Genomic DNA, 142,176 nt, shown 5'->3' on the forward strand with positions numbered 1-142,176 from the left:
GTTCGCCAAGCCCGCGCGGCTCCTTCGTCCATTAGTCACTGGACAACGGGAACCGCAGCCCCCGAGCGTGGGCACCGGGCTGGCGCTGGGGACGCGGCGGGGACAGGGCTAAGCTCCCCCTCTCCCCTCCCCTTCCCTTCCCAGCGGGTGGATCCTTCCCACCGCCTGGGCCCTGGGGGACACTGGGCTTTGTCTTGAGGTGACTGGGGAGCCGTGAAGCCCTGAGCGGAGGAGGGGCCATGTCAGATCTGAAGTTTGATGGGGATGGGGGGGCTGGGGAACAGAGGCCGGGAAGGAGACTGGGGCTGAGGAGGGAGACACCTGGCAGGGGTGGGGCCTGGAGATGGGGGAGGTCTCAGGGTGAAGCCCGGGGCCACCCAGTCTGAGCGAGGATGGGGTGGCCTCCAGCCGGACGCCACGCCCCGCTCCCGCCCAGAGCCGGGCCCAGGCCTCCAGCGGCACATTCCCACCTGGGGTTCCCTTCTGTACCCCCCTCAGCCCAGAGGGTCCTGGTCCCCCAATGCCCGCAAGTCCCGGCCCTTGATCTGCCAAGAATGACAAGAAAAAAAAAATAGCACCAACCTGGGAAGGGAGAGTGGGCACGTGGGCGACAAGGATGCGTGGGGAGGAAGCTGGGGCTGTGTGTGTGAGTGGGCGACGGGGCGTGTGGATTGTGAGAGGGTTTCAGCAGTTGTGGTGTGTGTGTGTCTGAGTCTCTGCGGGTACCTGGGTGTGTGTGTGTGGGTGTGTGATTGTGTGTCTGGGTGTCAGTGAGTTAGTGTGCGTTCATGTGACTGTGACGCAGGCTGACCTGAGCCCACTCCACACTGTGAAACTACCAAACCAGGACCTGCCCTCCCCGCTCCCTAACCCCCCCCCCCCCGCACCCCCCCCCCCAGGCTGACCCTGTCCCCGCCTCTTGGCCTGCTCAGGCATGGACGGGGTGGCCCCAGACCCCCTCGTGTGTGACCAGGTCTTACAACAGTCGGAGGGAGGAATGAGGGTTCCCAGAACAGAAAGCGACCTCCTCCCTGTCACCCCAAGATCACGGTAGTGGCACCTGCCTACTCAAGTCGCAGCGCCCGAGGTCCCCACCAGGGGGCACTGCAGGACCGCGTGGGGCTAAATAACCTGCCCAGACTCGGCTCCGAAGTGGGGAGCTGGGATGCAACACTAATTCCAAAAATAACAATAACATGTTCCTACAGTTCTTACCACACTCCAAGCGCTGTCCGAAGAACTCAGGTTGGTTGTTTTTAATATTTTTATTGATTTCAGAGAGGAAGGGAGTTGGGAGAGAGAGAAACATCAATGATGAGAGAGAATCATTGATCAGCGCATCCTGCACGCCCCCTACTGGGGATCAAGGCCCCAACCCCGGGCATGTGCCCTGACCGGGAATCAAACTGTGACTTCCTGGTTATAGGTAGACGCTCAATCACTGAGCCATGCAGCCAGGCTCAGGTTGTTTTTTTAATTTAATTTTTAATTAAAATACAGATAACAAAATTAACCATCCTAGCCATTTAAAATTTTTTTTATTGTTTTTTAGAGAGGGAGAATGTAATGTAAATATCTGATATGCAGGATGTATTTTCATGGTTCGCGACTCACAGGTTGGCATAGACGAAGACACAGAGAATGGAAGAAGCATTTCTAAATGCTGGGAATACACGATGAGAAAGGTACAATGGTACTCATGCAACCTGAGAAGGAAACAAGGAGAAAACAGTAGAAAAACAGGCAAGAACACCCACAGGCAATGTTGAAGAGGGAATGCATCCAACGTTCATCTGCAATGATTAGGTGCTCAGAGTCATTAAAATAAGAAATACGCAAACAAAGGAACGAGTTATTGTTTTATGCCTGTGAGACTGGAGAAATGAGAACGCTGGACAACGCTATTAATATACCCATTTTCCAGATGAGAAACCGGAGGCTTAGTGGGGAGAAATGCAGAGGGGCCTTGCCCAGCCCACATAGCTGGGAAGTGGCAGGACAGGAAGCGAACACAGGTTTTCTCAGATCTCAAGCCCCGGACTCCACAGCTCCATCAGGCAGCCTTTGGCAGAGCCACCCCTGCCATCCATCCATTCATTCATTCTTCCATCAGTCCATCCATCCATCCGAGCACCCATCCTCGATGGACACAGCTGTGATCCATCGGTTCAGTTCGGTTCCCTCTGACAACGTTAATCACACCAACAGCAGTTTAAGGACAGTTGTTGACTACCTGTCAACTCGATGGACTGCTGGGTCCCAAAGCACTGACTGACCTGGGAAAAAACGAGTTATGGGGAGAATGCTTCTAGTGTGATCATTCATATAAATCAGCTGGTCAACCATCTGTCCATTAATTGTCAAGTATTTTAGAAAATGTCTCTATTTTCTATTTTTAAAATATTTTCTCAATTTATGTAATAAAAATGTTTGGCTATGGTGGGCAAGATAGGTTTTTTTTAAAAAAAAACACTTTTTTAGGGGCATGAAAACAAAAGAAAGTTTGAAGTCTACCCTCTTAGGGGACTTGTCATTTTCTACAAATGTTCTAATTAAGAAGTGGGAGAGAAGCGCAGGACACAGCCTTGAAAAGAAAGGAAGTTGCGCCCTGGCTGGGTGGCTCAGCTGGTTGGAGTGTTGTCCGTACCCAAAAAGGTTGCAGATTCTGCCCTAGCCGGTTTAGCTCAGTGGATAGAGCATCGGCCTGCGGACTAAAGGGTCTCAGGTTTGATTCCGGCCAAGGGCACATGCCGGGGTTGCGGGCTCGATTCCTCAGTGGGGGGCGTGCAGGAAGCACCTGATCAATGATTCTCTCTCATCATTGATGTTTCTATCTCTCTCTCCCTCTCCCTTCCTCTCTGAAATCAATAAAAATATATAACAAATGAATAAATAAATTTAAATAAAAAGGTTGCAGATTCGATTCCCTGTTAGGGCACACAGTGCAGCTTTGACCCCCAGTCGGGGTGCATAGGGGAGGCAACCGATCGATGTTTCTCTCTGGCCCCTCCTCTCTCTAAACTCAATAAAAACGTATCCTTGGATGAGAATTAAAAAGGAATTCTCAGGCGGCCCCAGCAGAGAAGTTTGTTCTGAGGAAAGGCCTGTAATGACTAAGCCAAGGTCAAGGAGAGGGACGGGGCCAGTCTCCACCTTCTGAGCAAGAACCACCTCCCCCCCCCCCCCCCCCCGTCTCTTGCTGTGTGTCCTTCCGTGTACATGTGTACAATGAGCTACATTCTTTCTACCATACAGTGGCATCACATGCTACAGACCGTTCTGCTCCTCAAATTCTTCCCGTAAGAGCATCTTGGAGTTGATTTCGTATCAAGAATTTAGAGTTGTGTCTTGACCACAAGTAACTTTTATAAAATTTCCCCCTTCCCTTCCTTTCTTCCTTCTTTCTTTCCCCTTTTTTGGGGTGGGTAACAGCTTTACTGATATATAATTCACATACAATTCATCCATGTAAAGCGTATATTTTAGTGGCTTTGAGATATCCACAGACTTGTACATTACCACAATCAAATTTTTAATATTTTTATGACCCCCAAAAGAAATCCTATACCCCTTAGTAGTCAATCCACACCCTTCCCTCCTCTCCCCCACAGCCTCTGGCAACCATCAATCTACTTCCTGTCTCTGGATTTGTCTATTCAGGACATTTCATAGAGATGGAATCATACACTTTATGGCTATTTGTGTCTGGCTTCTTTCACTTAACATGATGACTTTATTGCTTTTTAAAAATATATTTTTTTTTATTGATTTCAGAGAGGAATGGAGATATAAACATCAATGATGAGCCCAGCTGGTGTGGCCCAGTGGTTGAGCGTCGACCTATGAAGCAGGAGGTCATGGCACATGCCTGGGTTGTGGGCTCAATCCCCAGTGGGGGACGTACAGAAGGCAATGGTTTTCTATCATTAGTGATGTTTCTCTCTCTCCCTCCCTCTCTGAAATCAATAAAAATATATTTTAAAAAATAAACATCCATGATGACGAGACAGTCATCAATCAGCTGCCTCCTGCACACCCCACTCTGGGGACCCAGCCCGCAACCCGGGCATGTGCCCTGCTGCCGGGAGCCGGTCCATCCTTGCTGTTTCAAAGGACCTGGCATATATGGCATACTGTTCTTAAAATGTTTGCTCACCTTCTTGGCACTATGTGTTTTAACCAAGGTCTCCTCTCTGAGAAAGGTGGTTTCCCCAGGTAGGGATTTTCCCCTGAAGTTAGGGAGGGAATAAAACCCCTCAACTAAGTGCCAGGTGGGTAATTAATCACTTTAACTATGAACAATGATGCTTAAGCTACATAATCTTTACTCCCTGGAGTGGAGATAAGAAACGCCCTAACCTTTGTAATAGAGATTGATAGGATTGAATCAACTGGTATAAATACAGATGTAATAAGACAGAAAGACACAGAACTTAGAAGAGAACCAAGAAGACAGAACCTACACAGAACCTACAGACAGAAGAACTTCGCTGGAGAGAACATGGCAAAAGATCCTGGACTGAACCTGACTACAGAAATTGGCAAGAGAACCTGACTAGAACCTGGTGACTGAACCTGGCTGGAGAACCTGGACAGAACCTGGCTGGAGAACCTAGCGAGGGAACATGGCCACAGAACCTGGCTGGAGATCCAAAGCAGAACCTCTCTGGAGATCCAGACCAGAACTTGGCTGGAGATCCTGGCTAGAGATCCTGGCTAGGCTGCTGATCAACTGAACGCTGTCTCCGTGTCCTTCCTTCTTCGCCGACACCGTCCACACCTTTGGGGACCCCTGGACCCGCTGGGGTTGGACCCCGGCACCCTGCCTGGGAACCAAACTGTGACCTGACTCATAGGTTGACGCTCAACCACTGAGCCACGCCAGCTGGGCTTAACATGACGTTTTAAGGTTCATCCACATTGTAGCATGGGCCAGACCTTCTTTTCTTCCTATGGCCAAATTATATTCCATTGTCTGAATAGACCACACTTTGTCTACCCATTCATCATTGACGGACATTTGAGTTGTTTCTGCTTTTTTACTATGATGAACAATGTTAAGCCTATCTGTGCACTAGTTTTTGTGTAGGCGGGTTTTTCATTTCTCTTGGGCAGATACCTAGGAGCAGAATTGCTATGTCACGTGATGTGTTAGTCAGCTGGGGCTGCCACAACAAACACCACGGACTGGGTGGCTTAAACAATTGTATTAACTTGCTCACAGTTCTGGAAGTTGGAAGTCCAGGACCAAGGCATGGGCTCCAAGCGCCATGATTACTATACGGTGGGGTCGCTGAGTGGTTCTCCTGGCGGTGCGCTGGGGCTGTGGCCAGGGCAGCTGCGTTCGTTCTCCGTGTGGCCTCTCTCCCTCCCGCCCTCTCTCCAAGTGATCTTTCACTGTCAGGTAGTGAATCTTGAGCTTCCTTGCAGAATGGCAGCTGGCTTCCGGGAGAGCAAACATGGGAGCTGCCAGGCTTAGGCCAAAAACTGACAACAGTATCCCTCCCACTGCATTCTATTGGCCAAAACAAGTCACAAGCCGGCAGGTGTGGCTCAGTGGTTGAGTGTCAACCTATGAACCGGGAGATCATGGTTCGATTCCCAGTCAGGGCACATGCCTGGGTTGCAGGCTCAATCCCCAGTGTGGGCCGTTCAGCCGATCAATGATTCTCTCTCATCACCGATCTCTCTCTCTCTCTCTCTCTCTCTCTCTCTCTCTCTCTCTCTCTCTCTCCTTCCTCTCTGAAATCAATAAAAATATTGAAACAAACAAGTCACAGGGTCTGCCTGCCTAGAACCATGAGGGTGGGGAAGCAGACTGCTGCGTGTGGTGGGAGGAGCGACAAGCATGTACAGGCACGGGAGGCAGTCCGAGCAGCGTCTTTCTGTTTTCTAGGCACTGGTGGTCCGTGAGGTCGGAAAGTTTGGTGACTGCTGTTCTAGGGCATCTGCACTGGTCAAGTATATTTTATAATGGAAATGGTATTTTTAAAATAGCATAATAAGTAGTGGGAAGATGTTGACTTGAATAAGAATCTATATAATAAGAGCCTAGCCCTGGCCGGTTGGGCTCAGTGGATAGAGCGTCAGCCTGCAGACTCAAGGGTCCCAGGTTTGATTCCGGTTAAGGGCACGTACCTTGGTTGCGGGCACATCCCCAGTAGAAGGTGTGCAGGAGGCAGCTGATCGATGTTTCTCTCTCATCGATGTTTCTAACTCTCTATCCCTCTCCCTTCCTCTCTGTAAAAAAAAAAAAAAAAAAAAAAAAAAAAAAATATATATATATATATATATATATATATATATATATATATATATATTAAAAAAAAAAAAAAAAAAAGCCCAAGCGACCTTTACGGCAGAACAGCCAGTTGCTCTGACGCACACTGACCATCAGGGGGCAGACGCTCGATGCAGGAGCTGCCCCCTGGTGTTCAGTGTGCTCCCACAGGGGGAGCACTGCTCCGCCAGAGCCAGGCTATGGCTGGTGAGCTCAGTGGAAGTGGCAGGAGCCTCTCCCGCCTCCGCAGCAGCACTCAGGAGCAGTGAGCAGGCAGGTGGTAAGGGGCAAGGGGTCCCAGACTGTGAGGAGAAAGAAAATTAATACCTGGGTGCATTTGAGGGAAACTACAAACAAACAACAACAAAAGGGCAGAGAACATCTTAAAGGTAGCCAGAAGAAAACTGCAGGTAGACATCCTCTGAGGGGTTCCGGTCTGCAAGAGGGCATGAATTTTATGCACCAGGCCTCTAGTCCTATATAATAAAAGCCTAATATGCTGTGTCCAACCGTTCATTGACCAATTGACCAGTAACTATGATGAGCACTGACCACCAGGGGGCAGACACTCTGACTGGTAGGTTAGCTTGCTGCTGGGGTCCAGCTGATCGGGACTGGGCCAGAGGGGCCAGACATGCCCTGTAGCCCTCCTGTGGTCCTTCCCCGGCTGGCCAGCCCCCATCGGCCCCAATGGGGACTGGGTGAGACAGCCTCGATCGCCGGCCAGGCCGAGGGACCTCCACTGGTGCATGAATTCGTGCACTGGGCCTCTAGTCTATAAATAAATGAGTTCAGTCCTGCCAGCGTGGTTCAGTGGTTGAGCATCGACCTATAAACCAGGAGATCACAGTTTCATTCCCAGTCAGGGCCCATGCCCAGATCTCCAGCTTGGCCCCAGTAGGGGGTGTGCAGGAGAGAGCCAATTTATGATTCTCTCTCATCATTAATGTTTCTCTCTCTCTTCCTCTCATAAATAAATATATAAATACTAGAGGCCCAGTGCATGAAATTTGTGCATGAGAGGGGGTCCGTCAGCCCGGCCTGCGCCCTCGGGGGATGTCTGACTGCCAGTTTAGGACCAATCTCTGGGGATGGGGCCTAAACCAGCAGTCTGACATCCCTCTCGCAATCCAGGACGCTGCATGCACCAGTGACCATACTTTTCATACAGGTGAAAGGCATCTTGCTGTTGTATGGGCAGCTACATTTTTTTGCCGATTATAAAAAGTAGTACATAACATGATCCTTCTGAGGCAGTAGTACCATTTCCCCCATCTTCTGGGTGGAAAAACTGAAGCACAAAGAAGTAATTGGCTTTGTCACATGGTTGTGTGTCAGAATCAGGGCTGACCACGAAATGTGCAAGTCAGAGTCCATGCATGTCATCACTGTATCATCCTGTTTTTTCAGTGTTAGAGTAGCCTTGCCAAGTTTCAATTTTTAAATCTAAGAGACTGTTTCCAATATATAGGGTAGGAACCCTAGACCTGGCCAGCAATCAGGACCATCTGTGGGGTGACCAGAGATTGGGGGGCCCCCCCTGCTGGCATCTGCCTTGGCTGGTGGCCTGGTGCCGCCTGTTGGCTGGCCCCGTGCACGCCCCCCCCCCCCCCCCCCCCGCCCCACAACTGGTTGCCTCCCTCTGCAGGGTGACCAGCAGGCAGGGTGATCGGGGGCTCCTGCTGGCACCCACCTTGGCTTGCCTTCCTCTGTTGGGGGCAGGTGCTCAACGTCGACCGGTCCTTCCGCTGTTGGGTCGATTTGCATATTAGGGTTTTATTATATAGGACACACACACACACACACAAACATTTTAAAGGAGTTCTGACTAGAGGCCACAGGTGTAAGGTGGTTCTAACGAAAATCTTCGAACCTTCTGTGACCATGTTTGCTTCTTCGGCATCTTTTTCCCATAGACAGCTGGCAACCAGCGGATGCCATGGAGTGAAGGTGGATTTGTTTAAAAACAGTCCTCTGTGGATTCCACTCACCCAGATACCCGCAGCCTCTCATTACTGCGACACTTCATACAGAATTGTTTCATTTTATGACTCACAAGCCATTTATCTTAAGTTTTGTATAGAGAATATAATAAAGTATTTGCTGACTGGAGCCAGAGGAAATGGAGCGTATTCCTCAACAGAGAAGGGACAGCGGCTGGAGCCTGTGCTGCAAGGACGTAAGCGCCTGCCCGTGGCCCCAGGCTCCCCGGGAGGCGTGGCCCAGCGAGGGAGGAGAGCACTTCCAGGAGCAGTGTGAGCGCTGGCTCCTGGTGGGAGGTCTGACCAAGTCGGAGAAGATGGTTTTTTACTTGAACTCCAAACACTCATTTGAATTTTCCCACGTACTTCAGATCGGTGGTGTTGGGCCACTATTGTTACCTCTACATTTCTGCCCTCACTCATCTCTACAGCTACCACATGCTATTGATTTATTTAACTTATTATCCTCACCCAAGGAGTCAGATATTTTTTCCATTGATTCTTCAGAGAGAACCATTGATGTGGGAGAGACACACAGATTGGTTGCCTCCTGAATGTGCCCCAACCGGCGTGCTGGGGTGAACTTGCAACCCAGGTGCCTGCCCTTGACCAGGAATCGAACCTGTGACCCTCCAGTGCGAAGGCCAAATGCTCTAACCATTGAGCACACTTGCCAGGGCTAATGTACTACTTTCAATGTTCAGTTTGGTTGCATTTTTAATTTTATGGATCCCACATATTTCCCTCCCCCATATTCATTATTTATACCCAAATGCATACTTACACACAGAGCAGAGTTTTCTGAAGCCTAAAAATAATCTATAGTATATAAGACCCCAATTCTTGAATTCAGCTTTAATTGGGGTGAAGGGTTCGTGGCAAGGTGAGGCCCTGTTGTATGGGCAGCTACAACCCTGTGCCGGTGGGCTCTGCGAGGGGTTTATCCTGAGGACACTGAGGGATGGATTTGCCTAGAACAGGGAAAGAGCACCATCAACCCTCAACCTGGGAAAGAATCCTGGGCCAGGGTGACAGAGGCTGAGCCCCACGGGGACCAACAAGATGGGAGGGCGCTGCCTAGAGAGCTATAGGGGAAGGGGAAGGGGCAGGGGGCAGGACACAGCTGGGACCACACTCTGGGTGACAGAGAGGATGGGGCAGCCCCCTGAAATGGGCAGGAGGAGGAGGCTTGCAATGAGAGGATAATTAAGATTTCCCTATATTCCTCAATATAGCTATAGGTTTCTAATTTTTTTGTTATAAAAGTAATACATATTCATTGAACTTGGATAAATATAAAATCACAAAACATTAAAATCAGCAAGGATTCTTTGATCAGCAAGATGACTCCCAATGCTATCTGGTTGTATACTTATAACCTAGTCCATAGATACAGATAACAATATTTGTAGATAAGGATAGAGATACATATATATAGGGATATAGATAAGGAGACAGATTTATATATTACAGTGGGTTGAATGGTGATGCCTGCTAGCCCCCAAATACATCCATATTCTAACCTAATCCCTGGAACCTGCAATTGTGACCTCACTTGGAAAAAAGATCTTTGAAATATAATTAAGGATCTCAAATGAGGTCACCCTAGAAATCCAATTGGGCTCTAAATCCAATGACAAGTGTCATTACGAGACAGAAGAGAAGACAGGGGAGGCGGCCATGCAAAGCTAACGGAGCATTGGGAGCCAAGAGCCTCGAGAAGCTGGAAGCAGCAGGAAGAGTTCTCCCCTGGGGCCCTGGAGGGAGGCTCCCGGCCCCAGGATTACGCAAGAACACCTCTCTGTTGTTTCGGCATCCGGTCTGTGGGGGTTTGCTCCGGCAAAGCCCAGAGACGACACAAATGTGGGCACAGATCTGAACCTAGACACTGACGTGGCTGCACTGCACAGACACAGACAGGGACACACAGACAGACAGACACACAGACAGGGACACAGCTGTAGGTGTGGCTGCGGCTGCGGACAGGCTGTGGCCGTCTGTGCAGATACGGACAGAGATGTATAGACGGTTATCGCTGTGGCTGTTGACAGAGATAGTGCGGATCTTGAGGAAACCCTGATAAGGAACGGAGCCGACCCGAACACCACAGCAGAAGGCTGAGCGCGAGGCGGTGCAGCAGCGGGTGACAGCCCAGCACCTGGTGCCTGGGACACCGGCTGCCGCTCGGCTGCAGGCGCTCTGCGGGTCGGAGGACTCTCCCAGCTCTCCTCATGGGAAATGAATGAAACGGGCCACCTGGGACTCCCGCCTCTCCTTCAGGACACAAACCCGCGTCCACATTCCCCGCAATGCCGACCTGTTTTACCGAGGGGAGCTGCCCGCAGAGCCGCCCGAAACGCCAACAGAGGATTAGGACTGTGATCCCCTCATTTCTGCCCCTGGGGAGGCCGCCAAGGACGACAAAGTACTCAGCAGTTTCCACCCTCCATCCAGTGTCATCTGCCTGGAGACAATCCTCAGGTCCACGTCTCCCGGGGAAAGGTGGGTCCTGGAGAGCTCAGACCTGACACCAGGAGTCTCTCCAGGGCCCCGGCCAGGCAGGTGGCCTGCCCGGGACTGAGCATCAACCTCCGACGGAGGAGAGGAGAGGGGGGAATTCCTCGGTCTTCCTGGGTGGTGGGTGTCTGCCTGGTGGTGTGCTGTCAGAACCAAAGTTGGGCCGCTGTGAGGGGGGTCTGCCTTGAACTGCGAGGCCGGGGGCGGGGCTGTGTGAGGCTGAGGGCAGGGCTGCGAGAGGCTGGGGCAGGGCGGCATCCAGCAGCCTCAGTAAGCACTTGGCAACCACAGAGAACAAGTTTCCTCCAGCTCCCGCTGACCCGGCCTTGCTGGCCCAGCATTCACTTCGTCTCCCTGTGTGTACGATGTTTCTGACGGGGGTTCTCCACCCCAGGCAGCGCATCTCTCCCTCAAGAGCCATGTCAGGTGGACACAAGGGCTGGTCAGCTCTGAGCCCCGCTGGACAGCTCCAGGGAAATGGAGGAGGGGCTGGACTCTTGCGGCTCCCCCGCCCCTCCGTATTCCCTCAGTAATCCTAGCAGCTCTGGTGGCTCTACCATCGAGACAAGCTGACTTACAATAATGACTTTATTTTAACATATTTAATTACAGACATAAAATAGCTGGGGAAGGGGGTGAGCCCCAGCCTCGCCCCTCCCTGGGGCTGCCAGGAGGGGGTGCAGGCGAGGCCTCCCTGATGACCCTCCTTCAAGGGTCTTCCTATGGCGGGGCCCTATTGCTTTAGCAGGGGAGGGGCCATGCAAACGAGGGGGGCGGGGAAGCCTTGGGCCCCGCCCCTCACCACAGCTGGCCTCCCTCCCAAATGCCCGGGACAGCGCCCCAACCCAGCCTCTCTCCACCTCCTCCTCCTCTGTCCAGGGAGCGGACTCTCTGGCAGACCCCCACCCCCTCTGCAAACCTAAAGGGGAATAAATACAAACTTTACAAAGTAAAGGGGTCCAATGTGGCCGGGGCGGCCGCTGCGGCCTCACATCATCCCCAGCTGCAGCAGCGTGCTGGCGTAGGCCATGGGCTTGACGTCGGGATGAGGCTGCGGACCAGACACACGGGGACAGACAGAGACACAGATGGGCAGCTTTAGGGCTGTCTCTGAGCACCAGAGGCGGCACCCACCGGCCCCCCCAGTTGTTATGCCGTCTCCCCACTCCCTGCCCAGGCAGAGCGGGGCCGGGGGTGACTCACCACTGCTGTGAACTGGTGGAACTGGGGCCGCAGGTCGGAGCCCCGGAGGTGGATGTAGGAGGCTTTGTTCCCCATCTGGTCACTGTGGGGACAGGGGCAGAGTGGCCAGTCAGGGGCTGGGCGGGGCTGAGGGACAGAGAAGGGCCGGGCAGCAAGGAAAGAGGGAACGACAGGAGGGGCGACAGAGAAAACCCGAGTGGCTAAAAGGCCGAGAGAAAAGCGGGAGACGGAGGGACAGTCATGGCAGACACTGAGACAGATGTTGAATCAAGGTCACCGAGGACAGAGACATGTGTGTGAAAGAGGAATCCAGGCAGAAGAGGGGGCTCAAGGGAGGAGGGAGAAGGGGAATGAGGGTGAGACACGAGGGGGGGAGGGTAGTAGGGAGACAGGATGGGGGGGGGGCAGCTGCAGCCCCAGGGAAGCAGGACTCTTGCCAAGTCCTAGGTTCTAACCTGACCAGGCCTGGCTCAGCCCCAGCAGACAGAGGGACATGGTGGCGGCCCCCCGAGACTGGAATCGGCCTGGACCCCAACACAGGCACCTCGACAGAACAGGGGGCCTGGTTTTCAACCACAAAATGGCAACATGGGGGTATCCATGGATGGAAGAGATGCCTGGGGTTTGCTTTAAAACCACCCGTGGCGGGTGGGGTGGGGTTGGGGTGAGCAGGGGAGAGGGGCCGGAGTTGGTACTGTGGAAACTGGGTGAGGAGTATGTGGGTATTCATTACACTACTTTATCTACTCCTATGTGTTTAGAATCTTCTATCATAAAAAGTAAAAACCGAGGGGGCTGGGGAGAGGCCCGGATGTGTGGGGGTGACGCGGACGCACCAGTAGTTGGGGGCAGAGAACACGGTGACGCAGCGGCCGCCGTGCGCCACCTCGTAGCCCTCGGCCTTGACCTCGTGGCTGCGGATGATGTAGTCCAGGTGGTTCTCCTCCAGGAAGGCCTTGGTGACATCGGGCCCGAACTGGCAGCTCACGCCCCGCTTACTGACCGAGCGCCCGTTCTGGGGACACAGGGAGCTTAGGTGCCGGCCCACCCCCAAGCCCCTGCCCACACCCACCGTCCAAGGCCCCTGGGCAAACTGACCTGTGGCTGCGGGTCTGACCAGAGCAGGTCGCACATGGGACCTGGGGGGAGGCAGAGGGGAACGTCAGGGACTGGCCGGCCGGCCTGGGCTGGGTGCTCTCAGACCACCTTCCAGCCCACCCCAGGGCACAGCCCGCGCCCTCCGTCACACTTCCCGTGTGTGTGTGTGTGTGTGTGTGTGTGTGTGTGCACGCGCGCGCGCGCGCGCGCACACACACACACATGTGAGTCCTCAGCTGTCTGTCCCAGTCACTTGAACGGAAGCCCCACTACATCACCCCAGAGGCCAGGAGCCGACTCGTGAATAAATCCGTGCCTTAAGTGTGCCCCGGGCCCAGGACACGGACGCTCCCTCGTCATGCACTGACCCGTGCTGCGGGTCAGGAAGCGGAGGCTGTTTTGCTGTCCTCGCCAACGGCAGGGCCCTGGTCACAGCAGCTCCAACCTGAGCCCAGGCCCGCACACCCCGAGGCCCCGGGAGGAAAGGGGCTGTCACCCGGCCCGCCAGTCACCTGAATCTGGGGGCTGCCGATTCCGTTCGATCTTCCTGATATCGTCCAGGGTGACGCCGTCCTCACTGAACAAGCCCCCGTGCATGATCTAGGGTTGAGGGTGGGGACAGCTGTGTGAGGGGAGGCGCCAGATGTATCCCAACCCCCATCCCTTCGACTTCTTCGCCAGCACATCTGCCCTCGTGTGGCCCTATGGGAGGCGGGTAGGGAAGAGGCCCGTGGGGAGCCGGCTGCCGTGCTCACCAGCACTTTGCCGTTGATGCACTGGGCCAGAGGGAGCCACTCGAACACCTCACTGAAGAGCTCGTACATCTGCGCTGTGTACTTGGCCTTCACCTCGCCCTCGAAGCCATAGATCTGGTTCATGTTGTCCGTTTCGTGGTTGCCTGGCCAACAGCAGGACGAAGAGAAACCTCAGCCTCTGCCGCCCCCCAGGAGCCCGCAGACTCAGGCCAGGGGCCCAGGGAGGCTTGTGTGGCGGCTCCAAGCCAATGACGTTCATGCATCCGCTCCTTGGCCCCTCAGACCCTGATGAGGTGCAGACACTGTTCCCAGCCTCTTTTCCGGCTGAGCACACCTGGGCATGTGGTTACAAAGCCCGGGCTGGAGTCATGGCCCTGGGAGTGGCTGATGTCTCTCCAGTCCCACAGCCACGTCCAGAGCCGACCTCCTCTCTCCGGGCTCACACCCTGCTCTTCCCCGTCTGTCAGTGGCAGCCACAGGCCCCTAGGCGCTCCAGCTGAAACCACTGCCCCCAACCCCCCGGGGCCAACGCCACATCCTGCTCCCACCCTTGGTCTGCTCACCACACAGAGGCCCAAGGGACCCTGTTAACACCCAAGTCAGCCCCGACCCTCCCTGCTCCAAGCCCTCCCGAGACCCAGCTCCTCCTCAAGGCCCACAGGCTCCATGTGTGTAAGGCCATGTGCAGGGCACACCTGCCCGACCTGACAGGGCAGCCCTCCCTGAACACACAACACACACCCAGCGGCAACTGGTCTCCCTGCTTCACGTGGCGACATTGGAGGCTCCCAGAGGGGAGCCAGTGCCCCGCGGTGCCCCACACGGATCCCAGCTCCTGCTGCCGCCCCACTCACCTCGAAGCAGGTGGAAGTGATCTGGGTACAGGAGCTTAAAGCCAAACAGGGTGAGGATCACCTCCACGGAGAAAGAGCCTCGGTCCACAAAGTCGCCATTAAATATCTGTCCTGCTAAGGAAAACGGGGGGAAGGGGGGCCCTCCCCTAGTCTCTCCACGCCCACGGCTCCTGTCAGCGCCTCCCTAGGAGCAAGGAGGTCACGGGGCCTGGGGACCTGGCTTGTCTCTCCTCGCTGTGTGGGCTCTCTGAGCCGCAGTAGGATGTACTGAGGTCCCCAACCTCACCCGTTTCTCAGGGAACCTGATGGTGGAGAGGCAGACACTAGGTGTTCAGCCTGCTCTGCTCTCCCCCAAACACAGCCCCAGCCCCAGGGGAAACGAGACACAGACCCTCCCACCCAACACTGCTCAGGACTGGTGGGCCTAATGGCCATTTATCCAGCAGTTAGCACCAATAACACATGAACCCTGGGACAGCACTTCCTGGGCCCCTTAGCCCTTCACGTGTCCTAACTCCTCACCTCCTCAGTGACCCAGGAGGCAGGCCCTACTTCCATCCCCATTTTGCAATGAGGAAGCCGGGGCACGGGCAGGTGAAGTTACGGCCATGGTCCCACAGCTGCCAAGTAGCAAAGCCAAGAGGGCGCCCGGTGTGGGCAGTGCCAGGTGCTGCACCGGGTCTTGGAGCTGCCCCCTTTCAAGATAAAGAGACGCTGGGGCCCAGCGAGGTTGCGCCACCTGCCCTGTCGCACGGCAGGCGGGACTGGCTGGCTGTGTCCACCCGCATCCGGGGCTGCTTCTCTGCTGGGGCTCCTCCCCCACATCCAGGCTGCGGGGAGAGGGGTTTGCTCTTCTGAGAAGGATACATAGGGGTTGGTGTCTGAGGGTAAACCGTTGAGTTCAAATATGTTGAGGAGGTCATAGAACTGGCCATGGGTGTCCCCGCACACTGTAATCTTCTCTGTCTGGAAGAAAAGAGGCCACCGGAGAGGGAGGGGCCCAGAGAGAGATGTGGGGAGGGGGCAGGGGGGAGGGGAGAGGCAAGAGGTCACGGCAGACCGAGAAGAACCATGCAAAGACACAGGCAGAGGACATGGACACGGAGAGGGTGGGACAGAGCCCGAGGCCAGGAGAAGAGGGACATCCAGGGAGACAGACACGGGGGTGGGGAGGGGAGGGGGGAGGGAAGGCAGACCAAGCCAGGTGGGCCTGTGAGTTTCTGAGCTCCGTGGCCCCTCCCCAGCCAGGGAGCCCCACCTGGCCCACCCACACACCGCCCCACAGCGCGCACCTCTTTAAGCGTGGTCTCCACGAGCGTGCTCAGCTTGGAAAGGACCTCTTTGACCTGTACCAGGATCTGGAAGGCAGGGCAGGCTGTGAGTGGGACTGGCGGAGGGCTCGTCTGCCCCCTGACCCCCAGAGAGCCTGGACGGACTAGATTCAACCTGCTGGGCTGAGGGGAGGGAGAAGTGGGCAGTGGGGAGGAATGGGTAGAGGGAAGCCCAGATAACTGGATGCTTGCTGGGGCCAGAGGTGTCCCCCAAACTGTGACCCAAGTGACCTCTATAGCATTTCAATATCAAAGTTATTTCACATGAAAATTGAGAGTCTTGGAAATAATCAGCATCATGAAACACATGGATGAGCCCTAGCTGGTTTGGCTCAGTGGATAGAGCGTTGGCCTGCGGACTGAAGGGTCCCGGGTTTGATTCCAGTCAAGGGCACATGACAGGGTTGTGGGCTCGATCCTCAGTAGGGGGCGCGCAGGAGGCAGCTGATCAAATGATTCTCTCTCATCACTTATGTTTCTGTCTCTCTCTCCCTCTCCCTTCCTGTCTGAAATCAATAAAAATATATTTAAAAGAAAAGAAAAAAGAAGTGAAACACATGGGTGAATCCAGATGTGGAACATTTTATAAAACAACTGGCCTGGACACATCTAATGTCAGTGTCACTTAAGCCTCCCTGAAAAGGCAGGTCATACACAATAGTCAGTCTTTCAATGGATTCTGGATTTTTTAAAAAAAGTAGCTAAAAAGGATGTCTGGGGGACACTGGGGACATTTAAATATTTGTCTAGAAATGCAGGTGACACCAATTTTTCGTCACTGAGATGACCTGACAGGTCACATATATTTGACCGTGTCTCCAGGCTTCACTGGCGGTCTGTGGACTGTCTGCAGTAGTCAGGGCAGCGGTCAATGCTCAGTTTCTAAGGCGGACAACTAAGCGGGTCCTGCAGGAGGAGGCCCTGTTTCTGGGAGGTACAGCTTATGACGCAATGTATCCTCAAATGGTCCAGAAACACAAAAACCAAAAAGTTAACGGTTGGTGAATATATGTGAAGGGAACATGGGTGTTACCTGTACTGTTCTTTTGACTTCTCTGTAGGTTTGACAATTTTCAAAACAGAAAGTGGAAAAAATTTAAGCATTAAAAGTAGGTGTCCAGTCCTAGCCAGTTTGGCTCAGTGGATAGAGCATCAGCCTGCAGGCTGAAAGGTTCCAGGTTCAATTCTGATCAAGGGCACATGCACGGGTTGGGGGCTCGATCCCCATTAGGGGGCGTGCAGGAGGCAGCCGATCCATGATCCTCTCTCATCACTGATGTTTCTAGCTTTCTCTCCCTCTCCCTTCCTCTCTGAAATCAATAAAATATACATTTTTTAAAAAGTAGATGTCCACTCTGGTCAGAACATAGCCTATAGACTAAAAGCCCAGCGACCGAACGGTGGGACGACCAGGATGACCAGTCGCTGTGCTGTGCACTGGCCACTAGGGGCACTCAACGCGGGAGCTGCCCGCTGGTGGTCAGTGCGCTACCACAGTGGGACTGCCGCTCGCTAACCGGATGAGCGATTGCTCCCGCTGCGAACCTCTGGCTGAGGAGCAGGAACCTGGGTTGCAGTTGTTGCCTCCGCGCCCCAGGCTCCTCCTCCTCACTCCCTGCCACCTCCTTTGGACACCCACAGGCCGCCCAGCGCCACTGCTGGGCTCGCAGAGCTGACCCGGGAGGCTGGGAGGCGGGCTCATGGCCGCCCAGGGACTGAAGCCTACTCCACTGCCTCTCAGTGCTACTGTCCCTGGGCCTGGCCCCAACCGTGTCCCCTGCAGAGGCCAGCGCTTCAGCTCCATGGAAGATGCCAGACCAGGGAGCAGCCACTCAGAGGGCAGGTCCACAGCCGCTCGGCTGACCAGGATGAGCGGCACTCCCATAGCCGGCGATCCCTGCAGGCCACGCTCCCCACAGGTGCACAAATCCCATGCACCGGGCCTCTAGTAAAATTATAAAAGATCGTCACTCTCGCCCTAATGATGAAAACAAGCCAAATTCCAACAAAATTAAACAAAAAACAAAACACACACACACAAAAAGATCCAAGAGCTGAGGATGCAAAGAAACCTAAATCAATCCAGTTGTAGACAGTGCCAGGCCCTTCCTTGGGGGAGAAGACATGACCGCTTTCATCCTGGTCTCCTCCAGGAGGGCGAGTCCACCACGGCTGGGGGAGGGAGCAGAAGTCCATGCCCAGCGTGGGCTGGTGTGACAGCTGAGAGCCCCAAGGAGCCCCAGCCCCACAACACCTCTGCCCCTCACCCACCAACTCCCTCACTGGCTGTCACAGGAGGTGAGGCGCAGGGCAGCATGGCGGGGACAGACTTCCTGAGGCACAAAAGTGGGGGCGGGACTGGAAACAGAGGACTCCCCAGCCACCCAAATCTCGGGCAGTGCGCCTGGAAATCAGCGCTCTCAGAGTGCCAAAGCTGGAGACTTTACAACATGAAGACACCGCTCGCTGGCATCCCAAGCCCTGGCTGAAGGGAGACCCTGCTTCCGCTCTGAAACATTTAAAGCCAGTGGTGAACTTAGTCCAACCACAGCTGCCCGACTGCAGGCGAGACGGACAGCCCTCACACTAGCTGCCTGGCAGAAGGAAGTCCTGCCATTTTCTGCTGAGAAGTTTGATCTCAGTCTCTTCTACACAGAATGTCTGGCACACAATAAAAACTGGCATGTGAAGAACAGGCAGCAGAAGCAGACCCAGAGATGACCCAGACAGTGGAATTACCAGATAGAGACTTTAAAATAACTCTGATAAACGTGTTAAAGGGTCTAGTGGAAAAGGGAGACAACACGCATGAACATATGGGGCAGAGAGATGGGAACTATTAAAAAAGAACTGAATGGAAATGCTAAAAATAAAAAAATAACAATATCAGAAATAGAGAATTCGCAATGCCCAGCATACCCCAGCTCAGCAAGTGTTAAGCCACGGTGGCCACCCTGCTCTTTGTGGCGGTTTCAGCAGCCAGCACTGTGATGCACCCTGGGGGCACAGCCTTGTGCCGCACCTCACAGATGCGTTACCTGGTAGGCGCATTTCCGGTGCAATTTCTTCTGGTCCTTGTACCACTGCATGAGCTCCTTCATGAAGGTGATTGTCACCTTGCCGTCCTCAAGCTTGGGCCCGCTGTACTCATCCTCGATAGCTAATGTGTGAGTGAAGGAATGAGTCAGTGGCCACAGCCACTGTGAGGGTGGGAGGGGGGCTGGCTCCCAGGCAGGGGGCAGACACAGCTCTGGACAATCAGGTTAAGATGTGAAGGAGAGAGGATTCCACTCCCCAGCAGGTCCCCTCACGGCCTGCTCCTCCCATTTGGTCAGCTCAGAGGCCCTCTCCCTGACCTCCCTGCCTGTTGTGCCTCTCTCTCCTCTGCCTATTTGATTTTATAGCGCTTAACACTATTAATTTGTTTGTTGACTAATCATCTCTCTCCCCACTAGAACATCAGCTCCATGAGGGCAGTGTCTTGAACAGTGTCTGGCACACAGTAGGTGCTCAGCAATCATCTGTGGCACGAATGAGTGAATTATCTGAGTGCCTAGAAGACCTAGAGACAGATCCGACACAGGAGGCCCGTGAGGGGTGGGCAGGAGGAGGTGGTGCTCCGCCACATCTCCCAAACTGGGAACTCAAAGCCCAAAGCCGGACTCTGGATTCCCCAGGAAGGCAGGGAGGGAAGCAACAGACAGCAGCCTGGGGACAGGGACCGGAGGCCACCCCTGAGCGCCCCCTCCCCATCCCACAGTGTGCGCAGGGAATGGAGAGCCCGTGCAAGGATGTGGAATGTTCTGGACTGGGTGTGGCTGGACCTGGGCCTGACTCACTCATGCTCTCGATGTCCAGCGAGTCCACAACGGAGCGCTTGTGCTCGTCGCCCGCGATGGCCCGCTCGAAGGCCTTCTGCTTCACGATCTTGTTGCACTCCTGGTATTTCATTTTGGCATCTTTGTCGTGGGGCTTCACCTTTACCACCTGGGCAGGCAGGGGGTAGAGGAGGGAAGGAAATAAGGGAGAGGGAGGACCGGAGGGAAGAAGGATGGGGAAGGAAGGGAGAGGAAGGGAGAGGAAGGGAGGAAGGGAGGAGGCATCAGGCTCAGACCAAGGAGGGGGCAGACAGCAGTCAGGAGGTGGGGACGCCACAGCTGCCCACAGTCTGCCCGGCCATGAATGATGAAGCCAGACCACCCAGGCCGTCATGCACTAGTGGGGCAGCCCTGGACACCTCTCACCTCCAGGCCTAGGTTTCTGCACCCCCAAACTAGACCACACGGGCTGCTGTGAGGGGTAAACAGTAACCCACACGGGACGTTAATAAATCTTAGCTCCCTCATGAAAATAAAACGGCCCCATCCGAGGAGCACGTGTTCGGCTTCTGGTTCCCCGTCAGAACCAGAGCAGCCGAGGCACTTTACTGCTACTGTCACCGTCAATACCAAAGTGGGTGGGGTTGAGAGGAAAGGATGTGCTGGGTCTAAAGTCATGATTAATGGCCCAGACCCATCCGAAGGGCCAATGATCACAGATTCCCTGAACCTCAGGTCCTTCATCTATAAAACGAAGGAGATAACAGGCTCCACCTGCCAAGGCTACAGTAGGCCTCGGGTTATGACCGAGATTTCGCCGTAAGTCGGAGCCCACCTACATAAGCACCTACGTCACTCACATGGAGCACATACACAGCAGTAATGAAGTGACACAGTAAAAAACATTTAAAAGATAACAATTCCTGACCTTTGCTTGTGGTAAATAAATAATAAAAAACATAAAGTACCAGAGACTTTTATGTACATACGTCGAAATGACGGGACTTTTTTTTAATATAAATATATGGGAGATGGTGACATAACCACGAAACGACGTACGTCGAGTCCAATGTAACCCGAGGACTGTCTGTGCTGGGCATGAGTAGGGACACATGCACAGCCAGCACTGAGTGGTATCTGTTCCTTGGGCTGCTGGGAGATGCAGGGCAAATGAGTTCCCTCAGTTTCCTCTTCTGAAGGGAGGGGCCACAGACCCAGGCTACCTGGGTTCAAATCCCAGCTCCACCCATCAATCATCAGTGGAGCAGCCTTGGACAGCCGGGTGCCTCTCTGTGGCTGTTTCCTCTCTGAGATGGGAGTGGTAGGAGTCCCTGCCTCCGAGGGCTGCTGTGAGGACTGAATGAATGAACACTGTGCAGTGTGTGCAGCTGCGCCAGGCCGGGGTCAACCTGCGTGAACGTCGCTGCTCCCTATGGCCCCTTTCCCAGGCTGCTGTGCTGATTACACCAGCTCATCCCCTCCCTTCTCTCCACCTTGTACCCGGCGTCCTCCAATCTTGCCTCCTCCAAACTCAGAAGCACAGAGGGCTGGATTCCGATCCCTGCTCTGCCACTCGCTTGCTGTGTGACCCTGGGCAAGTGACTCCCCCGCCCCTCTGAGGCTCAGGTAGTTATCTGTGTTACTGTCATTGTTATTAGTGGCCCCACAACTCCTGTGCGGGGTGAGGGGCAGAGCGGGGTGGTGATGCCCCCTAGAAGGCCTGGCAGAGTGAGTCAGAAGCCTGGGCAAAGGCTCACTCGCTAACCCGAGGGTCAGTGCGGCTCGTCCACGCTGGGAATGGCTGTGCAGACCAGGCGAGTGGAAGAAAGCTGGCTGCGGCTGGCGATGGCTTCCTCCCTGTCTGGACAGGCTCAGGCTAGGGCACCCTGCCAGGCAGCTCCACCTGGGGCATGGGTGCGGTGCAGGCTCGGGAGGGAGGCAGGACCAGACGTCCCCTGGAGTCCTTTCCGGGAGGGAGAGGTTGAGTCCACACCCCGGGATAAAGTCCACGCCACCACCTGGCCTGGCTCATGAGAACCCCTTTGTTTGCCCAGCACTGCCCAGCAGGCCGACCTCCAAGTCCCCACATGCACCGTCTCCTCTCACCCCAGGTCCCGTACAGGCTGCGCCGGCCCAGAACTCCTCATCCCCTCCCACCTCTAAGTCCTTTCCAGCTCCTCCTCCTCCAGGTCTCCCCTTCCCGTCACTCAGGCTGAGTCAGGCACCCCTCTGGGCTCCCACAACCCCCTGGACCTCCTGGCCAGCACGAGCACGGCTGGACAGGGGACATCCCCCCTGCACGGTGGCCCGCGAGGCGGGGCTGAGGCTGTGTCCCAGCAGTGAATGAATGCCCCGAGTGAACAGATGAACCACTCAGCTTATCCCCCTGGCCAGTCTCCAGTTCTCAGCAAGCTCACAGTCTGGGGTGGAGGATGGGGACAAACCCTGACAATGGAAGAGGAGCAGGAGCCGTAACAGAAGCAGAAGCAAAAACATGGCTAATTTTCTGACACGTTTTATGTGCCTGACACTGTTGTGAGCAATTAACTTGCTCATTTGCTCAAAGTAGCTCTATGTGGTGTTACCACAATCCCATTTGATGGATGAGGAAACTGAGGCCCAGAGAGGTGTCACCGACGCAGGAGGCCAGGATTCTGTTCCCTTCCTGTGTAGGCTCCTGACTTCTACCACACACGCTGAGACACGGTCCCTCCCCTGACCAATGCCACATGTCCCACAGCACCCTGTGTGCCCTCCATGGGGGCAGTGTGGGGTCATGGCCATGAGCGCCCTCTCGGGGGTCAGGCCTTCCAGGGCAAGCAGCCCCACCTCAGGCCTCCCTCAGCTTCTAGTGGGGAGGGTGCCGGCAGTCCTGGGGAGGGTGGTGTGAGAATTCAACATCAGGCCCGTCACAGGGCCTAGCAGTGCCAGGGCCAGTGCCAGGACCTGCAGCTGCTGCTATTACCCGCTACCTGGGGGGAGAGGGGGGTGGGGGCTGCCAGGCATCTGGGGAAGGCAGTGCTTCAGACCAGAGGGACGGGGCGGGCTCTGCAGGAGTCGAGGCCGGTTAGGCCAGAGCTTAAGGCTGCGTTTTTCTTTCAAATGTGGTACCTGGGTCATCTCAATGCCAGGCTCCTGACTGTGATGTTTACGTAGTGATGTCACTGGGGAACCTGGGAGAAGGGATCTCTCTATTACTTCCCAGAACAGTCGCAAAATAAAAAGACGTTTTCAGAAAGTGGTATTGCAGCTGGGACTGCTCACAGGCAATTATGCTGGGATCGATGAAATGACAGCACAGCTTGGCAATCCCTAGAAGCCGGGGGCTGCTGTGTTTGGGAACCGGGAGGTTTCTGGGTTTTACGAAGTTGACACAGTGCTCACGCTGTTATCTGACACCCCAGCAGGTCTGAGTGGCACCTGGTCACCACACCACCCCCCAAACCTCTAGGCACACCACGTGGGGGCAATCAAGACCATCAACGGCCTCTCATTAGTTCAGGTCAGATTTTGCTGCCAAATGAGTTGCCCAAATTTACTGGAAAAACTGGTTTTCAGAATGGCCTGGGTTTGGAACTGAAGGTGAGAGACTCTAGACCAGCAGCAGGAGCCAGGCCCCAAGGCAAGTGCCCCTGACCTCAGGGGACCTACATGCCAACACGTGATGGACATTGTGATTATCTATAATGTCACGATGACGGACAGCCGAGAGGTACCGCGCCCGCCCGAGCCGGAGGGAAGCCAGGTGTCTTGGGCAGGCACTGCACGCGACAGTCTTAAGTGTGACACTTGGGTTTTCAGCCCACAGGGTGAGACCCTCTAGTGAATTAATTCAGCCAATACTCCTCTTATAATAAAAGAGAAGAGAAGAGAAAAGAAGAGAAGAGAAGAGAAGAGAAGAGAAGACCATTGAGTACACTGCCTGAGCTGAGGGCAAGCACTGCGCCAGGAAACTGGTGCCCACGGTGAACAGCCAGTGGCCAGGAGCCTGACTCTGGTACCAGCCTGTCACCTCCTGGCTGGGGGGCCTCAGCTTCCTCACCTGTCAATCAGGACAACAGGCCCCAATGCACAGGGTTGCTAAGAAGATCACGCGAGTTATTAGGGTATTAAGGTCCCAACCGTGAACAGTAAAGAGCCCAGGACGAGTCACTCAGCGCCTACTGATGAGTCGTGGTGAGCACTGTGCTGGGTTTCGGCTCTGACTAGCCCTGTTACTGCCGCGTGTCCACACCTCAGGTACAGGCCTGTGTGGGCTTGCAAGGCAGACACATGTTTACCTGGCTGCAGACTATGCTGTAAGAACCCAAATGCAAACCATATCACAAACCCACCCCAACAAATCCCAGAAAGGGGCGAGGAGGGAGGGCAGGAGTCCCCCAGACCCAGCCTGGGCCCACGTGACCCCCCGAGCTCCACCGCAGACAGGAAAGAACCCAGGAAGAGGACCCGATAAAGGGGCAGGGGATCCTGAAGCCAGGGTCCCGCGGAAGGATGAACGTGGAGATGAGGGAGGCTGGGGTTTGGGGGATCCATCATGGGCCCATGCAGAGGGGAGCTGATACCTGAGGCGTGGCCTTAGAATGGAGACACCGCCAGCTCCCAGGCCCCTAACGCAGCGCTTCCCACGGGCCTCAGGCTTTCCCCCAACATCCCCAGGAGAAAAGGCACCCAGTGCTAAGTGGGGGCAGGTCCCACTCTAATGTACTGATCTCCGTTAATCCTCACAAGGTCACGGAGGCAGCCCCTACTCTTCTCCCCTTTCACAGACGAGGACAGAGGCTGGAGACGAGCCCTCAGAGCTGCGTAGCTCAGAGCTGGGCCTCCTGGCCAGGGGGCTGGTGCCTCCAGCTGCACCAGTGGCCTGTAGACTCTGACTCCCAGTAAGAAATATGTATTTTATGTCACACCTAACACACATCTAAATTCACATAAATGAAAATTTTTTTCACAGAACCATATATACACAACATTCTCCAAATATTGACCTTTTTTCTTCTTTACTGTATTTGATGAAAGTGGTCTCAAACCATTACACTGACTTCACAGCCTCTAACAGTTACAAGCACAGACTCTGGTTCAAGTCCCAGCTCTGCCACTTCTCGGCTGGGTGACCCTGGAGGGGGGCTCCCCCTCTCTAGACCCGTTTCCTTCCTGTAAAATACACTAAACTCATGCAGGCAGAGAGCTCACACAGAGCCAGGCCCACAGTGAGCACGCAGACGAGGAAACTGAGGTGGCAAAGGAAAGGCCCTCCATCCGAGGGCCCAGGCTGCTGAGGCAGAACCTTGGGCTTGTTTGTTCAACCAAGGTCACGTCTTGGCTCCACCTCCAAGGAGGCCCAGATCTGAGGGGGGCCTGGGCACACCCTCCATGAGAGTCACACGTCGTAAGACAGCTCCGGAGGGTAGGAGGTAGAGACTGGAGGGGGGGCAGCCCCAGGGCCTGGCCCCTCTGCCTGCACCCAGAGGCTGATGAAACATGTCAGCATGGAGAAGGGTGACCAGCCTGCAGGCATGAGGGTGGCTGGCCAGGGGTGGGCCAGACCCAGGCCCAGGCCGGCAAGGATCTCAGGCTCACGTGGGGACTCTCCAATGCTGCAGGCAGAGCCCCTACAATAAAGGCAAGTTGATTTGAAAAAGACTGTGAACACCCCCACCCCACCCCACCCCACGACATCCACAGGCCGGGGACAAAGTTCTGACGTGGTACCCACAGGATGGCTGGCCCGAACCACCTCAGTCTCACGGAGAATGCAAGGCTAGGGCCCAATCTGGGCCAGAGCCACGGGAAGAACCCCTGCTCCTCACCCCAGGAAAAGCCTCTTTCCTGCAGCCCTGGGAGTGGGAAGACCTGTGGTCAGATCTCACTTTCAAATGCCCCCTCCAGGCCCAGCTCCCGCTCTACGACTCCCCACCCTGACCCGGAGCCCTAGAAAAGCCCTGCCCCCACCCAACCCCCACTGCCATTCTGGGTTACTCATTAGTGACCCTCCAGCCCCAGTGACCTTTACTCACACCACTTCACGGAGCCCCACAGCCACTCCTCTTGTCACCATGCCCGACTGGAGGACACCAGGGGCAGGAGAGGACTGACGGAGGAATGGCTTGGGCGCCCAAGCTCACAGGGACTCTGTTCTGTTGTCCCTTCCCTCATCCTCGGGTGTCACCCAGCATCCTCCTCCACTGTGTCCCCGCTCCCTGCACACCTCTGCTCCCACCCTGACACAGGTGTCCTCTGGCCCAAGGCTTGGCTCAGCTTTCACTGGCCTGAAATCCACCCTCCACCCGAGGCCAGCGGCCAGTCCGACCAGGATCCCTCCAACTGCAGCCTGTGCCTCTCAGCCGCCCTGGCCGCCCTCCCCACACAGCAGAAGCTGCTCAATGTGTGCAGGAGTGAAATGGAAGGAGGGTGTGTGCACTGAGGGCAGAGTAAGAATTCACTCCACAAACACTGACTGAGCCACTGCAGGCTGCACCATCCCAATGAACAGAACAAATGAACCCGACTCTCAGGAAGCTAACTCTCCGAGGCAGGGGAGACGGGGGCTGGCAGGCCGGGCTGCCTGGGTTCAAATCCCAGCTCTGACCCCTCCCCCGCTGCATGTTGGTGGGCAGTGCCTTACCCCTCTGGGCCTCCGTCTCCTCTGTACAACGGGGCAACCAGTTCCCACCCCACAGAGCCACCATTCAGCCAACTGATGTGAAGGCTGCAGAAGGTGCCTGGCACGAAGGCATGTACTCTGTGGGTCCTTCCGACGATCATCATTACTATTATCAGGGCAATTACAGCGGGAATGGCAGGTGACCGAGGGGTCCCGTCCCTCATCACAACGCATCCCCCACTTGCTCTGCCTCTAGAGCACATGACCCCACTCCATTCCTCCCAGCTGCATGGGTTCTGCTTACATGCTCGCCTCTGAACCATCAGCTCCTCTGAAGAAAGGCTGTGGCTCTCATTCAACAGAGAGAACAACAATAATCCTAACAGCACACGCTCACAGAACACTGACTGCGTTCAAACACCCGAAAAGCAGAAACTCGTTTACTCTTCATGGCAACCCACTGGGGTAGGTCCCACTGCTCTCCCATTTCACAGATGTGGAGAAGGCACTGAGGGCCAGGCAGAGCCGAATATGAACCCAGGCAGTTGCTCCGGGACAAGGGGCCTCACGCCTTTGCTGGATGAGTAGATGGTGAGTAACTCGTGAACGGCCTTCTCCCACCTCCCCCTCCAGGCATGCACAGAGCACACCTTCCCCTGCCCGCCCCATCGGCCCTCAGCATCCACCTGGCTCAGGCGGCTGGCCTACGCCCAGAGGCCTGGCTCACCGTCTCGTAGTCGCGCAGGGCGGCTCGGAACTTGCCCAGTGCCATGTTGCTGGCAGCTCGGCGGTAGTAGCCCTTAATGTACTTCTTGTCCATCTCGATGGCCAGCGTGGCATCAGCCAGTGCGTAGCCATAGCACTCAGTGCGCAGGTAGGCCAGGCTGCGGTTGCCGTAGTAGATGGCATTGCTGGGGTTCAGCTCGATGGCCTGGCTGTAGAACTTGATTGCGTTCTCGTAGTCCTTGGCTGTGGAGACAGAGGAGGAGGAGGCATGAAGCAGGGCTGCTGCCCCCGCAGGAAGAACAGGTCCTAGCTGGGCATGGGCCCAGTCTCCCCATTTACAGATGGGGAAACTGAGGTCCAGAGCTGGACTCAGCAATGTCTCTTCCGCCCGCCCTTCTCCCCTGTCCCGACTGTCCCACACTAACATAGGCCTCGTCTCATGACCAAATCTCCAGGACCCAAGGTCATTTCCACACACCCGTCCTCCCAACCATGAGTCCTCCAGGCCCCAGGCCAGGCGACCCTTCTTCCAGGACCTCAGGAGGGTCTCACTGAATCCTCCCCATGGCCAGAGAGGTCATGCTACTGAGAGATAAACCAGCAAACACGAATATGCCCTGAGCCCCTCGACTGTCCAGCCCTCAGAGCAAGGACACAAGTCCAAAGAGGGGGCCTAGGACACGCAGTGGGGAAGGAGAAGGAAGCTACTTGGTCCTCAATAAGAAGGGACATATCAGCCAAGACCCAAGAAAGTGACAAACCAGACTGAAGAAGCGCATTCCTGACAAAAGGAACAGCAGGTACAAAGGCCCTGGGGGGGGGGGGCGGTGGGGGAGTGAGAGGCTGGAGTGGCTGGGCAGAGTGAGCTGGGGTAGGGTGCAGATGAGGGCATGGAGGCTGGCAGGACAGATCCCCAAAGCCATGGCCACAGAGGGATCTGGACATCGATGTTCTGGGTATGGACCAACAGGATGTGGCCTGGCCAAGGGTAAAAGACCAATTTTATTTAAAATGAGCTATGGTTGCCCTGACCGGTTTGGCTCAGTGGATAGAGCGTCAGCCTATCCCTGGGCTGAAGGGTCCCAGGTTCGATTCCGGTCAAGGGCATGTACCTTGGTTGCGGGCACATCCCCAGTAGGGGGTGTGCAGGAGGCAGCTGATCGATGTTTCTCTCTCATCGATGTTTCTCTCTATCCCTCTCCCTTCCTCTCTGTAAAAAACTCAATAAAATATATATATATATTTTTTAAAAAATATATTTTATTGAGTTTCTACAGAGAGGAAAGGAGAGAGATAGAGAGTTAGAAACATCGATGAGAGAGAAACATTGACCAGCTGCCTCCTGCACACTCCCCACTGGGGATGTGCCCGCAACCAAGGTACATGCCCTTGACCGGAATCGAACCTGGGACCCTCCAGTCCACAGGCTGACGCTCTATCCACAGAGCCAAACCGGTTTCGGCTCAATAAAATATATTTTTAAAAATAAGTAAACAAAATACAATAAAATGAGCCATGGCTGTGCCCTGCACTCTACATCTCCATGGCATAAGCACCATCTGGTGCTCACTTTACAGATGAGTCATTAGGTCTTTTTCAAGGTCAAGCACCCAATCTATATTAGCAAAGCCAGGCTCAAACCCCTCCCATGAGGCATTCGACAGGCAGAAGGCCAAGGCTTGTCAGAGCCGGAGGACCATGATGTACTATGGGCCACATAGGGCTCCTGGTACATGAGTCCCTTCACTGAACCCTCGTAACAACCCCGAGGATAACTACGTTAGCCCCATTTTCCAGATGAGGGGACTGAGGCTCACTGAGGCAAAGCCCATATTGAGGTCACACCACAAGTGGCAGGCAGGGATTCTGAGCCAGGCCAAGACCCAAATGGCCCCACTCTCACCCTCCACATCTGGAAACCTCTGGGGGAGCCTGGCACAGGGGCAGGAGCAGATACAGGGGCAGGTGGCCTAGGCCCATCCCTGGCTCTGGCTCTTACTAGCTGGGTACCCTTGCACACCTGGAGAGCCCTCTTAATACCTGGCTTGAAATGGAAATTCCTGCCCTAACTCCCACTTTACTTTTCTCCCGAGTCATCTGATAAACCATTCGATTCTTGTTTGTTTGCTTATAATCCATCCCCCCAATTTCAAGTGAAGCCCCATGAAGGCAAGGGCCTTGTTTGTCTTACTTCTTTTTGAGTCGTTGCCCTGTCTAAGGATACAGCACCCCTCAGTCCTGCCCTCCCTGTGCTCACAGTCCAGTGGGGACCTGGGTGTGGACAATACACAGATCCATCCCCATAATGTGATAATCGAGTGCTGAGGGCTGGGAAGCCAGAGGGGATGTCAAGCTGAGACCTGTAGGGTGAGAAAGAGTCAGGTAAAGAAATAGAATGGAATAGGGCTCCCAACTCCATTGATTGTTCTAGAAGGGAGGGAGACAGACAGACAAACTAACCCAATAACCAACCCTAGAGAAAGAAGAAACCAGGTCCTAGGGAGATGGCCAGGAACAATATAACAGTGACTCCTTTTGCAGGCGAACACCTGGCAGTCTTTTAATGCTCGATGTCCCCTCCTCCAGGAAGCCCGCCTTGATCCCCCTCCAGGCTTACCTATCCCAGCCCTGCGCACTCCACTCTGGATTGTCACTGTTAAGTGATGAATGTGTCCCCCCAGAGCTGTGAGCCCTGGTGGGCAGGCCCAGGACTTCCCAGAAACAAGCAAGGGCAGAACCGACCCTCCCTGGAACGCCAGTGCCTTTGAAGACTCCTTCCGGCTCCCTGGCGGGGTTCCAGAGGCTGGCCGGCCAGCTCTCTTGTCGGGTGAGGTGTTACCAGAAGGCCGTCTGGCATGGGGCAGAAAGCCTGGGGTCTGAGAACCTGGCTTCCAGCTCTGCAGGTCCAGCCATGAGACCTCGGGCATAGAGCCTCTCCTCTCTGAGCCTCAGTGTGATGATCTGAAATGTGGAGTCACAAACAACCCTGCCTCGGGGGGGTGGTTGGCTAAGTGAACTCATGTATGAAATGTGCTACAGCAGATACTTGTAAAAGAAACAAATGAATGACTAAGCGAAGGGAAGGAGAATGGAGCAGAGGAAACGGGAGGGGCCCCACTCCACACATCTGCCCAAAGACACCACCACAGCCCGGGCTGCTCTGTGTTGAACCTGAGTGCGCTCCATCATCCGACGTCCCCCGTGCAGAGATGAGGAGACGGAGGCACAGAGAGGAAGCGGAAGAAATAAGATTTGGGGGCGGATGAGGCCCAGGGAGAAGGGAAGGGAGCGGAACACCAGCGGGGACAGGGCTCTGCCAGGGCCTCTGGAACGGGCCTGAGCTCAGAGGAGCCAGCCTTGCTGGGGAAAGGTGGGCGTGGGCGGGGAGTCCCTGGGGTCCCTCTTCCCCCTGCAGGGGGCCAGGGCGGCCAGGGTAAAACCTGTGGGAGCCCAGCACGTGGCGAGGGAGGGGACATCCGGGCTGGGCTGCTCACACGCTCCACCTTGGCGCGTGGTTTCACTTCTGAGCCCCAGCTTCCTTTCTAAGACAAGCAGGGCTGCTGCCACCTGCCGCCGGTGCCCCAGGGAGGACTGAACAAAGGGTGTACCTGGCCACCACAGGGCCTCAATTAGGGGAGCTGTAATTATTCTTTTATTGTCATTCCAGAGGCCAGGGCTCTGTGCCTGCTGCTGCCTGCCATACAGGAGGGGCGTTCTCCATGCCAGCTCACCCCCAGGACCTCTGGCTGCCCGCCCAGCCCAGGGCTCCTGACAACCTAGGTCCCAGGTCCTGAGGGGCATGGGGCACCTCCCAATTGCTTCCTATTTTCCAGAATTCTTACTGTGCCTCAGCATCAACCCCCAGACTTGCTGCTCCTCCCAAGCCCCATGGCAGGGATAACACCACCTTCCACGTCACCCCCAGCGGCAGACTGGGTTGTGTCCCGGACACCTCCTGACCCCTCAGCCCAGGGGTCCTCAAACTTTTTAAACAGGGGGCCAGTTCACTGTCCCTAAGACCATTGGAGGGCCGGACTATAGTTCAAAAAAAAATTATGAACAAATTCCTATGCACACTGCACATATCTTATTTTGAAGTAAAAAAACAAAACGGGAACAAATACAATATTTGTATTTGCATGTGGCCCGAGGGCTGTAGTTTGAGGACCCCTGCCTCAGCCCCTGAAGCCAGGCAGGCACCATGTTCCATCAAATCAGCCTCCGGGACATCTCTCTAACCTGCTCATCTCCATCCCTTCGGACCCATCCCACCTGGCCTGGCCTTCATCCTCTCCTGCCCAGGGTCCCGCCCAGCCTCCAGTCCTGCCCCCCCCCCCCCCGAGGGGATTTTTAAAGCACAAACCTGACCTTGTCCCTTCCCTGCTCAGAACAAGCCGCAGCTCCCTGGAGGCCTGGGCAGAAAGCTCAGGCTCCTCCCTGCAGCCTCACCAACACCAACTCCTCCTGCCTCTCACACTTCCTACCTCAGTGCCAGGCCTCTGCCATCTGTTCTCTGCCTGGGGTTCCCTCTCCCCTCTCTCCAGGTAGCCCCTCTGAGACGTTTCTCGAGTTAGTTTCCCTCTCTCCAGCCTGGTCAGCAGCTCTACCACCTTTCACCTGTCCCCAGTTCTCGTCTCCTTCCTGGTCTCCAGTCTGACCCTTGTGTCCAAGCTTCACACGGCCGCTGGGGGATCTTTTCCAAATGCCGATCAGACCATGTTGCTCCTCTCTTAGAACCTTCCATGGCTCCCTAGCACTCCAGGATGCCATCCATTCTCCCGGACCCGGACCTCAGGGCTCCCCCTCCCCATCTCTCACCAGTCCCACCTGCTCCCTCAGCCCATCACACTTTCCCACTCTTTCAGTCTGTCTGTGCTCCCACTGAGGGCCAATCCTCCCCGAGGGCTCTAATTCATCCCACTCCCCACCCCCTTCCCCAGGGCTTTGTTGCTGCAAGTCTCCCTCTCTCCTACAGGATCAGTTCTCCCCTCTCTCCTATAGGATCAAGTCACTCCTCTCTCCTACAGGATCAGTTCTCCCCTCTCTCCTATAGGATCAGTTCTCCCCTCTCTCCTATAGGATCAAGTCACTCCTCTCTCCTATAGGATCAGTTCTCCCCTCTCTCCTACAGGATCAGTTCTCCCCTCTCTCCTATAGGATCAAGTCACTCCTCTCTCCTATAGGATCAGTTCTCCCCTCTCTCCTACAGGATCAGTTCTCCCCTCTCTCCTATAGGATCAAGTCACTCCTCTCTCCTACAGGATCAAGTCTCCCCTCTCTCCTACAGGATCAAGTCTCCCCTCTCTCCAACAGGATCAGTTCTCCCTTCTCTCCTATAGGATCAGTTCTCCCCTCTCTCCTACAGGATCAGTTCTCCCCTCTCTCCAACAGGATCAGTTCTCCCTTCTCTCCTATAGGATCAGTTCTCCCTTCTCTCCTATAGGATCAGTTCTCCCCTCTCTCCTATAGGATCAATTCTCCCCTCTCTCCTATAGGATCAGTTCTCCCCTCTCTCCTACAGGATCAGTTCTCCCCTCTCTCCTACAGGATCAGTTCTCCCCTCTCTCCTACAGGATCAGTTCTCCCCTCTCTCCTATAGGATCAGTTCTCCCCTCTCTCCTACAGGATCAAGTCTCCCCTCTCTCCTACAGGATCAGTTCTCCCCTCTCTCCAACAGGATCAGTTCTCCCTTCTCTCCTATAGGATCAGTTCTCCCCTCTCTCCTACAGGATCAGTTCTCCCTTCTCTCCTATAGGATCAGTTCTCCCCTCTCTCCTACAGGATCAGTTCTCCCTTCTCTCCTATAGGATCAGTTCTCCCCTCTCTCCTATAGGATCAATTCTCCCTCACATGCACCAGACCCTGCTCTCCTCCATCCTTCAAAAAAGCAGCTCCCTCCCCCATTTCCCCACTCCCCTTCAGAACCAAAATACTCAAACACTGTCAACATTTGCTGTCTCCACTTCCACACCTCCCGCTCCACCTTCAGTGCCCTCCTCGCTGGCCACCACCCCCATCATTCCCCAGAGCCTGCTCTTGTCGAGACTACCATCAACACCCATGGAGCCGAAGCCAATGGCCGATGCTCTGTGCTCACCTGGGCAGCATCTGACCCAGGGCCCAGCCCCCTCCCTCTAGAAGCACCCTCTTCTCTCACCTTTCCCCGATTTCCTTTCTACTCCGCTGACCACCCCTCCTCTGCCTCTTCCGCTTCGGTTCCAAACCTGAGAATTCCTCCAGGTTCCGTCTGTGGCCCCTTCCCTTCCGGGATGACCTCACCCCTTCCCGGGGAGTTCTATTCCATCCTCAGGCGGACCCTCTCCTTAGAACTCTGCTCCTCTCGGGTGGCCGGGTAAAAGCCAAACTAGTCCTTGCAAAGACCTGGGAAGAAACCCTACCGATCCGACCCTGTCCTGACGGCGTCTGTATCAGTCTCCCCACTCACCTGCTCGGGTCCCAGGCCCACCGGTCAGTCTCCTTTCATTTCCTACCCCAGGTCTTTGCACACAGGCGCCGCCCGCCAGGAGCCATCCTCCCCAGTTCTGCTCAACGTAAACGCACCTACTCAGTGCAGCCTCCAGCCCCTCAACCCTCATCGTCTTCTTCACACTGCCCCCCCCCCAAGCACTCATCACAACTTCTAAGTATTTGATTAATGTGTGCAGGTACTCATTGTTCGGTCCTCCTGCTAAATTACAAGCTGTATAGGGGCATCTATCTCATTGGTTGCTGCCTCCCAGAATCTAGCACAGTCCTTCGCGCATAGTGTTCAAGGAACATGTTGAATGAATGAATGAATGAATGGGTGCCCGCATACCCATCTCTTTCTCAAGGTCCCGTCATACCTACTATTCTTGGGGTTCTCCCACCTCTACTCCCAGGGCCTCCCCACATCTCCTACTTCCTTGTCCTCCATTCTAGTGATGGATTCCTCACTCCCACGACCCCCCGCTCTGAGACTGTCCCCCTCCAACCCCCACTTGGCGCCACCCACCCCAGGTCTCCCCACTGGGTAGCGCCATCACTACCCCGCCCCACGTCCACACTTGACAGCGTCCTCTTCAGGTGTCCCCACAAACTAGCAGCTCTGGGGGGGCGGGGGGGTCTCAGGTTCGGTGGGACCCTCATTCCCCTCCCCCCTCCCGCCCCACACTTGGTAGCGCCCTCCTCAGTCTCCATAGTTAGCAGCATCCGCTCCGTCCGCCACTTTTAGGTACCACCTTTCCGCTCAGAAGCCCCCTCTGTCGCCCCCGGGCAGCGCCATCCTGGGCCTCCCCGGACCTCCCCACGCCCGGTCACTTGGTAGTGCCGGGCCCGGGCGCAGGCTGCCGCTCCGCGTTGCCATGGTTCCGCGCGGGCCCCGCGCCCCCCGACCTGGGCAGCTCTCCACCCCCCTCCTTCGCCACCTCCAGAGCGGGCGCACCTTTGAAGTAGTCGTTGGCCTGCGTCTTGAGCTCCTCTGCCCGCTTCAGTGCGCCATCAGCCGGGGGTTCGTCTTGGGGGGGCTCAGGACACTCAGCCCGCTCGCCCTCCGCCATCGCCATGCCGCAAAGCGACCCCTACCCTGGCAACAGCCACCAGCGGCACCCGGCCGAATCGTCGCGAAGGAGTGCCGGATTCCAGCGGCCGCTGCTGCACAAGTGTCGTAAAGCGCGGGCCCCGAAGGCTCCCGTCACGCGCCTGCGCAGGTCTCTTCCGCCGGGGAGCGCGCGGAGGACAAGGTGACCACGGGGCCCTCAGACGGCGCCCTTCCTAGAATAAGCCAATGGGGAAGGTGAAAAGGGGCGCGCGGGGGAAAAAGGCCCGGCGTGGCCCCTGCTCCCAAAGCGGCCGCGTTCCGAGACCGAAGGTTCTGGGGGCGGGAAGCGGGATTTATCCGCTGTCTTCCGGGGTTGGTGGGTCAGGCCGCGGTGCGTGCGGCTCAGGCGGGGCTGCGCCAAGCCCAACGCGGAACCGGAGCCGGGAGTCTAGCCCTACAGTCAGTTACCTCGATGACCTTGAACACATAGTCCTCTTCTCTCTGGGGCCACTGCTACCCCTCTCTGGAACATGGGTGGTTTCCCAAACTAGAGTCAAGTTCCAACCTTTGAGGGTCAGGGTTTCTAAGTTATTAACCGAAGGCCCCCTGGGTCCCCTAATCCTGAGCAAGGCACCCTCTCCCTTCTTTCTCATCCCCTCCCCCCCCCCACACACCCTTCCATAGCTCCTGCCTTTAGGAGGAAATTTAGGACTTTCTGGACCCTGTAGAGCAGCGGTTCTCAACCTGTGGGTCGCGACCCCTTTTGGGGGGTCGAATGACTCTTTCATAGGGGTCGCCTAAGACCATCGGAAAACACATATATAATTACATATTGTTTTTGTGATGAATCACTATGCTTTCATTATGTTCAGTTTGTAACAATGAAAATACATCCTGCATATCAAAGTATTTACATGACGATTCATAACAGTAGCAAAATTACAGTTATGAAGTAGCAACGAAAATAATTTTATGGTTGGGGGTCACCACAACATGAGGAACTGTATTAAAGGGTCGCGGCGTTAGAAAGGTTGAGAACCGCTGCTGTAGACTCTAGCTTCATGCACCATGTCCAGACGCCACCCTCACGCACTGTACACACATCCTTTCCGCCCTCAACACCTACCGGTGCCTACCTGTAGCGTTGAATCCCGTAGGGCGCTGCCCTGGCTCCCTCCCAGAAATGCAAGCTATCCCACCCCCAAATCTAATTGTGGCTGGCAGACTCCCCACCCCCCAATCAGCCAAAGATCACCCCAGGAGATACTAGCATGGTCTCCTTTTTACAAATGAGGACACTGAGATTTGCAGAGGTCAGTGCACTTGCCCAAGATCATACAAGAAGGAAGTGGCAGAGCCGGGACTTGAACCTGTCCCGCCTGACTCCTGGTCTCTGAATTCCCACTCTGCTGCTCCAGAGCCCACCTTGCAGGACAGAGTTTGTTGTGTTTTATTAATCTTCACAAGAGGATATTTTTTCCATTGCTTCTCAGAGAGAGTGGAAGGAAGGTAGAGAGGGAGAGAGAAACATCAGTGTGAGGCACATGGACTGACTGGCTGCCTTCTGCAGGCGCCCTGACCTGGGGTGGGGAGCAAACCAGCAACCCAGGTGCCTGCACGTGACAGGGAGTCGAACCCACAGCCCTTGGGTGTGTGGACCGATGATGCTCTAACCACTTACACCACAAGCCGGAGCAATTTTTGAGAATCTCTTGGTGTCTGTGTGGGAAGTCTGCCATGATGGACATAAATTCTGGACTCAAGTCTCCAGCTCAGCCCTTCCCGGCTTGGTGACCTTGGGCAGATGACCACCCCCTCTAAACCTCAGTCTTACCCTCTGTAAAATGGAGATGATAGTCATGCCTGCTGTAGAGGTTTAGAGGAGAGTCTGATAAATCACATGAGTACTGCTTGGCAGAGGGCCTGACACAGCGTCAGTACTTTTTACATTCACTCCATGGTAAATATTCAGAGTGGGACAGAGTACTTAGAGCTGTGATGGGGACTGGCGCACCGTCAGGAGGCTGTGGGAGCATCTCGCCCAGCTGGGACAAGCAGGGAGGACTTTCTGGAGGAGGGGATGTCTGAGCCTGCAGCTAAAGTATGAGGAGATAAACAAGGGAAGAAGGGGGTAGGGCGAAAGCTATTGAAGGCAGAGGGGGCAGCAACTGCCAAGTCTTGAAAGTGGTTTTTATCCTTTTAAAATATTCCTATGTTGCCCTGACCAGTTTGGCTCAGTGGAGAGAGCGTCAGCCTGTGGACTGGGGGGGGGGGGGGGGGGGTCCCGGGTTCGATTCCGGCCAAGGGCATGTACCTTGGTTTTGGGCACATCCCCAGTAGGGGGTGTGCAGGAGGCAGCTGATCGATGTTTCTCTCTCATGGCTGTTTCTAGCTCTCTATCCCTCTCCCTTCCTCTCTGTAAAAAAAAACAAAACAATAAAAAATATATTATTTTAAAATATTCCTATGTGGAACACCGGAGAGGGTGATAAGAGACAGGATGGAAGAGGCACAGCCTGTCTGCACATGAATCTATAGACAAGCAATCTCACACACACACACAACTACAGAGCATCATGTCAGACAGACATCAGTACATAGAATTATAGTGTCAAACAGTTCTGTGCATGTGCACAGAACCTCACCACCACACACACACACACACACACACACACACACACCAAAAAATAAGCAGAAAGCCAAACAAATCACAATACTCACACACTCAGGAACACAGGAACCCGAAGTGACTAGAAACACATTAGGCAAAAGCATTCCACTCACTAACACATACATGTAGAAGGAATTACAATGCCCTCCTCATCCAGGTTCATAGAATTATGTCGCAAAGACACATATATACAGTATGACATCATCACCAGTCACGTTACATAGACCCACATAGGAACAGAGCCACATACATATATACAAAATCACAAAGTGACGGGGACACCTGTCACCCAGGGCAACCACACCCCCTAAAGTAAACTCCACAGATGAGTCAACACACAGAGTTCTGGTGCCTTCCAAGGCGAGGTCTTTATGATGGTATGGAGATGAGTGGGTTCCAGAGCCAGTGTGGCCGGGCCAGTCCCTCCCCATCCCCCAGCCTAGCACAGTTTTATTCATTGAGGGCCCTGTGGGAGGGAGGGGTGAGGGAGACCCTTCTCCCCCTATAGCACCCATCTGGACAGGCAATTCCCTGAAAAACAAAAAGCACAAAGTGAAAAGTGTGCCCTTCCCAAAGGGGGTGAATTGGGCTGAGAGAGGAAGGCCTTTCCCGTGGAAAGCCAAGAGTAGCACCAGCGTAGGAGGGGGTCTAGGGACACATGAGTGGTGGCAGAGAACTGAGGAGTCTTGGCCTCACACCCCACCTCGAGATGTTTGGATAGGGCTGTGCGTGTGCCTGTGCGGCTGGGGAGGTCTCCTGGATTGTGAATCCCCCACAGAGGGTGAGGGAGCCCTAGGTTCCCCACATACCTGGGGTAAAATAAAAGTAAATGCATATCTGGGAGGCTGAGGTGGGGAGTAGAGAAAATTTAAGGATATGAGATTGAGAATGGCAAGGTTTGAGCATGAAGTCCATGAGAAGAGACACCTGGACGACAGGGACCTTGAATGGGAAGACTTAAAGAGAGTGGGGTCCTGGCCGGTGGGATCAGTGGTTAGGGCACTAGCCAGGCACCTAAGGGGTTCTGGTTTCAGAGAGGGAAAGGGAGAGAGAGAGATAGAAACATCAATGATGAGAGAGAATCACTGATGGGCTGCCTCCTGCATGCACCACACCGGGGATCGAGCCCGCAACCTGGGAATCGAACTGTGACCTGGTTTATAGATTGACGCTCAACCACTGGGGCACACCAGCCAGACTGGGGTTCAGGTTTGATTCTTGGTCAAGGGCAAGTTACCTGGGTTGCAGGTTTGCTCAGGGGCACGTGCAGGAGGTAACCAGTCAATGTGTCTCTCTCGCATTGAGTCTGTCTTCCCTCTCCTCTGTCCCTCCCACTCTTTGAAAAGCCATGGAAAAAATATCCTCAGGTGAGGATTAAAAACAAGAAAGAGAGTAGGAATTGGGGCAAGTTGAGTGGAGTGAGAAGGCCAAAATAAAGTTAGGTGGTTGGAGTCTGGAATCAGGGAGTCAGGAGTTGTAAGATTCAGAACTAGAGGAATCTATAGGGTGAGGTTCAGATTCTAGAATCAGAAGCATTTGAAGGCTGAGTTCTAGAACCAGAAGAATTTGGATCTGAAACCAGAGGCAGTTGGCAGCTGTGAGACCTAGAACCAGAGGAATTTATAGAGTAAGGACTAGAATTAGAAAAAGCCTGAAGACCAAGTTCTAGAGGGGTTTTGCAGTCATATGATCTAGAATCAAGAGTTGGGCGTTGTAAGGTCTAGAACCAGAGAAATTTATAAGGCAAGTTCTATAATCAGAAGATGTTTGAAGGCTGGGTTCTAACTCAGGGTAATTTGGAGTAACAAGATCTGGAGTGAGAAGAAATTAGAGACTGTCTAGGACAGTGATGGCGAACCTTTTGAGCTCGGCGTGTCAGCATTTTGAAAAACCCTAACTTAACTCTGGTGCCGTGTCACATATAGAAATTTTTTCATATTTGCAGCCATAGTTAAACAAAGACTTATATTTTTATATTTATTTTATGTATTTAAATGCCATTTAACAGAAAAATCAACCAAAAAAATGAGTTCGCGTGTCACCTCTGACATGCATGTCATAGGTTCGCCATCACTGGTCTAGGACCAAGGGACTATAGTATGAGGTTTGGAATCAGACACGTTTGAGGCCAAGTTCTAGAACCAGAGAAAAGGGAGATAATCAGATCTAGAATCAGAGGGCCCTGGAAATTGCAAGTCTAGAGGTTGTGTGGTCTAGAACCAGTGAATAGTAGAGGTCATAAGATCTAGAATAAAAAAGAACTACAGCATGGTGTCCGGTTTTGGAGGTATTGGTTATTAGATCAAGACATAGAGCCTAGCCGGCATGCCTCAGTGGTTGAATGTCCACCTGTGAACCAGGAGGTCACGGTTCGATTCCCAATCAAGGCATATGCCCAGGTTGTGGGCTTGATTCCCAGTGTGGGGCATGCAGGAGGCAGCCAGCCAATGACTCTCATCATTGATATTTCTATCTCTCCCTCTCCCTCTCTGAAATCAATAAAAATATATATTTTTTAAAAAGACATAGAACTCAGTTTTCTCCTTTTTGATGAGAAAAGCAGATCTTGAGTGTACGAAGTTTAAAGGAATGAGCTGGGAATCATGGGATTTAGAGATTAGAAAGTCTGGATTTGGAACCAGATGTGTTCCAGATTAGGAAGAGCAGAGCCAATAGGAAGCATGGGGTTGTGGGGTCCAGAATCAGAGAAAAACACTCGGTTGTAAGATCTGGAACCAGCAGGAATGGGAGAGAGTGACATCTAGAACAAAGGAGTTTACAGGGAGAGGTCTAGAACCAGAGAAAGAGATTGGGTTCTAGAACCAGAGGATTCCGATGGTCAGAGGTTCTGGAGCCAGAGGGAGTTAGAGGGTGTGAGGTCTAGAATCAGACAACTTCTGATGAAAATAGAGCTGGAGGTCATGAAGTCCGGAAGGAGAAAGCAGAAGACTGTGAGATCTCGAGTCAGAGGGGTTTGGAGAGTGCTAGGTCTCCACCAGACCACGTTGGAGGTTGTGCCGTCTAGAAACGGAAGGTAGGGAGTTGTGCAGTCCAGAACCAGAAAGGTCTGAGGTTGCACAGCCTGGAACCAAAGGGAGGCTGGAGGTTGTATTGTAGGAAGCAGCCAATTAGAGGAAGTTGGAGGCTACACCTGGAATAGGAGATTCAAGAGTAAAGTCAGTGTCCAGGCAAGGCTGGGGGCCACAGGAGTCCAGAGCGGAGGAGGTAGCCAGGTCGGCAGAGCTGGGTGTCTGCTTGGGAGGCTAAGGGCTCAATGAGAAGTCGCTGGGTAGCGGGGAGGTCTGGCCCAGAGGCTCCCCTCCCCATTGACACCTGAGTGGGGGTGTGAAGATCAGAGTTCCACATTCTTATGGACTCCCGGCGATTCATAGCAATTAAAAACAGCATGAAAAACAAAAAATAGGAGCAATAATAGAAGAAAGATAGATGGGAAGAAATGTGATTGATTATGGTTATCAAAACACTCCAGGGCCTAGAAACACAGATCCCAACCCCTAGTTACCCAAAATGAAGCCAGGAGAGTTGGAGAAAGAAATGAGGTAACCAGTATGAAGAACCCCAAGGGAAGTCCTGAGAGACAGGAGGAAGGGGCCGGAGACCCCCTCCCAGAGGTCACTGAGCTGAGACCACCCCAAAGAGCCCCCGGATGGGGGAGGGGGACGGGGCGACGACTGAGGTAGGCCCGAGGTGGGCAGGGGCCACTGTGCCTTGGCTGCCAGCTTGGAGAGTGGGTGAGGTCCTTTCTGGGAAGAAGAGAGATGGGAAGAGGAGCTGGCTCAGTGGGCCTGGGTCAAGCTTGTCACCGGCTGGAAGCGGCTTTTGCGTTGGGTGGCGTCCTCATCCGGGTAGAGACAGAGCAGTGAAGGGCCCAGGCCTGTGGGGGGAGATAGAAGGTAAACCAGTGGGGAATTGTCACCCCCACCCGTGGGCCCTTCTTGACAGTTAAAAGTGGGTGATGGGGCAGGCAGTCCTGGATTCAAGTAGCCGTGAAATCTTGGGCAAGTTCTGCTCTCAGGTGTCCAGGGTATTTAGGACAGTAGGTAAGGAGCCTGGAGCCAGACTCTACCTGAGTTTGAATCCAGGCTCTGCTGTTTACTTGCTGTGTGACCTGGGGCAAGTGACTTGACCTCTCTGTGCCTCAGTTACCTCATCTGTAAAATGGGCCGATAACTGCCTCTCTCCCAAGACTGCTGTGAGGAGTAAATGAGTGAATCCATGGGAAGTGCTCTGAACAATAACTGGTTTACTACCTGGGAAACCGAGACACTTCTGTCTACCTCATTTATTGAACACTGTAGAAGACATGCCTCTGTGATTCACCTTCATAGAAAAGAAACAGCATGTGGCCAGTCAGTTACTGAATTTCCCCAGACCAAACAGGATGTGGGGGGTGGGGAGAGGGTGTGAGAGCTGTGCATGTGGCTGGTGGCACGTGTTCCAGGAAGATTCCCCCTTAGACAAAGGGAGGTGGAGGCAGCTAGAAAAGGCCTCAGCCCATTTTTATTTTTATTTTATTTTAAATATATTTTATTGATTTTTTTACAGAGAGGAAGGGAGAGGGATAGAGAGTTAGAAACATTGATGAGAGAGAAGCATCGATCAGCTGCCTCCTGCACATTCCCTACTGGGGATGTGCCTGCAACCAAGGTACACGCCCTTGACCGGAATTGAACCTGGGACCTTTCAGTCCGCAGGCTGATGCTCTATCCACTGAGCCAAACCGGTCAGGGACATTTTTTTTTTTTTTAAATAACCCAATAGGAGACCATAAGACCTAGGCGATGTTTGGAATAGGTTGTAAACTCCATAGTACTCAGCCGAGGAGGAACTGGAGGAGGGACTCTCGCAATAGGATAAATATTGCCTGTGCTAGCGAATTCCAGTGTGCCTGCCACAAGGGACAGCTCTCGAGAGGGGAGGGGACACCCACTCTCTAGTCTGTCATTTGAATTCGGACAGGTGTGCATTTTCTCGCAACACCTACTGTGTGCCAGGCACTGGGGACACAGCGGGGAACAGGATGGATGAAACTCCATAACCTTGTGGGGCTGGCATTCCAGTTAGGGGAGTCCATTAGGTCATGGATGTAAATTTAGCACACATCTTGGCAGAGTGAGTGTTAGATAAATGTTAGCTCTTCCTTTACAAATATATACTGAGGATCCGCTCTGTGCCCAGCCACTGGCCAGCCTGCCCACACAGCAGTGACCAAGATGGGCCTGGCCCTTGCATTCACAGGGCTCACACCCACAGGGAGAAGGCAGCCAATTACCAAATAGCTACACAGTCACCTATGTAAATATGGTCTGTGATGAGTGCTATGAGCCCTGAGCTTAGGAAGTTGCGGGAGGGGGGGTGCTTCGTGGAAGGAGTAATATTTGATAGAGATCTCAAGGATGCAGTCAGTCCTAGCCTGTTTGGCTCAGTGGATAGAGCGTTGGCCTTTGGACCTCAGGGTCCCAGGTTCGATTCTGGTCAAGGGCATGTACCTCGGTTGCAGGCTCCTTCCTGCAGGAGGCAACCAATCCATGTGTTTCTCTCACATTGATATTTCTTTTTTTTTTTTTAATATATTTTATTGATTTTTTACAGAGAGGAAGGGAGAGGGATAGAGAGTCAGAAACATCGATGAGAGAGATACATCGATCAGCTGCCACCCGCACATCCCCCAGTGGGGATGTGCCCGCAACCCAGGTACATGCCCCTGACCGGAATCGAACCTGGGACCCTTCAGTCCGCAGGCCGACGCTCTATCCACTGAGCCAAACCGGTTTCGGCTCACATTGATATTTCTCTCTGTCTTTCCCTCTCTCTCTTCCACTCTCTCTAAAAATCAATGGAAAAAAAGAAGGAAAAATATCCTTAAGTGAGGCTTAAAAATAATAATAATAATTTTTTAAAAAAACTTAAAAACAAAGGTTGCAGTCATTAGGCAAAGAATAGATGGAAAAACATTTCAGGTACCCAGATCAGCACATGCAAAGGCCCTGAGGCAGCCTCCACAAGCAAGATGATTTAAAAGCCATTGCAGTGCCCTACAGAGGCCCTATGGAATCTGCCTTACCCCTCTCTCCCCTCCTCTCTCTGCTCCAGCACTCTGGTCTTATTTCCCCCAAACAAGACAGACATACCCCACCCCAGACCTTTGAATTCACTGTTCCCTCCCTCCATCTGGAATGCTCTGCCCCCAGAAACTGTCACGGCTCACTCCCTCACCTCAAGTCAGGTCTTTGCTCAAACGTCACCTTCTGCATGAGACCACGCCTAATCATAACATTGAAATACCCCCACCCCGGGACTCCCTGTCCCTTTGAATGCATTATTTTCTCCGGTAGCACTTCTTGTCTCCTGCACTCTTTACTGTATTTGTTTCTTCATTCTGTGTGTGTGTGGGGGGGGGGGGGGGGGAAGGCCACATGCTGACCTGACTAGCTCAGGGAAGGCCTGCAGGGCAGTGTTGCAAACTTAGAGACCTAAAGTCACCACAAAGGATGGTCTGAAATGAAAACGAACTAAGAGCGGTTACTGTTACGGCGGTTAGTCATGTCCTAGGCCAGTATCTTCCCCGACAAGGTCAACCTTTACCTTAACTGAGCCTACTGTCTTTTTGCATCTATGATAACATATCACAGAAATGTCAGGGTAACTTGTAACGTCCCTTTTTTCTGGACGCCTCTGGGCACAACCAAATGCCCTGGGTGCCAGGACAGACACCACAAAGTCCTTCGTTGTTACTGTTATCATGTTAATTATTGGCTGAGGTAAAAGAAGTAGGTGTCTATCATTTTACTTTTTATCCAATCCCAGAGGTACCCCCTCCTTTGCTTTCTCCCGCCTCTCTAATCTATCACCAATGGATTTCATGTGACCCACGTACGTCTCCTTTGAATGTAACGTATAAAACAAGGTGAAAAACCACCATTCTCCGGAGCATTATCCCACTACGTTGAGATTTTGCTTCCTGGCAATTGTCAACAGGTTGGCTCAAATAAACTCACAAAAATTCTTGACGGGTTTGAATGTTTTTACGTTAACAACTCTGAACCGTCTCTCTCCCTCACTAGAATGTCAGCTCTGATGTCTATGTTTTGTTCACAGTGTGTCTCCGGCTCCTAGGACAGTGTCTGGCATTTCCTGTGTGTTCTATAGACACATTTGTTACGTGTATAAAAGGACAGAATGACTCTAAAGACAGCAACTGTGGCCGAAACAGAGGGTGTGAAGAAGCGGAGTGTGGTCTGAGATGAGGCAGCAGTCAGACCCCAGAGACTTGAGTCTCTCTGAAGGGCACTAGGGAGCCATGGAAGGCTTTAGAGCAGAGGCAGGCCAGGGTCAGATTCCTGCTTTGAAAAGACCTCTCTGGCCGATGCCTGGAGGTTTCAAGTGGAGCTCCGGCTACTGGCAGTTGTGCTGGAAGATGGTGTCATAGTATCACAGACCAGAGAGCGCTTTGTCTTGCACCCTGCACTCTGCAGAGGTGCCATGGAAGTAGCGTGGCACCGAGGCAGGCGTTTCTTAAGCGTTTACTATGAACAGGTCTCATGCTAAGCTTTCCCTGTGTCACGAGTCTTTAAGCATCTCCCTGAGGTAAGAACTATAACGATAGACCCTAATTGACGGGGTGGGGGTGGAACAGAGACACCAAAAGCAAAAATTGATTCTCCTAACCACACAGCTGGTCATGACCGAGGTGTGAGTCAGCCGCAAGGCATAATCAGACACAGGTTTCAGGAGGTCTAGGCGTGGGGCTAGGCCCAGATTCCAAACCTCCCTCGGGGCCTCCCCTCCCCTCCCAGAGGGGGCCCAGGGTGTCTGCATAGCTAGGCTGCTACTCACCCAGGGGCTCATTCAGTTCCAGGAGGTGGGTGCTGGGATTCTGCTGCCGTCCCGGGGCTGGTCCTGCCAGGAGGAAATTCTGCAGGACAGAGACGAAACCAGCATCATGGAGATCAATATCCAAGGAGGCAGGACGGTGCAGTGGTTAGGGGCACTGTGGGGTTCAGTGGCTGCTCATCAGCTGTGTGACTTTGGGAAGTCACCGTCCCAGACACCCTCCGCCTGTCCCTCCAGCCTCGTGCCCCCCTCTGTGCCCAGCAGGCTCTGTGTGTGGACTCCATCAGTGCACAACCGCGCCCTGAGTGTTCCTGTTGGATTCATGGAACGGGAGGTGCCAGCAGGTGGGAGGAGGGAGAGGAGGGTGTTTGATCTTCTAGCTGCTGGGTCCTCGGTTGGCTGTGTCCCTCCACAGAAGGTTCCAGCTCTTCTGAGGCGGAGTCCCCCTTCTCCAAGACCCAGTTGTTAGGGGCAAGAATAGAATACTGGGGTCTAGCCATGGTTATTAATCAAGCTCTGGTAACCATGATTGCCTTGTGTTGGTTAAAGAAAGGACATTCTGACCTGGCTGGGAGTTGTACGCCCCCGGGACCTGGGATTCAACCTTGGAATGCGGTCCCTTCTCATGGGAAGATGAATACCCTTGATGCCCAAACAGTGGAGTCCCACCCCGACCTGCATAGCCTACTTCCCCAGGCCTGTAATCCCTGCCTCCCCACGTAATCCTTGTCCTACCCCATATGAGCGGCTGGCTTCTGGGGGGCTGCGGAGCGGATTTTTGTGGATGCCCTACTGCTCTCCCATGCTGCCGGCAGGATTGGAATAAACGCTCCCATATGATTCAACCCTCTCTGCTTAATTGGCTCACGCAGTGACAGGCAGCCCGGATCCATGGATTGTCCGTTACACAGTGACCATCCCCTGCTCTCTGCCTTCAGGCGAGGGGTGGTGCCAGCTCCCCACACTGTGGGCCCGGGGGCGCTGCACCCGCCCTTGTCGATTCCTCACATGCTGCCCACACCATTGCCAACAGTCCCGTTAAATTCTCCTCAACACCCCCTGTGAGCGTGTGGTTCTTGCCCAGACTCTGACGGATGCAGTTACCTAAACTCGCCATTTTAAGTGTGGGCGATGATGGTGATATTTCAAGAATGGTCGTGGGGATTGAATAATTTAATCATGCAAGGAATTAGTGCAGTCAGTGTCCGGCCCGTGGTAGGCACTCGTAAATACACTGAGTGGCCAGATTATTATGACCACCCCATCAGTGCAATGAAGTGAATTAGTTATGCAAATAATCTATATATATAAAAGCCTCAGCGACCGTTCTACTGTTCGACCGGCAGCTATGACACGCACCGACCGCCAGGGGGCAGACGCTCAATGCACAGGCATGGAAACATGGAACAGACTGATGAATCTTAGATGGAAAAGGGTAGGGGGGAGGGCAGGAAGAGATTAACTAAAGATCTTATATGCATAGTAGAGGCCCAGTGCGCGGATTCATGCACCGGTGGGATCCCTCGGCCTGGCCTGTGGGGGTCGGGCCAAATCTGTGCACCGAGCCTCTGACATCCCCTGAGGGGTCCCGGATGTGAGAGGGCGCAGGCCAGACTGAGGGACCGCACCGGTGCACGAATCCGTGCACCAGGCCTCTAGTAATAATAATAAAACCTTGAGAGTATTTGCTTAGGAAGTTTTCAATATTCAGTATTTTTGGAAGTGTCAATGAAGTATTGATGGGGTGGTCATCATAATCTGGCCACTCAGTGTATAAGCTACTGATATTATCCATCACACCCCTCATGTTCAAACAGCCCTGTTGGGTGAGGAGCCAGAGAGCTCTTCTGGGGCAGTAGGGAACCATGGAAGGTCCTGGGGGGAGGCCTTGTGGAAGTCACAATCTCGGCTGGTTTTTAGAAAGGGTTGCTGTTGTGCAGAATTGACAACCAGGGCAAGACTAAGCAGGGAGAATGCAGGGGAAGGGATGCTGGTCTAGTTTGCTTTTCTTTTCTAGCCTATCTATCTGTCGCCCGCTGAGGAACAGTAAAGGGCCTGGTTTCGTTTGCTTCTCAGAGCAGTCCTGTGAGATGTAACTCTCCCACTTTCCAGATGAGGAAACTGAGGCTCAGTTTGGGGACATCACCTGCCCAAGGTCTCAGTCACTAGGTGGGCTGACCGGAACCCGGTCAGACTCTAGTGTCTGTACTGTTAACACTACATGAATCATCCAAGGCCAAACCTGTTCTAGGTTTGAAAGGGGACCCACAGGAGCAGATACTGACCCTTGTCATTTTCCCCTTCCCCTGCTTAAATGTCTTCCGACCAACTTACATACATTTCCAAAGCCCTTTCTTACCCCTTACCTGAGCTAAAATATCAAGGTCCTGGCTCCAGCTGGGTTACCGACCTTCTATCTGACTATCAGCCCTGTCCCCTCTGGTTCCCCCATCCATAGAAGAGTAAGCTTAAGTCTGCTGGGTTCTGAGGGCCAGAGAACCCCACAAATCCCCACACATACCAGGCTGAGAGGAGGCAGTAGGAAGTTTTCGGGTCTTAGGCTGGGGGACCGTTTAGGGGGTCTCACCCCCAGCAGCTCTGCCCCCTCGGCCTCATCCTCTGAGCTCCGGGCCAGGGTCCTGGAGGAAAACAGGCAGGAATCTCAGAACACAGCACACATGGGCAGGTGTGGGCACTGGTATGAGTAGATGATGAGTATTCATTCACTCCCCCAAGCACCTATTTATCTACTCATCCATCCACCTGTCCATTCATCCATCCATCCATCTACCCATCCAGCCATTGATTCATCCATCCATGCACCAATCTATCTTCCCATTCATCTATCCAATGATCCATCACCCACCCATACAACCTCCATCTATCTATCCTTTCATTCATTCACGTATCTATCCACTCACTCACCCACTTACCATCCATCCATCATCTATCTATCCCTCCACCTACTATATTCATTAATTTACTACCTTCCTCATTTTAAAAAGTTTTTTTTAAAACATATTTTTATTGATTTCAGAGAGGAAGGGAAAGGGAGAGAGAGAGAGAGAGAGAGAAACATCAATGATGAGAGAGAATCTTCGATCAGCTAGCTGCCTCCTGCATGCCCCACACTGGGGACTGAGCCCACACTGGGGACTGAGCGGTTGGGCATATGTCCCTACCGGGAATTGAACAGTGAGTCTCTGGTTCACAGGTCAACGCGAAACCACTGAGCTACGCCGACCGGGCTTAACAAGTTTTTATTAGGCACCAACTGTATACCCAGTGTCAAGCTGGGAGCCTTGGGGAATACTGAGATGTATGTATAAAAGCTTCACATGGACAGTAGAGACCACTCTGGAGACTAAATGGGCATGTGCCCACAAGTTGGCGAGCAAAAGCTTAAGTATTAGGAATCTAACATCTTTGGAAGAGGGACACGGACCCTCTGACATTATATGCAAAGTGTGTCTCTATGTGTAGGTCAATTTTCTTGGGAAAGAGTCCATAGCTTTCAATAGATTCTCAAAGGCATTAGAAACTTAGTTCCAGCCCTAACTGGTTTGGCTCAGTGGATAGAGCGTCGGCCTGCAGACTGAAAGGTCCCAGGTTCGATTCCGGTCAAGGGCATGTACCTTGGTTGTGGGCACATCCCCAGTAGGAGGTGTGCAGGAGGCAGCTGATAGATGTTTCTCTCTCATCGATGTTTCTAACTCTCTATCCCTCTCCCTTCCTCTCTGTAAAAAATCAATAAAATATATTTAAAAAAAAAAAAAGAAACTTAGTTCCAGACAGTGTCTCTGACATTGTGGCAAGTCCTCTTAACTATGACAAAAACCGTCAGTAGGCCAGATATAAATATGTCCCAACGGAGGGGGCCTGGCTGACTGGTGGGATTGGATTACCAGTGGTTCTTAACCTTCCTAATGCCACGACCCTTTCATACAGTTCCTCATGTTGTGGTGACCCCCAACATGTAATTTTGCTACTGTTATGAATCGTCATGTAAATATCTGATATGCAGGATGTATTTTCATTGTTACAAATTGAACATAATTAAAGCATAGTGATTAATCACAAAAACAATATGTAATTATATATGTGTTTTCCAATGGTCTTAGGCGACCCCTGTGAAAGGGTCATTCAACCCCCAAAGGGGTCGCGACCCACAGGTTGAGAACCGCTGGGTTAGATGGTGAGCACAGTGAAGTGCACTCCAGAAGGAGGGCGCGGCCTAGGCAAAGACATAGAGGTTGGGACAAACATGCCATGCGGGGCACACTGTGGGTACAGCCTGGGCAGGTCAGTGTGGGAGGGGTGATGAGAATGAAGCTGGATTGGAGGCAGGAGCAAGACAGGGGGTCAGGGACCCTCCACACTCGCTTGGTATCCCTCCTCTACTGTGGCTCACCTCTTCCGAGCCCCAGCCATGGATGGGGCGGAGGTGTCCCTTCTGGAAGGGCTGGAGCAGCTCAGCCGGGGGTCACTCCCCCAGCGGGGCAGCAGGGAGGGCTCAGGAGTTGGGGGAGACAGGCCGTGGAAGCTCTGAGCACGAGGCCGGGGGGCAACCCCCAGAGGTCTGTGGTAGAGCTTGGGCAGGTGCTCACTGGAGTTGAGCTGGAAGTCATCATCCATGGAGATGTAGGGGGCCAGCATCTCCAAATCCAGGGCATCGCTGTCCTATGGAGGGCAGGAGGGACATAAAAGCATGAGCCTTGGCCTCGGATGGGCCTGGGCTTGTGTCCCAGCTCCCCCACTTCGGAGTTCTGTGCCTGTGTTCTGAGCTTCAGGTTTCCCATCTGTAAAATGGGTAGGACTCTGTGGTAATCAGCCAATATGGCCCCTGAGGATCCTCTCGTCTTGGTACTCACGCCTTCGTGTAGTCCCCTAGTACAGTGACTAGGGTTGTCCTGGGAACAATAGGTTATTGACGAGATGATGGTGTGTGACTTCCAACATCTACACTAATGAAAGAGAAAGATGCATATTGACCGTACCTTTGCGACACCCACCAGCCAATTAGGAGTGAGTATGCAAATTAATCCAACAGAGATGGCGGGTTAATTTGCATACACAGGTGCTGAGTGGCTGGAGCTGGGGCAGGAGGCTTGTGTTGTTCCCATGATGCAGGCGTTCTGCACCGCCCCAGCCCCTCCTGGCCTCTGGGCAGCGTGGGAAGGCGGAAAGGCAGCTCAGGCCAGAGTGAAGGTGGTGACGGCAGCCAGGGGAAGGAAGGCCCATTCTTGCATGAATCTTTGTGCATCGGGCCTCTAGTTAGGTTATAAAGACACCATGGCTTTTGTTGCACTCTCTTTCTTGGATCACTTGCTCTGGGGAAAGCCATGTCGTGAGCAGCTCTATGGAGAGACTCACATGGCAAAAAACAGATCCCTTGCCAATAGACAGTGAGTGACCTTGGAAATGAATCGTCTAGTCCAGTGGTTGGCAAACTCATTAGTCAACAGAGCCAAAATGTCAACAGTACAACGATTGAAATTTCTTTTGAGAGCCAAATTTTTTAAACTTAAACTATATAGGTAGGTACACTGTTATTAACTTAATTAGGGTACTCCTAAGGCTTAGGAAGAGCCACACTCAAGGGGCCAAAGAGCCGCATGTGGCTCGCGAGCCACAGTTTGCCGACCACGGGTCTAGTCTAGTCAAGGTTTCAGATGATTGCAACCCCGGATGACCTCTTGACTGCAATCTTGTGAGAGACCTGAGCCAAAGCCACCGAGCTAAGTGGCTTCCAGATTCCTGACCCTCAGAAATTATGTGAGGTAATACATGATTGCTGGTTTTTAAAAATATATATATTTATTGGTTTCAGAGAGCAAGGGAGAGGGAGAGAAAGAGATAGAAACATGAATCATGAGAGAGAATCATCAATCAGCTGCCTCCTGCACACCCCCCACTGGGGATCGAGCCCACAATCCGGGCATGTACCCTGACCAGGAATTGAACCATGACCTCCTGGTTCATAGGCTGACGTTCAATCACTGAGCCACACTGGCCAGGCACATAATTGCTTTTTTAAATGTCTAACTTATAAAGTAACTTGTTATCCAGAAGTAGATTACAGGTAAGATTTTGGTACTAAGAGTGGAGCACTGCTGTAACAAAAGCCCACTGCCTGGAGAGCCCTGGGGAGAAGACCTAGGTTACCTTGAAAAAATGTTAGTAAAGAGCTAAACCTAGAGGAGTGTGCCAGGGAGGGCTTAAAAGGAAGTGAGGAACATGTTCTTTGAACAGAGGAGAGGGGATTTTTGATGTGTAGTAGCTGAAAGTTTAGCAACACTGCCACCTGCAGTTGTGTGGAAAACAAAACAAAACAAAATGTAACTAGTGACCTGGGTGATCTAGCTAAGGAGAGTTCTAGGCAGACTGTCGAAGGAGCAGCCCGATTTCTTCTTGCTACTTGGAGTAGAAGGCAAGAGGAGAGAGAAGCCAAATAAAGAAATGTTGCCCTAGCCGGCTTGGCTCAGTGGATAGAGCGTCGACCTGCAGACTGAAGGGTCCCGAGTTCGATTCCGGCCAAGGGCACATGGCTGGGTTGCAGGCTCGATCCTCAGTGGGGGTGTGCAGGAGGCAGCTGATCAATGATTCTCTCTCATCATTGATGTTTCTAGCTCTCTCTCCCTCTCCCTTCCTCTATGAAATCAATAAAAACAGATTTAAAAAAAGGAAAGAAAGAAAGGTTAAACATGAAGGAGCTGGGACTTGACAATCTTGAAAATTCTCAATCTCCCTGCATACTGAAGCATTAACTTTACCCAAAAAGAGGTTTGGCCTTCGACCTGGCTCCTGGGAGGTAACATAGAAACGAAGGGAATGTCCTGAGTGATAGGCGTGTCTTTGCTGTTCAGGGTGGGCACCTCGGGCCATGCCTGATAGTTTATGCCAGTGGTCGGCAAACTCATTCGTCAACAGAGCCAAATATCAACAGTACTTCTTCAAAACAGACTCGGCCAGGCCGGAAACCAACTTCTGCGCATGGGCCACGAAGTTTCCATCGCACTGTACGTGCGCCCACACGTGGTATTTTGTGGAAGAGCCACACTCAAGGGGCCAAAGAGCCGCAGTTTGCCGACCACTGGTTTATGCTAACAAGATGACTCAGGGTGAGTGAGGGCTGGCTATGTCAGAAAGGTCAATCATGTGAGTAGAGGGTTGGGGTTTGGGCCGTGTGAAATCAGCCTGACCTCCAAGGAAAGTGTGTGTCTTGGGGGAGGAAGAGATGGTGATCAAGTCCAAGTACCTGGGCAGGAACTCAACCAGTCATGCCTGCCAAACCTTAAAAGCTTGAGTGAGCTTCCTTGAGTGTCAATACTCCGTGTGTGAGTGTCACACTTCAATGCCAGGAGGGTTACACCTCCCTGGGACATGGAAGCTTTGAATTTGGGACCCTCCCAGTCCTAGGTTCCACCCTATGCATCTCGTCCTTTGGTTATAATATTTTTTTTCTGTAATACAGCTGTAATAACCAGTATTGCACTTTCCTAAGTTCTATGCCTCGTTCTAGAAAAACATTGAACTTGAGGGAGTCTGTGGGAATCTCTGAATTTTAATCCAGATAGTGTGAAGTGAGGGTGGCCCTGAGGACCCCTGAACTTGGGCAGACTTGGTAGTCTGGGGAACTGTGTCTTTCACCTTGGGTTTAGCTGCCTCTGGGAACTCCCCGGATGGCAAATGATACTGCAATTAAGAAATGGCTTCTGAGCCAAGACGGGCGCTCTCAGGAAAGCATGGTCTAAAGATGAAGCCAGGGCGTGACTATACCATACCTTTGAAACCCTCAGAGAGATCAAAGGTGGCGCCTAGCAGTATCCTTCAGACTCAGACAAAAGATTCTAGAATTTAGGGATGTGCCTCATAGATTTTCCCAAACACAATAGGGCTTCTCTTCAACTTCAGGGTTCTGCCACTCAGCCGTCTCAGCAGCAGTGCAAGGTAGGCAAGGTTCTATCTCCATGAAATTTGTGGGTGTGACTTTAATGGTGTGAACTCCCAAAGAAATTCACATAAGACCCATGACAACTGTGTAAGAGAATTATATGGGCAGAAACATTGCCAGTTTGGACTGAAAGGGACAGAAATGGAACAAAATGAAAAGAGACCTTTGGACCAGCAAAGTTCCCTCAGCAGGAAGCCAGGTATGAAAACCACTGAGCTGCAGCACATGTTGCATTTTATGAAAAAGGAAGGGTGACGACAGTGAGGAGCCCAAAGCCCAGAAGGCCGGGCCAACCACCACGAAGAAACGCTGGCAAGGCGTCGGAATGAGTTCTGATCAAGGAACTGCCGATGTTTGCCTAACTGTATTTCAAAACTGCTGTGGACCAGTGGCACCTGTGTGTTCTCCGTTGACCCTTTTGAATGGGAGTGCATAGAGCAGTTATTCTATGCCTCTCCCACAGCTGTATGTGGGGTATGTGGGTGGCAGGTAACTTGTCTCTTCAGCTCACAGGCCAACAGATTGAGATGGGGGTTCACTGCACCCAGACCTGATTTTAAGCGAGGACGTTCTGGAATTGAAGCAGATGCTGTGATGGGAAGTGACTTTGTCATGGAGCCCCAATGATCCTTGTATTTTGGTTTTCACACTTGAATGTGGTTGCCTTTCACATTGTACTAGGGTTGGTCTACATTACAGAAAAATGTCACTTCTAAGATCAAGTTATAAAGGACAGCATCTTCGGTCTTGGGCTCACCCTGTCTTGGATTATTTGCCGTGGGGGAATCCAGCTACCGTGGTGTGAGGACACAAAGGCAGCCTCTGGAGAGGCCCACAGGTCAGGAAGGAGGCCTCCAGCCAGAGCTAGTGAGGGCCCGAGTCCTGCCAACAACCCTGTGCATGCGTTTGGAAGTGGATCCTCTATAGCCCCAGGTGACTGCAGCCTTGACTGAGAGCTTGACTTCAGCCTCATGAGGCACTCTGAGCAAAAACCACCCAGCTAAGCAGCTCCCAGATTCCTGATTCTCAGAAACTGTGTGACATCATACCTGTGAGTTGTTTTAAGGTGCTGAGTTTTGGGGTAATTTGTTATATAGAAGTAGATAATTAATACATCATGCCACTATCATTGATCTACCCACTCAATAATTCAAACATTCTCCACCCATCATCCATCCAGTGAACCAAAGGTCTTTCCCAGTGGTCGGCAAACTGCGGCTCGCGAGCCACATGCGGCTCTTTGGCCCCTTCAGTGTGGCTCTTCCACAAAATACTGACTTCTGCGCATGGGCCACAAAGTTTCAATCGCACTGTACGTGCGTGCCCGCATGTGGTATTTTGTGGAAGAGCCACACTGAAGGGGCCAAAGAGCCGCATGTGGCTCACGAGCCGCGGTTTGCCGACCACGGTTTTATCCAAACATCTGTCTAAACATCACCCATCCATCTACCCACCACCACCCACCTAATGAATACAATGGTCTGTCCATCTATCCACCCACTCATCCCTTCAACCAGCCCACTACCTTTCTTTGAAGCCAAGATATGTCGGCCCCCACGCCTGCCCTTACCTGAGCTCTGGCTAGATCTGTCTCCGCTGCCTCAAGCTCTCTCCCAGAGGCCAAGACTTTGTGTGCATTCTCCATGTCCACAGGTGGCTCATCTGGGAGATCAGCCTGTGAGGAGACAGAGTAGAGACATCCCTTGAGCCTGGGCGATGTCAACAGTAAGACAGTCTAGAGCAGCGGTTCTCAACCTTCTGGCCCTTTAAATACAGTTCCTCATGTTGTGACCCAACCATAAAATTAGAGGAAAGTCAATACAGACCCCTGAGTCAAAGGTCAGACTATCTGGACTCTTAGGTAAAAACAGCAACCGCTATGGTCTATTGAGCACCTACTAGGCGTCAGGTTCCTACTAAGGTCTTCCCGTGAACCCTCACAATAACCAATGAGGTGGCTATTTGCCATTATCCAAACTTTACAGGTGAAGAAACAGGCCCCACTTGTCCGGGGTAACCCAGCTGGTATGTGGCAGATTCAGGCTTTGAATGCAGAGTCGTGTAATTTAAGACATTAGACGTTCTTGAGTCCTTGAAGTCAGAGTTCAGAGAGCCTGGTGCTTCGTCACAAGCCAGGAGGGGGCCACCCACGCCAATCCACACACACCCCCGGTTTTGGTCCAGATCACAGTTGAACAATCTGAAATCTAGGTCTTAAGAAAACCCCGGGGCCCATGTCATCCCAACCTTCCCACTACACAGATGGAGAAACTGAGGCCCAGCAAGATTCAAGTCAAAGAACAAAGCAGCCCGGATCCTCAGGGCTCCAGTGCTAGGGATTGCTTACCGGAAGGGGGCTCGGGGGGCGCCGTGTGGCTGAGGGTGCGCTGGGGGTGGCAGCTACCGAAGTCCCATCTAGGATAGGTGCCAGGAGGCGACGGAGATCAGGGCTACAGAAGCGGCGGGGGTCAGCGGCCAGGGTGGCCTCGCTCAGGGCAGGGGGGTGTAGGAAGGCCAGGATCCGGGGACCAGAGACGTCTGCAGGGCACATGGAGATGGGGAGGACACAGGATGGTACCCAGGGCTGAGGGGCAGAGCCCTCCCCGCCAACCCCAGGGAGCATAGCTGACATCTTCAACAACCAATCAGGGTGGACACCGTTCACGGCGCTGGGGAGCTGGGTCCTGGGGAACCCTTGCTGGGCCAGGTGCCTTCCCTTTGGTCATGGGGCAACGTGGGGTGGGGAGGGCACACAGGAGGCCCGAGAGTGTAGCAATTGCCCAGTGGTGGGGAAATACTCGAATATTTTAAATCGACATGGCTGGACCCAGTTTTCCAACCGCACAGAGCAGCATTCGGCCACGTGGCTCTGGAGGGAAAAGACTGGCCCAAGGCCCTCAAAGAGGTTCTAAAGTCGCTGCAGGTCAAGACATCGCCTGAGCCAGTTCTGAGCCAGAAAAGGAAAGGAGACTGTTGACCCCACACCACACCCAGGAGCATGGACTGCCAGCAACAGCTTGGAGCAGGTGAGGCCTTGAAGAGTAAACAGAGAGGGCAGCTCGTCCCGGGGCTGGGGAGAAGGAAGAGGTAGAAAGGAACCAGATTCGGGAGGATCGCGATGACTGGACGCCGAAGAGCAGTGAAGCAGGAGGCGGGAAGTGAAGGGTGGGCGCAATGGGGAGCCACGGCAGGTACCCAGAGCAGAGAGCACAAGACTGAAGCCATCATCCCAGGGCCACAGGAAAAGAGGGAGGACAGGAGAGAGGAGAGCTTTCTGGGCAGAGGAAACGGCATGTGCAAAGGCCCTGAGGCACGAAAGGGGCTGGCGTGGTCCGAGAGCACCGCAGGAGCTGGTGTGATCTTAAGGTAAGAAAAGGAAGGAGGCAGGCCACACGGGGTGAACCGTGTTAAGGCGCTTGGGCTTTCTCCTAAGCATCCTGGGGACACAACCCCCCCCAGCCCCAGCCCCGCCCCATACCAAGGCTGGCCCGAGGGTTGGGGGTGTCCTTCTGAGAGGGGGTGGCCGGCTGCAGGGGTCTGCGAGAACGTCGTCGCTCCGTTTGCTGCAGGGACAGCACCACTCCGGTCTCTTCCACCCGGCTGGGTACAGGGCAGAAAGGGGAGGGGGAGTCAGGGAGGGTCCTCGGCCGGCCCAGGCAGCCCCCTCGGATGATGTCCTGTCTTAGGAGGCAATCCCACCGGGGGCAGGAGGGCATCGTGCAGGAAATAATTGGCCACATTTACTTGTTTCTGGATTTAAGGATTTGATTGGTCTCGAATGCTTTTTATTATAATAGCATTTACAAGAAAGTTGAGTGTGTCTTCCCCAGCTCCCTCTGTGGAAGGAAAGACAGAAAAAAGAGTTGGCATTTAGTACAGCTTGGGTAGAGAGAGCAGGCCGAGGCGGGTGGGGAACTGAGGGGGCAGGGACGGGGAGAGTAAAAGGTATAAAAATGAAAGACCCTCTTTATAGATACGTATTCATAAACATTCATTAAAAGGAATTCATGAAGAATATATATTTAACATTCCTATGTTACCAAATATGAAGAATTGATAGGGATATATTTGAACGAATAAGATTTTAGTTACGAAGATTCTATTTATAGACGTTCAAGGGAATGGCTTTATAAATACATCCTTCTTACGTCCCCCGCGCCTCCCCTCCCCGCAGTCCCTAGCTGTAGAGACAATCCAAATGTTCCTGAGCCAACTGGCTTCTGGAGAAATGGTCTGTGGCAGAGGACCAGGCCCTCATTTGCATCTCATTTGCATGACGCTGTCCAGGACAGAATGTGGGTGGTCTGCCTGCCAGCTCTTATAGAGAAGCTATGATCCTTTCCCACCCTTACCAAACCCCTTCTGGGCTGGAAACACCCCCGTTTAGGCTGCACCAAAGCCACCCCTCCCCTTTGAAAAGCACAGCATACACAGCACACATGCACACACACTCGGTGCACACAGGCACCACCAACAACATCCGTATACGCCCATGGACATACAAGGACAGATAAGTGCATGTGTTCCATACACTCAGGCTGACACATGGGGCTGACTCGTTCATTCGTTCCACAAACATTTCCTAGACCAGTGATGGCGAACCTATGACACGCGTGTCAGAGGTGACACGCGAACTCATTTTTTTGGGTTGATTTTTCTTTGTTAAATGGCATTTAAATAATATAAAATAAATATCAAAAATATAAGTCTTTGTTTTACTATGGTTGCAAAGATCAAAAAATTTCTATATGTGACACGGCACCAGAGTTAAGTTAGGGTTTTTCAAAATGCTGACACGCCGAGGTCAAAAGGTTCGCCATCACTGGCCTAGACAATCAGTACTGCTTAGTAGTGAAGAGCAAGGGCTCTGCAGCCAGTAGGGCCTGGGTTCAAATCCCAGCTCTGCCACTTATGAGCTGTGTGACCTTGAGCATGTGGCTGAACCTCTCTGGGCCTCTGTTTCCTCCTCTATAAAGACGGAATAATAATGGTACCTTCTCCCCAGGTTGCTATGAGGCTTAAATGAGTTAATATATGTACAAGGGGAAGGGAGTAGACTTTACAAAGTATCAGCAACAACAACCACACAGTCGCGCACTATACAATAGGTACACAGCACTAAGGATGATGAATACCACATGCTCCTTAATTCACTGTTACTACGTAAACTCCTATCATTCCTCACCCATTTTCTGCCAGGAAAACCGAAATCTCCAGGCCTGCTCTTTGCTTAGAGTGCAAAAAAACAGAAAGCCCAGGGCCCCGCCATAAAAAGGCCAATCTTCGTAATGAATAAAAGGAGTTTCCAGGAGAGATGGAAGCAGGTCCCTTCTCTTTTAATGTAAGTTATTCAAAGATTCTGATTTGAAAAGGTGTTGAATCGAGAACATTTAAAAGATGATCGGTTTGTTTTGGTGTGCAATATAAAGACATGTACGAATACTCCTGTTACCAACTTCTATTTTTTTTTTAATTTAATTTTTTTAAAAAATATATTTTATTGATTTTTTTACAGAGAGAAAGGGAGAGAGATAGAGAGTTAGAAACATCGATGAGAGAGAAACATCGATCAGCTGCCTCCTGCACACCCTCCACCGGGGATGTGCCCGAAACCCAGGTACATGCCCTCGACCAGAATCGAACCTGGGACCCTTCAGTCCGCAGGCCGACGCTCTATCCACTGAGCCAAACCGGTTTCGGCCCAACTTCTATTTTCTGATAGAATCTCTCCTTGATCAAAAAGCCCTGGGAAAGCCCTGGCTGGTTTCACTCAGTGGATGGAGCATCAGACTATGGACTGAAGGGTCCCAGATTCGATTCTGGTCAAGGGCACTTACCCCGGTTGCAGGCTCTATCCCCAGTAGGGGACCTGTAGGAGGCAGCCGATCTATCTCATCATTGATGTTTCTATCTCTCTCCCCCTCTCCCTTCCTGCATCCCTCTTTTTAAAAAAAGAGAAAAGCTGTCATTGTTTTTGTCTTAAGTGATTAACTAGAGGCACAAAATTCGTGCACGGGTAGGGTCCGTAGCAGCTGCCAGTTGCCAGCTGGGGGCTCCCTTCCCCTGGCTGCCTGCTGCCGAAGGCCAGGGTGGGGCTGGCTGGAGGGAGGAGGGAGGGGCCATGGGCGGTTGGCTGGCTGGCTTTGCCCCCTGGTCGAACTCCCAGTTGAGGGGACAATTTGCATATTAGGCTTTTATTATATAGGATGTGCTGTCTTTGTTACCATGTTGTTACGGTAGAAAACTTCTAAGATGCACAGCAGGGGAGGGGTAAGGTTTACTATTACACTTCCAGTAGAATGGCTAAAATTAAAACCAAACAAGCTCTGACCAGGGTGGCTCAGTTGGCTGAGCACTGTCCTGTGCACTAAAAGTTTGCCAGTTCGATTCCCAGTCAGGGCATATGCTCAGGTTTCAGGTTAGGTCCCTGGTCAGGGTGCATATGGGAGGCAACCAATCGATGTTTCTCTCTCCCTACCCCCTTCCTCTTTCTCTCAAATCAATAAAAACATATTTTCATATTTCATTTTATTTTTAAAATATATTTTATTGATTTTTTACAGAGAAGAAGGGAAAAGGATAGAGAGTTAGAAACATCGTTGAGAGAGATCGATCAGCTGCCTCCTGCATGCCCCCCACTGGGGATGTGCCCGCAACCAAGGTACATGCCCTTGACCGGAATCGAACCTGGGACCCCTCAGTCCGCAGGCTGACGCTCTATCCACTGAGCCAAACCAGTTCGGCATATTTTCATATTTTAAAAGAAAATTAATTAAACCAAACAAGACAAAAAGACCCAATACAAAATGCTGTCGAGGATACAACTGGAACCCTCCTACACTGCTGATGGGATGGATGCAAAAGGGTAACCCGCTTTGGAAAAACAGTTGGGTGGTTTCTTACAAAGTTAAATATACACTGACCACATGACCCATTCATTCCACTCCTAGGTGTTTACCGAAGGGAACTGAAAACATGTGGCTTCACAAAGTCTTGTGTGAGAATGTTTACAGTAGCTTTTTTCACAGTCACCCAAAATAGGAAACAGCCCAAGCACCCTCCAACTGGTGAATGGATAGACTGGGGTCCATTCAGGTTCAAACCACAGATGACTAGTCAGCATTGAAAAGGAACTAGTCATACACACCACAACATAAATATTAAATGCATTATGCTGCCTGGTGGGTGTGGCTCAGTGGTTGAGCATCGACCTATGAACCAGGAGGTCACAGTTTGATTTGCAGTTCTGGTCAGGGCACATGCCCGGGTTTCAGGCTCGATCCCCACCGGGGGCATGCAGGAGGCAGGCGACTGATGACGTTTCTCTCTTGTTCTCCCTCCCCATTCCTCTCTGAAATCAATAAAAATATATTTTAAAACTACATTATGCTAAGTCAAAGATGTTTCCCTCTCGCCAATGATTAGACTGAAAAGATTACATATTGTAGAATTCCATGTACATGACATTCTGAGAAAGGCAAATTCTAGGGTCAGAGAACGTCAGTGGTTGCCAGGGATTAGGGGTGGGGTGGGGTTCACTGTGAGAGGATTTTTGGGGGGCAATGATTGTGGTAATGGTTACACAATTCCATGCATTTATCAAAACTCATAGAACCATATACCCCAAAGAATGAGTGTTCTACGTGTAAAAGACACCTCAATTTTTTAAAAAAAGCAAAACAAGGCCCCATGAATCTACTAGATTTCTTATTTAAACTTGAATATAGTCCTTTTCATTTAAAAGAATGGCATATGTACTTATGACATTCATATGCGCACAGACCTCTGTGTGTGTTCAGTCTCACATGTTCCATATACTAGTACATGTATGTGTATACACGCTCACACATGTGTACACAATATACAGCCACACTTGCACACACACACACATACACATACACCTGTTCACACACACACACAGACCAGACCCAGGTGCACTTACCTGATCAGGAAGTGGACGCAGACGATACTCTCAGACTGGGGGCCCCGGCCCCCTGACACCACTGTGGCCTGGGTCTGGGTCCACAGGTAGCCACCACTCCGTGCCAGGAAGCGATACCGCCCGGTTACTGCCTGTCCCTTGCTCAGCACTGGGGAGGGGGACGGGAGGACTCAGGGCCAGAGCACGGGCAACTGGGGAGAGAAGGCTCTGGGGGCAGGGGGTTCGGTATGAGGAGCCAGGGAGGACCGGGTTCCCTGGGGAGCGGGGAGCTAGCTGGTATTGGCAGGCTCAGGCCCGGGGAGACAGAACCCGAACACATACAGGTGTGGATGCTCCGGCCGATGGCATCAGAGTCCAGCGCGTGGATGTACTCGTAAGCGGAACAGCCGATCAGGTCATCGGGGCTGTAGCCAGCGACGTCAGCAATCCTGGGGCGCGGACAGTGGAGCCTGGTCAGTTCAACCGGCTGAGGGAAGGGGCAGGGGATCCAGGGACCAAGCCAGCAAGACAGACAGAGTCAGGCTTTGTCACGGAGAGAAAGGGAGAGGGGAAGGAAGAGAGAAAGAGGAGCGTGGCAGGCTGCCCATCCTCATTCCTGAACCTGGGAATGTGTGAGCTCTCACGGCAAAAGGGACTTCGCAGGTGCGGTGCAGGTGAGGGTCTGGAGAGGCGGGGTTGCCAGGGATGATCTGGGCGGACCCGATGTAGGCACGGGGGCTCTTCTAAGAGGGATGCAGGCGGCCAGAGTGAGCGCAGACGTGATGGTGGAGGAAGAGGCTGGGGTGATGTGCTTTGAGGACGGAATGCAGGGCGTCCTCAGAAGCGGGAAAAGGTGAGGAGGCGCTTGCCTTCCTGGAGCTCCAGGAGGAACACGGCCCTTGATTTTAGCCCCAAGAGACTCATGTGAGACTTCTCGCCTCCAGAGCTCGAGAGAAGGCATTTGTGTTGTTTGGTGACAGGGCATTTGTGGTAATGTTACAGCAGCCACAGGAAACTAGTATGTGGGGGGGTGGGGTGGGGAAGGGTGGGAATGGGACAAGCACAGCAAAGAAAAGGAAAAAAAGAATGTGAAAGAAATAGGAAGGAAGAAAGTCACAAAAAGAAAGATGAGAAAGAATGAATAGAAAGCCCTAACCGGTTTGGCTCAGTGGATAGAGCATCGGCCTGCGGTCTCAAGGGTCCCAGGTTCGATTCCGGTCAAGGGCATGTACCTTGGTTGTGGGCACATCCCCAGTGAGGAGTGTGCAGGAGGCAGCTGATCGATGTTTCTCTCTCATCGATGTTTCTAACTCTCTATCCCTCTCCCTTCCTCTCCATAAAAAAATCAATAAAATATATATATATTTTAAAAAAAGAATGAATAGAAATAAAAAGTAATAAGGATGTTCATGACTTTAAAAACATAGACCCTCCTATAGTGCTTTGTACTAGGCAACTGGCTGAGTGCTCAGAACAGCTGCGCACAGTAGGTCCTGTTAGCATTCCATAGGGCAGATGACAAAAGTCTGGCACGGAGAGTTGAAACCGTTTGGCCAGGGACACACAGCCAGGATTTAAACCCAAGCAGTCTGAACCCCGAGTCACCGTTTCTGAGTACAACGCCAGGGTGAGGAAAAGAGGGAAGATGCAGAAAAATGAAGGGAGGAAGGAAGGAAATGCAGAGCAGAAGGAAGAGAGAAAGAAGAGAGAGATAGAATGAGAATGAATAAGGACAGTTTGTTGAGTGCTTACTGCCTGTTGGGCACGGTCCTAGCTTTTTCACATGAATTGACCCCTTTTAGGAGAGCAACGGACAGGGAGGGAGAAACCAAGGAGAGAGAGAGAGAGAGAGAGAGAGAGAGAGAGAGAGAGAGAGAGAGAGAATATCAAAGATGAAAAGACCCACAGAAAACTCAGCAACTTGGGCAGACAGGAAGAGGAGGAGCTGGGCGGCGGGAGAGGGCTCCTGCCCACCTCTCATCGCAGTAGGTGAACTTCATGTCCAGGCTGTGGCGGCTAAGGAAGGCCCCCCGGCCCAGCGGGGGCTCCAGGCTGTCCGGGTGGGGGATGGCTTCACAGATGAGCACCAGGCATTGCAGGGGGGGCTCGAGGTCGGGGCTCCCGGCTGAGGAAGGCTGTGCGGGGGGCTTGTAGACCCTCAGGTGTCCAGAGCAGTGTAGCACCTGGAGGGGCAGGGGTGAGGCGTGATGCGCAGGGGCCTGGGGAAGCCATGGGGCTGGGAGGCAGGTCTCTGCGGGCCCCACGGGGAGCAGAGAAGAAATCCCTGAGGACTGCGGAGAGTTCTGGGGACCCCAACCCCAACCGCACAGGGACCCCACCTCAGGGGGTTCTGAGGAGCTCCAGGTTTTAGGATGCAGGGAGGTTTGAGGGCCCAGATATCAACCCCAGGGAGACTCTAGGCTAGTGGTTCCCCACATGGGGCACACGCCCCACAGGGGGGCAATTTGATTTTTAGGGGGGCAATTTGAGAATGAGTTAGTTATTAACAGTGAATTTTTTGCATTTCTTATGGTTCTAGGGGCCTCATGTATAGTATACAAATATTATTGTGACATATTTATGCATTTCAGTTCTCTATTATAAGTTTTGAAACTTTATTTGCTGTTTTTTCACATCACTTCACAATATTATTATTTTTTTTAACAGTTTCTTGCCCCAGCCGGTTTGGCTCAGTGGATAGAGCGTCAGCCTGCGGACTGAAGGGTCCCGGGTTCGATTCCGGTCAAGGGCACATGCCTGGGTGGCTGGCTTGAGTCCCAGTAAGGGATGTGCAGAAGGCAGCCAATCAATGATTCCCTCTCATCATTGATGTTTCTCTCTCTCCCTCTCCCCTCCTCTCTGAAATTAATAAAAACAAACAAAAAACAAGAAACAAAAAAGCCACAAGTTCTTAGTGATTTCTTCCTCAGTCCTTCAACTGTCCTTTCGTTCTTTTATTTTTCTCTTTCATGGCTGCCATGTTCTTTGGAAGCTTTAGACCAAATTAATGGCCTTTTAGGCTTCCTCCACGTGAATAGGAGCTCACTTTTTGAATAATGAGAATTATATGTCATCAGGATTTTAGAGACACTTAGGTGGGGCATGGCCAAGAAAAGGTTGGGAACCACTGCTCTAGGCCCATCAGTCTGGGACACCCCAGGCCCACAGAGATTTGGGCTAAGAAGAGATACAGGGACCCCCCAGCACCCCAACTCCACAGACACCCAACCTCCTAGATGCCCAAGAGACCCAGCACCCCACTCTGAGAGAGCCCACAGCATGCTCGGCCGAGGGCACCCCTGGGCTCCAACCCCCCCGGCAATGCTTCCGGGCTCAGCACCCCCCCCAGCAGGCCCTCCCCCAGCCGGGCCTGCCCACCTTCCAGGTGGCCGCCTTGAGGTTGAGGGTGCGCCCGCGGCTGGTGAGGGTGCTCTTCATGCGCAAGGAGAAGCAGCGCTCGGTGAGGGCCTCCGGCTTCCTTCTGGACAGGCCTGGGGAGGGCCGGGGGGGGCAGGGGAGAGGCAGGTCAGGGGGCGGCTCTGGACAGGGCCCAGCTCCCTCCAGCATCCTGGGTGCTAGTCTCCCAGCCTCACCCCACACTCAGACCTGGACCCCGCGAGGCGGGGTCTGCAGCACAGCCACAGCCTCTTCCCCCCTTTTCAATCCGATATTCCGGAGGAGGAGGGGCTACGCTGAGGGCAGGCAAAGCCCCAGCCGCTGTGGTTTGGGGACAGAGGCCCCAGGGAACTCACTGTGCCGGGGGGTCAGGGCATCCTGAAGCTCCTCTTGGTCACAGGGATGGATGAAGTCAAAGGCACTGTGTCCAATGAGCTCGAGCTGTGAGGGCGGGGAGCAGGGGCGTCTTGGGGGCAAACATTTCACCGAGGCCCCTGGCCCATCTCCTCCTCCCCAGCTCCTCACCCAGCCGAAACCAGGAGCCTGGGTTTGTCATCAGTCTCCCTATTCCTTCTTCCCCCTCCCCCTTCCCTCCCTCCCTCCTTTCCTCCCTCCCTCCTTTCTTTCCTTCCTTTCTCCCTCCCTCCCTCCCTCCCTCCCCCCTTCCCTCCTTCCCTCCTTTCTTTCCTTCCTTCCTTCCTTCCTTCCTTCCTTCCTTCCTTCCTTCCTTCCTCCCTTCCTTCCTTCCTTCCTTCCTTCCTTCCTTCCTTCCCTCCCTCCCTCCCTCCCTTCTCCCTCCCTCCCTCCCTCCCTCCCTCCCTCCCCCCTTCCCTCCTTCCCTCCCTTCTTTCCTTCTTTCCTTCCTTCCTCCCTTCCTTCCTTCCTTCCTTCCTTCCTTCCTTCCTTCCTTCCTTCCCTCCCTCCCTCCCTCCCTCCCTCCCTCCCTCCCTCCCTCCAGCATACTCTTTTCAGGTCTAGATGGTATGGGCACAACAGTGACCACAAAAACAAAGTCCCCGCCTCTCAGAGCTCACTGGCTAGTGAGGGAAGACGGCCCAGTAAACAAAACAAAACACGTATTTATGAAATAATATAATAAGAAACATGAAGAAAACTAAAGCAGGGACGGTGAGGGAATGAAGGGAGGCTATTTTAGAGACAGGAAGTCAGGGACAGTTTCTTTGACCAAAGCCAGCGAGGTGGTCTTGCGGCTCCCGGAGCAGAGTGTTCTGGGAAGCAGAACAGCAAGTGCAAAGGCCCTGGGGTGAGGCCCCATTCAAATCCCACCTGTTTGGCAGGCCAACGACCCAACTCCTTTTCCCAGTTCAGGCAATGAGCCTGGTGCTGGGGGTGGGGAAGGGGGCGGGCACAGATGAAAAGGGACCACATTGCTCACCGCCCAGCGGTCATGGTGAACAGGGGTGGGTGAGACCTCCCTTCCCTGACAGCACCTCTCTCTCTCTTTTTAAATCACTTACTTTTATTTATTTATTTAATATATTTTATTGATTTTACAGAGAGGGAGAGGGATAGTTAGAAACATGGATCAGCTGCCTCTTGCATGCCCCCTGCTGGGGATCGAGACTGCAGCCAAGGTACATGCCCTTGACCGGAGTCGAACCAGGGACCCTTCAGTCCACAGGCCGATGCTCTATCCACGGAGCCAAACCGGTTAGGGCTGACAGCACCTCTTGTTGCTGGATTTGAATCCTGACTCTGCCACTTTCTAGCTTTGGGACCTTGGGACTTTCATCCCTCTGAGCCCAAGAGGTCAAGCTGAAGGACAAATTGGTACCCAGAGTCGGGTAACGAGGCAGGGGAAAGGAGCAGACGCCAGCGTGGAGCCCTTTCATATGAACTAGGAGAAATAATGGTAACTCTCTCATGAGGCCGGCTCTAGGGATTTTCTGAAATTCCTTCTACTCCCTAAGTGTCTTTTGTCTGTCTTCCCATCCTCAGGCCCCTACTCCGACTCCTCTTCTCCCACCCGAGGCCCTCCATCCACTTCCTTGAAGCTCTCCCAGCCTCTAGTTTCACTGGCTCCAATTCTATCTCTGTGCCGCACTTAGAGGGATCTTTCTAAAATAGAAATCTGGCCCTAGCCGGTTTGGCTCAGTGGATAGAGCATCAGCCTGAGGACTGAAGGGTCCCAGGTTCAATTTCGATTAAGGGCACATGCCCGGGTTGCGGGCTCGATCCCCAGTAGGGGCTGTGCAGGAGGCAGCCGATCAATGATTCGCTCTCATTATTGGTGTTTCTATCTCTCTCCCCCTCTCCCTTCTGCTCTAAAATCAATAAAGAGATATTTTAAAAAATAAAATAGAAATCTGATTCTCCCTCTCTAACACAACCTCTCTTTTGCTTAAAATCCTCCCATGGCTCACCAGTGGCCTAGAACCAAACCCTCTCCCTTGGCCCTAATTCTCCGCCCCTCCTGGCCCCTCTCTCTCTGCACCTAACCGGGAGAAATGTCTTTATTTCCCAAAATGCTCTGTGTTTTTAAAATATATCTTTATTGATTTCAGAGAGGAAGGGAGAGAGAGAGATTGAAACATCAGTGATGACAGAGGATCATGGATCAGCAGCCTCCTGCACGCCCTCCACTGGGGATCGAGCCCGCAACCCCGGCATGTGCCCTGATCGGAATCGAACCCAGGACCCTTCAGTCCGAAGGCCGACACTCTACCCACTGAGCCACACCAGCCAGGGCCAAAATGCTGTTTTACCTCACCTCTAAGTCATTGGATATTCTGTTCCCTCAGTTATCTACTAGTATATTTCTAGTCTTTGCTGGCCCCATCCACTCTCCAGACCTTTAAGGACTGAAACCTTAAGTCCTTCAGGTTTCAGCTCAGATGTTTTCTCCTGGAAACCCTGGCTTCCCCCCAGGTCGGGTCAGGTCCGCACCCTCCCCGGGACTGCACAGACCCTTCGGCTGCCCCTTCCCAGCCCTGAGCATTCTGAGTCTCCGTCTGTGCTGTGAACCCCACAAAGGCAGGGCTAAGGCGGCCCTGGCCACCTCTGTATCCCAGCACCGCCTGCACGGACCAGGCACAAGGCAGGCAGCTCTTCTCACCTGACTGAGGCCCAGGTGTTTGCCGACGTTCTCCGACAGGTAAGCCATGTCTCCCTCGGCCGTGAGCACCATGACGAAACCCTCCAGGGCCTTCAGGTAGCAGGCGTCCAGCGGCTCCAACCCTGTTCCCACCTGGCTCCACTCCCCTGGCGTCCAGGCCAGCGTGGGTGGGGCAGCTCCAGTCAGCCATGGGCCCCACTGGCCAGCTCCCCTCTGCCTTCCCTCACTCAGAGGAAATTATAGGTTCCCCCCCCCCCACTCCCCAGGCGAGGGGGACACACCCCAGTGGCTTGGAATCCCAAGGAAGAGGACAGGGCCACCAAAGATGGGAATTCTCAGGGAGCAGGCCTCTCAGGGGGACAGATTCTAAGGCGGTGGGGTCTCCCCAGGGACTAGAACTCTTAGGGGGGACAGAATTCTAAGGGGATGATATTCCAAGGGGTCAAAATGCTAAGGGGCCAGGGCTTAGGGGGAGCCAGAATTTTAAGGGGGCCCGGATTCTCGGGGCAGGGCCTTCCCGATGGGCAGAATTCTAAAGGAGCAGAGAGGCCCAGGCGACAGCATTCTAAGGGGGCAGAGCCTCCCAGAGAAGCAAAGCTCTTCTGGGCACAGAAACGTGATGGGCAGAGCCCGGGGGGATGACTCCGCTTTCCACATAACACAATCTTGTCGAGGGCCCTGGGATTCCAAGGGGTGTGTGTGTGTGCGCGCGTCCCCCCACCCTCATCCCCACCCCCGCAGAGTGCAATTCTAATGGGACAAGAACTAGAACTAGGGAGCTGGGAGGGGGAGGGGGACTGTCTTAAATAATTAAAAACTGGGCAAGAAGCCTCCCGGGATATTTATTGTAAGGGGCCCAGGCCTAGCAGAGAAGGTCCCCCAGAGGATCAAATCCTAAGGGCTGAGGAGCTTAGGGCATTAGCCCGCCTCCTATTCCGCAGGTTTCTAAGGAGGCAAGGCCTCCCCAGGGTGCGTCCCAAGGGGCGGGGCCTCACTGGTCATTGACATCTCAGGGAGCGAGCGCCAGGGCCCGCGGCGCCTCACCGGGGAAGTGAATGGAGGGGGGGGAGGGGGGCTGGGGGTCCGCAGGGCAGACGTCAGGGGGCGGGGCCTCCGCAGGTGGGGCTTCCCAGGGGCGGGGCTCACCTGCGGCGCAGAGGCGGTGCATGCGCAGGTAGCTGATGGTGAGGCGCATGATGGAGGCCTTGTCCAGGTGGGCGCTGACCCCGCGCGCGAAGGGCAGCGTGTGCGCCAGCTGGTACAGCACCTCGGTCTCCTGGCTGCGCCGGCTGCGAGCCGCATCCCGCGACTTCTCCTTGCGCAGCTCCGTGCTCGACCTGCGGGCGCGGGCAGCGATCACGGGCGGCCCCTCGGGAAGGGAGAGAGGGGGACGGGGCCAGCACGTGGGGCGCTGCCACATGGGGCGCGGGCTCGCTGTACCGGCTCCCGAAGCACCCAGGGGCTGGAAGGGCTATGCGCAGGGGCTGCTCCTAGCCTCGGGTTTTATCTGCCCTCCAGCGCCCCGCAGGCCCGTTTGGTCCCCTCCCTGACTTATCTGCTGTTTATTCCCTGGCTTGGGACGTCTGGGGGACAGGGAGGCCTCCTGCTGGGAGGGGTGGCCGAGCTGGCCCGGAGCCAGGGAAGGGAAGGCGCAGGAAGAAGCTGCCTGCAGCTCGCCAGACCCCTGCCCTCCGGCCTCCCAGGATCGCCTCTCCTGACCTTCCCCCCGCCCAGCTGAGCTGAGTCCTCAGAATCTTGGAGCTCAGATCTCAAAGTCCAAGGACCCACCAGCAGGGGCCCCGCAGGGCGGGCGACTCGAGGCAGACCAACCTCCGTGTAGCGACAGCTAAACGCTCACCCCTGCCCTTGCACCCGCTCAAATGCCTGAATTCTGAGAGTGGGGGGGGGGGGGGTGGTAGAAGAATGAGTATGTTTCTGTCAGAAATATATGTCACTTATTCCGCTTCTATTATGTCAGTCCACATGCCACGTGTGTTACTTATATTCACCCATCTAGAGCTCAGACAACCCTAGAAGGAAAGTCACATCCCCATCCAACAGATGGGTAAACTGAGGCACAGAGCGGTGCCGCGTTTGCCCACAAGGAGTGAAGCCAGGGTATTAACACTTCTATTTTCTCTGTCTCTCTGGCTCTGGGTTTATCTCCAGGTTTCAGTGCTTCTCTCTTAAAAGTCAAACTCCAGGTCTATCTGAATCCAAACTCTATAGTTTTAAAAAAATATATTTTTATTGATTTCAGAGAAGAAGGAAGGGGAAGAGAGATAGAAACATCAATGATGAGAGATAATCATTGATCAGCGGCCTCCTGCACGCCTCCTAGTGGGGATCGAGCCTGCAACCTGGGTGTATGCCTTGGGAATTGAATCATGACCTCCTGGTTCATAGGTGGATGCTCAACCACTGAGCCACACCGGCCAGGCCAAACTCTATACCATAGTTGTTCTGGTTTTTTTTTTTTTTTAGGTTGTAGAGTACATTACATACAGCATCTATAATTATATCTGTATTTATAATAGTGATAAAATCATTAATAATAGCAGCTATAACTTGCTAAGCGTTTCTGTGTCTGGCACCGCACTAAGTACTTTGCCTGTCTGTACATATTCCATCCTAGGAGAGCTCTAGGCAGGAGGCAGCTTAAGCCTCCACTTCACAATGGGGAAACTGAGGCTCTGAAAGGTGAACTCCTTTGCTCAGGAAGTCACAAAGCCAGAAACTGGCAGAGCTGGGATTCGAACTCAGGCAGGGAGGTTCCAAAGCCTTCATGCTTCTAATTCCAGCCGTATGACCCACCCCAGGGAAGCGTGTGACCCACTCCAGGGAAGCGGGCCTCTAAGAGGGGAGGCTGTCCCTTCCTAGAGACCAGAGGCCACTTCTGGGGGTGGCATCAACCTCACTCCCCAGCAGACCTGCAGCCCCACCTACAGACACCCAGCGAGGGGGGAGGAGGCTGTCCTGGGGGACTGCAGAGGGCAAAGACTTCTCTGGCGGGGGGGGGGGGGGGTGAGGGAGCCAGCGATCACCCCCATTCCTTCCCTCCCAGCTGGTGGGGGGAGCAGGGGCCTCCACTCCTGCTCTGCCCAGAGGACATTCCGTCCTGTCCCATGCTGGTTCTGTTCCAGCCCTGTTTGTCATCCTGCCCTGAGGGTAGGGGTGGGAGGGCCTCACTGGGCGGAGGGAACAGGGAGTGGGAACGGGGGTGAGGCCGGCCCCCACCGCCCCGGCAGCTGGGCTCTGTAATCTTCTCTGTGGCCGACTTCTCCCTCCATAGAAGGAACCAGCTGGTGCTGCCCCAGACCCTACTTCCAGCTCCCAGCTTGTGCTCTGACAGGAAGTGTGGGCCCCTCCGCGGCTTCACAAACGTCTGTGTCCCCCGCCTTTCCCACTGCGGAGCGGGGGCGCTAGTGCCTCTGGCTCAGGGTTCCAGCCTTGACAACATGACTAATGAGCTGTGTGGCTTTGGGTAAGTGGCAGAGCCTCCCCGAGCATAATAACAACACCTACCTCACAGCGTTCTTTTAGTTATTTATTTTAAAATATTTTTTATTGATTTAAGAGCGAGAGGAAGAAAGAAAAAAAGAGCGAGAGGAAGGGAGGGAGGTAGGAAGGAAGAGAGAGAGAGAGAGAGAGAGAGAGAGAGAGAGAGAGAGAGACATGGATGCTGCCTCCTGCATGCCCCCGATTGGGGATCAACCCAGGCATGTGCCCTGGCTGGGAATCAAACCAGCAACCTTTTGGTGCACGGGATGATGCGCAACCAACTGAGCCACATTGGCCAGGGCCTCCCACAGTTCTTTTAAACATTAAATGAGTTACTATATAGCAAGGGCTTAAAAGAGGGCCTGGCAACTGGAGAGTGCTCTATAAAGGTTATATATAATTTTTATTACCCCCCTCCCCTTTGTCCACATCAGAGATGGAAGGCTTAGGAGCCTCCTGGGCACTGGAGGAACTGGGCGCTTTGGTGCGAATTCCGAGGCGAGGCGTATGCACAATTACCTACAGGACTTTTACACAAGCACCTTTGGAAAAGACGAAATAATAGCGATAGTAATAGTATTGATAGTGTTGGGGTATTGAACACTCATTAAGTCCTTTCAACAGGCAGAGTGGCCTTCCTGTCATGGTGGCAGCACAGGCCCAGGGGACCCAGCTGCCAGTCCTGGGCCCTCCACCGATGGCCAGCCACGCTCGAGGCATCTCCTCTCGGTTAGTCGGACCCTGTAGCTACTAGTATTTTCCCTGAAAAGAAAGCAGGGAGGTGATGGAACTCGCCCGAGGCCACACAGCTTTTAGCGGCAGCGCCAAGTTAAAAGCCAGGTCTGTCTGTTTCCACCCAGAGCTCTGTCTGAGCTGAACACGGTTTATTGCATACCAGTGGGGTGTCCTGGTCCCAAGATCGGTTCCCTCACTGCTCTTCAGCTTGATGAGGGGCGGGGGAGGGGAGGCCTGGCTGCTATTTTTCCAGGATATGAAACTGAGGCTCAGAGAGGCAGTCGCTGGCACAAGGCCACACAGCCAGGAAGCGGGTGAACTGGGATTTGAACCCCGGCTTTAGGGGCCTGTGCTCTTAAATGCCTTGGCAGGGGTGCCCACCCAAGGGATCCCCTGCCCCGCCTCTCCTTTGCCCAGGGGCCTCAGTCTGCCCCCCCCCCCCCCCATCCCTGCTGCCTCCAGATTTCCCCAGCTGGACAGTCTCCCCAGCTGGCCCGGTGCCCAGCCCTACTCCAGCCCCCCTGGCACCCTGCCCAGCTTGGGACGTGCAGCTGGAACCCTGCCACCCTTCCTCTGTTCCAGCAGAGAACAGGGGGCGGGGCCAGGGCCTGGAGGCCCCAGGGTGAGGCCCGAAAACAGGGACTGAAGCCCAGTTCTCCGCCCCTCCTCCCCCGACCGGGAGAGGGAGAAGCGGACTTCTTCCCTGTCCTGGAGAACTGGCCATCTGGGAGCACAGGCCCAGAGAAAGTGGGGAGACCCTGCCCCTATTCAGGGCTGCTCCTGGGCCTCTCCTCTGACACCGAGCTGGGTACTGGGGGTCTTGCAAAAAAGTGTAGAGGATCTGGGAGGTTTAGGCACTGCCCAGAGTTGGCCTGAGAAGCCAGAGTCAGGGTATGGATTTGAGAAGGGATTTGGGGTGTGGCCAAGAAAAGTCTCCCTGCTCCCCGACTTGCTCCTTCCCAGGGACACGGTAATCCAGTGGGGTGCCCATACCAGAAGAGAGGGCTTGTGGGCAGTGTGCCCATCAGAACTTCCCAAGAACACCCTGACCAAGGTGGGCTGTCAGTAAGCCCAAGCTGGCAGAAAGGAAGGGGGTGAGAAGCTATGGGGGTCCCACTCACCATCGTCCAGGCCCCCTTTGGCCCAAGTGCCATCCTAGGGGTGCGGAGGGGACAGAGTGTGGCTGGGACCTGGGTGCGAGTTATGAGTGGGGGGGTGTGCGGTGCTGGGATGACAGCACAGGAGAGAATTGGCCTTCAATGGGGAGGGGAGAGCACCAGCTCAGCCAAGAGGGGGCCTCACCCAGCCAGGAGTGGGCGCTGGGAGGGGTAGGGCCAGGCTGGCCCATTAGGGATGGGATGGAGTTCCCTAATGGGCCCAGAGCCAGAGACTGGAATAGATTTGGGGGGGGGGGAGGGGGCAGGGGAGGAGGGAGATTGCTTAAGGGGGAGGGTGAAAAACATGGGGGTGTGTGGATGGATCCAATCAGACCTGGGAATCCAGGGAGGAGGGAAGGGGGTGAGGCTTCCTGGATGCCTCAGATTGGACAGGGGAAACCAAGGGCCTGGGGCACTTTCTGGGGTCCCCATGCAGACATAGCCAGGTCGGCCCCTTGGCAGAGGACCCAGAGCACAGCCCCCCCCCCCCCCCCAGGCATATCTGCACCTGCTGGGAGCTGAACACAGAAGACTCCCTCTGCCCAGGATGATCCGCGGAGCAATGCAGGGGGCTGCTCCTTAATCAGGCACAGCGCCCTCCTTTGGGTCCCCCCCCCCCAAAAAAAACGCGGTGCGTCCCTTCCCATGGTCACAGGAACGGGGTGGGGTGGAGGAGGGACATGAAGGTCTTTGGCAAGTGGGTCAGGCCGTTCCCCTGTTATCAAAGGGGGTGGCCCCACTTTTCAAAGGGCTACAGAAAGGCCCCTGGGGAGGGTTCCAGGTAGCGTTTGAAAGGTGACCCCTTCTGAGTATTTCTAGGGATCTCAAGTGTGGGAGACTGCCAGGAAGGGTCCAATTAAAGGGGATCTGTCTTCCCCTGATGAGTCCCCATTCCAAGGGATTCCCTATGTCTGGGAAGGCTCAAGTTGGGTGTACCCCATACCCCTTAGGATCTCAAGGGTCTGGTGGCAAAGGACAACCTCAATGTTGGGGGTTCCGAGGCCAGAAGGGTCAATATGTGGAGCGAGAATGCCTTCAGGAGAAGCCCAGGAACCGCTCAAACAAAACACCGCCCTTTCCATGGGGACCCCGAGTTTCATCCCCAACCAGGAGGGGTCACGAATCCGCAGCAGCAAGAAATCGGGGATCACGACTCTCAAGTCGCTCCTGGCAAGAGAGGCGGGGCAGCCAGGGACTTGGGGAAACCCCCGCACCCCTGCAGCCCCCTAGGGTGGAGGGTGCGGCAGAGACGTGCCTCCCACCGCTCTTTCCGGGGGGCGCCCTTGACTTGCACCCAAGCATCCCCCACCCGGGTCAGGGGTCCCTAGAAGGAGAGCCCCCCATTTTCATCATTCCGGCCCCTGAATCCCAGTACCTTGCGCGCTGCAGCCCCAGCGCCATGGCTCGCGCGTCGCAGCTCGGGCGCCCTCGGCGGCCCCCCGCCCCCTCCCCTGCCCGGCGAGCCCCCTCCCCAGCTCCTCCCCCGCCGCGGTATTGGCTGCTCTGAGCCCGGCCCGCGGCTCTGATTGGTCCAACCGTCTGTCACTTCCGAGAAAGAGGCGGGACCAGAGACGAAGTCTTGGAAGGCCCGGCGAGAGGGGAACACACCCCCCCCCAGCCACGCCCCTGGCCGCCGGCTTTCTCAGCGGAGTCGCCAGCCTGGTCGGTGGCCGGCTTCCTGGCCCGGCCTCTGTCGGGACGTTCCGACACCCGTACTCCTCGGGGGCACCCAGTAATTCTGTTCCTTGCACCCGAGTCCCCACCCTCTAACTCCACCCCCGCTCACCCCTCCACTTCCTACCCCCGGTTGGCCCCTTCGACCTCCAGTCCCATCCCCTCCAGTCGCCCCGCTCTGCCTCCTCTCGCCTCTTTTATTTTTTAAAAATATATCTTTATTGATTTCAGAGGAAGGGAAAGAGAGATAGAAACATCAATGATGAGAGAGAATCATGGATTGGCTGCCTCCTGCACGCCCCCTACTGGGGATCTAACCCGCAACCCAGGTATATGCCTTTGACCGGAATCGAACCCCGGATGCTTCAGTCCGCTGGCAGGCGCTCTATCCACTGAGCCAAACCAGCCAGGGCTCCTCTCGCCTCTTATCCACTGAGTCCCCACTTCTCCCCCCACCTCTCACCCCACCCCCGCCCCAGTTCTACAAACTCTCTCCCTCTGCACCCCACCATCGCCTCTTAGTCCCCAGTAGCTGCTCTCATCCCTCCATCCTGCACCCACTCCTCCACCTCGGCATCTCCCCCCCCCCCGCGACCCCCCACCGTGGCCCCAGTCCTACCTGCTTGCCTCTCTCACTCCCTTTGCAGGTTCCCACTGCCGAATGCGTAAAATTCAATCACGCTCCCTTTTTTAAAGAGCAGAGAAATGGTCATTTCTGCCAGTGAATTAAAGAGGGAGAAGTACAAGCTGACCGGTTTGGCTCAGTGGATAGAGCTTCGGCCTGTGAACTGAAAGGTTCCAGGTTCGATTCCGGTCAAGGGCATGTACCTTGGTTGTGGGCACATCTCTAGTAGGGGGTGTGCAGGAGGCAGCTGATCGATGTTTCTCTCTCATGGATGTTTCTAACTATCCCTCTCTCTTCCTCTCAGTAAAAAATCAATAAAATATATATTTAAAAAAACATTTAAAAAAAAGAGAGGGAGAAGTACAAGGTCACCAAGGAGTAGGGAGAGCATCACAATGGGATGGGAACAGGGGATGGAAGGGGGTGGGGTGGGGTGGGAGGGAGTGGGGTGGAAGAAGGTAGGAGGGGGTGGGAGGGGTGGGAGGGGGTGCTCTGCAGCTGACCAATACTATGGGTGCAGACTGGGGCTGGGAAAGGGACACTAGAGCAGAAGCCTGTGGATTTTGCCCACCCAGCACCCCACTCAGCTTTCCTCTGGGGAATCACTTCTCTCCCCTCAGTCGAATTCATTTGAATAGGACTGGCCATAACCCCCACCAGCTCCAGGGACACAGGACCCAGCCCCAGCCAATCAGTTTATTCTCTTTCCCTGGGTCCAGTGACCCGTTGGGGGGAAGGCATGAGCCCTAACCTAGCTCAGGGAGAACCAACGCGGAGACATTTGATGCAACGACCAAGAAAGAGGTTTTCTATTTCTGCGGGAGTTGCCAAGTGGGCGGGAAGTGAGCCAGAGCTGATGGGGCTCAGCCTGCCACCAAGAAAGGACAGGATTTATGAGATGAAAGTCAATACAGAGGAAAGCAAAAATGAAAGTGTGTGAAGGACATTCTTTTTAAAAATATATATATTTTATTGATTTTTCACAGAGAGGAAAGGAGGGGGATAGAGAGTTAGAAATATCGATGAGAGAGAAACATCGATCAGCTGCCTCCTGCACACCCCCTACTGGGGATGTGACCGCAACCAAGGTACATGCCCTTGGCCGGAATCGAACCCGGGACCTTTCAGTCCGCAGGCCGACGCTCTATCCACTGAGCCAAACCGGTTAGGGCAATGAAGGACATTCTTGACACCAGCGCATGGGTGTCTGGGTTCATCCATACCTGAACTCCAAATGAATTCTTAGAACATGTATGTGGTTGTTTTTTCCCCATTTTTTTTTTTTATTGATTTCAGAGAGGAAGGGAGAGGGAGTGTTAAAAACATCAATAATGGAGAGAATCATTGATCCGCTGCCTCCTGCATGCCCCCTACTGGGGATTGAGCCTGCAAGCCAGGCATGTGCCCTCGACTGGAGTCAAACCCGGGACCCTTCAGTCCGCAGGCCGGCACTCTATTCACTGAGCCATGCCAGCTAGGGCTGACCCTTTATGGTTTTTGTGTGTTTGTTGCTGTTATAAGTATTGCTTTATTTATTGACTGTGTGCTTAGGTTAGATGGAGTTCATTTCATCTGCTTGCACCCAAAAGAACCAAGAGAAAATACCTCCCAAGCCTCAGTGGGGAGGCATGTGGGATGTGAGAGAACGAGAGGCCCAAATTAGAAAGGGCTGCAGGGGAAGCGTGTGCTATTCCGGGAAGCAGGGGCTATCCAGTCATGGCAGGTAGCCAACCCGAGGGATTTACAGTGCCCAAGGAAAACGGCACTTGTTCTACAAACATTAAAGCAGAAGTAAACATATATACGAGAGGCCCGGTGCATGACATTGGTGCACTGGGGGCATGGGTTACCTCCGCCTGGCCTGTCCCCTTTCACAGTCTGGGAGCCCTCAGGGGATGTCCGACTGAGGACTTAGGCTAGCTCCCTAAGCCCTCCGTCGGACATCCTTAGCACTGCCATGGAGGCAGGCCGCTGCTCTTGCTAGCTGTCAGCCCAGCTTGTGGCTGAGCGGCACTCCCCCTCTGGGGAGGAAAACAGTCTCAACTTTTTTTTAAAATATATTTTTGTTCATTTCTTTTTACAGAGAGGAAGAGAGAGGGATAGAGAGTTCGAAACATCAATGAGAGAGAAACATCGACCAGCTGCCTCCTGCACACCTCCTACTGGGGATGTGCCCGCAACCAAGGTACATGCCCTTGACCGGAATTGAACCTGGGACCCTTCAGTTCACAGGCCGACGCTCTATCCACTGACCAAACCAGTTAGGGCCAGTCTCAACTTCTTGATGGGGAGAGGCAAGCTTCCACAGGAAGAATAGGCGAGACCAGATATATTCATGTGGCCATTTGGATAAATATCTGCCACAGTCTTTTTTTTTAAAATTGATTTTAAAGAGAGAGAGGAAGGGAGAGGGAGAGAGAGAGAAACATCTATGAGAGAAAGCCATCAATGGGCTGCCTCCCCTACTCCGCTACCCCCACCCCCACTCGGGATCAAGGCTGAAACCCAGGCATGTGACCTGATGGGGAATCCTACCAGCCATCTCTCACTGCCTGGGGTGATGCTCAACCAATTGAGCCACACCAGCCAGGGCTCTGCCACACTCATAATAGGAATGTCTTGGAGCTCTGCCATGAGCAGCTCCGTAGAGGTGGGTCTTTGGCCTCGGGATACTGGAGAAGAAACACTTGTCTTATCAACAGGGAAAGAGAGTTCAGCGACAGAAACCCATCACCACACACACACTAGTTCTGGTAGGTCAGTGCGTCTGATTATTCTCCCCTAGGCATCTGCTCAGACATTTTACTTGCTGATGTTCACGTCTGTATGACCCCCCTGCCCTCTTGTCCAAGGCTGGAGGTAATTGCTCCAAACCTCTCTACAACTACCTTTAAAATATATATATATTTCAGAGAGGAAGGGAGAGGGAGAGAGAGAGACAGAACCTTAATGACGAGGGAGAATCATTGATTGACTGACTGCCTCCTGCACACCCCACACTGGGGCTTGAACCTGCAACCCAGGCATGTGACTGGGAATCGAACCATGACCTCCTGGTTCATAGGTCGATGTTCAACCACTGAGCCACGATGACCAGGCTACAACTACCTTTCCTGATCTAATTTTATCTCTACTCTCCCTTCCCCTGACTCTGACTGCTCATAATACGGGTTTATAACGGCCAGCTGGCATTCTTGGAACAGAGCCAGGGGCAGAAGGTCCCTCCAAACTCAAGCCACGGCCAACCTGGAATTAGGTGATGGAAATAAACAGCTCGAGTCCTGAGCAGCACGCACGGTCCTGTGCCAAGTGCTGGCCTAAGCCCTTTGCGTTCCTGATCTTACTGGGACAGCATGACAGCCCCGTTGGGTGAGCTCCATTATTTCCCTGGAGTGTAGCGGTTTCCATCCAGGGCTCTGGAGGCAGCCTGCCGGGGCTCAAATCATGACTCCATCAGTTCTCAGTTGTGTGACTTTGGGCAAGTTACTTACCTTCCCTGTGACCCAGAGAGTCACTTCTGAAAAATGCATTTGATAAAAGATACTGTTCTTTGTAGTATGTTGAATTATTGTTTCCAAATTTCTATTCCCTCCATGTTATAGAACTACTAGAGGCCCGGTGCAGGAAATTCATGCAGCGGGGGAGAGGGGACCCCCTCAGCCTGGCCTGCACCCTCTCCAATCCGGGACCCCTTGGGGGACGTCCAACTGCTGGTTTAGGCCCCATCCCTCGGGCCTAAACCTGCAGTTGGACATCCCTCTCACAACCCAGGACCGCTGGCTCTTAACCACTTGCCTGCCTACCGGCTTGATTGCCTCCTAACCGCTCCCCTGCCAGCCTGATGGCCCCCAACTGACCTCCCCTCTGGCCTGGTCGCCCCTAACTGCCTCTGCCTTGGCCCTCACCACCGTGGCTTTGTCCGGAAGGAAGTTGGACGGTAGGAAGATGTCTGGTCTCCTGGTCTAGTTAGCATATCACCCTTTTATTAGTATAGATGGCCTGTTGCTAGGGAGAGGAAGCTGGGTGTTGCTACGTCATTACCCAACGTCCATAGCCACCGTTTCCGGGCTGTGCTGGGCTGAGCTGTGGCTCACATTTCGCAACATGGGGGTCTCGGCAACATTGGCTGCGTGGGCTGTCACTCCAGGATGGTGGCGGCGCCTGTGTCCCACTTTGGCGAAGCCAAGTGTTGCATTGTGAGTGCCAGGTCTTCAGTGCCGTTTCTCCTGTGTGCGTCATGGCAGCTCCAGCATTGAGCGTCTGCCCCCTGGTGGTCGGTGCACATCATAGCGACTGATCGGACCATTGAACACTTAGCATATTAGCCTTTATCACATGACTTTAGAGGCCCTCTGAGTCAAATACCTTCTCTGGCCCATTGATGTTGGGCTTGGCCATGTGACTTCCTTTGACCAAGGAGATGAGAAAGGTGCTATTGTCATCTCTCACACACACACAAAGACACAACCAACCTGGATGTGCCCCCTGGGAGAAGGGCACAGCACCTATGAAATATTTATTTTTTACCAAAATAATTGCACCTGAATCTGGTTAAGCTTCCAGATGTAGCTACTAGTTTACAGAAAAGACAATGAACAGAGGAACAGGTTAAACAACTCCATGAAAAAACACTCAGCCAGGTGTAGACTGTAGGAAAGTCTAGTGTGGTCCAATAGAACATTCTATGATGATTAGAATGCTCTGTATCTGTTCTGTCCAATGTAATAGCCTCTGGCCAGGTGTGGCTACTGAACACTTGACATGTGGTGAGTGTGATTGAGGACCTGAATTTTTGGGGATAGCTCACTATTTTTCTTTTTTATGGAGGTGAAATTCATAACATAAAATTAACCTTTTACAATGTATAATTCAGTGACATTTAGTGCATTCATGATGGTGGGCACCCACCACCCGTATTTAGTCCCAAAACATTTTCATCATCACAGTGGGAAACCCCAGTCACTCCCCTTCCCCCACGACTCCAGCCTCTGGCAACCGCCAACCCACTTTTTGTCTCTATGGACTGACCCATTTTGGATATCCTATAAAATAAAGAGCTAATATGCAAACGGTCATCATGCCATCATTCTGCCACACCTTCATGCTGTCATGCCGGGGCCAGGGGACCTGAGGCTGCGCCCCGGGCCCTGCAGGGCTTGATGGGAGTACGGCCAGCCAAGCCTGGGTCTTGCCCATTTTTGAGGCGCATGCAAGTGGGCAGGAGACTTGACTCTGGGTCCCGCGGTGTGCCTAAAAATATGCATTGAACATCTGCCTGAAGATAATTAAGATGGCAAATATATTATACCATGTAACCTGCTTGTTTTTGCTCTCTCTACTAGTACTTGTGTGTGTGTGTGTGTGTGTGTGTTTCTCTACTTAATGAAGTATAGTGTTAATGTGGCTCTGTATATCTGATTGACTTCAAACCATGCTTGCTTGATTTTTCTCTATTTGAACTAAGTGTAGGTATGGGGAGAAGATGTTAACTTTATGATACAGTAAGGAAAAAGGAGATGTAGAAATTATACATGGAGTACTCTTAGTTGGAGATGAAAATCATCAGTATCTTATTTCATCCGCGTCCCCTGTGACGGCCTCATAAATCCCCTGTTGGAAGTAATGAAGAAAGAATGTTCCTTGACCCCTAGTTCAGTTTCCAGTCCTTAGACTTCCGTTGTCTCTTCAGGAAGAATTAGGAAGATCTGACTCCAAATAGATACTTCTTCCCTTAAGTGTTTGATAAACTCTCTGAGGTCAGTTTACTCTGAACGCCTTTGACTTCCATCGTGAGATAAAATTTAGAAGCTATTTTCTGGAGGGTTAGAAATATCGATGAGAGAGAAACATCGATCAGCTGCCTCCTGCCCACCCCCTACTGGGGATGTGCCCGCAACCAAGGTACATGCCCTTGACCGGAATCGAACCTGGAACCCTTCAGTCTGCAGGCCGAAGCTCTATCCACTGAGCCAAGCCGGTTAGGGCATATGCCACATCTTTTTGATCCAATTGTCTATGAATTGACACTTAATTGCTTCTGTATCTTGGCTATTGCATGTAAAACATCCTCCTTTGTCTCGTGTTATAACCTTTGTCACTCATTCATTCATTCATGCACTCATTCATTCAAGCATTTATGATGCATCTCTTCCCTTCCCAATGGAGGGGAAATAGAACTTCATCAGAACTGTCCCTACCCACCAGGGGGCTCCAGCCTAGAGGGTGGGCAGACAAGGCTCAGGCAGGCACTTTCACACCCACATGTCCACATGCACACATGTTCATGTGTATCTCACTGTCACACACACAGGTGTCAGACAACAGGCTGCCATGAACACACAAGCCAGTATCAACCCACGTGGATTCTGACAATACACATAGTGTCAAGATCTATGTCTTAGCCTGAGGCACGCCGTGCTGATATTAGCATGCTCTTGATGTTGCATATTGGTGCATGCACTGAGAGTGGTGACACAGGTGCATATCTGGGTTCTGTCAACAAGGGCACCTGTCGTCAATAAAACATGCGAAAGCTCACAGCCATGTCTGTGGTCACACACATGTAATATTCTCATGCGTGTCATGGTCACCTGTGCGGGTGCTGAGGTATATGTTGGTGTTGGTGCAGGCAACTGCCCTGGACAGCGGTTTGATGGGAACTGTGGCCCAAGTGCCCTGCTCAGGCCTCAGCGCTCTGGCGCCCCTACAGGAGAATCTCTCACTCACAGCAGGGCCGCCAGGGGTCCTTCCCAGAGCCCTGAACCCCACCTCTCCTGCACACACGTCTCTCAGAGCTCAGTGGGCCAGTCTCAGCGGCCACGGGCAGGTCTCCGAGGTGTATGCACAGCCCTCACTGTCTAGCTGGCCCCTCTGCTTTTGCTTCTCTCATAATCTGCACAGTCACATGAACACTCTCATTTAGCCCTTACTCCAAAACGTCAGCTATAAAGAAAAATGGACATTTGACTGAAGATTGTCTTGTCCATCTTAAACCTAAACTTCTCCTTCATCAGAAGCAGGAGCACCTGGCTCTGTTGTGCCTGTGAGCATCGACCTCACGGAGCACCTCTGGTGTCTTATAACCTCCAGGCTCGCCGTCCACACACCACAACCCAAGGTCCCAGTGGCTGCACAGGAGACACTGCGGTCTGACGTGCTGGCTGGCAAAGCCTGGCCTGACAGGCTCGTGTGGTGTCTGCATTCATCCCGCTTCGGCGTGAAGGGCTCCTGTTTCACTGCGGAAGCATGAATGTGCTTGATCCCAGGAGCCGCCCTGAGCCCAGCGGGGCTTTCTATCATCTGTGCCACACCCACGGGTCACCTTCCCATGTCCCCACTCCTCCCTGGTGCTCACACAATCATAGCTGGTCAAGGGCTGTGGACTGTATTTTCTCTTGTTTCTTCTCTACCTTACAGAGAATATATTGCAACGACTTTGAGATTAGAGGTTATATACCGGGATGGATAAGTTATGCTGTGTATGAATTTCATTTCATCATAATAAAGAAAATATTGTAAAAAAATAATTTTTTAAAGGAGGATAATGGATTGAAGAGAATTAAGGACAGAAAGCCTAAGCCAGTGGTTCTCAAAGTCTGGTCCCCGAGCCCTGGCGGTCACTGATGTCCTTTCATGAGGTCCACAAGGTCACAACTCGTCTCATAATAACAGTGAGAGGTTCTGTTCCTCACTCTTTCCCCCCGGTGCGAGGAGAATGTTCCAGAGGCCACGTGATATGTGATGGTGCCATTGCTCTGATATTAACATGGAATGAGTTTATTGTTGCTATTTTTACCATAAACAAATACATAAATCTCTAAAAAATGTCTCAGTTTGAATTTGTTTAAGTTAAAGATGAATAGCTATCCCATGGTGCACCGGTGCTGGCCCCTACCGGACACAGAGAACCAAATGTTCAATTCTTAGGCATGTGAGCCAGTTGTTAAATCTTTGGTAGCTTGAGATGGGCCGTGGTGGGGGTATTTACTGCACAGAAATACTATGGCACGGGGTTACCTTCTCCTCAGAGAGCTGGTTTAGCAGGACACCTTACTGTAAATAACACACATACCCCAGAACACGTTGGGGGTCCTCAATAATTTTTAGAGCATAAGGAATTCGATACCAAAACATTTGGGAACCACTGGTCTATTGAAATTACAACCAGTCAAGCCCTAACCTAAGGCTTCTGCGCCCTCTGCTGGTATAAATTAGAAAGAATGCGATATTATACACACAAACTTTCACAACTGAAAACGGGTGTGTTTCTTATGAAGAAACAGCTACATACAAAGATCACATTGGTCACATGGTTTTGAAAAATATTTTTATTGATTTTTTACAGAGAGGAAGGGAGAGGATTGAGAGTTAGAAACATCGATGATAGAGAAACATCGATCAGCTGCTTCCTGTACACCTCCTACTGGGGATGTGCCCGCAACCAAGGTACATGCCCTTGACCGGAATTGAACCTGGGACTCTTCAGTCCACAGGCCGACGCTCCATCCACTGAGCCAAACCTATTAGGGCTGGTCACATGTTTTTAGTGTCTTGATATTATATCATAACATCTTCAATTTATTGAAAGATGATGTGCCAAGAACTGTTATCAGATTTCACATCCTATAATTTAATCCTCACACCTATCCTTTGAGGTGAATATTGTTACCTCACTTGTTACCTAAACCATTTGAAAGTAAGTGGCCAACATAATGCCTCATCTCCTCACCTTTGCACCTGCTGGTTGGTGCAAACAAGGGCAACTCCCTACACAACCAGATCTAAGATGGGGAGGTTAACATAACATGTCACTACCATCTCACCCTCACAGCTCACCCAGGTCTCACCAAATGCTCCCAAAGCTGCCTTTAGAACGGAAGCACTCATTGCATTTCATGGTCATGTCTAACGTTCACTTGCATGCTCTTCACACTTTTGGAGATTATAGGCCAATTATTTTCTAGAAAATCCCTCAGTTTAGGTTTGTCTGATGTTTTCTCAGGATGAGCTTTGAGGTTTGCATCCCTTGTAAGAAAAGCACAGAAGTGACTCGGTGTTCTCCTGGCTGCAACCTCTCGGGTGGTACGGGATTATGGTTTGTCCCATTAACCATGAAATTCACGTCCATCACTTGGTTACGGTGGTGCCTGCCGGGTTTCTCCTCTGTAACGTGGCTCTTTCTCTCTTTGCAATTAATAAATATTTGGTGGAGAGGAAATTTGACAGTATGCAAATTTCTCTTCCTCATCAAACTTTCACCCCTATATACAGTTTCCATTGATGTTACTTGGCTGAATTAATTAATACTATGAAAATTGTCACATGATAATTTTCTAATTCTGTTTTTTTGTTGTTAATCCTCTCCAGAGGATATTTTTTCATTGATTTTTAGAGAGTGTGGAAGGGAGAGAGGAAGGGAAAGAGAAAAAGAGAGAGAGAGATGTGAGAGAGACACATTGATCAGTTGCCTGGACCAGGGATTGAACCCGCAACCCTGGTACCTGTCCTTGACTGGGAATCGAACTCTCCACCCTTTGGTGAGAGGGCCGATGCTCTAACCACTTAGTTACACTGGCCAATGTTCTAGTTCTCTCTTTCTTCTACATTTATTAGTTGCCATTTCACTGTAAGAATAATATTCATCTTCTCATTTGTTTTAATTCATTATTTATGTCATTATGAACTTCTAGAATTCCCTTTCATACATTAGGTTATAATTCATATCATTATTTTGATTCTCTAATTGTCCAACATTTAGTGAGTGGGAGCCCCCACTAGCTGGCTCCTGCATTTTTTTAAAAAATAGACTTTAGCCCTAACTGGTTTATTAATTTCAGAAAGAGAAGAAGGAAGATGAGAGAGAGAGATAGACATAGATAGACAGATAGATAGATAGAGAAACATCGATTTGCTGCTCCATTCACTCATACGTTCATTGGTTGCTTCTTGTATGTGCCCTGACCGGACATCAAACCCACAAGCTTGGCATATTGGGACGATGCTCGAGCCAACTCAGCTCCCAGGCCGGAGCTCAATGGAATATTTTAAAATAGTATCAGACTCCCGGCCATCAATTTGAAGGAAAATAGTTAGATGCCAACTTCACAGCATTCATAAAACCACAACGTGACCTGGGATAGAAGGGTAAATATCAAAAAGCAACAAAATTATTAGAAGAAAATATAGGGAATGAGTTTAAGCAGGCTGGTAAAAATGCCTCCGAAAGGCCTATATGGAAAAGGCTTATGAATCAGATTCTATTCAGACTAAAATCTCAATATTTTATGTGTAGGACTGAGCAAACCATAATGTACATTGACGTGTTGCAAAGAGCTGTGGTTTCCCCTGTGGGAGAATGAAGTCAGAAACACGGGTGGCTGAGGGGGGATCTTGGGGGGAGTGGATGGGCACTGGGAGCCCTTCTCTTTCTAAAGACACCCCCCCTTCCACCCAGAGGACCCAGCTTCTTGGGGATACGGCTGATTCCAGGTCTGGGTCAGCAAAAGGACCAGCGGAGTCTGGCATGTGCTGTTGATACAAAGAGTGAAGATGTTCTAGAAAAGGACGGGAACATTGTGAGAAGAGAAAAAAGCCAGCACGAATGGAATCCTTGTATCCACTTGGGGGACCTGGAGCAGCCCCCCGAATGCACAGGCTGCATTATCAATTTAAAAAAAGTATTTTATTGATTTTTTACAGGGAGGAAGGGAGAGGGAGAGAGAGAGTGAGATACATTGATGAGAGAGAAACATTGATCAGCTGCCTCCTGCACACCCCCTACTGGGGATGTGCCTGCAACTAAGGTACATGCCCTTGACCGGAATCGAACCTGGGACCCTTCAATCCTCAGGCTGATGCTCTATCCACTGAGCCAAACCGATTAGGGCTGCATTATCAATTTTGATAATAAAAAGGGAGCGGGGGGGGGGGGGGGAAGAATATTTTGGCATGGAGCAGAACGTCAACTCTACAAATAAAAATTATAAAAAAATTATAATTATGTAATGTGATAAATATCGCTACAACAGCAATCATATTACAACATCCAAAAGTATCAATAGTGTACACAGTGTTATATGTCAAACAGACTCAATTAAAAATTATCTTTGGCAACCTTTATGAAAGATTGGTTCCAAAAAAAAGATTGATTCAATAATTCCATTGTAGCTTTGGAACTAGATAATGAATCACTGTTTCTAATTTTAATATCTTGTTTTTTCCCCCTTTAATCCTCACCAGAGGATATTTGTTCTATTGATTTTTCTCGAGATAGTGGAAGGGCGGGGGAGAAAGGGAAAGAAACACCCACTGGTTGCCTCCCACAGGCGCCCTCCTGGGGCCCGGCAACGGAGCCTGCAAGGGAGGACCAGGTGCCCTTGACCCAGAATCCAGCCTGCGACCCCTCAGTCCCAGGGCCGGCGCTCTAACCACGGAGACAAACCGGCCAGGGCCTCTGCAAATGTCTAGAACCAAATAACTGTGTTCTGGCCTTACAGTGATTGACATTTTAAAATATACTGTCAAGTCAAGAGAGCAATTTTCTATTGGGCGGAGTCAGGCTGACAAAGCGGGAATCGCCTGGGGGGTGGGGTGGGGAGGTGTGAAGCCCGCCCCTTGTCTCCATGATCCACGGCGGCTATTCTTTGGCTCCTCCTCCTTGTCCGGGCAGCATCACTCCACTTTCCCAGCTCATCTACAGGCGTGAGCGGATCTGGGGGAAACAGTCAAGGTCGCTGACAGCCTGTGTTCTTGGGTGTCACTGTCACGTCCCAGTTGTGTTTCCCTAAGTCCCTCAGGGAGTGGGTCTCTCTTTAAACAGACGTGGGGTGGGTTCAGGTTATGGTGAGAGTGGGCATCAGCTGAACCTGTGCATAATCTGGCCACTTCCAAGAAACTTGCTCAAGGCCGGGACACCCATTCACCCCAGTGCTCCCCCTGCCCCCCCCCCCCCCCCCTTTCCCACACACACACCTGGTAGGTCATTGTGGCAGGTGAATCAGAGAAGGAAACCCGGGATTTCCACCTGTCACTGGCTTCCCCAGCCTGCATTCCTGACCTGCTGGGAGCAGAGATGACATTCCTCACATTCTTGTCTGTCCCCAGGGAGGGGCCCCCTGAAGCCAGGTGGAAAGAACACCCCAATGCTGCCAGGAGGGAGGCTCAGCCTGTTTAGATGCTGGGCCACAGGAGGCAGTGGAATGACTCATTTCCTTCTGTGCTTCTCTATGGTTTTGCTGAATATGGTCCAGGGTTTTTAATATACATTTTTTTATTGATTTCAAAGAGGAAGGGAGAGGGAGAGAGAGAGATAGAAACGTCAGTGATGACAGAGAATCATTGATTGGCTGCCCCCTGCGTGCTGGATGGAGCCCGAAACTGGTAATGTGCCCTGACCGGGAATCACACCATGAACTCCTGGTTCAGAAGTGGACACTCAACCACTGACCCACACCGGCCAGACCAGTCCAAGTTTTTTAAATAAAAAAAAATGTCAGTCTTTTCAGTTGACAGTGTTGTCTCGGGCATGTCTGGGTCAGCACGGAGCACGTTCCTCCTGCCAGAGAACCAATCAGCCGCCAGCCCTGTGCTACAGCCCCTGGTGCTGACATGGGGTGAGTGTTTCTGTTTACTGGCAGGAGCCCGTTAAGCAGGAAAGGATGTGGGGAGCCCCTCCCGACGGTGATCAGGAAAGCCCTGCTGCAGGGACTGCCCTCAACCTGAAGCCTGAAGAACGCAGGGGGGCCCAGGAGCACCTCCCTGCAGCAGCAAGCACAGGGCAGGCCTGCGCCTTGGGAATCCCCCTGCATTCCTGACGTGCTTGGAGCAGAGATGACATTCCTCACATTCTCGCCTGTCCCCAGGGACGGGTGCCCCCTGAAGCCAGGTGGAAAGAACACCCCAATGCTGCCAGGATTGAGGCTCAGCCTGTGTAGCTGTTGGGCCCCAGGGAAGCCAGCGGGGAAGCCTGTGACAGGCGGAAACCTGGTTTCCTTCTCTGACTCACCTTCCAGAAGCACAGGCCTGCCAGCAGCATCTGGAGTTGCGGGGATGTCTCACCTGGGGTGTGTCCAGCAGAGCCTCACACCGGGCGGCTCCCCTTTCCGGAGGGGCTGGGCCTGGGCCTGAGGGAGACCCTGGCTGGTGCTGGGGGTGTGAGTCCAGTCCAGACCGTGCCTGGAACTGCACAGGGGCCTCGCGCCAGGGTCTTCCTTCCATAGAGGGAGCTGGGCAGAGGGTTTCAATATCTCCTATTTCCCACGAGACCCCGAGTGTCCTCTGGTCTTTGGAAGGTACAGTGCCCCCAACTACTGGGCCCTTGGCTGTGGCCATGGCAGTGCTGTCCCTGACATCACAGAGCTTAAGTCCAGGAGAGGTGGCCGACTGGCCCCAGACGGGGACCACTGAGACTGGGCAGAGGAAGCTGCTACAGCACTTTTGTTGTTGGTGGTGGTGGTTTTGGGTGCTCAGTGACCCTGGCTGGATGTGGACAGCCCCTCAGGCAGGAATGTATATGAATATCAGGAGGAATGACACAGCCCTAATTTATGCACAAGGAGGTTTGTTATGCTCACAGGAGACAACAATAGGACTCCCCAAAGGAGAAGAGCTCCGGTTTCCTCTGGAGTGAAGTAAAGGGGAAGCAGGGGGGCGGGGGGGGGGGAGCATTGGTGGGGGTGTTAGCATTGGCTTCTATTTTGGCTGGGAGTTGGGCAGGTCTTGCTTTTTATGGTTGAACTTCCCTTGGGGTGGGGGGAGGCAGCCCAGAGGGCTTCCTAAGGGCTGACCCAGATGTGGGGCTGAAGGAGGGGGCATGGGCCCTGAAAGCTGCCAATCAAACATCCAACAGGGAGCCTGCCTCTGGATTCCAGGGAGTGAACGGAGCTCTGTAAAGAGTGTTTGTTCCCTTGGTTTCATGTCTCCATTGATGAAGCTCCTGCTGTTATTCCCGTTTTGAGATCCCTGTATAAATCTGAGCTCGCTCTCAAAATGGTCTATATAGTGACGAGTAGGCCTGGGGGTGGTGGCTCTAGATAGTATTTCTTCCAGATGGCTATCATTTGTCACCCAAAAGTTCATTTCCTCTTCTCCTTTTAATGCTCATGCAAAAATATTTTTTCCATGCATTTTTTTACAGACTGGGTTGGGGCGGGGCGGGGGGGGGCGGGGGGAGATAAACACAGATGTGAGAGAGACACATGGATTGGTTGCCTCCAGCAGGCGCCCTCTGACCTCGAATGGAACCCCAGATCCTTCCTCTGGGTGCCGATGCTCTAACCACTGAGAGAAACAGGCCAGGGGTTCTTATTTTTAAGAAGATTTTATTTGAGACACAGTGACTCCATGTGCCAGGGAACAAAATCTCAAATGCTCCTATTTTGAAACACACAACACTAGAAGGAGGAGAGGCCCACGTCCTCTTTTTGTTGTTGTTGATTTTGATAATACTTACGCGAGGAAGGGAGGGGAAGAGACGGAGAGGAAAACATCAATGTGATAGGGACCCATCGATTGGCTGCCTCCCACACACGGGATCGAGCCTACAACCGTGGTGCACACCCTTGACAGGAATCAAACCCGAGACCCTTCAGTCCACAGACTGCGGCTCTGTCCACTGAGCCAAACCGCTGGGGCCCACATCCTCTCTGACGGTGCAGAGTTGGACCCACATTTCCCATAGAAACAAGACAACTGCTTAGGTACAGTCCACAGAATAAAATCAGTTTCTGAGCAGTGTTGATGGGAATCTATGCACATTTAAAGTGAATTCAAATATGTGTTTTTTTTATACTCACCTGAGGATACTCTTCCTTGGATTTTTAGAGAGAGTGGAAGAGAGAGGAAAAGACAGAGAAACATCGATGTGATATAAACACATCAATTGATTGCCTCCTGCACCGGCCCCGCCCAGGGCCCTGGCCAGGGAGAAGCCTGCAACTTAAGTATGTGCTTTGACCAAAATCAAACCCCGGGACCTTTTGGTCCTCAGGCCGACGCTCTGTCCATTGAGTCAAACCGGCCAGGGCCCAAATACTTTTTATTTCCTAATACAGTCATTTAAATTGTTGCCCTTTTAATAGCCCTCTTTTTTTGTGTGATTTTTTTTACAGCAAAATTGCCTTAAGGCCAATTAGTTATGGGGCAAAAATATTTGCAGTAAAAAATGGTTGCAGCAAGATGTCTGTGCAAAAATACCAGGCACGGTATTTCTTGACACCATGGGAGGAGACAGAGGGAGGGTTCAACCCTGGGCCCTCTGACCCCAAGGCCGCAAGCTGTTGAGTGAGAGGCTCTCAGTGTCCACACCTCCCGGGACCAGCCACTGCCCTCCAACCATCAGAGCCCCCCTGACCTCCTGCCCTGGCCCAGAGTCTGACTCAGCTGTTCTGGGAGACCAGGCTCCACGTTCAGCAACTCCGGCTCCAAACATGCCCCAGGGAACATGCTTCTCTCTCACCCTGGTTCCTTGCTCCACCTCACCCTCTTCCTGGCACACACCCCGGCTGGTGCCAAGCCTGCTCCCAGCCTCCCCAGAGGAGTTGGCTCGCATTTAGAAGGACCAAGGTTTCCAGCATCCTCATTCACTTTGGATTCTGAAAGAATTGTCAGCTAACGAGGTGGCCACGGAGGAGGCAGGAGAGTGTGTGGGGTCCCAGTGAAGGGGTGGTGTCTGGGGAAAGAGAGACCCTTGGGGCAGCAGGACATGGGAGCCATGGAGGGTGATGTGAGTGTCTGTGGGCCCACCGATGGAAGGGGGTGTCTGAGGGGGTGCCGGATGGGGGTGAGGAATGTGGGGGTGAGCAGGGAGGCTGGCGGGTGTTGGGGCCATCAGGTTTATGCTGGCTTTAGGAAACATGTTCCATTTTCTGCGACAGTTCGTATAAGATTGCTGCTTGGTTATGGGTGCCCTGGGTTCTTGCAATCTTCTAGGGTAGACACCAAAGGAGGTCACCCGAAACCGATACTGACAAAGGTTTATTTAAGCTCCTGCACCAGGAAGTCGGCACTACAAAGGGAGAGGAGACAGGCTGCTTCCCATCAGAGCCTGGGGAGAATGGTGAAGAGGCTGGGGCGGGAAAAGTGCCAGCAAGTATGCAGAGCAGGGGCTGGGGGGCGCGCAATGTGGAACTACATGCTTCTTCTTGCCTGGCGCGTCCTATTAGCATGTGAAAGCCCCACCCAGGGTGTGTGTTTTAGCATTTAAATGAGGGACGGTCACCAAAAGGACAGTGTTTGTTGCATGAGGAGCTGTGCCCTGAAGTGGATCCTGTAGAGGGCAGGCTCCTTCAGGTCAGTCCCTGGTTGGCTGTTTGTCCTAAGGGGAGGGCAGGCCTGAGGGGAGCAGCCTGCCTGCCTCAGTGTTATTCTTAAGCCTTTGTAAGAGTTCACCAATGATGCCAGTGGGCCTGGAGTTTTCTTGATAAGAAGTATTCAAAAACAACAAGAAAACCCACTGTGTGGGAAAACATATTTGCCAATGTCATATCTGATAAGGGCCTAATCTCCAAAATTTATAGGGAACTCATACAACTCAACAAAAGGAAGATAAACAATCCAATCAAAAAATGGGCAAAGGACCTAAATAGACACCTTTCAAAAAAGACATTCAGAAAGCCAAGAGACATATGAAAACATGCTCAAAGTCACTAATCATTCGAGAGATGCAAATCAAAACAACAATGAGGTACCATCTCACACCTGTCAGACTGGCTATCATCAACAAATCAACAAACGACAAGTGCTGGAGAGGATGTGGAGAAAAAGGAACACTCGTGCACTGCTGGTGGGAATGCAGACTGGTGCAGCCACTATGGAAGACAGTATGGAGTTTCCTCAAAAAACTGAAAATGGAACTCCCATTTGACCCTGTGATCCCACTTCTAGGAATATATCCCAAGAAACCAGAAACACCAATCAGAAAGGATATATGCACCCCTATGTTCATAGCACCACAATTCACCATAGCTTAGATCTGGAAACAGCCTAAGTGCCCATCAGTAGATGAATGGATTAGAAAACCATGGTACATCTATACGATGGTATACTATGCTGCTGTAAAAAAGAAGGAACTCTTACCATTTGCAACAGCATGGATGGAACTGGAGAGCATTATGCTAAGTGAAATAAGCCAGTCAATGAAGGAAAATACCAGATGATCTCACTCATTCATGGGTAATAGAGACCATTATAAACTTTTGAACAATAATAGATACAGAGGCAGAGCTGCCTCAAACAGATTGTCAAACTGCAGCGGGAAGGCCGGGGAGGGTTGTGGGGACAGGAGGGAGGGGGGTAGGAGATCAACTGAAGGACTTGTATGCATGCATATAAGCATAACCAATGGACATAAGACACTGGGGGGTAGGGGAGGCCAGGGGATTGTCAAGGGCGGGGGGGGGGAAAAAAAAAGGACACATATGTAATACCCTTTGTAATACTTTAAGCAATTAAAAAAATCTACACTAATAAAAGAGAAAAATGGTAATTGGCGTACGACGCTACCCTTTTCATGGGCTAATCAGTGCTATATGCAAATTAACTGACAACTAAGGTGGCGGTTAATTTGCATATGTAGGCACAATGCAGGGAGGCGAAAGAGAAAGCAGGAAGAAGCCCCCTGCCACTGACAGTGATCGGAAACCCAGGGGGAAGCTAAGAGCCGCCTTTGCCCTGCCCCCCCAGCCATGATTGGAGAATCAGGCACCTTTGCCGCCCTGGCCAGTGATAGCAGGAAGTAGGGGTGGAGCCAGTGATGGGAGCTGGGCACAGTCGAAGCTGGCAGTCCCGGGAGCTAGGGGTCCCTTGCCTGGACCTAAAGCGGAGCCCATGATCGCGGGGCCGCTGCAGCTGCGGGTCCCCGCTGCCTGGGCCGGATGCCTGGGCCAGAGTCGTCAGGCTTGGGCGGGGGGTGGAGCAAGCGATCAGAGGGAGATGGGGGTCCCCTGCCCAGGCATGATTCCTGGGCCAGAGGCCTCAGGCCTGGGCGGGGGTCAGAGCCAGTGATCGGGGGGAGATGGGGGTCCCCTGTCCAAGCCTGACACCTCTGGTGGAGGCGTCAGGCCTGGGCAAAGGGCCGATCAGGCGATCGGAGGGTGATGGGGGTCAACGCCTGAGGGCTCCCAGTATGTGAGAGGGGGCAGGCTGGGCTGAGGGACACTACCCCCCCATACACCCAGTGCACGAATTTCATGCACCGGGCCCCTAGTATATATTATAAATAAATAAAAAAAAAAGAGGCAAAAAGAAAAAGTATTCAAACGTGTCCTGAATGTCCTATCACCTATTTAAGAGACTATGGGAGAACCAAGATGGCAGCATAGGGTGCAGACCTGTGCATGCTGCCTCCCACAACAACATCGAAACTACCAACTATAGGACAAACAGCGATCATACGGAACCATGGAAAAGCTGGCCCAGTGGAAGCTCTACAACTGGAAGGAAAGAAAGAAGAGCATTGAGACTGAGTAGGATGTGCAGAGGCACCAAGTACAGAGCCCAACCCAGCAGCCTGCAGATTTCCGCTCCTTGAATCTGGGAGGGATGCGCTCGGAGGGCGGAGTCGGCTTCGGGGGAGGCCTGGCCTGGCCGGGCTGGGCCGGTGATGTGGAACCACTGTACCAGCAGGCACACAAGCACGCCCACCGATTCCAGTCTCGTGTGGGACACTGGGGGATGGCAGATGGGCAGTCTGTGCACTTGGTGGAGGGCGAAGTCCCGGTGGGGAGCTGCCCAGCAGGGGACAGAGTGCCAAACTTCGTGTTGCCCTGGTGAGGCCGGGATGGTCCTGGTGAGGCCGAAACGATCTTGGTGAGGTCGGGACAGCCCCGGTGAGGTTGGGACGGCCCTGGTGAGGTTGAAACGGATAATGGGGACCAGTATAGACTGATGAACAGGGGTAGATGCAGAGGCAGAGCAGCATTGAACAGACTGTCAAACTACAGTGGGAAGCCTGGGGAGGGTTTGGGGGCGGTTAAGAGATCAACCGAAGGACTTATATGCATGCATATAAGAATAACCAATTGCCCTGACGGGTTTGGCTCAGTGGATAGAGCGGCGGCCTGCGGACTGAAGGGTCCCAGGTTCAATTCTGGTCAAGGGCATGTACCTTGGTTGCAGGCACATCCCCAGTAGGAGGTGTGCAGGAGGCAGCTGATTGATGTTTCTAGCTCTCTATCCCTTCTCCCTTCTGCTCTGTAAAAAATCAATAATATATATATATTAAAATAAAAAAGAATAACCAATGGACACAAGACACTGGGGGTTAGGGGAGGCCGGGAGAATGTCAAGGGGGCGGGGGTGTGAAAAGGAGACATATGTAATACTCTTGGTAATACTTTAAGAAATAAAAATTATTAAAAAAAGAGAGACTATGGACATTTTATTTTTTTTCTTAATCCTCAACCCAAGGAGTGGGGAGAGGGAGAAAGAGACATGGATGTGAGAGAGACCCATCCATTGGTTGGCTCCTGCACTCCCACCATCCTGGGAGGGGATCGAGCCAGCAACCCAGGTACATGCCCTGGACCAGGAAATTGGCATTTCTTCCTGCCATCAGCCCCTCACTGGCTTCCCCTTTTGTCCAGGACCAACTAGGCTGATCCTCCCTCCTGGCAGCTGGAGACGGTTATCTCCATTGGTCCCCAGAAGGCTCTCCCAGGGGAAAGCAGGAGTTGGGTGGAGAACCAGCTGAGGGGGAAAGAGGCCGATGAGCAGGATGTCACTGAGGAGGAGTGGCTGGGACTCCAGGGCCACATGCCAGCCTGCACAGGCAGCCTGCTCCCTGCCACAGCCAACAGGGAGCCCCCAGTCCAACTTCAGGGTTTCTGGCCTGATCTCTGCTACCTGCAGCAGGGCTTTAGGGGACCATGACCTGGATGGGCACCCAGACCCTTCCTTTCTCTTAGAAGGAGGCTGACAGGTTCCCTGGCAGGTGGATGTGCAGGCCCATGCTGGGGCTCCAGAGCAACACTGAGCAACTGGAAACTTCAAAAATTTAAAAATTGGAGTCTATGCAGCAAAAGCATAGAGAAGTCCCCAACGACATGAGCCATCCCTTCCCTTGTGGATGGGGCCACCACAATTAGGTATCAGATGTGGTGGGGACCCTGAGGTGGCACGGTGCTCCGTCCAAGGACACGGGTCTTTGAGGTGGCACATTATTTACAAGTTCATATGATGTCCACCCTCACTATACACTGAACACAGACCCAGCTCTGTCCAAAGAGATTTCAACTCCCTCCTCCCAGGGGGACATAAAGAAATACAAGTAGGAGGTGACGGTGATGCTGGAGAGGACAGGTAGATGATGGCCTTGAGTGTGTCCCCCTCATCCTCTCAGGCCTGTCCGTGAGCGTGGAGAGTGGAGTAGTGCTGCCTGGACAAGGAGGAGGAGCCACAGACACACAGATACATTGGAATCCATCAGAGTTAAAGCTTTCACTTCAAAAGGCACCATCAAGGGAGTGAGCTCAGCTGGTGTAGGTTAGTGCACGGAGCGTCTCCCCCTGGACCAGTGGTCGGCAAACTCATTAGTCCACAGAGCCAAATATCACCAGTACAATGATTGAAATTTCTTTTGAGAGCCAAATTTTTAAACTGAAACTATATAGGTAGGTACATTGTTATTAACTTCATTAGTTTACTCCTAAGCTGGCCTTTGCTAAAAACGTCCTCAGTCTGATTGAGGTACGTTCACTGAGGTTGACCCCTTCCAACCCTCCCATTCACACTGGTCTTGTATACTTGTTTCGTCTATCTCCTTTCGTTCATCCTCTCTATATGTCCAAACCATCTCAACATACCTTTCTCAATCCTCGACAACACATCTTCTTTCACTCCACAACGTTCCCTAAAATTAACTTAATAAACTTTAAAGTTTTAAGTCAACTTCGCACAGTATATGCGCACCCGCAAGTGGTATTTTGTGGAAGAGCCACACTCAAAGGGCCAAAGAGACGCATGTGGCTCGCGAGCCACGGTTTGCCGACCACGGCCCTGGACCAAGAGGTTCCGGGTTTATTCTCATTCAGGGCACATGCCTGGTTTGCAGGTTTGATCCACAATAGGAGGCGTGCAGGAGGCAGCCAATCAATATGTATATCTCATCGATGTTTCTATCTCTCTGTCCTTCTCCCTTCCTGTCTGAAATCAATAAAAATGTATATTAAAAAAATGAAAGTGAAAAGCCAACTCCCAGTATGAAAGAAAATATTTGCAAATCATATGCCTGATAAGGGAACTGTATCCAGAATATAGTAAAAACTCTTACCAGTCAACAATAAAAAGCCAAACAACCAAGTAAAAAGTGGGCAAAGGATTTGAAGACATTTCCCCAAAGATGACAAACAAACAGATGCAGAACCCATGAAGAGATGATCCACACGCTGAGTCATTAGGGAAAGTGAATCAAAACCACAAACCTGTTCACACCCACGGGTACAAGTGTGCATTCATAACACAATTACTCTTGACACCTCAAGTTGGAAAGGACCCAAATGCCTATAAGCTGGTGAACGGTGATGTGTGGGTCTCCGCTGAGGATGCTACAGAGTAGGAACGCCTGGTGCCCTGGCCCGGGCCATTTGTCCTTGTGGCCCATCCCGCAGGCATTTCCTGGATGGCAGTCCTGTTGTGGCTGAACCAGCCCTCGGAGTTATTGTGATTGCAGGACACGCCTCCGCACAAGCCATTAGAATCTTAAGAACAGGATTTATTACTCACAGATCCCGGAGGGCACACGGCAGGCCAGAGGGCCGCACAGCGAGTGGAGAGCGGGGAGGAGGGTGGACCTGCGGGTCTGCCTTTATTAGGGTCCAGGGGTGGGATTTCTAGGGTTTGGAGGGCTCACTGTTTATTGGTGAATTTAATGCAATAAAAGCAGGAACTAGAGCACAGGAGGGGAGGCACAGGGGTCACCAAGCTGTCAGTTACCAAGGTTACCCAGGACTTTCTACAGGGGATCCTCATGGGTGTGAGCCGCCCGGTTCCTTATCTGCGTGTTTTGCTGGTAGCTGCCTCCTACCCCTGGTAATTTGTTCCTTGTAGATGACTGTCTGTGATTTGGATGACATTTACATTTACAATCATTAACATTACAGTCAGAACACGAATGCCAGGCACTTGCACCACAATGAATGAACAGGCTGTGCTGTGTCCATACAATGGAATATATTGTCACTAAAAAGAAGTGGAACACTGATACATGCGACAACATGGATGAACCTTGAGAACCTTACACTCCATGAAAGACACAAATGACCACCCAGCACACGATCCCACTTAAATGAAACGTCCAGAATAGGCAAATCCATAGAGACAGGAAGCAGATCAGTGGATGTGAAGGGGCAGGGGAAAGGGTCATGGGGGTGATTGCTAATGGGTCTGGGCTTTCTCGTCGGGCTGATGGGAATGTTTTGGAATTAGTGGTGGTGGTTGTTACACAACATTATAAATACACTAGAGGCCTGATGCACGAAATTCTTGCACTGGGGAGCAGAGGGGAGGGAGGGTTCTCTCAGCCTGGCCTGCGTCCTCTCACAGTCTGTGATCCCCCTTGCAGTCTGGGACCCCTGGCTCCTTACTGCCCACCTGCTGGCTGCTCCTTAGCCCTGCTGCAGAGGCAGGAGAGGTTCCTGGTATAGCCGCTGCACTGGCCAGCCATGAGCCCAGCTTCTGGCTGAGGGCACTCCCCTGTGGGAGCACACTGACCACCAGGGGGCAGCTCCTGCATTGAGCATCTGCCCCCTGGTGGTCAGTTCACGTCATAGCGTTTGGTCGTTCAGTGGTTCAGTCAATTTGCATATTAGGCTTATATTATATAGGATAGACATTTACAATCCACTGATTAAAATAATCCAATCAGAAATTCTGTTATGTGAATTTTACTTTATTAATGATAAAAGATGAAAACTATGCACTGGGAAAAAAGAACAGCTGTAGATTTATTAGCTACGTGGCTGTCATTGAAGTACCGTGGAGTCAGGCAGCCCCTTCGATTTGCTGGCCCTAAAAAAAACCCTGAGTTACCAGGAGCACCTGTGCAGGAATTTTTTAAAACTGGGCTGTGCTGGCTGAGTGGTTCAGTTGGCTACAACCTGCTGCCAATCTGCTAAGGTTTTATGTTTGATCCTGGATCAGGGCACATGCAAGAATCAATCAATGAATGCATAAATAAGTAGAACAATAAATCTTCCTTTTCTGTCCCCTCCCTCCCTCCCTCCCTCCCTCCCTCCCTTCCTCCCTTCCTTCCTTCCTTCCTTCCTTCCTTCCTTCCTTCCTTCCTTCCTTCCTTCCCTCCCTATCCTCTCTCTAAAATCAATGGGGGGAAAAACACACGGGCATAATGGTGTATGCAATTATGTACCTTAGTTTTTTTCCTCTTTAGCATTATGATGTGAACATTTTCCATGTCAGTAGAGTATTTGAAATATATTACTAAAAAAGACATTGTATTACAATCTTTATTTTCTCATGTTTTTATTTTTTTTTATTGCTTAAAGTATTACAAAGGGTATTACATATGTCTCCTTTTTCCCCCCACCCTTGACAATCCCCTGGCCTCCCCTACCCCCAGTGTCTTATGTCCATTGGTTATGCTTATATGCATGCATATAAGTCCTTTAGTTGATCTCTTACCCGCCGCCCCCCCCGCCACTTCTGCCCCCCTAACCTACCCGGCCTTCCCGCTGCAGTTTGACAGTCTGTTTGAGGCAGCTCTGCCTCTGTATCTATTTTTGTTCATCAACACTAATAAAAGAGAAAAATGGTAATTGGCATACGAGCTACCCTTTTCATTGGCTAATCAGGGCTATATGCAAATTAACTGCCAACTAAGATTGGCAGTTAACTGCCAACAAGATGGCAGTTAATTTGCATATGTAGGCACAATGCAGGGAGGCGAAAGGGAAAGCAGGAAGAAGCCCCCTGCCACTGACAGTGATTGGAAATCCAGGGGGGAGCTAAGAGCTGGGGGGCAGGGCAAAGGCGGCCCTGGGGCCGCCTTTGCCCTGCCCCCCAGCCATGATCGGAGAATCAGGTGCCTTTTCCGCCCTGGCCAGTGATAGCAGGAAGTAGGGGTGGAGCCAGGGATGGGAGCTGGGCATGGTCGAAGCTGGCAGTCCCAGGAGCTAGGGGTCCCTTGCCTGGGCCTAAAGCAAAGCCCACGATCACGGGGCCGCTGCAGCTGCGGGTCTCCGCTGCCCGGGCCAGATGCCTAGGCCAGAGGCGTCAGGCCTGCGCAAGGGGCCGATCCTGCGATTGGAGGGTGATGGGGGTCAACGCCTGAGGGCTCCCAGTATGTGAGAGGGGGCAGGCTGGGCTGAGGGACACTACCCCCCCCCCCCACACACCCAGTGCACGAATTTCGTGCACCGGGCCCCTAGTAAGTTTATAATGGTCTCTATTATCCATGAATGAGTGAGATCATGTGGTATTTTTCCTTCATTGACTGGCTTATTTCACTTAGCATAATGCTCTCCACTTCCATCCATGCCATTGCAAATGGTAAGAGTTCCTTCTTTTTTACAGCAGCATAGTATTCCATCCTGTAGATGTACCACAGTTTTCTAATCCATTCATCTACTGATGGGCACTTGGGGTGTTTCCAGATCTTAGCTATGGTGAATTGTGCTGCTATGAACATATGGGTGCATATATCCTTTCTGATTGGTGTTTCTGGTTTCTTGGGATATATTCCTAGAAGTGGGATCACAGGGTCAAATGGGAGTTCCATTTTCAGTTTTTTGAGGAAACTCCATACTGTCTTCCATAGTGGCTGCACCAGTCTGCATTCCCACCAGCAGTGCACGAGTGTTCCTTTTTCTCCACATCCTCTCCAGCACCTGTCGTTTGTTGATTTGTTGATGATAGCCATTCTGACAGGTGTGAGATGGTTCCTCATTGTTGTTTTGATTTGCAGCTCTCAGATGATTAGTGACTTTGAGCATGTTTTCATATGTCTCTTGGCTTTCTGAATGTCCTCTTTTGAAAGGTGTCTATTTAGGTCCTTTGCCCATTTTTTGATTGGATTGTTTATCTTCCGTTTGTTAAGTTGTATGAGTTCCCTATAAATTTTGGAGATTAGGCCCTTATCAGATATGACATTGGCAAATATGTTTTCCCACGCAGTGGGCTTTCTTGCTGTTTTGTTTATGGTTTCTTTTGCTGTGCAGAAGCTTTTTATTTTGATGTAGTCCCATTTGTTCCTTTTCTCTTTAGTTTCAAGTGCCCCAGGAGCTGTATCAGTGAAGAAATTGCTTCGGCATATGTCTGAGATTTTGTTGCCTTTAGATTCTTCTAGAATTTTTATGGTTTCTCGTTGTACATTTAAGTCCTTTATCCATTTTGAGTTTATGTTTGTGTATGATATAAGTTGGTGGTCTAGTTTCATTTTCTTGCATGTATCTGTCCAGTTTTCCCAAAACCATTTATTGAAGAGACTATCTTGGCTCCATTGTATGTTCTTGCCTCCTTTGTCAAATATTAATTGAGCATATTGGTTTGGGCCGACTTCTGGGCTTTCTATTCTATTCCATTGATCTATATGTCTGTTCTTGTGCCAGTACCAGGCAGTTTTGAGAACAGTGGCTTTGTAATACAGCTTGATATCTGGTATTGAGATCCCACCTTCTTTGTTCTTTCTTAAGATCGCTGCAGCTATTCGGGGTCTTTTTTTATTCCAGATGAATTTTTGGAGAGTTCGTTCCAGATCTGTGAAATATGCCGTTGGCATTTTAATTGGATTACAATCTTGAGACATGCAGGCACTGCACTAATTTTCTGCCATTAGAAAGTCTGAGATGAATCTATGGGTCCTCACCCAGAAATATATATATATATTTTTATTAGGCAAGAACTTTATTTCAACTTTTATTAAACCAAATCCAAGAACTTTCCAATGCCTTACTAGAGTGCTGCCTCACAACTGAACCCTCAGTTCTGCAGGGGAAGAGACTGTAGCTTCAGGAACATACCTGTAGTTTGGCCCTGTCCCGTCATACATGTCCCAACATCACCAGGAACAGAAAGCTCAGCGTGAGGCTTTCAGCCCAAGCCTCCTACGGAAGGTACCTCTTCAGCTTCTCCACGACTTCCTGCGGCTCAGGGAACTGGAGTTTGCGTGGGGGCCCTTCTTAATCCCAGTCCAGAGCTCCGCTCCGCTGCCATCGGGGCTGCAGCAGCGTCACCGGGAAGCTGCCCCTCCGGGGTTGGTAGGGGTCACCTTCACCGGGAGCTCCGGGGCCTCCAGGCGCAGCGCCTGGCTCAGGGCTGCGGCATTGCGCCCGCACACGCGTCAACTCGTGCAATGCTCCATAACGACCATCCCTCCTCCACCTCCTTCTGGCCGCCAGCCAGCTTCTCCTGCTTCTCAGCTGCCGCGATCACCGCCGCCTCTGCCTTCCGCTTCCTCCCGCGGGAAGCCATTGTACCTGGAAGCCGCCTGGGAACAGGGTGGAGACCGCGGCCACGGAGCAGAGGACGACCCCTCTGCGAGCTCCAAACCGCAGGCCACTCTGCTCCCAGAACAAAACCTCCCGCAAGCAGCGCAAAGCGTGGCCCACCCAGAAATACTTTTAAACTGCCCTAACCGGCTTGGCTCAGTGGATAGAGCATTGGCCTGCGGACTGAAGGGTCCCAGGTTCGATTCCGGCCAAGGGCACATGCCTGGGTTGTAGCCTCCATCCCCAGTAGGGGCTGTGCAGGAGGCAGCCAATCAATGATCCTCTCTCATCATTGATGTTTCTATCTCTCTTTCTCCCTTCCTCTCTGAAATCAATAAAGAAATATATTTTTAAAAAGGGAAATATTTTTAAACTAAAAAGGCAAAATTATTCAAGTTATTTATACGTGTAAGCTAAAACAGAGAAAAAATGTTTACTTTTCAACAAACATTGACACATTTCATTTATTCCAGGCATGTTTTGAAATCCTTTACAAATATCGATTCATTTAATCTGGTTTTCGTAGTCATTTTACAAAGGGGGAAACTGAGGCACTGAGGCACTCCTCACTCCCAGAATCACACACGTGAGAGCAGGGGCAGGGTCTGCCCTGGGCACTCCAGCTGCAGAGTTCCTGCTCCCCCAGCACCTGTTGCTCCCATCATGTCCCTGCAGACATGCTCTTCCAGGCACAGAACCTTCTGGAAGGTCACACTGGCACTGCTGAGGGTGTGTTTTTAGAGGAGAGGGAGACAAGGCTGAGGATGGGGAGGAGCTTTGCCTTACATGTTGTTTATTCCCCAGCTGCTTATATTTACAATGTGGAGGAGGGAGGGGCAGGTTCCTCTGAGCCCGGTTTGGGGAGACCCCACTCAGTGACTCAGAAGTCCCTGCCTTTTCTGTCCAATTTTCATATGATTGTTTACAAATAAAATTAGTACACAGAAAATAGTTTTAATATCCTTCACAGTTTAAAGAGTCTGGAGAGGACAGGCATTTGCAACCTCTGTCCAGGGTCCTGCACATCCCCCATCCAGGCCAATTCGCTCCCCTCCAGGCTGGGGGTCCGGGTCCCCATGATCCCCTGTGATCCTCACCGCGTGTCCTGGGTGCCGCGCCTCCCTGAGCCCGTCCCTCTTTAGGAAAGTCTCTCCTCACTCATCGCAGTGCCCGACCCCTGTGACCGCGGTTCCCGCCCTTGTCTGTGGCTGGGTGAGCCCAGGAGCTCAGGAAGGAGTTTCCACCCGCGGTTTGGATGAAAGTCAATTGGAAATGCTGGCAGCGCTTTGGACGCCTCCCAGACCGTCTTTAGGAGGCAAGTCAGTTCTTCCCGTGAGAGTTCCAGCCTCCCACACCACAGCTCACTGGCCGGCGGGGACACGTGGAGAGCCCAGCCCTGGGGTTGGGGTGCAGGGGAGGCAATTTTCCTTGCCCAGCGCTGGGGACTCCTCCCTGGTCTCACTCACAGCCCGCCAGGGGGCGTGCTGCCCTCACCTCCCTCTACTGGGCCAGGCAGGTGGTGGGGGACAGATCCAGCGCCAAAGCCCCTCCCTCCCTGTGGCCGCGCCCCCCTCCCTGTGCTCAGAACTGGATCCCTGTGACCCGGATGCAATTGTTATTCAGCGAAACCGCAGATCATGGGGAACACCTGACGTTTGTTCTTACATGGGAGACGTGGACATTCCTTGTGACCCCGGGGAGCCAGAGAAAGGACCCCCTGTCCACCACTTACGACCCTTCCCAACCGTTCATGAGCCGGGACAGAACAGGTAAAACTGCAAAGTTTATTACGTGCCGTGTGTTTGGTGCCAGGTGAGAAAGGAGCCGAAGGTAATGGGGTTCTGCTTCATGGTATTAGCTGTAGGGTTTGGGGCCCTCGAACCTCCATCAGCAAAACAATCTCTCACGATTGTCCAGAATCAGAGAAAGGGGACCGGTCACCACTTAGGACAGAGTTAGAGGGCTAGAGGAGCCTGCATAAGACGGGCACATTGACTCTGAGAGTCTCCTGTCCCCACATATCCCCTGCAGTCCCGGAGCTCAGTCAACACCAGGCCCCGTCTCCAGGCTCAGTGAGGAACAGAATCTGCAGTCACCTGGTCACCCGTACTCGGTCATCTGACACTGCGGAGAGAGAAGACCAGAAATGCAGGGACAGATGGTTATGGACAGAGGAATAAAAAAGTGAGACACAGAAGTACAGCAAAAAGGATGAGAGAGAAAGAAAAACCAAAGGGGAGAGAAACAAGGGGAGAAAATGGGAGAGATTGACTAGAGCAGGTGGACAGGGGTAGGGGACAGCCAGAACAGGACAGGACGGTTGTGTCGTGGACACTCCGGGTTTCCACAGCCTCCCCAGTCCCCAACAAGCCCTATTCCTGTGAAGGGGACAGGATCTTACCTGGAACAAACCCTGTCACCCGGGAATGGGCCGAAGGAACACGCCTGGCCTCTCACTTTTACCACGAAGGTCTCCTGGGGTCTGAATGACCAGGGACAGCACTGCTCGAAACAGAGCCTGAACATGCAGTTTCCACACTTCCGGGAAGCGCTCAAGGGCACCACAGCATCGTCATAGCAACAGTGCTGCTGGGGGTCATAGAACCTGTCCCCACATCTTGAGTGTGACTGGCACAGCATCAGGTGAGCACCCGTGGGGGACACTGGAGGAGACAGAGCTGGTGTGGCCCAGATGGCAGGGCAGGCAGGGCCCATGCAGGGGCCCTCTGGATGCCACCCACCACCCGAGTGTCCCTGCCCCTCCTGCACTCACCTGGGGCTCCCTGTGAACAGAGGAGGCTGATGATGCAGAGAGCGGCCCAGACAGCTGTGGGGGAGGAGCTGGATGAGGTGCGGCTGAAGAGGCAGCCATGGGTCCACCTCAGGGAGCCCTGCTTGGCTAATGGGAAGGTCTGGGGAGGTGGGGGGCTGTGTCTCTGTTCTGACTGAGGCTCAGGGAAAGGATAGGGGCTTCCAGGGTGGGATCTGGTCACCTGTGTTTAGGAGTCCTGGGATTATGGACCTGTGGAATGTGAGGGGTGCTGGCAGGGTTCTTGCGAGGAATGAGTTTAGGATTCAGGGGGATGTGGGTGGTCAATGGGCAGGAGTTGAGAGCAGGAGGCCCTGGTGCACTCAGGGGGCTGAGCTGATGGGTTGCTATCGAGATGACCCCCATAAAAGTCTAGAAGACTGGGTTTGGGGTGGGAAAGTGGGGTAAGGGTGGCATTGGGCATGAGTTTCAGAACCGAATCTGAGATGTGGATGGAGATGATATTGGGGAGATGGATCGGTAAGGCCTGGTGCTAAGGAGGAGAAGTAGGTTGAGGTAGGGATGGGGCGGTGGCTGAGAATGGAGCTGGGCTCCGAGGGAATTGGGGTTGGGTCCTACTTACCGAGGATGTAGCATCGGGGAGTCATGGCTCTGGGTTGGCTGCAGCGGAATCAGGAGGTCTGCAGTTCCCGCAGGTGCTTTTATGTCTCTGATAATGACGGGTGATGCCATCGAAGCTCCGGTCTCCTGGCCAGGCCTGCAGAGACTCGCTGGGCCCTTGGGTCAGGATTATCCAGGCATCATCTCTGGCACCATGGAATCCTCTGAGAGCCAGGAGAGGAAGGACCCCCCCCCCCCCCACGCCATGATACTTTCCCCAAATGCCTCCCACGCATGCCCAGCACCAGGGCCTCTGCAGCAAGCAGGACACGCCTCAGAGCCACCCCCACTCTTCCTGGATGAATCCACCAAACAGCTTTTCCATCACATCCTATGAGTCTTCTACTTTCCCCACTGTCTTTCCCACATTGCTAACCTCTTACATCCTTGGGGTTGGGGTTGGGTGGGTGGTGCACTCAGCTCCCTGACCTCACAGCCCTGACCAGGAGCTGCTCACTAAACCGCAGTTCAGCTTGTTCCGGTGAAAGCGATGAGTTTTTACACCTGGAAATTCCAGGTTGAACAAGGTTGGGGAAAGGAGGAAAAATGTAGGGAGGAAGCTGGGGTGGCTCATCAAACAGAACCAGGGGAACGGCCCGGGAGGAACCCTACTCCTCACTCCCCCAGTCCTCTTGCTGGCCTCCTTCTCTGTGTCTTCATTAGTGTCATTTATAGCGGAGCACAGGTCTACTTAGCACCTTATATGGCCCAGGCTGTGTTTCTGACACAGGTGAGGCAGGGGTGGGTAGGCTATTCAAAAGCCTCAATTTTGAGAGGAGAACCAAGATGGCGGCGATATAGGCAGACGTGTCCCAGGTCGTGTCCCGGAGCAAATGGAACGAGCAGCTGAAGCTAGTAACACTCACACCGAATTGGCGAAATTGCTCAGCTGGTGAGAGGGTTTACAGCCGGGAAGAGCAGAACTCCCCTGGTAAGGTAAAAAAAAACCAGGGATTTGGGCAGGAAAGTTTGCCAGACCTCTGAGCCCAGAGAGTCGGAGGGAGACCGCGTGGCAGACAGCCGCGTCCCTTGGGACAGGCACAGCCCCTGACGGGGGAAAGGAGAACCGCGGGATTCCTGGCGCCGCCAGGGAAATTGAGAGCTGGGTTCTGTGATCACGGAGGACTGAGCCTAAAGGGGGCAGCCTGAAGAGCTGACCTGACCATGCAGTCCCGGTAAGAGAAGAAGCTTACAGAAACCAAGCCTTCCCCGTTTCCGCGGCCGGCATTTGTTTGTTTGTTTTCACTGAATCCTGTTCATGGGACATTTCGGATACAGACACTCACCTGTGCTGAAGAGAGGGAGAGTGTGCTGGGGAGTGGAATCTGGGGAGAGACTGGGGAAAGAGGGGGAGCCGGGAGAGGTGGTAGTGAATTGAGTGCTGAGACACCCCAGAGCCCGGGACTGGGGCAGCCACCCGCTCCTGAGAGGGAGTCTCCTCCCCCCAGCCCCCAGGCAAGGAGCACAGCCACACCCAGATTCCACCCTGTACGAGATCAAGGATTAAGATAACCTGATCAGTCCCTGGGAGTTAACAGGGTCTGGCCTATAGGGGGATTTTCAATCCCAGCAACAACATAGCGCCGGGAACTAACTATTACGCAGTCAGCTCTGGGCAGTGAACTTCCACTGGACAGAGAGGCCCTATAGCCTCAGAGGCCAACCCCAGAACACTGCCACCCAGAGGCTGACCCACAAACTGACTCTTTGCTAAACACAAAATAAGGCAGTCTGGGAAATAAATGCGGCATGCTTTAAAATAAGGACTGTGGTTTACAACACAGAGGAACAGTATATCGCAGGGAAACTCAACACTCTCCTGAATACCTGGAAGGTCTAAGGCGAGCCACACTGAAGAATAGAAGAAACGAAGGACCTTCACTACTGCAATTTTTTTTCTTTTTTCACTTTTTAACTAAGAAACCAATTTTTTTTCATTCTTTTTTTTTCTGTTCTTTTTTTTTTCTTTCTTTTCTTCTTATTCCATCACCTGATTTTACCCTTTTAATTACTACCTTCTTATTTTTAACCAGTGTTATTACTGCTACCGTTTTACCATTTTTTAAAGTGCCATTTTATTTTTTCTTTATTTTATTTTGGGATTAGTGTTCACCATTCTATTTTCATCGTTATATTATTGGTTGTTTCTAGTTTGCATTCATATCCAGGGAGCTGTTGCTGGAATTTGTTGGGATTAATGGCTGTTCTATAGGAGTATTCTCCTCATATAAAAAGTCTCTTCCCTCTTCCACTTCATTCTCTCTTTTCGCTCTTTTTTTTTTTTTCTTTTCTTTTCTCGCTTTTATTTTCCCCCTTCCTTTTTCCCAATTTCATTTTTGCACTCCCTTTTTTTGGTCCCTACTTTTCTTTTCCTTTTTCTCTTTGGTCTTTTTCTCTTCCTTCTTCCTTATCCCCTAATTCTCTTAATTCAGGTGGTCACCTTTAATTGGGGTTATTAATATCGTGAATATATTTGTGTATAGTGCCTGGTACGTGGTGCCTTGTTGTGTTGTATTTTGTGCCTTTAAATCAACGCAGCAGATCCAAGCAACAGCAACCTCCTGAGCACCTCATCCTCTGCTGAGGAACAGCAGCTGTACGTGAAACCTCGCCCCACCAGCCGGAAGAGCCACCACAGCTGTGAACAGCACCCACCAGAGGAGCTGCTGCCAACTGAAGAGCAGCTGCTACCGCAACCGCCCGAAGAGCAACCACAGACCAAGGAGTCACTGCCACCAAGGGAGCAACCACTGAACAACTCAACATCTAGATATGTCAGTGAGATCAAACATGGGTAGACAAAGAAACCCCCAAAGGAAAGAGAAGGAGGACTCTCCAGAAAAGCAGCTAAGTAATACAGAGGCATGCAACATGACAGATAAAGAATTCAGAATAAGGATCCTAGAGTGCATAAACCGGATGGAGGAAAAAATCGACAACCTCTGCAAGAAGCAAGAAGAAACAGATGAAAAAATCGATAACATATGGAAGAAGCTAGAAGAAACAGATGAAAAAATCGATAACATATGGAAGAAGCTAGAAGAAACAGATGAAAAAATCAACAACCTAAGTAAGACCCAAGAAGAAATGAAGAGTGATATAGCTGCAATGAAAAACTCCATTGAAAGTATCAACAGTAGACTAGGAGAAGCGGAGGACCGAATAAGTGAATTAGAAGACAAGGAAGCAAAACACACCCAAAATGTACTGCAATTGGAGAAAAAAATTAAAAGACAGGAGGAGAGCCTAAGGGAGCTTTGGGACAACATGAAACGAAACAACATACGAATAATAGGAGTACCAGAACAACAGAAAGATGAACAAGGATTAGAAAACCTACTCGAAGAAATAATATCAGAAAACTTTCCTGAGGTGGGGAAGAAAAAAGTCACACAAGCCCAGAGAGTCCCAAACAAGGTGAACCCGAAAAGACCCACACCAAGACACATCATAATCACCATGGCAAATGTTCAGGACAAAGAGAGAATCTTACAGGCTGCAAGAGAGAGACGGAAAGTTACATACAAGGGATCTCCCATTAGATTGTCAAATGACTTCTCAACAGAAACACATCAGGCCAGAAAAGAATGGACTGAAATTTACAAAGTGATGCAAAGCAAAGGACTGAATCCAAGAATACTCTATCCAGCAAGGCTATCATTCAAACTTGAAGGGGAAATAAGAAGCTTCACAGACAAAAAAAGACTAAGGGAGTTTGTCACCACCAAGCCAGCAATGCAAGGAATGCTAAAGGGACTGGTATAAAAAGAAGAAATAAAAAGCTCAGAAAGAAAACAGCCACACACACACACAAAAAGAAATGGCTACAAACAAGTACCTTTCAATAATAACTTTAAACGTAAACGGACTAAATGCTCCAACCAAAAGACATCGAGTGGCTGAATGGATAAAAAAACATGACCCATACATCTGCTGTCTACAAGAAACCCACCTCATTAGAAGGGACTCACACAGACTGAAAGTGAAAGGATGGAAAAATATCTTTCAGGCAAATGGAAAGGAAAAGAAAGCTGGGGTAGCAATACTTATATCGGACAAAATAGACCTCAAAGTGAAGGCCTTAACAAGAGATAAGGAAGGCCACTTCATAATACTAAAGGGATCAATACAACAAGAAGATATAACCCTGGTAAACATATATGCACCCAATGTAGGAGCACCCAAATTCATAAAAAAACTCCTGGAAAATATCAAAGGAGAGATCGACAACAATACAATCATAGTAGGGGACTTTAATACACCATTGACAGCACTGGATAAGTCCTATAGACAAACAATCAGCAAAGATACAGCAATCCTAAATGACTCACTAGATCAGATGGACTTAATAGACATCTTCAGAACACTTCACCCCAAAGCCAGAGAATATACGTTCTTCTCAGGTGCTCATGGGACATATTCAAAAATAGACCACATATTGGGTCACAAGCAAAGTATCCCCAAATTCAAGAAGATTGAAATCATAAAAAGCGTCTTCGCAGACCACGATGGCATAATATTAGAAATAAACTACAATAAAAACAACCCAAAATACTCAAACACCTGGAAGCTGAATAGCATGCTACTAAATATTGATTGGGTTACCAATGAGATCAAAGAAGAAATTAAAAACATCCTGGAAACTAATGACAATGAAAACACAACAATCCAAAACCTATGGGACACATTGAAAGCAGTCCTGAGAGGGAAGTTTATAGCTCTACAGGCCTATCTCAAAAAACAAGAAAAAATGGTAGTAAATCATCTAACTCTACAACTCAAAGAATTAGAAAGAGAGCAACAAGAAAACCCCAGAGTGAGCAGAAGGAAGGAGATAATAAAGATTAGAGCAGAAATAAATGACATAGAGACCAAAAAAACAATACAGAAAATCAATGAAACCAAGAGCTGGTTCTTTGAAAGGATAAACAAGATTGATAAACCTCTAGCCAGGCTCACCAAGAAGCAGAGAGAGAGGACCCAAATAAATAAAATCAGAAACGATAGAGGCGAAATAACAACAGGACCCAAATAAATAAAATCAGAAACGATAGAGGCGAAATAACAACAGACCCCACAGAAATACAAATGATTGTTAAAAAATACTATGGACAGCTTTACTCCAACAAACTAGACAACCTGGAGGAAATGGACAAATTCCTAGAAAAATACAGCATTCCAAAACTCAATCAGGAAGAATCTAAAAATCTCAACAGGCCAATAACTATGGAAGAAATTGAAGCAGTCATCAAAAAGCTTCCATCAAACAAAAGCCCAGGACCAGACGGCTTCACAGGGGAGTTTTACCAAACATTCAAGGAAGAACTAAAACCTATCCTCCTCAGACTACTACAAAAAATTCAAGAGGAAGGAACACTTCCAAGCTCATTCTATGAAGCCAGCATCACCCTAATACCAAAACCAGGTAAAGACAACACAATGAAAGAGAATTACAGGCCAATATCCCTCATGAACATAGATGCCAAAATCCTCAACAAAATCTTAGCAAATCGGATCCAGCAGTACATCAGAAAGATCATACACCATGACCAAGTAGGATTTATCCCAGGGATGCAAGGATGGTACAATATCCGCAAATCAATAAACGTGATACATCACATAAACAAATTGAAAGAAAAAAACCACATGGTCATATCAATTGATGCAGAAAAAGCATTTGACAAAATTCAACACCCATTTTTGATAAAAACTCTCAGCAAGGTGGGAGTAGAAGGATCATACCTCAACATAATAAAAGCCATATATGACAGGCCCACAGCCAACATCATACTCAACGGACAAAAACTAACACCATTTCCCCTAAGAACAGGAACAAGACAGGGATGCCCCCTCTCACCACTCCTGTTCAACATAGTACTGGAAGTGTTAGCCATTGCAATTCGGCAAGAAGAAGAAATAAAAGGCATCCAAATTGGAAAAGAGGAAGTAAAACTGTCCTTATTTGCAGACGACATGATATTATACATACAAAACCCTAGAGATTCCATCAAAAAGCTACTAGACTTAATACATGAATTTGGCAATGTAGCAGGATACAAAATTAACCCCAAGAAATCTGAGGCATTTCTATACACCAATAGTGAACTTTCAGAAAGAGAGATTATAAAAACAATCCCGTTTACCATTGCACCGAAAAAACTAAGCTACCTAGGAATAAACTTAACTAAAGAGGTAAAAGACCTCTACTCAGAAAACTACAGGACGTTGAAAAAAGACATAGAGGAAGACATAAACAGATGGAAGAACATACCGTGTTCATGGATTGGTAGAATCAACATCATCAAAATGTCCATACTACCCAAAACAATCTATAAATTCAACGCACTTCCCATTAAAGTACCAACAGCATACTTCAGAGATCTAGAACGAACTTTCCAAAAATTCATCTGGAATAAAAAAAGACCCCGAATAGCTGCAGCAATCCTGAAAAAGAACAAAGTAGGTGGGATCTCAATACCAGATATCAAGTTGTATTACAAAGCCACTGTTCTCAAAACTGCCTGGTACTGGCACAAGAATAGGCATATAGATCAATGGAATAGAATAGAGAGCCCAGAAATCGGCCCGAACCAATATGCTCAATTAATATTTGACAAAGGAGGCAAGAACATACAATGGAGCCAAGATAGTCTCTTCAATAAATGGTGCTGGGAAAATTGGACAGATATATGCAAGAAAATGAAACTAGACCACCAACTTACACCATACACAAAAATAAACTCAAAATGGATAAAGGACTTAAATGTACGACAGGATACCATAAAAATTCTAGAAGAATCCAAAGGCAAGAAAATCTCAGACATATGCCGAAGCAATTTCTTCACTGATACAGCTCCTAGGGCACTTGAAACTAAAGAAAAAATGAACAAATGGGACTACATCAAAATAAAAAGCTTCTGCACAGCAAAAGAAACCATCAACAAAACAACGAGAAAACCCACTGTGTGGGAAAACATATTTGCCAATGACATATCTGATAAGGGCCTAATCTCCAAAATTTATAGGGAACTCATACAACTTAACAAAAGGAAGATAAACAATCCAATCAAAAAATGGGCAAAGGACCTAAATAGACACCTTTCAAAAGAGGACATCCAGAAAGCCAAGAGACATATGAAAACATGCTCAAAGTCACTAATCATCCGAGAGATGCAAATCAAAACAGCAATGAGGTACCATCTCACACCTGTCAGACTGGCTATCATCAACAAATCAACAAACGACAAGTGCTGGAGAGGATGTGGAGAAAAAGGAACACTTGTGCACTGCTGGTGGGAATGCAGACTGGTGCAGCCACTATGGAAGACAGTATGGAGTTTCCTTAAAAAACTGAAAATGGAACTCCCATTTGACCCTGTGATCCCACTTCTAGGAATATATCCCAAGAAACCAGAAACACCAATCAGAAAGGATATATGCATCCCTATGTTCATAGCAGCACAATTCACCATAGCTAAGATCTGGAAACAGCCTAAGTGCCCATCAGTAGATGAATGGATTAGAAAACCGTGGTACATCTACACGATGGAATACTATGCCGCTGTAAAAAGGAAGGAACTCTTACCATTTGCAACGTCATGGATGGAACTGGAGAGCATTATGCTAAGTGAAATAAGCCAGTCAATAAAGGAAAAATACCACATGATCTCACTCATTCGTGGACAATAGAGACCATTATAAACTTTTGAACAATAATAGATACAGAGGCAGAGCTGCCTCAAACAGATTGTCGAGCTGCAGCGGGAAGGCCGGGGAGGGTTGGGGGGCAGGAGGTAGGGGGGTAAGAGATCAACTAAAGGACTTGTATGCACGCATATAAGCATAACCAATGGACATAAGACACTGGGTGATAGGGGAGGCTAGGGGACTGTCTAGGGCGGGGGGATAAAATGGATACATATGTAATACCCTTTGTAATACTTTAAGCAATAAAAAAAAAAAAAGCCTCAATTTTCATGGAGTTCATGAGAAGCCGGAGGACAAGAGGGCAAGAGGGAGGGAGATGGTGGGGGATAGAAATCTTAGTTTGGTGGTGTGGTGTGTTCAATGTCATTATCAGTATTACTGGTCCGTAAAGTTCTGTGAGAGAAATTCCACCACCTTCAGTAGATTCTCCAAGGCTTTGACCTTAGCATCATGTTCAGAGGAAGAATGATGTGTGATTTCCCCTAAAAGAAAGAGTGACACTGGGGTCAGGATGTGAACACAGCAGGTGAGAACGAATGGCTCCCCTGAGGAACACTGAGTTCTGTGAGCTCAGATCACACCGTGCAGGGAGGACTGGGAGCCCCTTCCCCAGGTCCTGCAGGAATTCATCCTCAGGGACACCCCAGCCCCATTCCAGCCAGAACAAGGTACTCTTCGGGGCCTGGGAAGGGCGACCTGCCACTCTTGTGGGATGGCGTGCCATCTACACCTTCTTCCCGAGTTTGGAAAGTTCCTGCCTCCCTGGACTCTGCCCAAGGGAACTTGCAGCATTCACTCTCCCAGACTCCTTCCACCTGGAGCCCAGGCCCAGATGAGGCTCCTCCAATAAGTGCGCCCATTTCAGACTGAAAGAAGGTGAAGATCCACCCATTTCCTGACACAGCTCCAGGCAGCCTGGGACCCAGGCCAATGGCCTCTGCCCAAATCTGGGTTGCCTACAGGGTGAGAAAGGAAACTTTCTCTGGGGAATGGTTCAGGTCGTGTCTGAATAGGCACAGCACAGCCCACACTCCTGATCACACAGCTGAGTCACTAAAAGGCAGGGAGGGGGAGGGACATCAGGGAAGAACAGAGGTCTGGGAGGCTGTGCTGATGAGAAGGCAGCTGCTCCTGAGATCTGTGGACACTGTCAGCCAGGAACTCAACAGCATTGAGGCTCTGGGTGCGAGTGTGGGGTTTGCACCCTGCAGGGGCCCTTCTCAAGGCATCAGAGAAGCCTCAGCACACAGTCCTGTCCACTCCCACCAACAGCTCCCGCAGAGACCCCCTTTCTACTGTGTCCACCATGGGACCTCACACTCTGGGGACAGCTCTGTCTTCTGTGTGAGAGCCACCTCAGTGCAGCACCATTGGGTCTGTCTTGGTTGAAGCCGCCATTAGATGTTGGGATCCTGCCTCTACCAGTGGCTAGAAAAGGTCTGGCTCTCTTGGTTATCAAGTGTGAGATCCTGACCTCCAACAGCCACTTGTTTTACTCTCTTATCCTGCTCCATGGATCCAAGCAGGACACTGACCCACCGTCCTACTGGTCAAGGGCACAGGCTGGACAGGACCCAGGATGCCTGAATCCCAGTGCAGGAGCCTCCAAGCCCCCCTGGCGCAGGCCCTCTGGGAAGGACAGGCAGGCTCTGCTCACAGACGCCCTGGATGAGACCCAGGTTGCTGCTGCGGGGCTCCTGGTTGAGCCTGGCGGAGCTGGGTGCCTGCATTGAAGCCCAGGAGGTCACTTGCAGTTCCTTCTCTCACCTGCTTCCCTCCTGGCATCCCCTTTGCCCCAGGAATTAATTGATTATCTCTCCAATTAGCATCTGGGTGTTATTTCCATCTGGCCTCAGGGATCCCTTCCCAGAGCACAGGCAGGAGTGTGGTGGTTTGGGGTGTATAGAAATAATGCCAGGTGTGCAGTAGGAGGAAGAGGGGGGGCTCCCCAGGAACAGACGGCTCTCCTCTTCTGGTTGGTGAGGAAGCTGTGTCACTCCTTGGCTCCAATCATCAGGATTTAGTGACTGACCTCTCTCCCTGCAAAGGGACCTCTGGTGACCCAAGGATGGATGGCAGAATGGACGGTCTGCCCCGGGCACCTCCCCTCCCCCGCCAAGCCAGCCCTGGGGGTCCCACCCTGTAAAACAGTGAAGTAAGGGCCTACTTGTCTTGGGAGGGGCTGGAGGTGCAGGCTCCAGTCTGTGATTCCCTGAACAGCACTGCTGATGTGACTCGAGAGTCAATTTACAGCCCTAGCAGCCTTTGACGTCTCAAAGCTATTGCCGGGACTTGCGGTTGCTGCTGGGGAGTCACCTGGTGACTCCATTGGTGTGCTGCCCAGAGCTTCAAATTCATCCCAGCTGCAAGGCCTTCAGGGAAAGGCAGGCGGAAGCTCTGCAGCCTCTGCAGACAGGGAGCTCCTGAGTGCGAGGGATGGGCGCCACACTCCCTGTACACCTCGCATGGTCCTCATCGCCTTCAACTTTTTACAGCTCCTGTTACAGCCCAAAGTGTCTCCTGTGGCTCAGCCTGTGTGTCCCACAGCTGCAGGCCTCCCCACTTTCCCCCACTTTCTGTTCCTCCACAGCAGTGTCTGTGCCCCTCCTCATCCATGTGCTCCAGGGATCATGCACAATGGTCCTTGCCTGTCTCCCTACTCTCACTCTGTCTTTTTAACACTTAGAATGTTTATGGACTTTAGGTCAGCTGGGAACAATCACCTGCATTTATACTTTGTAGTGTTGTTTTTAAAATATATATATTTTTACTAGAGGCATAGTGCACAAAATTCATGCACAGGTAGAGTTCCTAGGCCTGGCCAGCAAGCTGGTGCAGTGCCTTAATACTTTTTAAGATGTTTCTCCTCATTGAAAAGAAAGATAACTGGTACATTATACACTTGTGAGTTCCATGTATTGGCTGCTCTGGGTTGAGAAATCATCCAGCTCTTTCTTGGGATGTGTTTCAGTATTACAGCTCATCAACAGAAGGTGCATGCCCCAAGTTTCCACCAGCTGCACTGGTTCTTGCCTTCTGGCCAGAAAGTGACTTCTTCCCAGCATTTGTAGCATCAGCATTTGTAGCATCAGCCTCAGCTGCCTGGGAACTCAGAGGGGCTGTGGTTGGTTACATGTAGGAACCAGCAAGGAGAGTCTAGGCCAAACTTCACCCAGGACGCCCTCGGGCGGCGCTTCTGCCATTAGGTCCCCAGCTTCCAGCTTGTCCTTGGCAGCTTGGACATCGGTATTGGAAAGGTTCCTGGAGCAATTGTTTTTGCTTGGTTGTAAGCAGCCTTGATAACATCTCCAGCAGCTGCCGCCTGGGAGGTCGTGTAAATCCCAGAGTCCAGCATCTGAGTAACTGGCATTAAAGGGGAAAGATCAAGTGGCTGGTGAATCCCCTTGGCAACAGCTTGGGACAGAGGGCTGGTGGCACTGCTGCCCCCTTGACCTGTGGCCCAGCACCAAGGCCATGCCGGAGGACACTAAATGCATTTGCCTCTGCACTTCCTGCAGCAGCACTTTCTGCTACAAAAGCAGCACTGAGGGGATTGTCTCCATTCTGTTCTCTGATTTCACCTCCATGGTGTCTCGCCTCTGCACCAGATAAACCAAGCCCACCCCTCACATTCAGGAACCTTCAGCAACTTGCTTCTGACAGATAACTCACACCAAGTCCAAGCAAAGCCATTCCTAACCAGAAAAATGTTTCTGAACTTGGTAATTCAACTCGTCTGGTGTCTGTTTCCAATCCTATAATCCCAGCAATGCAAGGAACTAGCCAGGCATTTCAGTGAGCTGCGGCATGCAAGTTTTCCATAATATGAGCCTGTGGGTTCTGACAAGCCACAGCTGTGTCCATCCTTAGCTGAGACTGGAGGGCCGCTACCTCCCACCAGTGACACCCAGGTGCTGTGGGGACACCGAGCAGGAACTCCATTAGAATATTGGTGTCATCCCCCCACGCACTCCACAGTTTCCTGTTGAAGTCACTGTGAGTTTACCCACCAACTGCTTCAATTCCATGGTTTATTGTGAAATATGCCGCGCCTTTTGTAGTCAGACCGGATGCAAGAGGAAGCCAATGGGAGGTTCCTGAGTTGTCAAGTTTCTGGGACCCACTGCCTGTTTTAATGAACAAACCAACTCTTGATGCAGGAGCATCGTTTGCCAGCGAAGCAATCACTAAACCATTTGCTGATTTGATGAACTCAAGGCTGAGGATGTGGAGGCACTCCTGTCGGGCAGTTGCACCTTTCGCTTTGGCAGCAACTTTGAGGCAGTAAAATCTCTAGACAGATGTCACATGATCTTGCTTATATGTGAAATCAAATAAAGAAAATAAACTGACGAACAAAGTAGGTCCAGAGGCATTGATGCCCGGAACAGACTGACAGGTCTCAGAGGGGAGGGTGAGGAGGGGACAGGAAGAGATTAACCCAGGAATTTTTTTTAATATGTCTTTATTGATTTCAGAGAGGAAGGGAGAGGGAGAGAAAAATAGAAACTTCAATGATGAGAGAGAATCATTGATCAGCTGCCTCCTGTACCTCCCAGACTGGGGATCAAGCCCACAACCCAGGCATGTGCCCTGAGCAGGAATCAAACCCTAATCTCCTGGTTCATAGGTCAACGATAAACCACTGAGCCATGCCCCCTGGGCATAACCCAGGAATTTATATGCGTATATGCATAGTCCATGGGCACAGACCATAGTGAGGGGAAGGCCTGGGGTGGTGCAGGGGCTGGGTTGGGGGGGGGAATGTGTCTGGTGAATCCCCTTGGCAACAGCTTGGTACAGAGGGCTGTTGGCATTGCTGCCCCCTTGACCTGTGGCCCAGCGTCGAGGCCATGCCACAGGACTTTGTAATACTGTCAGTGATAGAACTAAAAAAAATTATTGTAGATTCAGTTTGACCTGCTCAGCCTCCACTCTGCACAAGCAGGCTGGAAGCAGAATCACACTCTAAAGTGAAGATACTCATAAAAATTAACATTCCAGCAACATAAGTAATGACATGGATCAGAATGGTCAGCACCAGCGGTTTGGACAGCTCCTTCGGCTCTCTGGACACAGGCACCCCATCCAAATGTTCTTACTCTTCATGTTTACATGTGTGGTAAAATTCACATAACATAGCTTACCATTTAACCAATGTAAGTTCAGTGGCATCCAGTGCATTCAAGGTGCTGTGTAACCATCACCAGAATGTCTTCAACACTCCCTACACCCCCCACACCCATTGAGCCACCATCGCCCATTCCACCCGCCTCCCAGTCCCTAGAAACCATTAATCTGCTCCCAGTCTCCATGTCTTTGCCTATTTTGATTTTTCAAATGGATGGAAAGCTACAATATGTGCTGATCTCAAAGTTCCCAGGATTCATCCATGTTGTAGCATGGATCAGTCCGTCATTTCTCATGAGAAATAACATTTTATTATATGTACATACCACCTTTATTTTCACTATTTACTAATTGATGGACATTTGTGATGGTTCCATCTTTTGACTCTTGTGATTAACGCTACTATGAACATTTGTGAACAAGTAATTTTTGAACAACTGTTTAATTTATTTGGGTTCTGTTCCCAAAAGTAGAATTTCTCATTCACATGCTAATTTTATGTGTAACTTTGGGAGGAACAAGCAGTTTTCCACTGTGCTTGTACCATTTTACATTCACACTAACAACATATGAGGTTTGCAATTTCCCACACCCTTATCAACACTTTTGTTCTATTTTAAGAATTATCATCATTATAGTAAAGTTGTAAGCCCTAGTAGTTCTGATTTGAATTCCCGATTCAAAAATCACTTAGAGGAGAATGATTCAAGATGGTGACATAGAAAGGTCCTAAATTCACCTCCTTCCCTGGACACTATAGTTAGTTAGGAAATGCTCAAAAGAATATGAAACATCACAAACATAAAACATGGGAGTGGATTTAAAAAATGGCTTTAGAATGTGCTTAAACTTAATTGCTATCTACTTAAAATAGACACGTACATCTCGACAGTTGTGGCTCAGTGTTTGAGCATCAACCTATGAACCAGGAGGTCACGGGTCCATCCCCAGTCAGGGCACATGCCTGGGTTGCAGGCTCGATCCTCAGTAGGAGGTGAGCAAGAGGCAGCCGATCAATGATTCTCTCTAATCATTGATGTTTCTATTTCTACCTCCCTCACACTTCATCTCTGAAAGCAATAAAGATATTTTTAATAGATTTTATTGATTTTTTTACAGAGAGGAAAGGAGAGGGACAGAGAGTTAGAAACATCAATGAGAGAGAAGCATCCATCAGCTGCCTCCTGCACACCTCCTACTGGGGATATGCCCGCATCCAAGGTACATGCCCTAGATTGGAATCGAACCTGGGAAGCTTTAGTCCACAGGCCGACGCTCTATCCACTGAGCCAAACTGGTTAGGGCTATTTTTTGAAATAGACAGGCATACATATAGGCTGATATGTGTGAGCCTCATGATAACCACAAAACAAAAACCTATAGTAGATACACAAACGATAATGAAAGTGAAATCTAAATAAAATGCTAAACACTTGTCATTAAACCAGAGGAAAAGAGAGCAAGAGAAGAAACAGAGAGGAACTACAAAGCAACCAGAAAGCAATGAACAAAATGGCAAAAAGTACATCCATAAGGGCCTAATGCCCTCTCATCCCCCAGTAATAAAGCTACTTGAGCAGAAAGTAGGGCATTGGATACACCATGGAGCCATCCCCACTTTCCCAAATGGAAAGAGCAAAACATGCCTTATCCACCCAATCCCACAAGCTGTCTACTTTCCCCAATTCTTTTGCAAATTTCAAACTCTCCTCTGCGAGCGTGCCAAAAGCCTGTCCTACCTCACACTCCCAACCTAAGGACCAGTGTGCAGTCGCTGCTCACCTGGCCCCAGTGGGTGTTATTCAGGTGGAAGATACATTGGAATGGGGTGCCTATGTCCAGAGAGCAGAAGAAACCATCCACACCATTTCATTGTTTCTGTCCCTGGAATGCGACTTTCCCTGAGTACCTCCACTGTATCATGTGATTCTGACTCCTGCCTGCTTGTGCAGAGTGGAAGCTGACAGTCAGTGACTATAGATTTGGAAACTCTAATTTGAATAAGTGAGCAAAATGAGAAACTTGCCAGGTTTCTGGGGTCCCTCCTGAATCCAAGACGGGAACTCAAATTCGAGAAGGACACTAGGTCTACTTCTGTTTTGGTTTTATTTGTCATTTATTCAAGGACACACAGCTTGTACATCTCAGGCACAATTGCAGGCTCTGAGATTTATGCTGAGGCTGCCCTGCAAAGGTCGCTGTTTTCCTTTGGTTCCTGGAGAGGGAGAGCGAGGAAGGGAGAGGCAGGAAGAGGAGAAGAGACTCTAAATGAGAGAATGGGAGAAGTTGTGCGGGACACTTGGTAAGCAATTGATGACTTCGAAGTGATTGATGTAACCCATGGCATTGTCATACTTATTTGTGTCACTGACACTATGGACAAAAATTCCAAAGACTCTCCTGTAGATCATGACACTGTAAGAGTGATGGCAACAGGACCAGTGAAAGGATTCCACTGTCTCCTCAACAGGAATTCATCTTCCTTCTGCTGAATATGCTTGTTCAGGGGAGAGGTTTGTCCTCTGAGAGAGCCACATGGGAACAGGAGGGAGGGCGCTGCTCCCCTGAGGGAGGCTGACAGTGCACTCTTTGCTGCCTATCTTTCTGTGTGAGCTGCACGATGATGCAATATTTTTCTGCGAATAGATGCAGCCAAATCAGTAATATCAGTAAGGATCTGTGCGCTGGTCCAACTGACTCAACCAGGCAGGGTTGGGTCCTATGTGTGTGGGATGGAGAGGCGGAGAAGATGAGGCTGGGAGAGAGACTGTTCTGCACAGAGAGGTTCTTAGGCCTCCCCAGCCTATGAGATCCAGGCTTCAGCTGAACAAAAGCATTACAGGGGGCCACGGAGGCTGCCTGGAGGAGGAGAGGTTCGAACTTCAGGCACCAATTCCCAGAAAGTCGGTATGTCAGGACAGACAAGTCGAGTTAGATACACCCTGGACACAGTGTTTTCATTCATTCATCCACTCCTTCATCCATCCACTTCTTAATTAATCCATTCAACATTCCCTGAGCACCTGCTCTGTCATCAGCTTTTTGCTGTTGATGCTGAGGACCCAGTGGTGACTTAGTCCCAGACCCTGTCCTTCTGGTTCTCACATCCATTGGTGGACCCAGACCACCCCACACAATAATGACCCAGAGTTTGAAGGGCTGGGAAGGGGGACCAAGGGCATCAAGGGTGGCTTCCTGGAGGAGGGCACATCTGAGCTGTGATTTTAAGAGTGAGCAAGAACTGTGACTGTTTCAGTGGGGTTCAGCCCTGGGAGAGCAGAGAGCGGGGCTGGGTCAGTCACCCTGTGGCCTTGATGAGGATTCTGGACTCATCTGATTGCATTGGGAGCCACAGCCGGGTCCTAAGCAGGGGATGGAAGTGGTGAGATGTGAATCTGTGGAAGATTCCTGCCCCGACCCGCGGGACAACAACTGGGGAACGAAGAGACACCCTAGGAGAATGAAACAAACAAGGGACACGAAAGAATGGAGGCAAGACAAGTCAGTCCTGATCAACCCTCAAACTTTATTCTCACCGCGGCAGAATATATACTGTTTTAGGGAAGGGGGGTGGGTAAAGGGGTCTATGGGCAGTAACCTATTACTAGAGATTTATTAGGCTCCTGATGGCTGTGCTTATCAGCGGAGATGTGTGATTTAGCAGGCTCCGGATGGCTGTGTGTTTATCAGTGGAGATGTGTGATTTAGTGGCTGTGTGAGGGTAGTTTATCTTTTAACTGCTGGCCAAATTGCAAGACACAGGTGGTTTCTGGTAATTAGGAGTTTCTGGAGGAACCAGAAACTTAAAGTTCTTAAGATGGCTTTGTCTAAGCCAATCTCTAATGGCTCCCAACAGATTCCAGTGTCTGTCTCCTGTGAGGGAGTGGACAGGAGGCAGGAGACCCTGGAGGAGGCATCTGAAAGCAGAAATACCAGAGTCTAAATGCCTGTGCTCTCCCAAGGGGTGGGGGCAGCACGCTCCTCTGCCTGCTCTTCAGACCCCCCCCCCCCATATTACACCTGCCGGGTAGACAAGTATTCCCCAAACTGTGAGTCATGGCACTCTTTCAGGTTATAAAACCAATGAGTTTGTCAAAACAGATACTTTAAAAATTAAAATAGAGTTTATTGAAAATAGAATATTAAGCATTCCTGGGTAATTCTATCTGTTTTTGAACTATCTATTTGTGACAAAATGATGTGCATCTATTTTTCCTAGTGAGTCATGTACAGATATAGTAAACATGAGGGCGGAAAGGCTCAGACTTGCAGTCTCCTTTCCAGACTTAACTGTCTCCCCACAAAAGTAAAAGGGTTCAGCTCTCACGTCTTCAGTCCCAGGCACTTCCTGTGGGAATCAAAGGTCGGCTCCGCACCGTCTAGGTGTCTCTATCAAAAAGAGTGATAAGGGTGGCCCGGATGCCATCCAGACCTAGAGAGGAACAGGTTCCCTGGGGCAGAGTTGGGGTTGGCGTCTCTCAGCCCAGTCCACCCTCCTGGCCTTGGATCCTGGTCTCTGTAGCAGCTGAGTCAGGACTTGGGAAAATGGAGGGATCAAGGCATGGCAGGGGGTCTCGGAGGCTGTGCTGGTGAAACGGGCATTGAGGGCCAGTCCATGGACACTTGGAGCCCCTGACTGAACAGTGATGAGGGTTTGGGGTAGGACAGTCCTGGGTTAGAATCCTTACACTTCCTCAAAGGGTGCAATAGGCTACTTACAAGATTGGCTGTTCATCTTTCTGCATAAGAGGAAGATTTGATTTTTCGTGTGACTGACAGCTTTGAGCCCCGGCACACTCCCACTGCACATATGAGCTGCACAAGTGAACACAGGTCAAACCCTTCACCCAGCCCACATACAGGAACCTAACTCTGGACCGAGGCCTTAGGCAAAAAACCCAAAAGAACAAAAAAACAAGCAAACAAAAACGGCCAACGTCATCCCCACTTCATGCCTGTTCACACCTGTTTCACACAGGAATGAACATGAACCCTTCCCCTCAGGGTAATGTTGTTGCTGTTCCTTGGATCAAAGATAAGCATTACTTCATCTTCAGTGGTGCCCGTGTGCCATTCTGTCATCCAGGGCAGGCACCTGTGCAGTAGAGAACGCAAAGCCCCTATAAACAATCCCCAACAAGCGGCCTCTACGTCCCCCATCTCTGTGCTGCCCCTTCTGGGTTGTCCGTCTGGGATGAGTCTGGCATCTCTACTGGACCTAGAGCCCCCTGGGGACGGGACCAGGGCTGCCTCGGTCACCACCATGTTCCCAGTTGTTCCCACTGCAAAGGGTGCTCGGGGTCCCATGGGGAGCAGGAGTCTATGGGGACCCCATTGGCTGAATTCTCTCCACCAAATTTTCTCAGGAAGATCCTGGCATGAGGCCTCACTGCCGGTCACAGACACAGTGATGTCATATCTATTTTCCTAGTGAGTCACCTGTCCCAGGCTCAGCCCCTCTGGAAAGGGCAAGTGGACCCTGATTCCAGGCTTCCCTGGAACCAACCCCAGAGAAGACATTCCCACAGCTCCCTGTGATGCTGGGAGAGCCGTGAATATGAAATGTGAAGCAGACAAAATGCTGCATTCTGTAATGTCACAGGCTTCCCTTTACCAGCAGGTGTAAAGAGGCTGAACTCCCTCCTGTGTGATAGGGTGTTATTTCCATCTGGCCTCAGGGAACTCCTTCCAGGGAACAGGCAGAATTTTGGTGGGACTTCCTGTTTTCAAAAAGAATGTTGTGCACTTGACTGGGAATCTAACCCAAAACACATTGAAGCCCGGGCGGACACTCTGACCTCACAGTCCCACAGGCCAGGGCTAGGCCAGTACATTTGAAGGTAATTGACCTTTAAGATCTTACCGTGGGTCTTCTGTCTTAATGTCTACAATTCTATGGGTGATGATCACTGGTTTTAGGACCATAGAGGTTACAAAATGACGGCTATAGAATCACTAGCCTCAGCGGGTTTGAAGAATCCTGCAGCCAGCTACATGGAATTGGTCTCCTCTATACGTGCATCCAGAAACGTTTCTGTGAAAAAGACTGGAGATCCACATCTGAGGATCTCTAGGCATGTTTACCTTCTGTGTTCAAACTCATTGTCCTTGAAAATAATCAAAGGGTTTTGTGCATTTCGGTACCCTCTTCGATCTTTACCTGATGATCAGAGTGCCCAGGCAGGAAATCAAAGATAAAGGAAAGTGGCATCTATAGACCAGGGATGTCGCTTTTGTGACCCAGTCAGAGGATAGGAGAACCTGGATTGAATAGAGAGATGCCAAATGAAGTGTTGGACATACAAAATTTTACTTGGACACTTTGAACCATTTTACAAACATTTTAATTAGTAAAGACCACATTTCAAGTGTAGTATTTGATGAGTCTTGACATAGGCATGAAACTGAAATTATCACCGTGGTCATAGTATTGCCCATGGCTGTCACTGTGAATTTACTTCGTGTCTTTTTATAATTTCTCTCTCTCTTTTCAATAGTAAAGGCATTTATGTGCTCTTTTTTAAAATATATTTTATTGATTTTTTACAGAGAGGAAGGGAGAGAGATAGATAGTTAGAAACATCGATGAGAGAGAAACATCGATCAGCTGCCTCCTGCACAGCTCCTACTGGGGATGTGCTCGCAACCCAGGTACATGCCCTTGACCGGAATCGAACCTGGGACCCTTCAGTCCGCAAGCCGACGCTCTATCCACCGAGCCAAACCGGTTTCGGCCATTTATGTGCTCTTGTCTCCAACCCCAAATTATTCCTTTCTTTATTCATCTATACAAGGGACATAATAGCTGAGCTGTTGGGCAATAAAAGGCCTCCAAGCCCAGCCAGAGTGGCACAGTGGATTGAGCATCATCTTATGCACCAAGAGATCACTGGTTCCATTCCCAGTCAGGACACATGCCTGGTTTGGGCTTGATTCCCAGCAGGAGGTGTGCCCGGGGTGGGGCGGGGGGTGGGGGAGTGCGGGGCAGGGCAGTCAATGTTGTTTCACTTTCACAGCAATATTTCTCTTCCTCTCTCTCTAAAAAATAAATCACTAAAAAGTCTTTAAAAATATTTAAGGAAAAGAACAAGATTCAGAGATATTCAATAGCAATGATTGGTAGAGTATCTGTCAATAAATTTGGTAACACAGCTTGTTTTTGCTAATTTGGGGAGGGGACTTTTCTCTAACGTGTTATTTAAGAGGAGGGCAGCTTTTGCCCTGGCAGGTGTGGCTCAGTTGGTTGAGCGCCACCCTGTGCACCGAAAGTCTACAGTTCCATTCCCAATCAGGTCACATGCCCAGTTTTCAGGTTTGTTCTATTTCCAGTTGTGGTGTGTGGGTGGGTGAGAGAGGCAACCCATTGATGTTTCTCTCTCCCTCTCTCTAAGTAATATATGTATGTATATATCTGTTTATATCCATATCCATATCCATATCCATATCCATATCCATATCCATATCCATACCTATTATCTCCAGGCATCACTTGTGTTTCAGCTTCATGCCCAGAGAAGCAGAAAGGCCAGTCATGGCTATGTAATGGCTGCAATGACTCATGACCCTATACCCTGACTCCAACCAATCCGTGGAGACCACAGATAAAAAAAGGACTAAAGACCCAGGCAGCTCTTGCTTTCTCTGGAGCACATAAACCCACTTCCTGCTTCTTCCAGGGACAAACCTTTACTCTCTTCCTCCTAAGCTCCAAGGGCCCTTTTTTTGCCTCTGTAACTTCTTTCCTCAGCCAGCACAGCCCATCGGGCTAACTTAATCTATCGCCCTAACTTCCTAAATAAACTCACTATGATTTGAGTTCCTTGGCTTTGAATTTTTTTTTCTTAGTCAAATTATCTCTCTCTCCCTCTCCCTTCCTCTCTAAAAACAATAAAATATATTTAAAAACAAAACAAAACACATCACTCTTCTGGTTCATTCTTCTTTGAGCTCGTCTGCAACCCCCCCACCCACCCCCCTTCCTCAGGATTGTACTTTGTTTCTTCTGGGGTTTTTGTTTTTGTTTTTTGCTTGTTTGTTTTTAATATATTTTTTATTAATTTCAGAGAGGAAGGAAGAGGGAGAGAGATAGATAGAAACATCAATGATGAGAGAGAATCATTGATTGGCTACCTCCTGCAAGCCCCACACTAGGGATGGAGCCCTTGACCAGAATCAAACCTGGGACCTTTCAGTTCGAAGGCCAATGCTCTATCCACTGAGCCAAACCTGCTAGGGCGGTTTCTTCTGTTTTAAGCTCTAAGGGTCCTGCACCCAGGCAGCTTTGGGCAGCAGGAGCTGCCCTTTGGATCTCCCCCCATCGGATTTTAAGGGTCCTTCTTTTTTCCTCACTGTCCTAAGCTTTCATAAATTTCATCTCACTTCAACAACAACGAAAAATGCTCGCTCTCCCTAGTGACCTGGACTAGGCTTTCCATTTCCCCCAACTTCCTTTCATGAGAGTGTGCTTAGTTCTCACGTCTGGGCACCACTTGCTTCCCCAGTTTTCTGGAAGCTGCTGTGTTCATTATGGCTGGGATATTGGCACTGCCCTGTTTTCTTACTGTAGCCCCAGTGCATTTCAACAATGTTAAATCTTCAGATCCAAGAATATGGGAGTTCTTTTCAGTTATTTGTGTTTTCTTCCATTTCTGTCCTCGCTGTCATATAGCGTTCAAATGTACACACTTTTCAGCTGTTTGTTTGAACTTATTTTGTGTGTTTTATTGTTTTTGATACTATTGTGAATTTGACTGCTTCATTTCATCTTCAAAGATTTTGTTTTTAGTATATCAAAATGGAAGTGATGTTTGTATGTTTATTTTTTTAATTAATTTGCAAAGCTTATAGTGGAATCTTGACAATTTTCTGGTTGTAGTGTCTGTATGTCATCTGCCAACATCTCTGATGATGGCTTGTAGTTCATAGTGTCTGCTGTAATGTCTTTCATTTCTGCTTTGATTTGAGTGTTGTTTCTATGCTGGGCTGCATATCAGGCGCTTTGGCCAGATGGGTCATGCTGTGCTGTCTGTTCCTAAAACACATAGATAGGAAAGTACTGACATCAGGCCAGGCCTTGAGATATGGTCTCATGGCCCCTTCCCAGCACGCAGGCCTTCTTTCTCAGAAGGCCCGGAAGTCTCATTCCAAATTTGGGAGACAAAGGCCTGGAAAAAGTATAAATAAAGAGAGTTTCCTCCATATTGGGGGCCCAGAATTCGAAGGACACATTTTTCTCTGGGCCTCCACAGAGTTTAATAATAAAATGTAACGCCTGTAGTCGGCGCTGCAGTTCAGCCTTTGCTTTGGAAGGGTGCTGTAACTGTAGTCAGCTGGCCAGCTTAATAAAGGCTCTTAAAATTAAATTCTGAGTCGGTGGTCTATCTCTCTGAGTGAACCCATAACAGTTTCTCTTGTTTCAATGTAGCTAACGTTTAGCCAGTTTTGTGCATGTTGTCAAAAAAACTGCTGGTCCTGGCCTGTTTTTCTCAGTGGTTAAAGCATCGGCCCAGGGACCCAAGGGTGTCAGGTTCAATTCCTGGTCAAGGGCATGTGCCTGGGTTGTGGATTCCCTCCCCATCTTCCATGGGGCACATGTGGGAGGAAACCGGTCTGCGTGTCTCACATCTGTGTTTCTGTCTCCACTCTCCTCCTCCCTTCCTCCCTTCTACTGTCTCTGAAGCAATGGGAAAAATAACCTCCAGAGAGGATTAACAAAGAAAAAAATAAGTATACAAATTTTAAAAAAAACAGCCCTTAGTTATGCTATTCCTCTTTTTGCCTTTCCTATTTCTATTTTATATATAGTTCTAACAGTGATCACTTCCTTTGATAGCCTTGGGTTTACTTTCTAACATTGATCACTTCCTTTGCTAGCCCTGGGTTTACTTTCTTGATGTGTTTTTCATTTCCTATGGAGCAGGGTTAGGCTGCTGTGTGTTTCAGATTTGTCTTAATACAGGCATTTATCTGTATACAATTTACTCTTGGGCTTGCATCTCCTGTACCCCTTTCATAAGCTTTGGTAAGTTGTCTTTCTATACACATTGCCTCCAGATGTTTGTGGGGTTTTTCATATATATTTTATATGTCTTTATTGGTTTTGAGAGAGAGGAAGGAAGAGGACTGGAGAGACAGAAACATCAGTGACCAGGAAACATCGATCGGCTGCCTCCTGGTTGCCCCATAGAAGGCATTGAAGCCCACAACCTGGGCATGTGCCCTGACCAGGAGGAATATAACCAGTGACATTTTGGTTCCTGGGTTTACGCTCAACCTCTGAGCAACACTGGCCGGTGCCTCTAGATCGCTTTAAGGTCCTTTTTTAATTTCACTGACCCACTGGTTGTTTAAGAGTGTGTTATATTTAATTTCAACATATTTATGAATTTCCAGCTTTCTTGAAACTGGAATTGATTTCTAGTTTCTTATGTTATGATCAGGTAAGAATCTTGAAGTGATTTCTTCTGAAAATTTGAGACTTCTCTTTTGACCCACCATTGCGGCAGATAAGAAACTACAAAACTTCTTGGGCATGTGCGATAGTGAAACTGAGACAAGAAAATTAAACACGCTCAAACAATTTGGACAACTTAACAGCCAGCTTGTGAATCTAAGAGCTTATTTCCCCAGATAAGAACATGTGAAAATAAATAGTTTACACCTCCCTCTCTGATCAAAGAATTCACAGCTCGAAGCCCCCTAGTCTGCCATAATAGAGAACAGGGATCCAATAAATGTCATTTGCGCCAGTTAACCCAAGGATAAGATAACGTTAACCGAATGATAGATAAAGCCAGAAGAACAAATAACAAAAACCCCATTAGAACCAGACAGACTCAAGATAAAAATTAAACATTCAACAGAACAAAAGACAAACCCAGACTTCCTTGTACACTAATTCTAAACCATTAGCATATTACAAATGCACCTGAAAAGCTGATGAATATTCTTGTGAAACCTTCCCCCGAGATCCTCACCTTCAGGAAGAGAGAGAGAGAGAGAGAGAGAGAGAGAGAGAGAGAGAGAGAGAGAGAGAGAGAGAACCTTTGGGACCGTGCTGGTCTGGTAGCTCAGTTGGTTTTGAGCATTGATCCAATGTATCTAGGTTGTGGGTTAGATCTCTGATAAAAGCACATAAAAGAAGCAACCACTGAATGCATAATTAAGTGGAACAACAAATGATGACTCCTTCTACATTTTATCTTTCCCTAAAATCAATAAAGAAAAATTAAAAAAGAAGAGGTCGTCAGGACAGAGACTCAAGGCCAGCTCACTCTGGGCCATGCCCATGCCCTTTCCTAGCTTAAACTTTTAACTTTTCTCTAAACTTTAAGGCAGGGGTCCTCAAACTTTTTAAACAGGGGGCCAGTTCACTGTCCCTCAGACCGTTGGAGGGCCGGACTATAGTTTTAAAAAAAACTATGAACAAATTCCTATGCACACTGCACATATCTTATTTTGAAGTAAAAAAACAAAATGGGAACAAATACAATATTTGTATTTGCATGTGGCCCGCGGGCCGTAGTTTGAGGACCCCTGCTTTAAGGGTTCTCACTGGACATTCAACCAGAGGAGCAACTGGTGGCGGCAGCTCACCCCAGGCTTACACCTGGTCTTATCTACATGTTCCCCTTGTCTCTGACATCCCAGTGACCTAACAGCAGCCCTGCCTTGACTCACTGCTTTCCTGCAACCTTTCTAAGGGGCCAAAGCTCCCCTGTTGCTTCTTCTACTCAAAGTTCTTTCTTTGTTTCTATGTCCCTAGCTTTAACAGATGCACTCTCAAAATCACCTGGACTCCTGTTGACAAATCTGTCCTACTCAAATTCAAGAACCCACCCAGTAGAGTCTGGCCTGAGGGAGACCTGCTGCACCCTGGTCCCTTTTGGTAACAGCTTCGTTACGTAGAGAATGTTTCATGTGTGGCTTGACAAGAATGCCTCCTCTGCATTTGGATGGAATGTTCTGTATACATACAGCAGTGGTTCTCAACCTTGGCTGCCCATTACAATCACCTGGGAATCTTGTTAAAATCCTGATTTCTGGGCCTCATCCTCCGGAAATTCTGTTTCTTTGTTATGGCGTGGGGCCACAACATTAGTAACAAAGAAACAGAATTTCCAGAGGATGAGGCTCAGAAATCAGGATTTTAAACAGATTTCCAGGTGATTCTAATGTGCCGCCAAGGTTGAGCACCACTGATATACAGGATTAGATGATCCAGGTGTGGAGAGATGTCTCCTTGACCTCAGTGACTATCACTTAGGGAAAGATGTGACCAGACTCCCCGTTGTCAAGGAGATCCCTCCACCTAAGTGACTCTGTGATTCCCAGAGCTCACTAACAACATGGGTTCTCACCCTTCCCCCACACTTGGTCATTAAAGCTCCTGTAAACATAACAAGATTGGCTTCTTGCTTTAGAGGGAAAAAGAGGGAGGGGAAAAAAGAGTATGTGGTTATCACCAAGAGGAGTGTGAGAATACTGTGGGAGAGATCAGGGTATCAAAGTGGATAAACATTTCTCTGCTACAAGGAGTGAGTGTCAGGCCCATGAAATATCTGAGAAGACATTGGAACCATATTCTTACAATGTAGTGCTTAGGATATGTTAGAAACTCTGAAGCAAAATCCTTCCCCAATTTCAGATAGCTAAACTAAGACTTTAGGCGCCTGTCTGCACATATAGTGCTATAATTGGTGGTTTGGGGAAGAAACTTTGTCATTTGAAAAAATCAGATGAAGAGTCTTAATTCTTCCTTTATGCTAAGGATGGTTAGTATATATTGACACTGTGCCTGGTTTTGTGTAAGATGTACTGGAAAATAAAGAAAATGACAAGGCCAGCACTTAAAAAAATTTTTAAACTTCGCCTGAGGATTATTGATTTTCAGAGAGAGAGAGAGAAGCATCAATGCGAGAGAGGAACATCAATTGTTTGTCTTCCATATGTGCCCCGACTGGACGCCGAAGCTGCAACTTTCTGATGTATAGGATGATGTTCCAACCAACTGAGCCACCCAGCCAGGGTGCACTTAAAAAATTGGAATCCAAGGACTATTTGAAGAACCAAAAAGATTTGCCTCAAAAATTTTTCTATTAATCAAACAATTGCAGGATTTTTCCAGTTTATGTGGGCAGAAGCCTGGGGCATGTTTGATAATGAATTGTCACCATTTTAGACCAGGGAGGAGAAAAATTGTTATTAAAACAGGAACAATTTATATACCTGGATGCAGTGACCAGACTCTGGTTTTGATGTTGTCCCACTTAATCATTACAGAATAACAACCCCCCCAAAACATATTGGTTTAAAACAATAATTTATTATTATCTCTCTCAGTTTGGCAGCTTTACTGCACTCATATGGGTAGTGTATCATGTGGCCTTAATCAAATTGCTGTGGGAAGTGAGGTTTTCTGATGGATGCTTTCCTCATGTCTGACACTTCACTTGGGCTGGCTGACACAGCTGGGGGCTGGCTGGTTATTTCTCTTTTCACATGACCTTCATGGTTGTCTTAGACCTCTTCAAATCACAGAGGTCTCAGGGGTTTGGGATTTAATGAATGGTGACTGGCTTCCGCCAAAAAGAACCCTTAACAAAGCTCAAGCAGAAGGTGTAAGATGTAATGGGACCCAGCTCTAGAAGTCATGCAGTGTCACTCCCATCACATCCTATTGTTCAAACGTGAGTGAGAGAGACGGCCATAATCATGTGGAGAAAATTACACCAGGGCATGGGTACGTTGCCTCGTGGTTCATGATAAGTCATTCTAGACTAGTACTGTTCCACCATCAGGCTCCAGAAACATTCACACTTCCCTCATACCCCAAACTCTGACCACTCTCCAAGGAATTCCCAAGTCTAATACAATAACAGCAACAAGCTCAAGACAGAAGTCCAGGATTTCACCATTTAAATCAGGACCCGGAGCTCACAAAGTGAACGAAGTAAAACTTCTCAGGTGCAGTTCTTTTCAATATGTGCACTCGTGGGGCAAAATACCTCATACATGCCAAACCTACCTGCTGAAACAGACACAGAATAAATGCAATCCACATTTTCAGAGGCAGCAATAGGAGATGTACTAGTATAGCAACCTCAGCTTCATATCATATATGACACCCAGTCAGGCTCATATCTACCCTTTTCTCTAGGACTGTTTTCTCTGTAGCGATTGAGTCCACCCTCCATTCTCAGCTTCTTTGAGTTCTTGCCAAGATGTCAGAATGACAACTCCAGGGGCTCTGATTGGTCATCAGCTTCTTAGCAAGTCCAGAGAACCACTTAGCAGACACACTACTCAGAAGACACTATTCCTAAAAACATACCAAGGCAGATTTAAGAAAGTGGGGAGGAGGGGATCAAAGAGGGCGAAAAGGGGAACATCTGTAATACTTTCAACAACAAAGATAAAAAATAAAACAGAGCCTGGTACATCAAAACAAAGGTAGGTCTTCTGGAAATAGCCCCTTTGGCCACAAGGACTACCTCAGGCATCAATCGTGTCATCTCTCACCATGACCACTGCCACAGCATCTTCTTCAACTCCAACCTTACTAACTGGAATGACCCTTTCCGTAGCCTTCCTCCAACCTAACACCCAGAAGCCTTGAGGTGGCAACACATTGCTATTGGCGCTCTTCAGGCCTTTCTCTGTGTAGAGAGCGCCTGGGGGGCAACTGAGCCAAGGGTCGTCGGCTGAGTCCAGCGGCTTCGGCAAAGCCAAGTCCTGGAGACATACCCTGCCAATGTCAGGGATGTTGTCAGTCCTGACCTTTAGCTCGGGTGCTGGGGGGCTGGGGGCGGGTGGGGGTGTTGGAATTATCTAAGTTCAGCCAGGCACCAGGTGCAGAGTCCAGTCAGGGCTTACGTTTCCGAAAAGCCACAAGAATGAAGAATTGCAGCTTGATCTTTAAGCATGATTTCACATAATTTCCTTTGTCTTAAACTCTAGTAAAACTTCCTGGTATCATGCTGTATCTAATAAACGTGCTGCACTAGCTCAGGGTCATCATCTCTCGATCCAAGAACAGTGTCCCACCTGGTCCCAGCTTTCCCTACTGTCTCTGTGTCTGTTTCATTCTTTTTCTCAATCCCCCGTCAACTCTAGTCATGACTGCTCTGCTCTCTAGCAATGCTGGTCATGGCTAAAAGAGAACACTTATACTTCTGGGTTTCATTTCATACTGGAATAAAATGTACCCCCCCCCACCCCCTCCGCTGAACTCTCCATAAGCTCTTGAGCTTTGATTAGGCACAAACTCTTCCTTTCACCTTCTTTGTCTTAATCTTGATCACTTCCCTCTTTTTCTGTTGTTAATCCTCACCCGAGTGTATTTTATGCCATTGATATTTTTCAAGAAAGAGGAATACCTAGACAATCCTACCTGGTGGCCCTGCTAAACAAACTCACAATAATTGCCCTTTCTTTGAATGATATTCAAACTTGTGGAATCCTGGAGGTCCCCGGTGGTAGCAGGGACCTTTTTTTTTTTTTTTTAAATTTCTTACAAAACCATGTGTCCCATCCAAACAGGACAGTGCAGGCCCTCCGCCAGCCATTGTGGCCCAAGGGGGAGGGCCCCATGAACAGGTGGCTGCCAACCCCAGGAGAGCCATCTGCCCCTCTGCACAGGGCCGGTGTGAGGATGGGGGTCCGGCTGCAGGGTCTGTGTTGCCCCTGCCCAGCTGCTGGCAGAGAAGGCACACCCTGGGTCCCGGGCTCTGAGTGCCGAGAATGCACGATGCTATTAAGTCGTTCCCGAGACGGCAATGACGACTACCAGAACGAGGACAAAGGTGGACACACAGATGGTGATCAACACTTTCTTCTTCCCGGCCTTCCTCGGGCTCTCCAGGGCCCTCCTGACATGTTCCTGCCCACGTTCCACGTAGCCTGCTGAGCTCAGGATGTTCTTCTCAACCCGGTTGATCGTCTCCCCCCGCATCTCCACCTCAGCAGCCAGAAAAGTGAAGATCTCATGAAGGTCACGAATACTGCGTTCAAGCTGGATCTCGCTGTGCCGGGCCGGGATCCCACTTAGGGCCTGCCGCGACACCTGCGTGCCCTTCAGTAGAGTGGACACAAACACCTCGCTCTGCCCGCTGTCCAGCATCTGTTCTAGCTCCTCACCAGACACCATGCCAGCATTTGTGACCTTCAGCTGCCTCCGAGTCCGCTCCACATTCTTCTCCCGGTACTCGGGCTGCATCGAGTTGCACTTGTTGATGAGCTCCACGAATTGCTGGGACAGGGCCCCTTGCTGCGTTTTTCTCATTCTTGTGTTGACTGAATTATAATTCTCATCAGCTTCCTCCTTCTGGGGCTCAATGGCCTTGAGCTGCCCGCGGATCTCCCTCCCCAGCTGTTTGATCTCTTAGGGGCGCAGGTTCTGCAGGTCCTGCTTCCTGCTCTCCTCGAGAAGGGGTGTGGCCAGGATGGTAACCTGCTGTTTCTCCAACTCTTGGACTTTATTCTTCAGCTTGACAATAGTCTGCCGAATTGTCCGGACCTTCTGGAAGAACTAACTCATCATCCGGGCTCCCCAGCCGTGCCTTGCCCGAGTGAACCACCAGCGCGACCCGCTCCCTGTCCTCATCGTCCGAGCTGTCAACCCCCTGCCTCAGCTCTTGGGTCCTGTCTCGCATGGCGGCCCGAGCTCCCTCTCCCCAGCACCTGAGCCCTTAGGGCCTCAAGATTTTAAGTTTGGAACTCCCGTACTGCCCTCACACCCCGACACTCCCCTCCGCCTTCACCCTGCGGGCTCCCACACCCCCCATGAGCCGCCAGAGGCTCTGTCCCTGACATCATCCACAGTCAACTCAGTCCACCTCACGTGGATTATTACACCCCTCTTTATCTGCTTTGTGCTCATGGTGGCCAGGAGTGATGTCTCAGATACTAAGATATGACAGAGAGAGTCCAGGGATCAGTGTTCAATAAGAAATCTGTGAAGTACCTCTGAGGACTTCCCCACCCCATTTTTTCTCAATCCTCTTCAATGCAAATCTCCCAGCAGATAAGGCATATCTCAGAGAATAGAAAGACCTTCTTATTCCCTAAAGCCTTCTCTTCTCAGTGTCTTTTGCTTGTCCATGACTGATAGGACACCTTCAAAACAGTAAGTTCCACATCTTGGCCTTATTTCCATTCCTCTCCATCTACCAAATCTCTTGGTTACCTGATATCGCAGGTGTCCTATGAGTGACAGCAAAACTCTAAATTTGGATTTTTATAGATGAATTGTTCACTCCACATCAAATTTTTATTGCACCCAGAAGTTTCCCTCCAGATTTTGTTGAGCTTGAAATTTATACAATTTGAATTTCATATGAGTTAGGAAAAAGAATGTCAAATTGTGAACACAAAATTGAATGTTTACTTAGAACCATTGATCAGCACAAGTCATAAATTTTAAAGAGCCAACAAATACAACAAACATTAAAAATGTAGAAAATCTCAGTATTAACTTTATTAACAAATTGACATACCCCCAAATTCTTTTTTTTCTTACATATTCAAATTACCTCTTAATATGACAAAGATTTTGTAGCATTATTTTCTGTAGAGAGATTGGAAAGACAAATCATTATTTTCTCTGGTGTGGCTATTTACAATTTATTTTAAATTATAAATAAAGTATTAGAATTAAAAAAAAAAAACCTAATGAGTTCTGTTCTAACACTATCCTTGATACCCAAGTCTGCAAAGCTTTCCTCTCTGTGGTGTTGTCTGTGGTGCTAATGTGAGGTTACAATCCTGTTTTCAAGTGAAGGGCAGTGCAGACAGAATAAGATGACTCTAATAAAATCGTATATCTCCTCAGGCAAACATAGCACTATTGAGTATCTATTACATCCTATAAAGAACTTCAATCTTTTTTTTTCTTTTTTTTTAAATTAAATCTTTATTGTTCAGATTATTACATTTGTTCCTTTTTTTCCCCCCCATAACTCCCCTCCTCCCAGTTCCCGCCCCACCCTCCGCCCTCACTCCCCACCCACTGTCCTCATCCATAGGTGCACGATTTTTGTCCAGTCTCTTCCCACATCTCCCACACCCCTTTCCCCCCCAAGAATAGTCAGTCCATTCCCTTTCTATGTCCCTGATTCTATTATAATCAACAGTTTATTCTGTTCATCAGATTATTTATTCACTTGATTCTTAGATTCACTTGTTGATAGATGCATATTTGTTGTTCATAATTTGTATCTTTACCTTTTTCTTCCTCTTCCTCTTCTTAAAGGATACCTTTCAGCATTTCATATAATCCTGGTTTGGTGGTGATGAACTCCTTTAGCTTTTCCTTATCTGTGAAGCTCTTTATCTGATCTTCAATTCTGAATGATAGCTTTGCTGGATAAAGTAATCTTGGTTGTAGGTTCTTGGTATTCATCACTTTGAATATTTCTTGCCACTCCCTTCTGGCCTGCAAAGTTTCTGTTGAGAAATGAGCTGACAGTCGTATGGGTATTCCCTTGTAGGTAACTGAGTTTCTTTCTCTTGCTGTTTTTAAGATTCTCTCTTTATCTTTTGCTCTTGGCATTTAAATGATGATGTGTCTTGGTGTGGTCCTCTTTAGATTCCTTTTGTTTGGGGTTCTCCGAGCTTCTTGGACCTGTAAGTCCATTTCTTTCACCAGGTGGGGGAAGTTTTCTGTCATTATTTCTTCAAATAGGTTTTCAATATCTTGCTCTCTCTCATCTTCTGGCACCCCTATAATTCTGATGTTGGTACGCTTGAAGCTGTCCCAGAGGCTCCTTACACTATCCTCGCATTTTTGGATTCTTTTTTCATTTTGCTTTTCCGGTTGGATGTTTTTTGCTTCCTCGCATTTCAAATCATTGACTTGATTCTTGCGCTCCTCTGGTCTGCTGTCGGGCGTCTGTATAATATTCGTTATTTCAGTCTGTGTGTGCTTAATTTCTAGTTGGTTCCCCAATATAAGATCGAGGGTCTTATTAGTTTTCGTGTAGATCTCATTAAGTTTATCGGCAGCTTCTAAACAGTTCTTGAGAGACCTTAAAAGTGTGGTTCTGAACTCTATTTCTTCCATTGACAATTTTGTCCTGTTTCTTTGTCTCCGCATTTTGTTATGCTTCCTTGGTGCACCCCCTAGTGGTCTTTGTTGGCAGTCTTATAGATAAATCTTGATTGTTGTAGCTAATTCCAGGGAGGGTTTGACCTCCAGGCCAAGTGGCTATGAGAATCAGCTGTGTCAGCAGTGAGAGAACTTCTGTCCTCTAGGGAGGTGCTAATCTAGCCTTTGCCTGAGGCTATCCGGCAAATGCCTCTGTGCAGGGCTTGGGCGGGGCGGGTCGCACAGGATCAACAGGGTGGGCCGGAGAGAGCAGTTATGGCGGCTCTCAGTCCTGTCCCAAGGGGCTCTGCCTCTCTGAGTCCCAGCACCCGCTGCAAAGCTCGGAGAGAAAGCTGCACTCGCTCTGGCCAAAGCCAGACAGTCCCGCTTCTCCCGTTTGAGTCTGGGTCCCTAAAGGCTCGCCTGGATCTGGTGCTCAGAGTCTGCGACTCCCTCCCGATTGAAAACAACAACCGCGCCCTCCGCCGCCAGCCTGCTCCGTGCACTCCGCACCTCAGAATTTGACTTCAGCACTGCGCCTCCTCTGAGTGTCCGTATGCGTTTCTCTTTCCTCCTAGTTGTAGGACTTCCACTCAGCCAGCGTTCCTGTGGTTCTGGGTGATGTCCCTTCCGTTTTTTGGTTTCACTTTTGAAGTAGTTGTTCAAAGCAGCAAACTCCGGCGTTAACCTATGCCGCCATCTTGGTTCTCGTGTTCACTTGTTATTTACAATAGCAAGTACCCATCAGTAGATGAGTGGATAAAAAAGGTGTAGTACATTTACACATGGAATACTACGTGGCCATGAAAAGAAGGAACTCTTACCTTTTGCATAGATGGACTTGAAGGTTATTGTGTAAGAGAAGTAAGCCAGTCAGAGAAAGACCATATGATCTTGCTTATATGTGGAGGAATCTAATGAACAAAATAAACTGATGATCAAAATAGAACCAGAGGCAGGGATACATGGAACAGACTGACCGTTGTCAGAGGGGAGGAGGATCAGGGAAGGTGGGCAAAGCTGGGGGGAAAGGGGACATCTGTAATAGTGTCAACCAAAAAATAAACTTAAAGTAGACACAACATTAGTATAGGGATAATTCAATAACAGCAACTATTATGAATATTAAAATACTAATACTTTTTATTAATAGAGGGTCAGTGTAAAAGTTAAGCAGAAATTGCAACATATTTTCAGAAAAAAGAAGAGAAAGGCACAGCATGTTTATGGCACTACAGCAACATTTTACATTTCGGGTCCACAAGATAAGTTAAGTAAATATCTGGTACATTCCAAAGAGGCAGGATCCCTATCACAAGGCTTTGAGAGCTCAGATAAGGGCTTTGACCTTTGAGGACATTTGTGAGCAGGAAAGCAACAAGGTCACCTGCTGGTAACAGAAACTATTTAATAAATAGGACAATTCCTGAAAACCAAGTGTCTACCACCCGTGAAGATTGTCCCATTCCCAGGGTCCCTCCTGTGATAGCTTCACATGGAGAGAAAACCTGGTTTGGGAATCATGGATGTGAATTTTGTGGGGCCTCCCACAGAGAAGCGACTTAGAGTAGATGTGAGGAGGGAGAGCAGGAGCAACTGAGTGACTGAGTGTGCCTCAGACCTAACCTAAATATCTAAACAGGGACATTGCTTAATGCTCATAGCAATATTATTCATAATAACCCCAAAGAAGAAAGAACCCAAATATCAAAAAGAGGTGTCCCTCTTCCCTAGCTGGTTTGGCTCAGTTGCTAGAGCATCAGCCTGAGCACTGAAGGGTCCTGGGTTTCATTCTGATTTAAGGCACATACCTCGGTTGCAGGCTCGATCCCCGACCCTGGTTGGGGTGTGCAGAAGCCAACCAACCAATGTTCTCTCTCACATCAATGTTTCTCTCTGTGTGTATCGCTCACTCCTTTCCACTCTTTCTAAAAATCGTGGGAGGATATCCTCATGTGAGGATTAACAACAGCAACAAAAAATACATATCTCTCCCTATTACCTCCTGTGTCCTCACCTTCCCAAGAAAACGACATCCTGAAATTATCATTCATTATTTTTACTTACAGTTTTTCTACCTATGTCTGCAAACACACTTATCAAGGAAACTATAAAACACATAAAGTTTAATAGGAGACCTGAATCTATGGACTCATACACCATATTAATAGAGGAGAATCATATTTTTTTAGAATTCCAGTTCTCCCCTAAAATAAGCCAAGAAGTCATCAGTTTTTAAACAAAATCCCAGTTGAATTTTTATAGAAATTTTCTCACTGATTCAGTCTCACAAGATGTTAATAAACCATATGTTAATCTGTCTAAAATAATTATACTAAGACACTTTGCATTGGAGTAGATAAGCAAATAAATTAATATAGAAGAACAAAAGTCCCAGAAAAAGACCAAGGCATAGAGGTGGCATTACAAGGGAGCCAGGATGGCAGATCCCCTAGAAGTTACAAGCCTTCTGGGCTGCAACTTGGGGTCTTACCACAGGGGGGTAAGCAGAGATGTCACCAGAGACTTAGAGTCAAGAGGGAGGATAAGGGGGAGGAAAAGGAAGGGAGGGGGGCATGGAGAAGAATGTGATGAAACATGAAAGAGGGGGAAAGGAGAGAGGAGGAGGAGGGGTAAAGACAGAGAGGTGGCCGAAGAGTAATGCCCCTTCGCTCTATCCTGACTCTTTGCCGCAACCTGTGCGGCTAGGATTCAGGATCTGAAGGAGGGGATGGCGCACAAATGAAAATACTATACAAGAAATATGAATTTAGAAGGCATGGGGGGGGGGCAGGTGGAGACCTCTCTCTTGGAGAGGCACACTGAAACCTGGCCTTATCTGCTTTTTATCCAGTTTTAGATATACATCTTTCCCTAGGTAAAGCACAGCAAACAGGTAGCAGACAGTCTCTGAGGTCAACAAAGATCAGAAAAGATCAGTAAGTTTCAGTAAACATTTATTTTGAGGCTATTAGGTCAGGAAATTGCTTTGAGCCACCACTATCTCAAACCACAGTTGCACTTTGATAGCTTTTTCCTTCAGCCCTGGTGCTTGTGGTGAATTGTTTTACTCCAAAACGGTGCCTCTCTTGCCCCTCTAGACTCCTAAGCCTGAGTCCACTACCTCACCCCGCCACACTTCAGGGTGGACGGGGACTTATACTGAGAGTTTTCCTTCTTATTCCCAGAATTAAGTCTCAAGGTTTTTAGTATTTGGAGACTTATTTTTCAACATTGTTAATGAATCCTTCTACTACATAAGTGAAAAGTATAAGATTCTCATGTGCACATGTTCTTTTGGCCATTTGGACCAAATCTGATTAAAATCTTCATATGTTCCTGCATTTACTATGTACCTGTACTTCACTTTCCAGGAGAGAAATTAGGCTTCAGAGGAAGAATTTGTGTGATCACAGGTGGGTGATTGCAGGTATGGGCAGGTCAAAGGGCTCAGAAATGTGGGTCCTACCACATCACGGCCCAACGGGGAGTCTGATGCAAGGAACATGCTGGAAAATAGCAAGTGGAACAAGTACTGGCAGCCAGTTCCTGTGGCTGTGCTGGGTCAAAAACAATCCAACCTCAAGGGGAGAACTTGCTTCCACAGGCTTTCCAGTCCCAAGTGGACACTTTTGTCCCTGGATGGTGACGAGGCCTGGAGTGGATAAACCTAGTGTCCACCAGTAATGGGTGGGTTATTGACTGCATGCAGGAAGGATTTCACACCACAAGGTAATCATGAGACTGTTTATTAAAGTTGTGGATAGTGAAACAAAGTAAGGACTTAGGATAGAGGAAGCAACAGGAGAGCCAAGGCAGGTGTGCTTGGGTTCACTAGAAACATTGTCAGGAAGAGTGGGCCAAGGTCAAGCTGTGGTTAGCTCACTGGAAAATCAGAGAAAGGCGGGGCTGCTTGGGTTCACTAGACACGTTATCAGGAAGAGGTGGGCCAAGGTCAAGCTGCGGTTAGCTCACTGGAAAATCAGAGAAAGGCGGGGCTGCTTGGGTTCACTAGACACGTTATCAGGAAGAGGTGGGCCAAGGTCAAGCTGCGGTTAGCTCACTGGAAAATCAGAGAAAGGTGGGGCTGGAGACAGGTGTGTGTGTGTGGGGGGGTCGGTTATACTTTAGGTGATACACACTCTGAGGGAAGGAGAGAGGAAAGGTTATGGCATAGACTTGCTCCCAGCCAGGAGAAGGCTCATGCTGGGTCCTTTGTTTTGAGGGTTTTTAAAGGCTGGGGGTTTAGGGGAGGTCTTAGGGGTGATCTCAATAGAATATTCTTGAGTTTTCCATGTGTTTCCTTTCAGGGTCATGGTCTCCACTGATTGGTTGGCACCAGTCATCGCAGCTGGTCCTTGTGTGGCCCTCAGGGTTTTGCTGGTTTTCTCAGCCTGGAGCTCAAATACAACAGAGGCCTAGATATTATCTCTAGGGAGGCGACCTGTAACTGGCTGTAAATTGCTCGGCTAGTTTGTTCATCTGTCTGTCTCAGTTTCCCCATTCCACTTGCCAAAGAATTTTCCTAGCTTCTTACTATTTTGCCTCATTCTGACAAATGTTTCTTCCCCAAACTTAGATTAACAATACAACCCAACAAATTAAGATCATTTTTCATCAAAAGTCTCTCCATTACTAATGACTTAGATATACCTGCCAGGAGGATTTTCTCAAGAAATAAAAGGAAATATTCCTGCCTGGACTGCTTCTCCTGTGGGACTTTCCTGCCGCTGACCATGTTGGGGGGTGGGAAGGGCCTGGCCGAGGAGTCAGGAGTCTGTTCAGTAATGAAGTTGTCTAAGACTTGGCTGTGCCTCATTGCAGAACTCACTGTCTTTCTTTAATAGAAGAGTGATTTTCCATCTTTCCTTCTTTTTTCCTTATCTCCTTTCCTTCCCTTCTTTTCCTTTAATTATTTATTATGGGAAATTTCCATTTCAAACATAAGCAAATGTAGAGACAATAGTACAATAAGCCCTCATGTACTCATCAGCTTTAACAGCTATCATCATATAACCCATCTTGTTCATCCATACCTCTACTCACCTCACCCCTGACTTCTTCTTTTTTTTAAATCCTCATCCAAGGATATGTGTATTGTTTTTTTTAGAGAAGGTGGGGGAGGGGGGGGATGGATAT

General features: G+C 50.7%; 3 protein-coding genes and 3 pseudogenes across 4 annotated transcripts; all 6 read right to left on the reverse strand.

The window, feature by feature from the left end:
- Window positions 1–11,349: 11,349 nt before the first annotated feature.
- Window positions 11,350–34,797, reverse strand: PPP5C (protein phosphatase 5 catalytic subunit). The gene is made up of 13 exons (XM_059666060.1): window positions 34,592–34,797; window positions 27,170–27,411; window positions 19,860–20,007; window positions 19,059–19,180; window positions 15,982–16,047; window positions 15,557–15,655; window positions 14,690–14,795; window positions 13,836–13,978; window positions 13,593–13,680; window positions 13,081–13,121; window positions 12,819–12,997; window positions 11,983–12,064; window positions 11,350–11,830 (listed from the first exon to the last, which is right to left on the reverse strand). Exons 1-13 carry the CDS (start codon window positions 34,710–34,712, stop codon window positions 11,768–11,770), a joined length of 1,500 nt encoding a protein of 499 aa, XP_059522043.1. The 5' UTR covers window positions 34,713–34,797; the 3' UTR covers window positions 11,350–11,767.
- Window positions 34,798–37,701: 2,904 nt separating this feature from the next.
- On the reverse strand, window positions 37,702–74,389 carry HIF3A (hypoxia inducible factor 3 subunit alpha). 2 transcript variants are annotated; one of them, XM_059666062.1, is made up of 16 exons: window positions 74,328–74,389; window positions 68,706–68,896; window positions 67,560–67,705; window positions 64,840–64,924; window positions 64,466–64,578; window positions 63,062–63,270; window positions 61,430–61,536; window positions 61,109–61,256; window positions 56,645–56,766; window positions 55,514–55,704; window positions 54,737–54,841; window positions 49,624–49,892; window positions 47,734–47,851; window positions 45,216–45,294; window positions 39,433–41,253; window positions 37,702–39,192 (listed from the first exon to the last, which is right to left on the reverse strand). In XM_059666062.1, the coding sequence occupies exons 1-15, from the start codon at window positions 74,351–74,353 to the stop codon at window positions 41,156–41,158; spliced, it is 2,007 nt and encodes a 668-aa protein (XP_059522045.1). In that variant the 5' UTR covers window positions 74,354–74,389; the 3' UTR covers window positions 37,702–39,192; window positions 39,433–41,155. The 2 variants fall into 2 exon arrangements, with proteins under 2 accessions (XP_059522045.1, XP_059522044.1); XM_059666061.1 differs by lacking the exon at window positions 74,328–74,389 and having other exon boundaries at window positions 68,706–69,227.
- A 26,712-nt stretch (window positions 74,390–101,101) lies between these two features.
- Window positions 101,102–101,800, reverse strand: LOC132216326 (selenoprotein H-like; annotated as a pseudogene).
- Window positions 101,801–103,484: 1,684 nt separating this feature from the next.
- IGFL1 (IGF like family member 1) lies at window positions 103,485–105,103 on the reverse strand. Its single transcript, XM_059665498.1, has 4 exons — window positions 105,079–105,103; window positions 104,460–104,513; window positions 104,088–104,349; window positions 103,485–103,810 (listed from the first exon to the last, which is right to left on the reverse strand). The coding sequence occupies exons 1-4, from the start codon at window positions 105,101–105,103 to the stop codon at window positions 103,801–103,803; spliced, it is 351 nt and encodes a 116-aa protein (XP_059521481.1). The 3' UTR covers window positions 103,485–103,800.
- Window positions 105,104–115,796: 10,693 nt separating this feature from the next.
- On the reverse strand, window positions 115,797–123,878 carry LOC132217283 (cytochrome b-c1 complex subunit 2, mitochondrial-like; annotated as a pseudogene).
- A 9,562-nt stretch (window positions 123,879–133,440) lies between these two features.
- LOC132216688 (syntaxin-4-like) lies at window positions 133,441–134,656 on the reverse strand (annotated as a pseudogene).
- Window positions 134,657–142,176: the final 7,520 nt, after the last annotated feature.

Source organism: Myotis daubentonii, chromosome 15 (genome assembly GCF_963259705.1).
Source record: "Myotis daubentonii chromosome 15, mMyoDau2.1, whole genome shotgun sequence".
Lineage (NCBI taxonomy): Eukaryota > Metazoa > Chordata > Mammalia > Chiroptera > Vespertilionidae > Myotis > Myotis daubentonii.

Bases quoted from the DNA above. Each gene is read 5' to 3' on its own strand.
- HIF3A (XM_059666061.1), bottom strand. From the start codon at position 68,979: ATGTGGCAGCGCCCCACGTGCTGGCCCCGTCCCCCTCTCTCCCTTCCC. The intron at 49,893-54,736 runs GTAAGGGCAGGC...TGCCCTCCATAG, and splicing joins CAGATCTAGCCAGAGCTCAG to GACAGCGATGCCCTGGATTT. The intron at 47,852-49,623 runs GTGAGCCACAGT...GTTTTCCTCCAG, and splicing joins ATGGCTGGGGCTCGGAAGAG to GACCCTGGCCCGGAGCTCAG.
- PPP5C (XM_059666060.1), bottom strand. From the start codon at position 34,712: ATGGCGATGGCGGAGGGCGAGCGGGCTGAGTGTCCTGAGCCCCCCCAA. The intron at 27,412-34,591 runs GTGCGCCCGCTC...CTGTCTCCACAG, and splicing joins GGCCAACGACTACTTCAAAG to CCAAGGACTACGAGAACGCA. The intron at 13,979-14,689 runs GTGAGTGGGGCG...GCTGTTGGCCAG, and splicing joins TCACTTCCACCTGCTTCGAG to GCAACCACGAAACGGACAAC.
- IGFL1 (XM_059665498.1), bottom strand. From the start codon at position 105,103: ATGACTCCCCGATGCTACATCCTCG. The intron at 104,514-105,078 runs GTAAGTAGGACC...CCTCCCCCACAG, and splicing joins TCCCCGATGCTACATCCTCG to CTGTCTGGGCCGCTCTCTGC. The intron at 104,350-104,459 runs GTGAGTGCAGGA...TGTCTCCTCCAG, and splicing joins CTGTTCACAGGGAGCCCCAG to TGTCCCCCACGGGTGCTCAC.